General features: G+C 46.7%; 7 protein-coding genes, 2 non-coding genes and 1 pseudogene across 34 annotated transcripts; 6 read left to right on the forward strand and 4 right to left on the reverse strand.

The window, feature by feature from the left end:
• The first annotated feature begins 250 nt into the window (after window positions 1–250).
• Window positions 251–322, forward strand: TRNAP-AGG (transfer RNA proline (anticodon AGG)). Its single transcript has one exon. It is a non-coding gene; the product is annotated as a tRNA-Pro (tRNA).
• A 1,861-nt stretch (window positions 323–2,183) lies between these two features.
• TRNAR-CCU (transfer RNA arginine (anticodon CCU)) lies at window positions 2,184–2,256 on the forward strand. Its single transcript has one exon. It is a non-coding gene; the product is annotated as a tRNA-Arg (tRNA).
• Window positions 2,257–10,826: 8,570 nt separating this feature from the next.
• On the forward strand, window positions 10,827–13,801 carry LOC100979469 (olfactory receptor 1F1). The gene is given in 2 exon segments (XM_008968050.5): window positions 10,827–12,863; window positions 12,865–13,801. Coding segments are annotated over 2 exon segments (939 nt in total). The 5' UTR covers window positions 10,827–12,116; the 3' UTR covers window positions 13,057–13,801.
• An 8,109-nt stretch (window positions 13,802–21,910) lies between these two features.
• Window positions 21,911–35,600, reverse strand: ZNF200 (zinc finger protein 200). Of its 14 annotated transcripts, none has more exons than XM_055100748.2 (6): window positions 35,286–35,600; window positions 34,654–34,899; window positions 33,049–33,379; window positions 32,376–32,464; window positions 31,964–32,090; window positions 21,911–24,207 (listed from the first exon to the last, which is right to left on the reverse strand). In XM_055100748.2, the coding sequence occupies exons 3-6, from the start codon at window positions 33,296–33,298 to the stop codon at window positions 23,489–23,491; spliced, it is 1,185 nt and encodes a 394-aa protein (XP_054956723.1). In that variant the 5' UTR covers window positions 33,299–33,379; window positions 34,654–34,899; window positions 35,286–35,600; the 3' UTR covers window positions 21,911–23,488. The 14 variants fall into 14 exon arrangements, with proteins under 14 accessions (XP_054956723.1, XP_054956722.1, XP_054956716.1 ...); XM_055100747.2 differs by having other exon boundaries at window positions 34,178–34,899; XM_055100741.2 differs by having other exon boundaries at window positions 34,057–34,899; window positions 35,286–35,597.
• Window positions 35,601–36,425: 825 nt separating this feature from the next.
• MEFV (MEFV innate immunity regulator, pyrin) lies at window positions 36,426–56,176 on the reverse strand. Its single transcript, XM_003815139.6, has 10 exons — window positions 55,653–56,176; window positions 53,503–54,135; window positions 48,789–49,138; window positions 48,267–48,362; window positions 46,392–46,622; window positions 45,901–45,923; window positions 43,779–43,894; window positions 43,560–43,592; window positions 43,164–43,196; window positions 36,426–42,998 (listed from the first exon to the last, which is right to left on the reverse strand). The coding sequence occupies exons 1-10, from the start codon at window positions 55,927–55,929 to the stop codon at window positions 42,445–42,447; spliced, it is 2,346 nt and encodes a 781-aa protein (XP_003815187.4). The 5' UTR covers window positions 55,930–56,176; the 3' UTR covers window positions 36,426–42,444.
• A 2,603-nt stretch (window positions 56,177–58,779) lies between these two features.
• LOC103785488 (uncharacterized) lies at window positions 58,780–67,025 on the forward strand. The gene is made up of 2 exons (XM_057300165.2): window positions 58,780–65,111; window positions 66,495–67,025. The coding sequence occupies exon 1, from the start codon at window positions 63,165–63,167 to the stop codon at window positions 64,218–64,220; it is 1,056 nt and encodes a 351-aa protein (XP_057156148.2). The 5' UTR covers window positions 58,780–63,164; the 3' UTR covers window positions 64,221–65,111; window positions 66,495–67,025.
• Window positions 67,026–81,070: 14,045 nt separating this feature from the next.
• Window positions 81,071–97,273, forward strand: ZNF263 (zinc finger protein 263). 6 transcript variants are annotated; one of them, XM_008968036.5, is made up of 7 exons: window positions 81,078–83,633; window positions 84,487–84,667; window positions 85,148–85,182; window positions 85,450–85,576; window positions 87,876–87,992; window positions 88,811–89,971; window positions 96,800–97,273. In XM_008968036.5, the coding sequence occupies exons 1-7, from the start codon at window positions 83,247–83,249 to the stop codon at window positions 96,919–96,921; spliced, it is 2,130 nt and encodes a 709-aa protein (XP_008966284.1). In that variant the 5' UTR covers window positions 81,078–83,246; the 3' UTR covers window positions 96,922–97,273. The 6 variants fall into 6 exon arrangements, with proteins under 6 accessions (XP_008966288.1, XP_063454368.1, XP_008966284.1 ...); XM_008968035.5 differs by having other exon boundaries at window positions 81,080–83,633; window positions 85,109–85,182; XM_008968040.5 differs by lacking the exon at window positions 87,876–87,992 and having other exon boundaries at window positions 81,071–83,633; window positions 85,109–85,182.
• Window positions 94,722–96,501, reverse strand: TIGD7 (tigger transposable element derived 7). Its single transcript, XM_057300166.2, has one exon. The coding sequence runs from the start codon at window positions 96,499–96,501 to the stop codon at window positions 94,852–94,854; it is 1,650 nt and encodes a 549-aa protein (XP_057156149.1). The 3' UTR covers window positions 94,722–94,851.
• A 3,846-nt stretch (window positions 97,274–101,119) lies between the features above and the next one.
• ZNF75A (zinc finger protein 75A) lies at window positions 101,120–114,448 on the forward strand. Of its 8 annotated transcripts, none has more exons than XM_008968046.5 (7): window positions 101,120–101,532; window positions 104,200–104,723; window positions 107,618–107,813; window positions 108,540–108,631; window positions 108,914–109,040; window positions 112,784–112,894; window positions 113,062–114,448. In XM_008968046.5, exons 2-7 carry the CDS (start codon window positions 104,316–104,318, stop codon window positions 113,739–113,741), a joined length of 1,614 nt encoding a protein of 537 aa, XP_008966294.1. In that variant the 5' UTR covers window positions 101,120–101,532; window positions 104,200–104,315; the 3' UTR covers window positions 113,742–114,448. The 8 variants fall into 8 exon arrangements, with proteins under 8 accessions (XP_008966294.1, XP_063454369.1, XP_057156151.1 ...); XM_063598299.1 differs by having other exon boundaries at window positions 101,394–101,532; window positions 104,200–106,809; XM_057300167.2 differs by having other exon boundaries at window positions 101,441–102,294.
• Window positions 114,449–114,583: 135 nt separating this feature from the next.
• LOC117976381 (ribosomal protein uL30-like) lies at window positions 114,584–120,163 on the reverse strand (annotated as a pseudogene).
• Between the last annotated feature and the right edge of the window lie 1,733 nt (window positions 120,164–121,896).

Raw genomic sequence — 121,896 nt, forward strand, 5'->3', positions numbered from 1 at the left:
AGGCAGCACCGGGACGGGCTGGTTGCCAGCCAGGGGCAGAGGGGCGGGGGCGGGTGAGAACTGAGGGGCCACAGGATGGGTGTGAGGGGTGCAGGGGCCTCTCCCCACTTTGTGCGGTGCAGAGAGGGGCCGGGACGCTGGCCCACCCGCTGAGTCTGCAATCCCGGTCTCCTCTCACTTTGCTTTCGCAAGCTTGAGCTTTATCGCTCCAAGTACTCCACGACTGCCCCAAAGAAAAGTAAAAAGCTGTGGCTCGTTGGTCTAGGGGTATGATTCTCGCTTAGGGTGCGAGAGGTCCCGGGTTCAAATCCCGGACGAGCCCCTCCTCTTAATTTTGAGACAGAGTCTCGCTCGGTCGCCCAGGCTGGAGTGCAGTGGCGCTATCTCAACTCGGTTGAAGCTCCTTTTCCTGGGTTCACGACATTGTCCTGCCTCAGCCTCCTGAGTAGCTGGGACTACAGGTGCCCGCCACCACGCCCGATTAATTTTTTGTATTTTTAGTAGAGATGGGGTTTCACCGTGTTAGCCAGGATGGTCTTGATCTCCTGACCTCGTGATCCGCCCGCCTCGGCCTCCCAAAGTGCGGGGATGACAGGCGTGAGCCACTGCGCCCGGCCAACAGCCATGCACTTTCAAGGGCTCAAGTCCAGGGTTTATTCCAGTGAGACTCAACCCCTCGGTCCTGGATTTCTCTGCTTCAATTTATAAAATATAAAGTTACTGGGGGAATTTAGAATATGGGTTGTATATTAGATCGCCTTGTCGCATGAGTGTCTGAGGTCCCGGAAGCCTCATTGGTGGGATGAGTATCTTGAGCAGCTCCAACACTGCTGAATTTTTACCACTAGGTAAATGACAGTCACAGCGGATTCCAGGGGTCCTGTCCACGATCCCGGGGGGCGTCGGCTTTGAGCAGCCTCAAGGGGAGGGTTTTGTCTGGCTCCTTGCTTCCTCTCGCGCCGAGCCTGGAAAAGCGAGGTGCAGGGTAGAATTTCCCGGGCCGCCTCCGTGTCCCGGACGTTGGCCCAGCTCTGAGTCGCGGCGCTCGGCCCTGGGGTGCGGCGCGGGAGGCTGCTAGGAGGGCGCTGACTTGGGCTTGCAGTTGACCTTCTGGGGGTCCGGTGGGGTGTCTGACTCGCGCCGTCTGCAATCTTCCTCCCAGGTACTGTGCCCTGCGGGATTAAAAAAAAGAGTTTTTTAAAATTTTTTATCTTTTTTGAAATGGAGTCTTCCTCTGTCGCCCAGGCTGGAATGCAGTGGAGCGATCTCGGCTCACTGCAGCCTCCGCCTCCCAGGTTCAAGCGATTTTCCTGCCTCAGCCTTCCGAGTAGTTGGAGGAGCCGCCACACCCGGCTAATTTTTGTATTTTTAGTAGAGACGGGGTTTCGCCATGTTGGCCAGGCTGGCCTCGAACTCCTGACCTCAAGTGATCCACCGCCTTGGCCTCCCAAAGTGCTGAGATTACTGGCGCGAGCCACCGCGCCCGGCCCCTGCAGGATCTTTTGTCATGCCCTGGACCCCAGGAGGACCTGACCTTTATTAAACACACAGTAGGGCTGTCAAGGGCCTCGCGTCAAAGCTCAGCGCTTCACCGACGCACCCAGCCCGAGTCCCTCCGTTGCTCTCTGACTCCGAAGGAAAATCTAGTTCCTTCGGGCGCCTGGGACTCCTTTCTGGAGGATCAGACGAGTCGGGCTCCGCGAAGCCCATGCGGGCTGGAGGATCGGAAACCACGTGGGAGAGGATAGCGCTGGTGGCGCGAGGACGCAGACTGCGGAGCTCTACGGGAAATGGGAGTTTTCTCTCGTTCACTATGGCGTCCCCGGCGACCCGAATGGAGGCTGCTGCGTTGCAAGAACTCAGCTAAGACTATTTTTTTTGAGACAGGATCTCACTCCCGTCGCCCAGGCTGGAGTGCAGTGGCGCCATCTCGGCTCCCTGCAGCCTCCACTTCCTAGGCTCAAGCGATCCTCCAGCCTCAGCCTCCCAAGTAGATGGGACTACAGGCGAGCGCAACCACAACCGGCTAATTTTAAAATTTTTGTAGAGACGGGGTCTCGCTATGTTGCTCAAGCTGGCATACTTCCTTGAATAAATGCCCAAACCAATTCTAGGGTCATTTTCTAGCCACCCGCGATAAGTTATTCTGTCTTTTAACATTCTCAGTAGGGCCCGTGGTAACTGCCCCAGTGGCCTAATGGATAAGGCACTGGCCTCCTAAGCCAGGGATTGTGGGTTCGAGTCCCACCTGGGGTAAAACAACACCGACCGTAGGTGACTTGGGGTAAGGTATCACGCCTTTTAAAAAGAACAAAGCATGGAGACACATAGGTAGAAAAACTTTGCAAGAATAAGAAGAAACAGCATGAATTTGGAAGAAAAACAGGGCATTAAGACACACAATCTCCTCTCTCTCTAGGATGAGAAGAGTGAAGATTTTACTTACCTCTCTCCACATCAAAGGGACAAGAAAAAGCAATGTACAGCTTTTGTATATATCAAAGTGGGAAAATGTTGGAGGCTGGTTTTCTGTTTTGGTTTGTTTGTTTGGTTTGGTTTATCTTTCTGTTTTAGAAAGCACCCCTTGTATACACACCTCTTTGGGCCACACGTTCCATTTCATAGAAATAAAAGTACCATGTATGTACAAAGATGTTTTATTGCAGTAATTTTGTTCAAAAACGGGAAGGGAGATGACCATGAATAGGGGATGAATTGAATACAGTTTGTTTCATTAATGTTGTTCAACCTCAGAAAAGAACGTTCAATCTATCCTGGTTGACTTGGATATCCCCCACGGGAGAGATGTATGACACTTTACAAAACAAGCAGCGACTCTGAGGCCCCAGATGTTTGTGTATGATCAGTGCCAAAGGCTCTTGGCACTCGGGCCAGAGGAGAGGAGGGGAGAAAAAAGAGATTCTAGTAAAATGGAAAAATATGCAGATCAAAAGTAAACAGGAACAGTAGAAAACAGAGGTCTCTTTTGGAATTTAAGGGGGGCACTTGCGGAATTGGAAGTGAGGTGGGCAGATGATCATGTGGACTTAATGTGGTTTATGATCGTGAGTGATTTAGGTCTCGCTATGTTGTTCAGGCTGGTCTGGAACTCCTGGGCTCAAGTTATCTTCCTGCCTCGGCCTCCCAAAATGCTGGGATTACAGGCGTGAGCCACCGCCCTTCTTCTGTGACTTCTGATAGTGACTCCTGGGCATGAAAGACCTCGAGGGTGGAGTCTTGGCATCGGTCCAGGATTTGGGGTCCAGCAAGTGCTGTCCAGATTGGCGTGTCACTCAGTGAGCACTCTGGTGGCGGAAGGCCCCGTGTCCCCTGGAGCACAATGCCAGCCGTGCTCCGGGAAGCGCATCCCGGCCCAGGAGGGTGCTTCTTGCTCAGAGCCCGGGTCCTGGACCCAATCTCAGACCCTGCGCCTCCGGCGCTCTCCCCCTCCCCGTTCCTTCCCTTCCTGCCACTACGGAAACAGGAGAGAATCCTCCCTAAAAAGACAGGTAACTCATTGTGCTAATTGCGTTTACTATTAAAAAAAAAAAAAGAAAAGAAAACAGAAAAAAAGGCAAAAAACAAAACAACAAACAAACCAAAAACAGCTACCGCGACTTGTGTGCGGGTTAAACGACGCACTAGCTTCAAATGCGGGCGTCCATCCCAGTGAGAAAGGAAACAGGGCCCGGCGCGGTGGCTCAGAGAGGCAAGGCCGGCAGATTACCTGAGGTCAGGAGTTCGAGACCAGCCTGGCTAACATGGTGAAACCCTGTCTCTACTAAAAATACAAAAATATTAACCGGGCGTGGTGGGGGTGGCCTGTAATCCCAGCTACTCGGGAGGCTGAGGCAAGAGACTCGCTGGAGCCCGGGAGTTGGAGGTTGCAGTGAGCAGAGATCACACCATTGTATTACAAGCCCGGGGGACAGAGTGGAACTCAAAAAAAAAAAAAAAAAAAAAAAAAAGAAGTGAAGACCAGCAACTGCCTGTGATACAGAATCCACCCTCTTTCTTTTTCTGTTTTGAAAGTCCACTTTGTTAACTGCTATATCCCCAGTGCCTGGCACACAGAGGCACTCAATACATATTTGAGAGCATGAATTACTTTATTGGGCAATGTGGCCCCCAGTACATCTGGGCACCCCTTGGGACTGAGAACATAGGGTGGGATGTACCCTCCCACCTGGGTGCGCAGCCCCACCAGGTGGGTTTGGTCACTGAGCCCCTGCCTGGGGCTTCCAGGACCCCAGAGTCTCTGTGCCACTTGCCAGCAGGACGGGTGGGTCACGTCTCTCCTGGCGGACTTTGTCTTCTCCTGGGAAGGGCAGGACCCAGCAAGCAGTTGGTGGCACTCCCTGATTCATCCTCACGTTCATGTCAAGTGGTGAGCACACACTCCATTATCAGAAAACCTTGCAGTTATGCCCAGCTAGCTCAGCCGGTAGAGCATAAGACTCTTAATCTCAGGGTCGTGGGTTTGAGCCCTGTGTTGAGCACATGTTTCCTTTTCCTTTGCAGCCCTAGGCTGCAGAGAAGGTTGAGACATGGAGTACTCTCAAGTCTTTGCCCAGTGAAAGTTTTTGGATGAAGGTTAGTAACGTTTAGCAAGACTTAGGAGATGCTAATCAGGGCCATTAAAGTTTTAAAGTAAAAATATTATTATTATTATTTTGAGATGGGGTCTCCCTCTGTTGCCCAGGCTGGAGGGCAGTGGTACGATTACAGCTCACTGCATCCTTGACCTCCCAGGCTGAGGATATCTTCCCACCTCAGCCTCCTAAGTAGCTGGGACCACAGGCATGCACTACGACACCCAGCTAATTTTTAAAATTATTTTTGTAGAGATGGGATCTCACTATTGTTGCCCAGGCTGGTCTTGAACTCCTGGGCTCAAGAGATCCCCCTGCGTTGGCCTCCCAAAGTGCCGGGATTACAGATGTAAGCCACCACGACTGGTGGTGAAATTAATCTTTTTTTTTTTTTTTTTAAATGGAGTTTCGCTCTTGTTGCCCAGGCTGGAGTGCAATGGCGTCCTGCAACCTCCACGTCCTGGGTTCAAGCAAGCCTCCAGCCTCACCTCAGCCTCCCAAGTAGCTGGGATTACTGGCGCCACCACCATGCCCAGCTATTTTGTTGTTGTTGTTGTTTTGTTTTGTTTCTTTGAGACAGAGTCTCACTCTGTTGACCAGGCTGGAGTGCAGTGGTGCAATCTCAGCTCACTGCAACCTCCACCTGCCGGCTTCAAGTGATTCTCCTGCCTCAGTCCCCCAAGTAGCTGGGATTACAGGAGTGCGCCACTGCACCTAATTTTTGTATTTTTTTCAGTAGAGACAGAGTTTCACCATGTTGGCCAGGCTAGTCTCGAACTCCTGACCTCAGGTGATCCGCTCTCCTCAGCCTCTCAAAGTGCTGGGATTACAGACATGAGCCATCACGCCTGGCATTTTCTTTTTTTTTTTTTTTGTATTTTTAGTAGAGATGGGGTTTCACCATGTTGGCCAGGCTGGTCTGAAACTCTTGATCTCAGGTGTTCCACCTGCCTCGGCCTCCCAAAGTGCTGGGATTACAGGTGTGAGCCACTGTGCCCAGCCCAAAACTAATCTTAATAATACATTTTATTTGAACAAATGTTTTATGTCACAAGTAATCAATATATACATTATCAATGAGATAGGTTATGTTGTTGTTGGTTTTTTTTTCTCTCATTCTAAACCTTCAAACTCTGGCATGCTTTCCTCTAAGGCACATCTCAATTTGGACAGGCCACATGTCAAGGGCTCCAGAGCCACCTGCTGCTGGGGGCCAGTTCCTCAGACAGCGCAGTCCTACATCTGACTACAAGCTTAAATGCAGCTGGGGAGAGAGGGAGAGGGAGCAGGAGAGGGAGAGGGAGAGGGAGAGGGAGAAGGAGAGGGAGAGGGAGAAGGAGAGGGAGAGGGAGAGGGAGAAGGAGAGGGAGAGGGAGAAGCAGAGGGAGAGAGGGAGAAGGAGAGGGAGAGGGAGAAGGAGAGGGAGAGGGAGAAGGAGAGGGAGAGGGAGAAGGAGAGGGAGAGGGAGGGAGAGAGAGACTGAGAGAGAGAGACAGAGAGAGAGATTATAAGGAATTGGATCACGCAGATGGAGGCTAACAGGTCCCCAAGTATGCAGGGTGAGTTGGCAAACTGGAGACCCAGCAGAGCTGATGGTGTGGTTCTAATCCGGAGGCTAGCAGGCAGGAGGCCCAGGAAGAGCGGGTGTTTTCATTGGATTCTGAAAGCACGAAATAGCTGGTGTGCCATCTGGCTGAGGCAAGTAGGCTGACATGTTTCCCGTGTTGGTGGTGGGGATGACACATGCAGAGAGAGGACAGGCTTAACCCCTTAAGCAGGGGAAATGCTTGATGAACATGGGTGTTTTAGGGGAATCAACACAGTTCTGTACAGATACGCAAGCAGGGACAGGGAACAGGCATCTCTCCTGGGGCTGGTCTATGTTGGACCTGATGGTGGCAGCTGGCAGGAGATGAAAGAAAACAACAGTGAGACTTTGTACTTCAGGTGAAAGGGTAGTGGCGAGGTCCTGCCTGGTAGAAACCATAAGGTCTTCTGACCCTTTTTGTTTACCCTTAAGAAATCACAGCGGTGGACGCGGTGGCTCACGCCTGGAATCCCAGCCCTTTGAGAAGCGAGGCAGGAGGATCACTTGAGCCAGGCGTTCAAGATCAGCTTGAGCAATATGGCAAAACCCCAGCTCTACAAAAAATACAAAAATTAGCTGGGCTTGGAGGCTGTGATGGGAGGATCGCTTGAGCCCAGGAGCTTGAGGCTGCAGTGAGCTGTGTTCACTCCTCGGCACTCCAGCTTAGGTGACAGAGCAAGATCTTGTCACAAAAAACGAAAACAAAAACAAAATCAAAACCCATTAAAGAAGGTGAGGATGGTGGCTCACGCCTATAATCCCAGCACTTCGAGAGGCCAGGGCAGGAGGATCACTTGAGCTCAGGTGTTCCAGACCAGCCTAGGCCACAAGGCGAGATCCTGTCTCTACCAAAAAAATAAAAAAAATTACCTGAACATAGTGGCATGTGTCTGTAGTCCCAGCTCCTCAGGAGGCTGAGACAGGAGAATCACCTGAGCCTGGAAGGTTGAGACTTCAGTGAGCTGTGTTCATACCACTGCATTCCAGCCTAGGCAACAGAGGGAGACCCTACCTGAAATAATAATAATTATTATGATGATGAAAATAAAAATATATAACAAAAGAGATTAAATAGCTGGGCACAGTGTCTCATGCCTGTAATCCCAGTATTTCAGGAGGCTGAGGTAAGAGGATTGCTTGAGCCCAGGAGTTCAAGACCAGTCGAGACCAGCCTGGGCGACATAATGAGACATCATCTTTACAAAAAATTTAAAAATTAGCCAGGTGTGTTGATGGTGTCACTATGTCGCCCAGGCTGGTCTCAAACTCCTGAGCTGAAGCCATCCTCACACCTTGGCCTCCCAAAGTGCTAGTGTTGACCACTGATATGATACCTTGGTTTGTGTATTCTTGGTTTAAAAGAATTTAAACAAGAGACACACAGCAAAACAAATGCGGCATAGAGTAATTTCTTGCAAAAGAAAAAAGGATATTTCGAAAGTTATGGCTGGTTGCGGTGGCTCACACTTGTAATCTCTCAGCACTTTGAGAGGCCAAGGCGGGCGGATCGCCTGAGGTCAGGAGTTTGAGACCAGCCTGACCAACATGGAGAAACCCCGTCTCTACTAAAAATACCAAATTAGCTGGTCATCGTGGTGCATGCCTGGCAATCCCACCTACTCGGGAGGCTGAGGCAGGAGAATCGCTTGAACCCAGGAGGCGGAGGTTGCGGTGAACCGAGATCATGCCACTGCACTGAACCCTGGGCAACAAGAACAAAACTCCATCTCAAAAAAAAAAAAAGAAGAAGAAGAAAGTTAGGTGCAGAATAGACAGTACACCCTGAGAGAGAGGGAACTGAGGGCAGGCCGCTTGTAAGAATGAGACAGCAAAGATGCACGAGGGAGACTCCCTTTATGGGAGCCTTAAATGGTTATTCATAAGGAGATGAGAGAGGTGTTACTAGTAAGCCTGTTGGGTGGTCTTCTTGTCGGTGCACACGTGCTGTAGCTGCGAATGCTTGTTCATAGGTTGCATGTCTCGTTAGCATCTTAAATCTCCACCCAGGGATATGTTTTTTACTATTAAAATGAGGAAAAAGGCTGGGCATGGTGGCGCATGCCTGTAATCCCACTTTCGGAGGCCGAGAGGGGCGGATCACTTGAGCTCAGGAATTCGAGACCAGCCTGGCCAATATGGTGAAACTCTGTCTCTACTAAAAATACAAAAATTAGCCGGACATGGCAGTGCATGCCTGTAATCCCAACTACTCGGGAGGCTGAGGCAGGAGAATGGCGTGGACCCGGGAGGCAGTGAGCCAAGATTGTGCCACTGCACTCTAGCCTGGGCGACAGAGCAAGACGTCATCTCAAAACAAACAAACAAACAAACAAAAAACGAATAAACAAACAAACAAAGAACCAGGAAAAGGTCAATTTGAAGACAGGTAAGATCAGAATGCACATGCTCTACAGAAGGGAAAGTACCTACTGAAGATAGCTTTGCTTGAATGACCTCAATTACAAGGTGAATGCTGAGGCTTACTGTGTGGACTGTGTGGTCACCACAGTTGCTGTGTCCCAAGAACATGGTCACTTTCTTGACTACCTATCCTGCCTCACTAGGATTACAGGTGTGACCCACTATGCCTGACCAATGGCATTAATTACATTGACAATGTATGCAATAATCACCATTATCTGTTTCCAAAACGTTTTCGTTTCAAACAAATTCTGTAACCATTAAGCAATAACACCCCACATCCCCTTCCCCAGCTGTTAATAACCTTTAATCTACTTCCTGTCTCTATGGATTTGCCTACTGTAGACATTTCATCTAAGTAGAATAATACATTATGTGTTCTTTTGTGTCTGGCTTCTTTCACTTAGCATAATGTCTCAGGGTTCATCCACATTGTAGTGTCTGTCAGTGCTTCATTCCTTTTTTATGGATGAATGATATTCCATCATAAGGATCTACCACATTTTGTTTATCTATTCATCTGTTGATGGATACTTGTGTTATTTTCACATTTTGGCCATTGTGACTAATGTACAATAATTGTTGTACAAATATCTGTTTGAGTCCCTGTTTTCAATTCTTTTGGGTACAAACCTAGGAATGGAATGGCTGGATTGTATGTTAATTGTATGTTTAGCTCCTGGGGGAACCACCCAACTGTTTTCCCCAGCAGCTGCATCATTTTACATTCTCACCAGCAATGTAGAGCTCTAGTTTCTCTACATCCTTGCCAACGCTTGTCATTTTTGTCTGCTTGTTTAATTATTGCCAAATACGTGGAGGAAAAGGTGAATTCCTATCTCCTCCATTTAGTCCTGGTGACAATGTCCATCACTGGATTCCCGCCTGGAATGGATTGAGTTGATGATCCAGAATGAAGAGAGTACCCTGTTCTTCCATGCAGAATGGTTTGTTCAGGTTTGGACACATGACCCACGAAGGGATGATCACAACCTTACCTGGAGTTGAGGTAGGAGACAGGGCTCGGACACTGGACCAAATTGAGGATTAGCTAAAAGAGATGGGGTGGAAGCAGCTTTCCATAAGACATACCCACCAGTGACACCCAGGGGTCACTGCCCCTTTCCATGGCAATGACTCAATGACCCAAACGTTATTACCCCTTCCCTAGAAATTTCTGCATAAACTGCACCTTATTCTACATGTACTTAAAAATGGGTATAAATATGGCTGCAAAACTCCCTAGAGCTGTTACTCTCAGCACACTGCCTATGGGGGAGCCCTCCTCTGCAGGAGCAGTCAGGGAGCTGTAACACTAACTGCTGCTTTAGTAAAGCTGTTTTCTTCAACCACTGGCTCGCCCTTGTATTCTTTCCTGGGCAAAGCCAAGAACCCTTGCAGACTAGGCCTCACTTTGGGGCTCGCTTGTCCTGCATCGGTACAACGTTATTAATAAATAAACATTGGTAGAGGGAAGTTTCATGTGCCCTGTGGCTGCTAGTCTGGAAGGATGTGAATTTGGAGCCACTGTTGGACATCTTGCTGCCACATGAGGAGAGGTAATCTGCAGAATGAAGCTGAGCAGAAGCCAATGCAGTAGTGAGACAGAGAAATACAGGGTCTTGATGTTATTATTCAGATCCCTGAATTTGGTCTGGCCTGAAACACAAAGGCTTTGCAAGAAGACACCTTGGATTTTGTAATGACGTTAACCTGTCATTTCTCCCTAGGCTGATATGAGTTGGTTTTCTATCGCTTGCAAACAATGTCTTTGCTAATTCAGTGTCCATTCTCCTCCTCCTCCCCAGATCTTTCGTAATTAGCTTTATGGGTTGTTTGTTGTTCTTGTTGTTTGTTTGTTTTTAAGACGAATTCTCACTCTGTTGCCCAGCCTGGTGGGCATGGTAGTGCACGCCTGTAGTACCTTGCCTGGGCAACAAGAATGAAATTCCATCTCAAAATAATAATAATAATAACAATTTAATATCTTTAGCCTTCACCTAGTGGACATGGTCTTAGCCCAGTGCATTGATGAGGTTAAGAGTCACGAGATATTTAACATAAATTACCTAGTTTAGTTATTACAACCCTACAAGGTGAATATTATTTCTCCACTCTATAGATGATGGGAGCTGGTGATTCAGTGGAGGTTACTAGCTTTTCTAAGGCTATACAATTGGTAATGGTGGATCTGGAAATTGAGTGCTGGTCTGTGAAAATCCAAAGGTTATCTTCTTAATCCCAGTACAGCTTCATAGGTATCTCCCAACAAGATCAGCATCCCAGCTGGGTGGGGGATAAAATACAGGGTCATGAGTTTCCTCTAGCAGAAGGATTGTTGCCAATGATTACCCCTTAGATTGCATCACTTTCAGTGTTGCCAAGTGCTGAGGCAGGAATTACGTATGACAAAGCTTTATCGTCAGTGTTGGACACAAAAGAGCCAAGGAGGGGAAGGGACAATTACTCTCTGCTTTTCTTAATGAGGCTCTCAGGGAATATGACCCTAGTGGCCATGGAGGCTCCTGTAAAGAGCTTGCCCTGTGATTCTTCCAAACATCCTTCCTGCATCAAGGGCTGAGTCTGTGCAGCCCACCTCCTGATTCATGAGATACTCAGCCTCAAAGCTCCAGTGACGAGTCACCCTCCCTCAGACCAATAACCTCTGGCCAGGTCTGAAAAAGGGAAGCCAACCCAGGACTTCAGGAGACAGTGAGGACTGCTGCTCTTTCTGGGTAAGAGTCAGATCATTGGCCTGGTGTGGTGGCTCACGCCTGTAATCCCAGCACCTTGGGAGGCCAAGGCGGGCGGATCACGAGGTCAAGAGATAGAGACCATCATGGCCAACATGGTGAAACCCTGTCTCTACTAAAAATACAAAAATTAGCTGGGCGTGGTGGCACGTGCCTATAATCCCAGCTACTTGGGAGGCTGAAGCAGGAGAATCACTTGAACTAGGGAGATGAAGGTTGCAGCGAGCCAAGATCTCGCCACTGCACTCTAGCCTGGCGACAGAGCGAGACTCCGTTTAAAAAAAGAAAAAAAAAGAGTCACATCAGTGGGACTTCACTGATAACTGCTTGTCAGGACTTAAAGCCTCAGAGGGACCCTCCTTCCTTTCAGTTATGTGGAGCCAGAAAAACAGTCCTGAGCTCAGCAGCAGTCCCTTGCAATCACCCAGTCAGGACCAGCCTCTGTCCCATCTGTCTGACATCCTGAACTGTGGGGAACAAAAACTGACTGAGTTTCTGCCCAGACCTCTGGGTTGTTCCATTTTAATTTTACAAATTGGACTCAGGGAGCTCCGTGGATATAGCCAAGAAGGCCTGGCTCAGACTTCTGTAAACCTGAGCCCTGAACATAGCAGTAGCAGCCCCAGCAGGGTTGACAGTATTATCATTTACATCCTGCAAGCAAAATTCTACTGCCATTCCTGTGCCCCATCTTAACCAGCATTTTCCAAGCTTTTGCATTTCGTCTTCTTTGTCTGCCTCTGTGTCCAGGATCCCAGGCCCATGAGCGGGACAAACCAGTCCAGTGTCTCCGAGTTCCTCCTCCTGGGACTCTCCAGGCAGCCCCAGCAGCAGCATCTCCTCTTTGTGTTCTTCCTCAGCATGTACCTGGCCACTGTCCTGGGGAACCTGCTCATCATCCTGGCCGTAAGCATAGACTCCTGCCTGCACACCCCCATGTACTTCTTCCTCAGCAACCTGTCCTTTGTGGACATCTGCTTCTCCTCCACCACCGTCCCCAAGATGCTGGCCAATCACATACTCGGGACTCAGACCATCTCCTTCTGTGGCTGTTTCACACAGATGTATTTCGTTTTCATGTTCGTGGACATGGACAATTTCCTCCTAGCTGTGATGGCCTATGACCGCTTTGTCGCCGTGTGCCACCCCTTACATTACACAGCAAAGATGACCCATCAGCTCTGTGCCCTGCTGGTTGCTGGATTATGGGTGGTTGCCAACCTGAATGTCCTTCTGCACACCCTGCTGATGGCTCGACTCTCATTCTGTGCAGACAATGCCATCCCTCACTTCTTCTGCGATGTGACTCCCCTACTGAAACTCTCCTGCTCAGACATACACCTCAATGAGGTCATAATCCTTAGTGAGGGTGCCCTGGTCATGATCACCCCATTTCTTTGCATCCTGGCTTCTTATATGCACATCACCTGCACTGTCCTGAGGGTCCCATCCACAAAGGGAAGGTGGAAAGCCTTCTCCACCTGTGGCTCTCACCTGGCTGTGGTTCTACCTCTTCTATGGCACCATCATTGCTGTGTATTTTAACCCTCTGTCCTCCCACTCAGCAGAGAAAGACACTACGGCTACTGTGTTGTATACAGTAGTGACTCCCATGCTAAACCCTTTCATCTACAGCCTGAGGAACAGGTACTTGAAAGGGGCTCTGAAAAAAGTAGTTGGCAGGGTGGTGGTTTCTGTCTGATGAAATAATCAAGACTGAATCTCATTCCCAAGGAAATTTATTTTTCACCAATTGAGTTTAATGCAGTAGTTGTTTCATTAAATGATGTTCTTGCTAGTGACACACTTAGTAATTATACTAAGTTAAACTATTAATTATAATTTTTTTTTGAGACAGGGTCATGCTCTGTCACCCAGGCTGGAGTGCAGTGCCGTGATCTTGGCTCACTGCACCCTCCATCTCCCAGGCTCAAGTGATCCTCCTGCCTCAGCCTCCTGAGTAGCTGAGACCACAGGTGTGTGCCACATGCCTAGCTAAATTTTTTTTTTTTTTTTGAGACGGAGTCTCTCTATGTCGCCCGGCTGGAGTGCTGTTGTGGGAAGTCAGGGACCCCGAACAGAGGGACCAGCTGGAGCTGTGTCAGAGGAACATAAATTGTGAAGATTTCATTTTAATATGGACATGTATCAGTTCCCAAAATTAATACTTTTATAATTTCTTACACCTGTCTTTACTGCAATCTCTGAACATAAGTTGTGAAGATTTCACAGACATTTATCAGTTCCCGAAATTAACACTTTTATAATTTCTCATGCCTGTCTTTACTTTAATCTCTTAATCCTGTTATCTTCGTAAGCTGACGATGTACGTCACCTCAGGACCACTGTGATAATTCTATCTAACTATACAAATTGATTGTAAAACATGTGTGTTTGAACAATATGAAATCAGTGCACCTTGAAAAAGAACAGAATAACAGTGATTTTAGGGAACAAGGGAATATAATCATAAGGTCTGACTATCTGTGGGGTCGGGCAGAATGGAGCCATATTTTTCTTCTTGCAGAGAGCCTATAAATGGACGTGAAAGTAGGGATATCACTGAATTCTTTTCCTAGCAAGGAATATTAATAATTAAGACCTTGGGAGAGGAATGCATTCCTCGGGGGAGGTCTATAAATGGCTGCTCTGGGAGAGTCTGTCTTATGCAGTTGAGATAAGGATTGAAATATACCCTGGTCTCCTGCAGTACCCTCAGGCGTATTAGTGTGGGGAAAAAACCCCACCCTGGTGAATTTAAGGTCAGACAGATTCTCTGCTCTTGAACCCTGTTTTCTGTTGTTTAAGATGTTTATCAAGACAATACGTGCACAGCTGATCATAGACCCTTATCTGGAGGTTTTGATTTTGTCCTTTGCCTTGTGATCTCTATTGGCTTCAGAGGCATGTGATCTTTGTTCTCCTTTTTGCCCTTTGACACCTGTGATCTCTGTGACCTACTCCCTGTTCATACGCCCCCACCCTTTTTAAAGTCCTTAATAAAAACCTCCTGGTTTTGTGGCTCAGGTGGGTCCTACCAATATGGGATGTCACCCCCAGAGGCCTAGCTGTAAAATTCCTCTCTTTGTACTCTTTCTCTTTATTTCTCAGCTGGCTGACACTTAGGGAAAATAGAAAGAACCTATGTTGAAATATTGGGGGTGGGTTCCCCCAGTCGAGTGCAGTAGAGCCATCTCAGCTTCCTGCAACCTCCACCTCCCAGGTTCTCCTGCCTCAACCACCCGAGTAACTGGGACTACAGGTGTGCACCACCTGTGCAGCCCGGGTGAAGACTCACTGGCCTCATCCTCTTTTTATATGTCCTCTGCAATGGTCAAGCATAAAGGCTGGGTCACAAAAATGCTCAGGCAAAAGAACAGCAGAGTGAGGCTGGGTGTGGTGGCTCATGCCAGTAATCCCAGCAGTTTGGGAGGCTGAGGCAGGTGGATCACCTGAGGTCAGGAGTTCAAGACCAGCCTGGCCAACATGGTGAAACCCTGTCTCTACTAAAAATACAAAAATTAGCTGGGTGTGGTGGCAGGCGCCTGTAATCACAGATACTCAGGGGGATGAGGCAGGAGAATTGCTTAAACTTGGGAGGTGGAGGTTGCAGTGAGCCAAGATCAGGCCATTGCATTCCAGCCTGGGTGAAAGAGCAAGGTTCTGTCAAAAAAGGGAGGGGAAGGGAGGGGAGGGGAGGGGAGGAGAGGGGAGGGGAGGGAAATGGAGGAGAGGGGAGGGGAGGGAAATGGAGGAGAGGGGAGGGGAGGGAAATGGAGGAGGGGGAGGGGAGGGAAATGGAGGAGAGGGGAGGGGAGGGAAATGGAGGAGAGGGGAGGGGAGGGAAATGCAGGAGAGGGGAGGGGAGGGAAATGGAGGAGGGGGAGGGGAGGGGAGGAGAGGGGAGGGGAGGGGAGAGGAGGGGAGGAGAGGGAAGGGGAGGGGAAGGGAGGGAAGAAAGAAAGAGCGGAGTGAAATGTGAGTACTACAACGAGTAACAAGCATTTCAGATGAACCTGGGGCCCTGGTCTGCTTGCAGCCCAGGTGGTGCAGAGGTGAAGCGATGCTGAACCTTGGGAACCGGCTAGGAGCACCCTGATTGGCTGCCTGACTTAGGGGGCAGGGTCAGCTGGAGCCAGGTCTTTGACATCAGGGAAACAAATCAACATTTGGTCTTCCCTCCGTCCAGACCAACTGCCTCTGGCTCTCCTCTCAAGTCAGCTCCCACCCACACCTTCAAGAACCAAGTCAATGCCGCCACCTCCTCCTCCATGAAGCCTCCGGATTCACTCTTCCGGCTCTCAGACCTCTGTTTTCCTTTGGTTTATCATTCCCTCTCCACAAGGGCTTTCCGCAGACTACGAGACCTACAGACCCTAATACACACACGACTCACTTTGTATCTCGGTGTCCAGCACTGCTGCTAGACCAAAGGTGATCATCAACTTTAATTGAAAGGAAAAAATATAGGTGAATGCATATTGCCATACATTTTAATTTGGAGAGTGTTACTTTAGAATAAGAAAGAAATAGCAGAGGGAAATGTGAGTACTACAGCAAGTAACAAGCATTTCAGATGAACCTTGGGCCCTGGCCCGCTTGTAGCCCAGGTGGTGCAGATGTGAAGCAACGCTGAACCGTGGGAACTGGCCAGGAGCACGCTGATTGGCTGCCTGACTTAGGGGGCGGGGTCAAATGACAAAAAATCATTTTGTTATTCGAAAGCTAGTGTCTACGTATGCATTATGGTACACCATAAATCATAAAGAAGAAAATTAAAGTAACCTGTATCCTTGCAGCTCAAAGGTAATCGCAGTTAGGCACTTGGAATATTGTTTTACAAAAGTTGGCTGCAATCGATGCATATAATTTTGAGTTCTGATTTTCCACTTCTTACTTCCCATGTCAGTGGAGCTCTTAGAAACGTGATTTTTTTTTTTTTTTTTGAGATGGAATCGCGTTCTGTCACCAGGCTGGAGTGCAGTGGCACGACCTTGACTCACTGCAACCTCTGCCTCCTGGATTCAAGCAATTCTCCTGCCTCAGCCTCCCGAGTAGCTGGGACAACAGACACGCACCGCCACGCCCAGCTACTTTTTGTATTTTTAGTAGAGACGGGGTTTCACCATGTTGGCCAGGACTGTCTCCATCTGCTGACCTCGTGATCCACCTGCATCGGCCTCCCAAAGTGCTGGGATTACAGGCATGAGCCACCACGCTCAGCCCAGAAATGTGATTTTTTTTTTTTTTTTTTTTTGAGATGGAGTCTCGCTCTGTCGCCCAGGCTGAAGTGCAGTGGCATGATCTCCGCTCACTGCAAGCTCCGCCTCCGGGTTCACACCATTCTCCTGCCTCAGCCTCCGGAGTAGCTTGGGCTATAGGCGCCTGCCACCACACCCAGCTAATTTTTTGTATTTTTAGTAAAGATGGGGTTTCACCGTGTTAGGCAGAATGGTCTCGAACTCCTGACCTTGTGATCCGCCCGTCTCGGCCTCCCAAAGTGCTGGGATTACAGGCATGAGCCACTGCGCCTGACCCCAGAAATTTGATTTTAATGGCTGCATAATATTTCATCACAGGGACATGATATAATTCACCCTTTCCCCAACTCTGAACAATTTCAAGTGTTTCTGTACCATAACAAACACTGCTGCACACTTCCTTGTGTGGGAATCATTGTTTGTGTTTATTATTGCCACAGGTAGCCTGAGTGATCTATTTCTTCAACTTGGAGTAAAAATGTCACCTTTCCTTTGTTATTCATAATTTCTGCCTAACTGTACCCTGCCATTACTAGCAGGGGGTCCAGCACCTCCCTGTGGGTGTCAAAAAGCACCCCAGGAGTTCACTCAGAGGAGTCAGTCAGGTGGAGAGAGGGAGAGACTGGGGAGCTAGAAGCATCCACTGGCACGATCCTGTGAGTTACTGGCACACAATGCAGTCCCTGCCCTTCGATGCCTGGTCAGCTGACAGCCTGTGTGCTGCAACATAGATGCCTGTGGCCCATCCCTTTGGGGGCCACACTAGGACCCACCTAAGGTTCAGATCACAGCCATCTGTGTTCAAACTCATGTTATTCTCCATTAAAATCTGACTCTGGGCCGGGTATGGTGGCTCCCACCTGTAATTGCAACACTTTTAAAGTCCAAGGTGGGAGGATCATTTGAGCCCAGGAGTTTGAGACCAGCCTGGGCAATATAGTGAGACTCCATCTCTACAAAAAATTAAAATATTAACTGGGCATGGTGGCTCATACCTGTGGTCCCAGCTACTTGGGAGGCTGAGGTGGGAGGATCACTTGAGCCCAGGAAGTTGAGGCTGTAGTGAGCTGCGATCGTGCCACTGCACTCCAGCCTGGGGAACAAAGCATGATCCTGTCTCCAAAAAAAAAAAAAATCTGCCTCCGGATGGACACCCACTCCCTGGCCCTGGGGCTTCTAGTCCCACTGTGTCAAACCAGGTTTCCCCAGGAACACCCAGAGCAGATCCAGGCTTATTCCTTTGAGATTCCCTCTGGGTCCTAGGGATCTTTTTATGTGGAAATGACTTCAATATATTTTTTTCTCATGATATAGCTGTAGCTGTAAAATATAATCCAAATAGATCTATATGAAGATTATAATGTTTGAATTCTGACTGCTTCTTATTTATTTAGTTGATTTGCAAAGTCTAATAATTAACATTTCAATTATTTTCTTTCTATATGTTAATAGCTTTTACCTTTTTTTCTTTACAGAATGATTGCAGTAAGCTTTTACTTTTTTTTTTTTTTACGTCCTTTTTTTTTTTTTTGGCGGGGGGGATGAAGTCTCACTCTGTTACCCAGGCTGGAGTGCAGCGGCACGATCTCAGCTCACTGCAACCTCTGCCTCCTGGGTTCAAGTGATTTTCCTGCCTCAGCCTCTTGAGTGGCTGGGATTACAGACATCCACCACGATGCCTGGCTAATTTTTGTATTTTTAGTAGAGATGGGGTTTCACCATGTTGGCCAGGCTGGTCTTGAACTCCTGACCTCAAGTGATCTGCCTACCTTGGCATCCCAAAGTGCTGGAATTACAGGCGTAAGCCACCATGCCGGGTCAGCTTTACTTTTTGATTTGATCTTTGGTTATGGAGGTGATATGGTTTGGCTGTTTGTCTCCACCAAATCTCATGTTGAATGTGATTCTCAGTGTTGGAGGTGGCGCCTGGCAGGTGGTGTTTAGGTCATGGGGGTGGGTCCCTCATGAATGGCTTGGTTCCCCCGACACAGTAATAAGTTACCATGAGCTCTGATTGTTAGAGCCTGAGAGCTTCCCCTTCTCCCTTTTATTCCCTCGCTCTTCATGTGACACACCTGTTTCCACTTCACCTTCTGCCATGATTGGAGACTTCCTGAGGCCTCACCAGAAGTAGGTGCCCACACCATGCTTCTTGTACAGCCTGCAGAACCATGACCCAAAAAAACTTTTCTTTATAAATTACCCAGAGTCAGGTATTCCTTTATAGCAGCGAAAACGGACTAATACAGAAGGCCTGGAGGCTGGTGAATGTTATCCATTCATTATAAATTATATTAAATACCTTCTAGAAATAGAATGATCTTTGTCCTCTTCAATTCTTGTTTCTGCTTAAAGCATACTTTGGTTAATACTAATATTACTCATTCTGCTTTCTTGTGTTTGCTCATTCTCTCAGACTTTCTGAAACAGTCGACTTGGATGAAGGGCTCCTTCCCTCTGTATCAAGATCTTTCTTTTCAAAGCTTTCAGTATGTGAGAAAAAATTAGGGCAGGCAAGGTGGCTCACGCCTGTAATCCCAGCACTTTGGGAGGCCTAGGCTGGTGGATCACGACGTCAGGAGATCGAGACCATCCTGGCTAACACGGTGAAACCCCGTCTCTACTAAAAATACAAAAAAATTATCCAGGCATGGTGGTGGGCGCCTGCAGTCCCAGTTACTTGGGAGGCTGAGGCAGGAGAATCACTTGAACCTGGGAGGCGGAGCTTGCAGTGAGCCAAGAACGCGTCACTGCACTCCAGCCTGACCGACAGAGTGAGACTCCGTCTCAAAAAATAAAATAAACAAACAAATTAATTAATTAATTAATTAGGGAAATTTTTAGCCATTATTTTTCCAAAATTTTTTCCTCTCCTTTCTCTCTTCTTCTGGTACTCCCATTGTGTGTATCTGGTGCACTTAATGATGTCCACATTTCTTTGAAGTTATATTCACTTGTCTTTTTTTTTTTTTTTGAGATGGAGTCTTGCTCTGTCACCCAGGCTGGATCTCCCCTCACTGCGGGTTCAAGAGATTCTCCTGCCTCAGCCTCCCAAGTAGCTGGGACTACAGGCACTCTCACACTGTCATGCTGGAGTCAACCTCCCATTTACTCTGATTTTTTTTGTAAAGAGATGAGCCCTGTGCTTTGGAAGGCCAAGGCAGGGGGATCACTTGGGCCCAGGAGTTTGAGGCCATCATGGACAACATAGCAAGACCCCGTTTCTAGAAAAATAAAAATAAAAAAATTAGCTGGGTGAGGTGGCATGTCCCTGTAGTCCCAGATACTTGGGAGAGTTAGGCGGAAGGATCTCTTGAGTCTACGAGTTCAGGGCTGTAGTGAGCTATGATCACAGCTCTGTACTCCAGTCTGCGCAACAGAGTGAGACCCTGTTTCTTAAAAAAAAAAAAAAAAAAAAAAAAAAAAAAAGATGTGGTCTCAGTAAGTTGCTCAGGCTGGTCTCTAACTCCTGGATTCAAGGAATCCTCCCACCTCAGCTTCCAGAGTAGCTGGGACTACACGCACATGCCACCATGCCGTCTTGATAATGTTTTTTAGATTTTAAAAATAATTGTTTTTTGAGATGGTATCTCACTCTATAGCCCAGGCTAGAGTGCAGTGGCACAATCTCGGCTCACTGTAACTCCGCTTCCCGGGTTCAAGCAATCCTCCTTCCTCAGCCTCCTGAGTAGCTGGGACTACAGATATCTGCCACCGCAACTGGCTACTTTTTGTATTATTAGTAGAGATGGGGTTTCACCATGTTGGCCAGGCTGGCCTTGAACTCCTGACCTCAGGTGATCCGCCTGCCTTGGCCTCCCAAAGAGCTGAGATTACAGGCGTTGAGCCACTGCACTCAACCAAATCTTTTTTTTTTTTTTTTTCGTAGACAGGGTCTCACTATGTTGCCCAGGCTGGTCTTGAACTCCTGGCCTCAAGCCATCCTCCTGATTCGGCTTCCCAAAGTGCTGGGATTACAGGCGTGAGCCACTGCGCCTGGCCTATTTTCTGTAGTTACTACCGGAATTGGATCTTTGGTCTCTTACATTTTCCAACTCTCGCTCTACCGCTATATTGGGAAACTGTTCACTGTTGTTTACTTTTTCAATTTAACTGGTGATCAGGCTCCTTAGGTAAGAGAACTTACTCATCCAACAACTTCCCAGGGGCTCTTGCGTTTGGGGGCGGCCCCTGGTCCTGGTTGGGGCGCTCCTCTCATTCCCACCCAGCCTCACTATTGCGGAAGGAAACCCTGCGGCCCATATCCTGCCCTCTGGGACACTGGGTGCTGATTGACGGCAACCCTGACCGTGGGCACCTCCCCATTCCAGGAGATGGTGTGGGTTGTGGTGGCTTCACCCACCTACACTTAAAAAAACAAAAAGCTACTCAGGAAGCTGAGGCAGGAGGATTGCTTGAGCCTAGGAGGCGGACGTTGCAGTGAGCCAAGATCGCCCCACTCCAGCCTTAGCAACAGAGCCAGTCTCAACTAAAGAAAAAAGTGTCTCAGGTACCGTGCCATGGCTTCATGAGAACTGATTTAACACCCGACTCTGGGCAGGGCTGCCAAAGAGTGAGAGAGTGTAGACTCTCTCTCACCACTCACTTCCTGGCAGCTACTTTTCTGGATGCATGGGCAGGTCCCCTGCACATGAGATGGTGTGGGTTGTGGTGGCTTCACCCACCTACACTTAAACAAAAAGCTACTCAAAAGGTTGAGGCAGGAAGATCGCTTGAGCCTAGCAGGCGGGAGGTTGCAGCGAGCCAAGATCACCCCACTCCAGCCTTATCAACAGAGCCAGTCTCAAAGAAAAAATTAACTGTCTCGGGTACTGTGCCATGGCTGCATGAGGACTAATAAAATACCCGACTCTGGGCAGGGGTACCAAAGAGTGAGTGTAGACTCTCTCTCACCACTCACTGCCTGGCAGCTACTTTTCTGGGTGCACAGGCAGGTCCACTGCACATGGTAACAGCCTGCCGACTCTGGAAACACAGTTCAGGATCCCAGTCCTAGTGCACTGGTCAGACTTTCAAATAAGCGAATAACGTTGTGGGCAGCCTGCTTTGTTCGCTTTGCTGGCTTTACAGGGTACTTCCTGTTGGCCTGAAATACAAGACAGTTTTTCTGTGGCCTTTCTCTGTTGTGGAGGATTTGTTGTTTTTAAATTACGATTCAGGACTGAACTGTATCATAGAATGTCCTTCTTTCAGAATGCTTTGTGCCAAAACAAGAAACCTCAGAATTACATGTTAATAACAACAAACAAAACAAAAAAGACCAACAGGCAGAAGGCAAGAAACAAAACTATTCTTTGTAGATGGTGTCATTTTACCAAAAGTTGTTAACAGAACTAAACCAAGAAACTATTGAAAATTAACAACATTCAGTGAGGTGACTAGTTATACAAATACATAATTAAAAATAACTTTCCCATGTAAAAGCAATAATCAACTATAAAAATATAATGGAAAAAACTACAATAACAAAATTGTGTAAAACAAGTGAAGAAAATTAGAAAAATTTTCACAGGAATATAATACTCTAATAAACAGAAAGGCATGTTTCTGGATGGGAAACATACACTGTAATTTTTCCCAAATAGCTTATAGGATTTCTTTATTCCAATCAAAACACCAATGTATAACTTTTGGAAACCTAAAGCAAGCAAAACTGAAGAATCCCTAAATCACACCACACGATCAGTCCCGTAAAGGCACCGCTGGCCTTGCTTCTAGGCAGAGGACAGGAAGGTATGGATATCAAGAGGCTGAAGACAATTAATACCCACTACAATGAAGACACCTGGAAACCTGTCTCTTGAGAGGCAATGTGCGCTAACCACTGGAGACGTAATTTCTAATCATACAACACTTTGCCTTGTGAGGTAGTGACCACCCCATTGCCAAAGGTCTGATGATGGCATAGAGGGGACCTAAGCATATGGTATGGTTATTGATGAGACATAGATCCAAGCCAACTTTTTCCTGCCTCCAGATTGACCCTTCCTCTCTGGGTCTTGGGGTTTCCTTCCTAGCACATGATATCTGGGCTCAACAGAGGGACAAGATTCTGAAGAGCTTTTCTAGTGGTGGGGCTGCATGGCCCTGCCTGCGTAATCCAAACTTCTTTTAGCAAGGGAGAGGCATGAGACGGCTGCTGGAGAGATCAACAGCTGAACAAAATACAATAAGAACAGTAGACACCTGAATTATGTTGTGAAAAGGAATCTGTAAAAGTCAGTTTTATCACAAATTGCAAATATTATTGAAATTGATTGCAAATTTAGATCACATACAAATGAGAGTCTGACATTCAACTGTTTTCCTATATTCCAAAGTAAACAATTCCTTTCAACACTCAAGACTTAAACAGGTATTCTTAGAGGGTTATATGAATTGCTATCAGAAGCTGTTGGCTAACAAGCCAGTAGTTTGGTTCTTTCACCAGAACACAGTTCCAGATAAGCATCTTTGCACTATTTCTCAAGTATGAATCCCCATGTGGGGGGAAAATGGATATACTTTCAATAGACACAAGTCACTCTTTGCCTTGCAAGTAAGCAGACTCCAGATTCATCTTCAAAGTGTTGGGAAAGGGGATCTGTGACCTGTACATTATCATATAACTTCAAAAAGGAAAGCTCCTTAGTCCAAAAAGCCTAGATGCTGAGGTATAGCCCTTGAAATGTTTTCTTCCCTGTGAATTTTCTAGCCATTTGAGGTTTTAGCTAAGATGGGCATTTATCCAATTTTGGCAATAATGAGGTTTTTACACATTTGTATCTTTTTAGGCAGCTTGGGAATTCAGAACTACTTATGAAAGCTCTCAGGTTGAGGCAGCACCATCAGACCCAGAAAGGGTTCCCAGTATTACTTCTGCTTTCGGGTCTTATAGGCTGAGTGGGTTTTCTCATGCCGGGTACAGTTTGACAGCCGACCAAATCTTCTCCCACATTTTTTGCAACCATATGGTCTCTCAGCCTCATGACTCTGCAGATGAAGCACAAACTCCTCATTCTTTGGGAAGGTTTTCCCACATTCTGGACACTTAAATATCTTCTCCCTTATATGGATTCCTTCATGACGACTCCGATGAGAATTCTGACGAAAGTTTTTTCCACACTGAGAACAGGAATAAGGTTTCTCTCCTGTATGAATTCGCTCATGTTTATTGAGGTTTGTTTTATGATTGAAGCTTTTCCCACAGTGATTACAGTCATAGGGTTTTTCTCCAGTGTGGGTCCTCTGGTGGGAAATGAGGTAAGAACTTTCATTAAACTGTTTCCCACACAGTGGACAAGTGTACCATCTCCTTGTCCTCCGATTTCGAGTAAGGGCAATAATACTGATGTCTACATATTTTGAGAGTTCCTCTAGAGGAGTATCATTCTCAATGGTAACTAACAGATTTCTCACTTTCCTTTTTTGTGGAATGGATGTATTTAGTTGTTCCTTTTCCTGGTTATCGGGAGGCTGCTGAGAGACCAAGGAAGAATCCATTTCATCATCATCTGAAGACTTTTCTCTATAATCTTCATTTTCTACAGGTTCCCTCTCAGGATCTTCACCTTCAGGATTACTGCCATTGACTGTTGAAACAAAGAGAGAATTTAACAACTTCTGAGAGATGTGACAACACCAGGCAGGAAAAAACAAGTCAGGTTTCTTATGCCACAGCCACCTTGAAAGTCAATCTGAGGAGTGATGGATACTGCCATCGCACTCCTTTTCCATACTTATTGAGGGTGGGATACATAACTGATAAATCTTTCCATCTACCACAATGCAAGCACACTTTAAAGAAATAAAATGAGTGGGATTTCACTGAAAGACTTCAAATGTTTGTTCTCTTCATAGGTGTTAATTACTCAACAAGTTCATATTCACCTTATACTCTGTAGAGCACTCAGCTAAGGACTAGGGATGAAGACTATACATCTACACAGGGAACCACTCATCATCTTGAAGGAGTCTGGTAACTGAATAGTAAGATGAACCGCTTATAGGTTTTCACTATATTAAATATTATCACACTATTATAGCACTAAATAATATCATAATGTCTTACAATGAGAAAATTGAAACAATTCCAATAACCAAAATTAAAGAGGGCACAGCATATTCATACAAAAGTTTATTATTGGCCAGGCGTGGTGGCTCACACCTGTAATCCCAGCACTTTGGGAGGTCAAGGCGAGCAGATCACTCAAGGCTGGGAGTTCAAGACCAGCCTGACCATCATGGAGAAACCCTGTCTCTACTAAAAATACAAAATAAGCTGGGCATGGTGGCACATGCCTGTAATCTCAGCTACTAGGGAGGCTGAGGCAGGAGAATCGCTTGAAACCGGGAGGCAGAGGTTGCAGTGAGCCGAGATCACGCCACTGCACTCCAGCCTGGGCAAGAAGAGCGAAACTGTCTCAAAACAGAAAAAAGTTTATTATTTGGCAATTAAAGAGATTACTACAACTAATGAAGCTTTGGGATTAGAAGTCAGTAGTGTTTCTCTTTGTGTAGGAAAGGAAGTAGTGAGTGGGTACAGGGCACAAAAGGGATTTTTGGGATGCTAAGAAAAGTCCATTTTGGGTGGTGCTTAGTGTGTACATTTTGTGAAAACTTGAGCTATATATTTACAATTGGTAGGCTTTTTCTATATTTCTATTATACTTCAGAAAAAAGTCAGTGTAAGCAGATTATAAAGACTGGGTAACAAAGTGAAAAACAAGCATGCTGTGGATATACTTGTGTGACAAGGGACCCCTCAACTCAGGCCTACTGAGAGTCAAGGGTTCAAATCAACCACCAAGACATGGGGCTGATCCTGAAGCTGGAGTTGGAATCTCTGCTGGATTCAGCAGTTTCACACCAATAGATTTTTTTTTTAATTTCACTTTTTTTTTTTTGGCAGAGATAGGGTCTTGCTATGTTGCCCAGGCTGGTTTTGCACTCTTCCCAAAGTGCTAGGGATTACAGGTGTAAGCCCCCACACCCAGCCTTAATTATTATTATTATTTTTTTTTTGACATGGAGTCTCGCTTTGTCACCCAGGTTGGAGTGCAATGGCACCATCTCAGTTCACTGCAAGCTCCGCCTCCTGGGTTCACTCCATTCTCCTACCTGAACCTCCCCAGTAGCTGGGACTACAGACGTCCACCACCGCGCCCGGCTAATTTTTTGTATTTATAGTAGAGAGAGGGTTTCATGGTGTTAGCCAGGATGGTCTCGATGATCTCCTAACCTCGTGATCCACCTGCCTCGGCCTCCCAAAGTGCTGGGATTACAGGCATGAGCCACTGCGCCCGGCCTAATTATTCTTTTTAATCACTCCCTTAGGATAATGAAATGTCAATTTTTACCATAGCTCTTGACATGAACTACCATTCTGCTTTCAAAAGCAGCTCCACTAATTTCATGTGAATATTAACTTTACCTAATCTTGTTAGCATTAAATTTTAAAATATTTAATAGGTATAAAATGGTTTCTCATTGTAGTTTTACTTTGGATTTTCATTATGCAAAATAATCTACTGGATTAAGGCTTTTATAAATGTATATCTTTGTCAATGATTTCTTGTCTAAATAATTTTTAACTGAACTCTTCCTCTTTAACTACACTTGGACTGCTTCCAACCTTGTGTTTTTACAAACAATACCACAGTGAATAATCTTGTTTGTACATCATTTCGAATGTGTTCTCTTGCTATATGTGTAGGTCAGATTCCCAGAATTGAACTGCTGGAACAAAGGATAAGATGGGTAGTTACAGATGCATTTACCCTTATACAGGGACTGTACCATTTTATATGCCTACCAGCAATATACCTGTTTCTCAACAACCTCACCATCGATGTGTTTTTATTTCTATAAATATGAAATACACAAAATGTTAATTCACTAGAGGCTTAATTTGCACTTCTTTTTGCTCCTGTCACGCAGGCTGGAGAGCAGTGGTGCGATCTCGGCTCACTGCAACCTCCACCTCCTGGGTTCAAGTGATTCTCCTTCCTCAGCCTCCCGAGTAGCTGGGATTATAGGCATGCCCCACCACATCCAGCTAATTTTTGTATTTTTAGTAGAGATGGGGTTTTGCCATGTTGTCCAGGCTGGTCTCAAAACTCCTGACCTCAGGTGATCCACCTGCCTCGGCCTCCCAAAGTGCTGGGATTACAGGCGTGAGCCACCATGCCCCAGCCTTTTGTACAATTTGAATCTGTCAATCTTTTCTTTCAAGGCTTCTGGGCTTTTGAGTCTTAATTACAAAAACCTTCCTATCCCACGGTTATAAAGGAATCACTCATATTTTCTAAACGTGCTTTTTATATTTGTTTTAAACATTTAAAATCTTTGATCCATGTAGACTTTTTCTTGGTATGTAAAGTAAGGTACTAATTTATCAAGTGGCTGTCAGTCGTCCTAACACCTTTAATCAAAGTCCCCCTTTATGGTTAGGCTTTGTGTCCTCACCCAAATCTCATCTTAAATTGTAATCCCACATGTCAAGGAGACATCAGGTGAAGGTAACTGAGTCATGGGCGGGGGGGCCTTCCCCCATGCTATTCTCATGATAGTGAGTTCTCATGAGATCTGATGGTTTTATAAGTGGCTCTTCCCCCTTTACTTTACTTCTCCCTCCTGCTGCCTTGTGAAGAAGATGCCTTGCTTCCCCTTGCCTTTGCCATGATTTTAAGTTTCTGGAGGCCTCCCCAGCCATGCTGAACTGTGAGTCAATTAAACCTGTTTCCTTTATAAATTACCAAGTCTCGGACAATTCTTTATAGCAGTGTGAAAATGGACTAATATACCAACTTTATCACACACTAAACTCCCATGTGTATTTGAGGCTATTTCGGGACTTTCTGAGATCACAGTCTTGTTCCAAGGGAAAAATGCTATTGGTATTGTTGAAAAAAAACACGACATCAAATTAATAAATCAACAAGAGGAGAAATGATCTTTTTATGATATTGTCTCCCTAGCCAAAAACATACTATTTTTTTTTTTTTGCTTTTGTTGAAATCTACTCTTGTCCTTTAGCCTTGTTTTAAAGTTTCCTCATAAATTTGCACATTTCTTGAGTTTATTCCTAAGTATTTAAACTTTCATGTTTCTATTCTAATGGGGCCTTCCACTGTATCTTCTAAATGACCCCGTTTATATATGTGAAAGCCAATGATTTCTGTTTATTAACTTTATTTCCCACTACCTTAGTGAATGGTCTCATTTTTTCCCATGAGTAGTTAAGACAAATAAATGTTCTTATTTTTAAGTTTTCTGATTACTCTGTTCTACCTATAAGGAAGTATCTGTTAACTACTATTTTGTTAAATGTTCTTATAAAGGAGAGGCTTCAATTTTGTCAAGTATCTTTTCAGTAACTATACAAGTAAACAAACGATTTTTCTCCTTTATATATAAGAAATATTAATAGATTTGTATTATTTCTATTTTTTTTTGAGATGGAGTCTTGCTCTAGCCCCCAGGCTGGAGTACAATGATGTGATCTCAGCTCATTGCAACCTCTGCCTCCCGGGTTCAAGTGATTCTCCTACCTCAGCCTCCAGAGTAACTGGGATTACAAGCACACGCCACCACACCCAGCTAACTTTTGTATATATTTTTTTTAGTAGAGAGGGGGTTTTGCTATGTTGGACAGGCTGGTCTCAAACTCCTGACCTCAGGTATCACCCGCCTTTGCCTCCCAAAGTGCTGGGATTACAGGCGTGAACCACTGTGCCCAGCATGGGGACTGGATTTCAACACGAGATTTGGAGGGGACAAATATCCAAACTATATCAGCAACCTTGCGTCAGAGGGGTAAAGACAAATTAAAATTGCATATTTTTTCTAGAAAACATTATACAGACCTTCATATTCATAGGTTCTGCATCTGAGGATTCAACCAACCAAGGATTGAAAATATTTGAGAGAAAAAAAAAGGATGGTTTTGTCTGTACATATTCAGTTTTTTTGTCATTCCCTAAACAATTTAGTATAACAACTATTTATGTAGCATTTACTTTGTATTAGGTATTATAATTAATCTAGAAATAAAATATATGGTAGGATATGTGTGGAGTATATGTAAATGCTACACCATTTTATATAATGAATTTGAGCATCCGTGGATTTTGGTATCTGAGTGGGGGTCCTGGAACCAATCCCCCATGAATACCAAGGACAAGTGTATATCAGAATTTATGGTATAACCTAAAGTGATGCTCATAAGAGAGCTCATGGCTGTAAAAACATGTATTAATTTAGAAAAATGAGAATAATAAAGCCTCTGATTCAAAGTTAGAAAAACAATAGGATAAGTTTAAAAGAATGAAGGTATTAATAAATACCAATTAGAAAGTAATGAGTTAAAAATAGAAAAAAACTAGTAAGATTTAAGCAAAAATAAACCAATTTCCATAGAGAAAATTGAAATTATCAAAAAAGACTAGCCACCTACCCAAGAAAAGCATCAGCCTCAGACAGTTCCACAGAAAATTCTTCTCAACTTTTAAAAATTAAATAATTCAAACGCTAGGAAAATTTCCAGAGTATAGAAAAAGAAGGTTGGGAGGCCAAGGCGGGCAGATCACAAGGTCAGGAGATTGAGACCATCCTGGCTAACATGGTGAAACCCCGTCTCTACTAAAAATACAAAAAATTAGCCGGACAAGGTGGCAGGCACCTGTAGTCCCAGCTACTCGGGAGGCTGAGGCAGGAGAATGGCATGAACCGCAGGGGGCGGAGCCTGCAGGAAGCCAAGATCGCACCACTGCACTCCAGCCTAGGCGACAGCGAGACTCCGTCTCAAAAAAAAAAAAAGAAGGAAACTTCCAAATTCAAACAAGAGCGAAACTCTGTCTCAAAAATAAATAAATAAATAAATAAAGACAGAGAAATCTGAGCCCCAGTGATGGAGGTGGGGCCTAGTCGGAGGTGTCTGCATCATGTGGGTAGATCCCTCATGAATGGCTTGATGCCACCTCAAGATAATAAGTGATTTCTCACAATGTGGCTGTTTAAAAGAGCCTGGCACCTTCCTACTCTCTTTCTTCCTCTCTTGCCATGTGAAGTCTGCTCTCCTTCAACCGTGAGTAGTTTCTTGAAGCCCTCACCAGAAGCAGACGCTGACGCCATGCTTCTTGTACAGCCTACAGAAAACTGTGAGCCAAATAAACCTCTTTTCTTTATAAATTACCCAGCCTCAGGTATTCTTTTATAGCAGCACAAAATATACTAAGACAGTTGCTTAAGAGTTTTAAATTTTCCAGGTGGAAGGAACTTTAATTTACTGATCTTTATTATTAATTTCTAGTTGTACTGCATTCTGACAGATCCTACTTTATTTCTACTCCTTGGAATCTGAGTCTTTCTTTGTTGCCTAGTATTTAGTCAATTTTCTTCAATCTTGAAAAGGTGTATTCTCCTATCACAGCACACAGTAGCTATAAGAGTTATCTTACTGAAAATCTGTTTAAGTGTTCTACGTTTTTCCTTATTTTTACGTGGTTCACTTGGCCAACACACACATTCTCTGTTTCCCTAGGTTATCAAGGACTGTTCTTTGATTCCTGCCACCACAATGTTCAATCCGTTATAGTTTTTCCTTTGCAAAAATTGGTTAAATGTTACTGTTTCAATTATCATCACCTATAAACTGATGGCTCCCCAATCCCTATATCCTCACATCTGAACTCCAATCCCCAATTTCCAAATATCTGGAGGATAATCTCATTTTATTTCCCATCATGGATTCAGTCTCATCCAAAATCAATTCCACCTTCTTCACTACTCTGCCCCAGGTCCAAATCTTGCCTCAGTCTTGTGATAGCTCATTATACCTATAAAAATTTCACACTGCTTATCGTTTGATGAATGACTTGTCTTATAAACCAAATTGGAAGGTTACAAAAGGCAGGAATACAGCATCTTCGTAACCTGATGAATACAATTCCAGAACCCAATCCTGCCTGAGGAAAAAACTTGTACATTTATGAAATGCTGGTAAATGACTAAGCTTAAGCCACCAGCTTCAGGGTACGGGTGGAGGAAGCGGGGAACAGAGAGTGAGGATTGGGTCTTAGGGGCCCCAAAGTGCATAGTCGAAGTGATCTTGGAGGCAATATATCCACTAACCAGTCACCCAAAATAAATGCCAGCTCTGCCCAAGACTCAGGAAAAACTCAGTGTTAATAAATCTGATCTTTTTATACTTTTCTCTAAAATAAAGAAGATATCACATAGAGCAACCTGTGGGAAATTAACTACACTCATTACATACCAATACTTCTGACGATACGGTATAATTACAGCTAAGAGTTTGACAGTCATAATGGATTTCTGTCACCCCAGGCAACTTCTAAAACCTATTCTCTGTACAACTTCACCCTCAGAAACAAAAAGCCCTGAAGGCAAAGTAGAAAGTGTCCAGCACTCAGTAAAGACATTTGTGTGGGCCTCTGCCTCTAGGGTTGCAACATTTCTAGAGAAAAGGTAAAGCATCTCTAAGCAAATTATAGAGAGGCTGCTGCTTGATCAGTTCATACACAGCACTGGGGGACACTTGTCAACTATTACTGGGAAATGAGGACAAATAAAGAATGCCCCATTCACCAACCATATACTGAATTCACTGACAAAATTATGAGAAATGCATCTAGGAGACAGTACAGCCCTGGGCCATTACTGCAAATTCTGATGTCAGATTCCCTGAGTCCGAATCCCTGTTCCACTGCTTACAACTGTGTGAACTTTAGCAAATTTTGTAACCCCTCTCTGCCTCAGTTCTGTCACCTGTAAGGTGGCAGTAATTTCTATACCACTCAGTATTACTCTGAGAAGTACATGAGACAATAAACACATGAAAAGCATTTGGACTAGTGCCTAGCATGTAACAGCATATAAGTGCTCATTAAGTGTTAAACATTACTTTCACCAATAGTGGAATATATTTTCACTTAGGCTAGTAGTCTTCACATCTATTGAACATCAAAAAGGGGAGGGGGATTACAAGAGTTAGTCATGTGTTCAATGAAAACATTCAAATATACCTGTTGAGAACAGAGTTCAGAAAATGGGTTCAGAACAGTTTCTATATCCACAGTTTCTATGTCTGCAGGTTTTCCCTACCTCTCCCCTCACTGCCCCCAAGATACAGGGAAAAATGGCCACCCACCCACAGCTGGAGTTCTGTGGCAAGGCTCTGCTACATTGAATAAAACAAAAATAAAATAAAATGTGTGTGCGCACATAGGCTTACCAGGTGTGAATCGTCCCCCAAAGCTAAAGAGATGAAGGACGTGCTTTTCCCAAAGCAAACAACCTGAACACACAAAGGCTGTGATTTCTTACCCAGTAACATCATTTCCCCGACACTGCTGTCATCTTCCTTCTCTGAGGTGAGTTGTTGAGTAGGATCCAAGCTCACACATTCTTCCTGGCAGTGAAATACATTCAAATCCTCAAAGACCACCAGCTCCTGAAAGAGCAAGAGGCCCCTTTCATCTTAGTAACTGAGGTTCACTGACAGCCCTACTGGTAAGAAAAGCTGACACACAAAGATCAAGGGAAAGGATGGCAAGAGGGACCTATAAATCCCACAGAGATGCAGCAAAGACAGGATAGCCAGGCTGAGAAGGGCTCAAGGAAAAAGCAGAAGAAAAACACCCAAGAAGGCCAACTCCTAAGAATGTGTTTTTACACACAGGTTGGCCAAGCACGGAAGGTGATGGATTCAGGCAGTAAATGGGAAAACCAAACCCACCTCAGGGTTAGCTTTCAAATACAGAGACACTGTCTCTTGTTCCCTTTGGACTCCTTTGGGCAGAAGCTTCACCAAGGGACGAGGATGCACTGGGGAAAGAGGAAGGTTTAGTTAGTGAAAAACTCAGTGACTCTAACACAGAGACTCCCCATACCGTGAGGCCAGGCTGTCCTCATTCCTTTGACAGGTAATTCATGGCCTTTTCTGCTCCTGTGAGCCCTTATAGAGTTCAAGCCATAAACTCTAGGGTCTTGAACCTATGGCATCTCCCTGTTACGAAAAGAATGACTTCTCTAAGCACCTTTCAGAATTTCCCATAGAGTATTACTAAAGGAGAGCTTAGGGCAACGTAAAGTGTGAAGATGCCCAGAAAAAGCACAAAATTTCTAAAATTCCACATCAACCTAACTCAATAATTCATCTGATTTATCCTTAAAAGATATTTCCCTCAGAATGTTTGGGTAAAACTGACACTACAGAAAGATGCACACTGTTTATTCTGTGGCCTTACTCACACCCAGCACTTGAGAAGAACTTCCTCTTTCCAACACTAGAATTGACTCCTTTTCCAATATACACCATCCTAACTTGAATTTATAACTAACACAGAAACCTATCTTAGACTCCAGTACCTCCTCCTCTTCTTCTAGTGAAACAAGCATGTGCTTCTCACCTCTGTTCTGAAGGCTTGAGCTCACATCTTTCATAATAACCAAGGTCTCCTTGACTTTCTGACTGGGCTGGACCAGGCTTGGCTTGGGCAAGAAGGTGAGGAAGTGCTCCAGCACTAGCTGGTGGATGGTCTTGGGCCCATTAGTGGCATCTCGAAGTAGGTCTTGGCCCAGCTTGGAGTCTGGCGGAACTCTCAGTATAAAGGACTGCTTTGGCTTTGGGGGCATAGGAACCACTTTTGCAGCCATCATGCCTTGCAACCACACACCACACTCGTTTCGCGGGGCCTCCAGAGCCACCTCTTACTAGAGGAAATCTGCCAGAGAGCCAAGCTGTAGACAGAGAAACCAGGGATTACCCAAAAGACCAGGCACGGCATTACTGCACTCCAATATGTGGCATGGGTGGTGAGGCTACATGAGATCTAAAGAAAACGACAGCTGGGGTAGGGAAATCATAACTGAAACGCAGTATTTGAACAAGATATGCTTAGGAAGATGTGAAAGGAAGATCCTGAGAATGAAAAACAGACTGTGTAAACCTCAAGTCCAAAGGGAAGGGAGTAAGGGTGGAGCGGAGAAGGCCAAGGTCCACCCTCCTGAGAAATACAAAGTGTGGCCAGGCACCAGTGGCTCACATCTGTAATCCCAGCACTTTGGAAGGCCCTGGCGGGTGGATCGCTTAAGTCCAGGAGTTCAAGACCAGCCTGGGCAACACAGCAAGACACCGACTCCATTAAAAAAAAAAAAAATTAGCTGGGCGTGGCGACACAAGCCTGTGGTCCCAGCTACTGGGGAGCTGGGAGGATTGCTTGTGCCCAGGAGGTCGAGGCTGCAGTGAACTGTGATCGCGCCACTGCACTGCAGTCTGAGCGACAAAGCAAGACCCTGACTCTAAAAAAAGAAAGGAAAAGAGAAAGGAAAGAAGGAGGAAGGGAATCAGGGAAGAAAAAGAAAATAAAAGGAAAAAGAAAGAAAAGACAGAAAGAAAGACGGTGTGTAAAACCCACCAGGAAGAGGTTAAATCAGGCTTGGAGAAAGAGCAATGGGCTAGAAGACAGGAAATCTGGGGTCAATACCGAGGACATCTGCCTAAAAGCAGGTTGGTCACTGAATCTGGCCATACTGTACCCCTCGAACCGAAGCTCCCTCCGGTGCCCTTTGGGCGGGGAGGCGGTTGGTGACTCTCCCGGGGAGCAGACGCAAGGCCGAGGAGGTGTCCACACACCGCCTGCCGACTCCTCTCCGCCGTCAAAGCTCTGCTGAGAGCGGCAGGCGACATCCCACTAAGGACCGCCGGGCCAGGCTCACTCTGGGGCCTCTTCCGCTGGTCAAGGAACACCTTTACCGTAAAGCTCAGCGTGCGCCCCTGCCTGAGGCGCTCACCAGGCTCCCTACCCGGCCTTGCTCCCTCAGCAACGGACACGCTCCGCTCCCCAGAGGCGGCCTCAGCCTGGTTCCCGCCCTCACGGAGCCCCTCACCTCTCAGGGCCTCTGCAGCCCCTGAGCGTTTGCTGGGGACGGCTCAGAGACTCAGGCTCCGGGAGAGATAGGAAAACTAGGCGCGAGCGGCCGAGCCCTCCCCTCGCCCTTCCGAGTGCCCTCACAGGTCGCCGGCGACTATTCGTTCGCGCCGCTGCCAGTTGAGAACGGCAGGGACGCGGTGCCTTCTGGGAGGTCGGGCGCTCTGCGGCTGTGACGTCACAACCGGTGCCTTGTTTCCGGTGCAGAAGCCTGGTCTCCCCGTTCGGAGCCGGCAGTCTGCGCTTGAGACGTTAAGGCTTGAGACAGGCCAGAGGAGCTCTCAGGGCCGGAGGGAGGCCAGGACGGCTGTAGCCTCTCTGTGGTTCTGCCTGGAAGACGGAAGGCAAGAGGCTGGCTCTAGCCATCCATGACGGGCTGGCACCTCTCCAGCTGCGGCCAGTCTAACCCCAGGGCCTGCTGGGAAATGTAGTTCGAATGCAAACAACCAATGGACGACCGTCAGGCGCGGCGGTTGGGGCGGGGCAGGCCCCCCCACCCCCCACCCCCCCACCCCCCACCCCCCCACCCCCACCCCCCACCCCCCCACCCCCCACCCCCCCACCCCCCCAGCGCCCGCGCTCCCCCCACCCCCCACCCCCACCCCACCACCCCCCACACCCCAACCCCCCACCCCCAAACCCCACCCTCACCCCAACCCCCACCCCGCCACCCCCCCCCACCCCGAGGCTTAAAGGAAGCAAGCTATCTCTCCAACCGGAAGATCAAGACGCCTCTGCGGTTTCCGCCTTTTACTGCGGTTCTCCAGTAAAAGGACTGCGGAGGCGGACGGGGTGTGGCCGTCATGGGACTCCGCCCCCGCTCTGGTGACTCCCATAGGTTACAGATGGGGCACCTACATTGCCCACTCCAGCTTGCTAACTACTGCTGTCCGCACCGGCAGTCTTGTTTTTAACGACATCTTAATTGCCCTTCTCCTACAGTCTCGGTTTCCTTTCTCAATTTCAGCTTCCTACGGAGGCCGAACAGAGTTTTGTGTTTGTGCGTTGTATCCATACTCGGTTCGTTCCCCAGTGACGCACTGATCAGGGTTGGGACAACTTGTGGGCAGGGATGGCCTTATTTCTCGATGTAATACCAGCCTCCAGAAAGTTGACAAAAGTAAAAATATAAATGAATGCTTCTTCTTAAAGTTAATTAAACCTGACTAATGGCTGACGATGGCTTAAAATATGTTACAAAGAAACGAGTATGAAAACTGTGTGGCACCAAGACATTCTAGAAAAATAAGGAATATCTGCCTTTTCAGATCAAAATTTACTAAAAAGCCTCCGTTAATCAAAGCATTATGGTTTGAATTATGAGGCAAAACAGATAACTGAGATGCCTTGAAGTAAAATATAAACCTGTGTGATAGTATTTTTTAAGAACTTTTTCTTGACTCTGTTAACAAACAAGAAATAGACTGGAAGATAATTGTAAAGATTAGCTACACAAAAGATTATACATTCCTAAGACGAAATGAACCCCTGCCAACTGACAAAAAGCAAAGGCAATGAGGAGCTCTTCCCGAGAGGAGGAAAACTAATTGGTCATTAACATTTAAAAAGATGCTTAACCACACTACTAGTCAAGATTATCACTTTTAAAGGGAACCACATTTTTCACCTATCAAACAATGAAGGTGGAGAAATAGGCACTCCTTTCGCTGGTAGTGTGGTGTGTGAAGTCATCTTGTAATATATATTAAAATTAAAAGTACACGTATGTAACCTTTGACCTTCACAATCTCATCTGTGAATCTGATGTCTACAAATTTCTTGTAGAATTCTTTGTAGTGACAAAAACTAGAAATGACATGCATGTTCACACGTAAGGAAAGGAGTAAATTGGTGTATTCATACTCTGGAAATTACCCAGCTATGAAAAAGAATGGATTGGAACTATATGTACACCTGGAGGGATGGCCATAAAATATTACATGAAAAAGTTGCAGAGCTACATATATTATGCATAATTATATTTTTGGAACAAACAAAACACCTTGTGTATGTTTGTGTTGAGGGATACACAATAGACTATTAAAATGGTTACTCATGGGATGGCCAGGCGCAGTGGCTCATGCCTGTAATCCCAGCACTTTGGGAAGCCAGAGGTGGGCTGATCACTGGAGGTTAGGAGTTCAAGACCAGCCTGGCCAACATGGGGAAACCCCATCTGTACTAAAAATACAAAAATTAGCCGGGCGTGGTGGCGGGTGCCTGTAATCTCATCTACTTGGGAAGAGGCTGAAGCACAAGAATTGCTTGAACCCAGGAGGTGGGGGTGGATGTTACAGTGAGCCAAGATCGCACCACTGCACTCCAGCCTGAGTGACAGGCACACCAGCCTGGGTGACAGAGTAGTAAGACTCTGTCTCTAAATAAATACGTAAAATAAAAATAAAATGGTTACTCATAGGGAGGGAATGGAAATAGAGAAAAGGGGGAGATTACACTTTTTTTTTATTGTGTCACTTCATTTAATGAGCACATGTCAATTTGGTAACTAAAAATAATAAAACCTTAAAAAAAATAGAACAATAGGCCGGGCATGGTGGCTCATCCCAGCACTTTTGGAGGCTGAGGTGGGCAGATCATCAGAGGTCAGGAGTTCGAGAGCAGCCTAACATAGTGAAACCCGTCTCTACTAAAAAATACAAAATTAGCCGGGCGTGGTGATGCATGCCTATAATCCCAGCTACTCAGGAGGCTGAGACAGGAGAATCATTTGAACCTGGGAGGCAGAGGTTGCAGTGAGCTGAGATCATGCCACTGCACTCCAGCCTGGGTAACAGAGCAAGATTCCATCTTGTGGGGGCGGGGAAAAAAAGAAAAAAGAACGATAAAGATTTTTTAAAACAATTTGATGGAAAAAAAAAGAACGATAAAGATTTTTTAAAACAATTTGATGGAAAAAAAAGAACGAAAAAGATTTTTTAAAACAATTTGATGGAATCCTGTTTTTAGAATCTAATCCGTAAAATAAATGACATAAATGGATTTGAAATGATACCATAAATTAAGGGTGTAAACATAATATGTATCTCTATAAATGCCTCTTAACATGAAAAGATGGCTATTGTCACATACAATTAAAGAAATGAAATTTAAAATAATAATTACAAAAACAATATTCAGTATTCTAAAAGCAAATTAATACAATTATTTAAGAGGGCAATATGGCACTTCCTATTTTAAGAAGTAAACTGTTCATAAACTTTGTAATGGTCAATTCTCAACTCATTTTAAAGAAAAACTCACGCCTGTAATCCCAGCACTTTGGGAGGCCGAGGCGGGCGGATCATGAGGTCAGAAGATCAAGACTATCCTGGCCAACATGGTGAAACCCCGTCTCTACTAAAAATACAAAAATTAGCTGGGTGTAGAGGTACACGCCTGTAATCCCAGCTACTTGGGAGGCTGAGGCAGGAGAATAGTTTGAACCAGGGAGTTGGAGGTTGCAGTGAGCCAAGATTGTGCCACTGCACTCCAGCTTGGGTGACAGAAGGAGACTCCATCTCCAAAAAAAAGGTTACATCATGATATGTTTATACAGTGGAAGCCAACGGAACCATTGAAAAGAGATAATTTAAGTGAACAGGCAAGTTATAAAGCAGTATGTAAAATAAGTCGTTCTAAAAATAAAATATTAGGCTTTTTTTTTTTTGAGATGGAGTCTTGCTCTGTTGCCCAGGCTGGAGTGCAGTGGCATGGTCTCAGCTCACTGCAACCTCCATCTCCCAGGTTCAAGCAATTCTTCTGCCTCAGCCTCCTGAGTAGCTGGGACTACAGGAGCCCGCCACCACACCCAGCTAATTTTTGTATTTTTAGTAGAGACGGGGGTTTCACCATGTTGGCCAGGATGGTCTCGATCTCTTGACCTCGTGATCTGCCCGCCTCGGCCTCCCAAAGTGTTGGGATTACAGGTGTGAGCCACCGCCCCCAGCCTAGGCTTTTTTTTTTTTTTTTTTAACTGGAGAAATATACAACAACAAGAGTTAACGGTTGCTTTCTAGAAATGTTGGCCAGGGGGGAGGGAAAGAGAGTTAATATTGGTTGTCTCTAAGGAGTAGGATTAGAAGGAATTTGTCACTTTTTATGTTTTATAAATCCATACATTTTCAAATAACGAGTGTTCCTTTTGTAGTTGAAAAAAACAACTATTTGAAAGGTGAGTTAATTTAGTATCTGATCATCTAGGAGTAAAACTAAGTGAAGAAAGAATTTCCTATTTAAAAGATCTTGAATGCAAATCAAAACTATAATGAGATACCACTTCACACACACTAGAATTACTATAATAAAAAATACCATAAAAATGTTATTGGTGAGGATGTGGAGAAAATGAAACCCTCCTATATTGCTGGTGGTCCAGCTACTTTGGAAAGGACCTAAAATGGTCCAGCTACTTTGGAAAACAGTTTGGCCGTTTCTTTTTTTTTTTTTTTTTGAGATGGAGTCTCGCTCTGTCACCCAGGCTGGAGTGCAGTGGCACCATCTCGGCTCACTGCAAGCTCCGCCTCCTGGATTCACGCCATTCTCCTGCCTCAGCCTCCTCAGTAGCTGGAACTACAGGCGCCCACCACCACGCCCGGCTAATTTTTTTGTATTCTTAGTAGAAACGGGGTTTCACCGTGTTAGCCAGGATGGTCTCGATCTCCTGACCTTGTGATCCGCCTGCCTCAGCCTCCCAAAGTGCTGGGATTACAGGCGTGAGCCACCGCACCCGGCCAGCAGTTTCTTAACATAGTTACCATGTGAACAAGCAGTTCAATTTCAAGGTATAAACTCAAGAGAAATGGAAATGTGTGTTCACACAATAACGTGTTCACACTAGCCTAAAAGTGGAAACAACCCAATGTCCCCTAAGTGATCAGTGGATGAACAAGAAGTGATATATACATGTAATCATATAATGGATTATTCAGTGATAAAACAGGATGAAAGTACTGACACATGCTACAACGTGGATGGACCATGAAAACATACTAAGCAAAAGAATCAGTCACAAAAAACTCACATATTGTATGATTCCACTTAACATCACATGTCCAGAATAGGCAAATCCATAGAGACAGAAAGTAGCTTAGTGGTTTACATGCTCTGGGGAATGGGGGAGAATGGGGAGTGACTGCTAATACATATGATAAAATGTTCTGGTATTAGTGGTGATATTTATACACACAATGCATATACTAAGAAACACTGAATTTTCCACTTTAAAAGGGTGCATTGTATGGTATGGATTTAGAGCTCCATGAAATAACCACTAGGCAGAGAAATTTCATCAGACAGATTCAAATGTGTACTACCTAAAACATTTATGTTTTTGTTTTCCTTTTTTAATTTTTTTATTTTTTGAGACAGGGTCGTGTTCTGTTGCCGAGGTTGGAGTGCAGTGGCACAATCTCGGCTTACTGCAGCCTCTGCCTCAAAGGCTCAAGCAATTCTCCTGCCTCAGCTTCCGGAGCAGCTGGGACTACAGGTGCTCACCACCATGCCTGGCTAATTTTTGTATTTTTTGGTAGAGATGAGGTTTTGCCATGTTGCCCAGGCTGGTCTCAAACCCTGGATGCAAATGATCTGCCCACCTCCGGCTCCCAAAGTGTTGGGATTGCAGGCGTGAGCCACCGCACCCAGCCTAAAACATGTGTGAAGAAGTACAGCAAAACACGAAGTTCAATATGTAGATTCCAAATAGCAAGTATTCAAAGGAACTGTACAATTCCCATAGAATGAAGCAAAAAGCAGAAATTCACATGGAAAAATTCACAGCCTCATTAACAGGTAATGAAATAAAACAGAAGTAAGGCCTCATTACATCCCTATTAAATCAGCAAAAAAATTTTAAATGGCAGTCATTGCTTTGGGCATGAAATATTTAAAAAATCTTTGCAAAGGATGGTATGGCAACCCGTAGGAAGCATTATCAGATATTTCACATTCAGGAACCATTTTAGGAATAACACAGGAGAAAAAATATGTATATGGTGAGGTGGTGGAAAATATACACAAAGATATTCATGAAAAGCTTATAACAAGGGAGAATCGGGAATAAGACATGAGCCACCGCAGGGAACAGCTAAGCTGTAGGTCATGTGAACTGTCCTGGGATGTGGATTACTCTTATAGAATAAAACTCGTGGAGGAAAGCCCAGCAAGTTTACCTGCTCTCATCATAGCCATGGAGTATCTGAGTCCAATCTACACTCTAGTAGTGAAGACAGAGGAGTTGGCATAGGAGTTTGGAATTTAATCTTCATTTGATTTTTTCTTCTTACATCCACTTTTTGGAGACAGGGACTCACTCTGTTGCCCAGGCTGGATTGCCGTAGTGCAGTCTCAGTTCACTGCTGCAGCCTCGATCTCCTGCGCTCAAGCCATCCTCCCACCCCCATCCCTATGGCTAATTTTTGTATTTTTTGTAGAGACGGGTTTTCACCACATTGCCCAGCTGGTCTCAATCCCTGGGCTCGGGCGATCCACCCGCCTTTGCCTCCCAAAATGCTGAGATTACAGATGTGAGTCACCATGCCCGGCCCCTTTACATCTCTTTAAATGAAGGACAAATGCACGGGATGTGTGTGAAGTAGAACCTAATATTCCACAACCCGCAGATTTTCCCATACAAACCAAGACAGAATAATCTGACACTTGGAATACATGCCAAATGTTTTTCCATACAGTAGTCCCATCTGCTTCATGAAATGCAGTCGGGAAATGGGATTCCACAGTGATTGAGTGACAAATGCAAATGACCAGATTTTCTAATTTTTTTATTCATGAGGCCCAGTCAATTCTCTTAAGAATCATGGCCAGGCATGGTGGCTCATGCCTGTAATCCCTGCACTTTGGGAGGCTGAGGTGGGTGGATCACCTGAGGTTGGGAGTTTGAGACCAGCCTGGCCAACATGATGAAACCTCATGTCTACTAAAAATGCAAAAAATTAGCCGGGCATGGTGGCGGGCGCCTGTAATCCCAGCTACTTCGGAGGCTGAGGCAGGAGAATCTTTTGAACCTGGGAGGCGGAGGTTGCAGTGAGCCAAGATTGCACCACGGCACTCCAGCCTGGGCGACAAGAGCAAAACTTTGTCTCAAAAAAAAAAAAAAAAAAAAGAATCATAGGCCGGGCACGGCGGCTCATGCCTGTAATCCCAGCACTTTGGGAGGCTGAGGCGGGTGGATCACCTGACGTCAGGAGTTCGAGACCAGCCTGGCTAACATGGTGAAACCCCCGTCTCTACTAAAAATACAAGAAAACCAGCCTGGTGTGGTGGCATGCACCTGTAATCCCAGCTGCTCAGGAGGCTGAGGCAGGAGAATCGCTTGAACCTGGGAGGTGGAGGTAGCAGTGAGCTGAGATCGTGCCACTGCACTCCAGCCTGGGCCACAGAGCAAGATTCCGTCTCAAAAAAAAAAAAAAATCATAGTTCATTAATCCAGGTACACAAATACTTCTATCCCAATCCAGTCTGCTTGCGTTTCTCTAGGCTTCCCATATCCTCAAGACAGAAGCAGAGAGAACAAGGGGACATAGATCCTTGCCGTGGGGTTCTGAGGGAAAATGAGGGCCAAATCTTCTGTTCAGGAGCACCTGAGAGTGCCACTCACCAGGGGCGGATTATGCAACGACTCTGTACTTCCTCCTCTGAAATCCATGGTGTGTCATCAGTACATGTCTTCACCCGGATTGACTAACATGTTCGTTCCTAACTTACCTCTGCTATAATCGGGTAGGCTCCGTGGGCACAGTAACTATTTTGTTATTTTTGCATTTCCCATAGCAGCTAGCACCTAGTCGGCATTCCGTGACTATTGAGTGTGAATGCAAGATACAAGGCCAGAAGCAGGAAGAGAGATGCAGTGTTGGGCATTCAGTCAGGCCCCTGACCACCCACTGGACAGATAGTCAGAGGAGCTGTGTTCTTCCCTCCATCACGTGTCCCAGGGCTGAAGATAGGTTGAAGGGGCCCAGAGAAAGAGCAGCTGGCGAATGTATAGATGTGGGATCTGGCTGTCACATTGTAAAAGGAGATGCTTCCAACTCCGTAGTCCACGAAGATGCCCACACGCTTGGGAGGCTCCTTTATTAGCAGGCGGGTTGGGGGAACGCTGGACGCCTGGTACTCATTTTCCTTCATCATTATCACCACCCAGTAGCCATTCTCTGGTGACAGAGTCATGTTCCCTTTCCTGCTTATGGATGTCTTGCAGGCTCCCAGGATCCATGCTGTCTTGTCTCCGACCTCCACCTCCCAGTAACGGCAGCCGGAGAGGAAACTCGGAGAGCCCAGAACAATGATACAGCTGTCAAATCTTTGCGGGCCATCAGGCAGCCTCTCCCACTTGTTTCCAAGTCTAACACTCTTCAGATCATCAGAGAAGATGAGGTTGGGGTAAGCGGTTTCTGCATCCAGAATCACATTAACTGCAAAGAAAATTTGAATACCTAGGTAGGGGTCCATGGGCAACATCCCTACAGGGTTCTCCCCACCTGCAGGAAACAGGGACAGGGTAGTTCTTCTGGAACGTGGTCGGGGAGAGCACAGGGATCCAGCAGGCCAGGGCCACTTGCCTTGATCTGGGCACTTACCAGCATGTGCCTGAGCGCCAATCAGCTCTGGAACTACGGAGAAAAATCAGATAGGGAAAAAAGTCCTGAGGATTAGCATTAAGAGGGGCTAAATTACACTGTCCTGACAACAAGGAAAGACAAGGAACCCCCTGCTTAGGGCCCTGCATGCTATGTTGGGTATAATCCCATTCCTCCCAGGAACCCAGGCCATGTTGGGGACTGTGGTCTAATGAGTCAACTCAGTCAATGAGTCACGCATAGAGCCTGGGGGGCCTGCCATGACCTTTCTCCTACCTTTGCTCCAGGTGTTTGGTTTTTTTTTTTTTGTCTTCTAAATAGGGCCCCTCAAGTCAACAGCACAAGGGAACACTGCAACAACCCCAGGCCAGCACACACCATTACCACTGGACTCACCATTGAACATTTCCATTTCTGAACGCAGGGTTTCTAAAATGTGGGAAAGGGAGCAGAGAGAAGCTGGAGTTAGGTCCCTCAGTCAGGGACACATGGAGGAGAGGTTGAAGGCAGGTCAGCAAGACCAGGGGAAGAGGCGGGAAGTGAGGGGCTCTGGGCTATGTGGATCTTAGGGAGGAAGTGAGCATGCACGTCCAATCTTCTCCCAAGCCCATCTACCTGAGAAGTACTTTGTGCTCTTCTCCACAAACTCTGACTTCTGGTGGAGGAGTTGGATCTTTTGTTTTATCTCTTGAGGAGTGGTCCACTGTTCAGGGACACGCACTGTCTTAGCCCTAGAGACAAAAGACTGTTGACCAGAGAAGGCCGGAGCGAGGGGGTGGCCCAAGTACCCGTGAGCTGGAAATGAACTACATTCTCCACAGGACACACCTAGCCCAGACTGAGCTACACAAAGAAAAGTCTTCCCTGGATTCAGAGGTCTAAATGCTGGTCCTCAACTTTGGCCACAGACTGTCATGTACTGGGGTGCTTTAAAGACATGGATATCAAAACCACAAGGAGTTTTCAGAACGGACTTAAAATGACATTGATATTATCTACTAGAATTATCTATGTCAAATTGATTATACACCCCTTTCTTTCTATTGAAATAAAAAGATAATAAATGAAAAAAAACACACACACAACAAAGTATCCCTTCACATCCATTAGAATGGCTATTATAAAAACAGCAACAACAGAAAAAAATAGACCAGGTATGGTGGCTCATGCCTGTAATCCTACCACTTCGGGAGGCCGGGGCAGTGGGATCGCTTGAGCCCAGGAGTTCAAGTCCAGCTTGGGCAACATGGCGAAACCCTGTCTCTATTAAAAATACAAAAAAGTAGCCGGAAGTGGTAGCACATGCCTGTAGTCCCAGCTACTCAGGATGCTGAGGTAGGAGAATCACCCGAGCCCAGGAAGTTGAGCCTGCAGTGAGCCGTGACTGTGCCACTGCTCTCCAGCCTTAGTGATGGGAGTGAGACCTTGTCTCAAGAAGAAAAGGAAGGAAGGAAGGAAGGAAGGAAGGGAGGGAGGGAGGGAGGGAGGGAGGGAGGGAGGGAGGGAGGGAGGGAGGGAGGGAGGGAGGGAAGGGAAGGAGGGAGGGAGGGAGGGAGGGAAGGAAGGAAAGAGAAATGGCTGGGCACGGTGGCTCACGCCTGTAATCCCAGCGCTTTGGGAGGCCAAGGCGGGTGGATCACTTGAGGTCAGGAGTTTGAGACCAGCCTGGCTAATATGGTAAAACCCTGTCTCTACCAAAAAAATTAGCTGGGCATGGTGGCACGCTCCTGTAGTCCCAGCTACTAGGGAGGCTGAGGTGGGAGAATCCCTTGAACCTGGGAGGCAGAGGTTGCAGTGAGCCAAGATCGCACCACTGCACTCCAGCCTGGATGACAGAGCAAGACGCTGTCTTCAAAAAAAGAGAGAGAGAGAGAGAGAGAAACAGAAGAAAATAAGTGATGGCAAAGATGTGGAGAAACTGGAGCCCCTGTGCGCTGCTGGTGGGAATGTGAAGCGATGCAGCCCCTGTGAGAATTAGGATGGTGGTTCCTCAAAAAAAATTAAACACAGGACAACCATGTGGTCCCGCAGTTCCACTTCTGGGTAGGTACCAAAATAACAAAGCAGGGTCTCAAGCAGATATTTGTACACCGTTGTTCATAGCAACATTATTCACAAACGAAAAGTTAGAAGAAGTCCCGATATCCATGAATGGATAAGCAAAATGTATGAACACACACTGGACTACGATTCAGCCATAAAAAGGAAATAAATTCTGATACACGTTACAACATGGATGAAGCCCGAAGACATTATGCTAAGTGAAGAAGCCAGACACAAAAGGACACCGGGATTTTGTAAAGCTCCCAGGTGATTTTAAGGCTTAGCCTCTTCCTGTCCCTCCCCTCCCCTTCCTGCTGGGCTTAGCCCAGCTCCACTCCAAACAAGCTTCCCAAGGCCACCAGTAGGCCTGAAGGGGCAGTTTTCATCAGATGAACTGCACGGGACACAATGCACTTGGAAGGTTTCTTAGGGAGCCTCCATCTTGTTTCAGCAGGATGGGCTGAATTCACCCTTCCCAGTCTGCAGCTCCACACCCGGCCAGCCTCCCTGCTGACCAGATGCCCTTCTCCCTATCAAATCCAGAGAGGCTTTGGGAAGCTGCAGAAAAAAGGAGGAGTCTGGAATCACAGACCCCGGGGTTGGGAACATCTCCCTCCCAGGTCCCTTCCGGGACTGTCTCCCCCAAATGCTTTCTGCAAGACACCCCAGGGTACACCACAGGACCTCGCTGTACCTGTGCAAGATGTCTCCAATGTCCTAGGAGAAAAAAGAAGGAAACTGTCAGTTACCAGGCTCCTAGTGGCTGGGCTGACTCCTGGCCTCTACTTCTGGGCTCCTGGACTTTTAGCTCCCCGCTGCACTTACCAGGGCTCCCTGCCCTAGGGTGTCAGTGGAAGTGGAGCACCTTTCTTCAATTCTAATCCTAACCATGGGAATTCAGGCATCCCAGGTGGCGAGGCCTGCAATGGAACCGCCCTCAAGCCCTGCTGATCCCTTCTGGGAAATGGCAGGGATCCCATGGATACCAGGCCACCCTGGGCTCCTGAGAGACCTCATCAAAGGGGTCTGGGCACAAGAGGCACTGTGGGTCACCAAGACCAAGTCCTATCCTAGGCCTTAGGGGCTTCACCCACTTGTTCCAGCACAGCTGATGGCAGAGCTGGGAGCCTGAGGCATCCTGATAGGCACAGGGGACCCAAGAAAGCCGGGCCCAGGCACACCCACCTGCAGAAGTTCCCATTCTGACTGGCACTCCTTGGCCTCCAGTTCCCCAATCAGCGCGTCGAGCAGGGCGATGTCCTGGGATACGCGGGTGTCATATGCCTTCCTGATCTGCCCAACCATCTGGCCCACGTCCTCCAGTGAGGCCACAAAGAAATGCTCTTGCTGCTCCAGGAAGTAGTACACCTGCTCCAGCTTCCTCTGCACCCGCTGCTTCAGCGCTTCAGTTTGTTTCTGGGGAGCAGAGGACAGGGAGGTATGGGGGTCTGTGCTGTGGTGGACGTGTATGTCCAGGAACCCCCAGAAGCCCACCTCCTGGAGGTGGATAAGAGGTGGGCTTCTGCTGCCTCTTCAAGGCCTAGATTCCAGAGCAGGAGGCGATATTGTCTGGAACCTTCCAGAAAAGACTGAGCATGGCTGGGGCTAGCTCTGGGAAAATGTCCTTAAACCTGGTGTTAAGGTTTAACTGTGTCCCTTCCAAAATTTACATGTTGAAGCCCTAACCCCCAGTACTCAGCATGTGATCTTATTTGGAGATAGAGTTCTTGCAGATGTAATTAGTTAAGATGTGGTCCTACTGGGATTGGGTGGGTCCCTAATCCAATATAAATGTTGTCTTATAAAATGGGGAAATTTGGGCTGGGTGCATTGGCTCATGTCTGTAATCCCAGCACTTTGGGAGGCTGAGTTGGGCAGATCACTTGAGATCAGGAGTTCGAGACCAGCCTGGCCAACATGGGGAAACTCTGTCTTTACTAAAAATACAAAAATTAGCCAGGAGTGGTGGCATGTGCCTATAGTCCCAGCAACTCGGGAGGCTGAGGCAGGAGAATTGCTTAAACTGGGGAGGTGAAGGTTTGCAGTGAGCCGAGATTGCACCACTGCACCCCACCCTGGATGATGGAGTGAGATTCCATCTCAAAAAAAAAAAAAAACCCTAAAAAACAAAAAAACCAGCCCAGGCATGATGGCTCACACCTGTAATCCCAGCACTTTGGGAGGCCGAGGCAGGTGGATCACCTGAGGTCAGGAGTTTGAGACCAGCCTGGCCAACACGGTGAAATCCCGTCTCTACTAAAAATACAAAAATTAGCCAGGCGCGGTGGCAGGCGCCTGTAATTCCAGCCACTAAGGAGGCTGAGGCAGGAGAATTGCTTGAACCTGGGAGGTGGAGGTTGGAGCAAGCCAAGATCGTGCCACTGTACTCCAGCCTGGGTGACAGAGCGAGACTCCATCTTGGAAACAAAACAAAAAAACAGAGAGTAAAATTTGAAGTTAAAAGTGTTCTTGGCCGGGCGCAGTGGCTCACATCTGTAATCCCAGTACTTTGGGAGGCCAAGGCGGGCGGATCACGAGTTCAGGAGTTCGAGAACAGCCTGACCAACATGGTGAAACCCCATCTCTACTAAAACTACAAAAATTAGCCGGGCATGGTGGCACTCACCTATAATCCCAGCTACTGAGGAGACTGAGGCAGGAGAATCGCTTGAACCCGGGAGGCAGAGGTTGCAGTGAGCCAAGATCACACCACTGCACTACAACCTGGGTGACAGAGCGAGACTCCGTCACAAAAAAAAAAAGTGGCGTTCTCCTCCCTTTTCCTCAATCCCATCTTTCTGCAATAGTCACCGGCATAGGTTGCTCTCTATCATCTTCTGGTGAGTATGAGAAAGCATGACAGGATCCTCAGAGCCTGCTGGAGGTGGTCTCCCTCTACAGGGATGAGCTCACCCTTGGCTGCTGGTTACCCTCTGTCCCCTGAGAGGAGGTGGCCATCCCTGCTGCCCTGTGAACCACAGCAGAATCTCGGGGACCCCTGCTCACTCTTCCCACCCTCCTCCCAGGGACGGATGGGCCATCAGCCACCTCTGACCTTACCAGAAAGCTCACTGCCTTCTCCTCCCCATAGGATCGCTGCTCCTCCCCTGATTTTCTCAGCTTCTTCAGATGCTCCAGCTGCTTCTGAATTTTCTTCTGGAAAAACAGCACTTGTTGAAAAGCTTGAATTTGGCTCCTGCCATCTTTAGCTGGTGCCAACTCTGGAGGGGAACATCTCCTTCTGGTAGCAAGGCTGAGGGTGCTGCTGCCAGCGGCATGGGGAGGGGTGCTCAGGAAAGAGGAGGGAGGAATGGCTGAATTGCCAAAGGCAGCAGAGCTGAGAGGCACTTCCTCTGAGCCTCTGGATTCAGCCATACCTGAAGCCAGCTCCCCTTGGATCTCTGAGCAACATAAACCTGTAGCTCCCCTCTTTGCTGGACTGGTTTATATTGTGTTCTTGCCATTTCCAGCCCAAGAATGCTGGTTAATGCACCAACATCCCAGAGTTGTTGGGAAAATGAAGTAAGGCCCAGTGTGTCTAAGTGCCTGGCAGAGAAGAGCCCACAGGCAGGGAGTGCCTACCTTGTGTTCCAGGGCGACCTCCTCAATGGGGCGCACCCGGTGGCCTTGGTGCTCCTGACTCAGACTGCAGATGAGGCAGATGGGCTCATCGTGATCCTCACAGAAGAGCAGCTGGACCTGCTTCAGGTGGCGCTTACACTGTGGCAGGGGCTGGGGGCTTAGGCTTCCCGGGCTCTTCCTTTCATGGGAGTCCTGGCACCGGGGGCAGCCAGGTGAGCGGCTTCCTGAGGCCTGGGGGTGCCCAGAAACTGCCTCGGGGAAGCTGCAGGAATCACGCACACAGGTACCGCCAACTGGGTCTCCTTCCTGGGCGTGGCAATGGGGACTCGCAGCCGTGTCTGGTGGCCTTCCTGGGGACATGCAGTGGAAAAATCCCCTGAATGGCAAACCCAAGTTGCTTATACAGAGGTATCACAAAGCACAGCGGAGACAGCCCTTGCCTGAGATGTGCGAGTTCTCAGTTAGACTCTGCCCACTTCCTAGCTTGTCCTCCCCCGACTTCCATCCAGTGAGGAAGCAAACAGGCCACTGGGCCTGACAGCTAAGGGCCAGACCTCAGACATTCCTGAGACTTGGAATTCTTGGGCATTTATCCTAAAGAAAGACCCATGGCCTTGTGCTGTTCCTCCTGCACAGACATAGATCTAGCAGGTGATGCCAAGGAAAGAGACATTCTGACCAGTGTTCCTTTGCCACTTGAACCCCATCCCTGGCTGCCCATAACGTGAGTGGAGGCTCCCAGGGGGTGGTGACTTGTGTACCTCGCTCCTAGCTGGATCCCAGCCCCTAGCAGAGTACCTGGCAAATGCAAGCATTTGGAAAATGAGTATTGAATGAAGGAATAAATAGACCACTGCTCACATATGAGTTCAATAACCATTAAATGAAAGCAAAGAAGGGGCTGGGTGGTGGCTCATGCCTATAATCCCAGTGCTTTGGGAGGCCAAGGTGGGAGGACTGCTTAAGCTCAGGAGTTTGAGACCAGCCTGGGCAACATGGCAAGAGCCCACCTCTACAAAAAATTAAAAAATTAGCCAGGTGTGGTGGTGCACACCTCTAATCCCAGCTACTTGGGAGGCTGAGACAGGAGGATTGCTTGAACCTAGGAGGTTAATGCTGCACCACTGCACTCCAGCCTGGGCAACAGAGTAAGATGCCATCTTAAAAGAAAAAGCAAAGAAGGGGGGCATTATAGGGCTAAAGAGTAGAACTCATCATGAAGACGTAACAGTTATGAATAGCTCTACTCCAAGACTCTAATTGCAACTTCATAAGCAGACATGCCACGAGATACAAGAAGAAATAGAAACACAAGGCCGAGCGCAGTGGCTCACGCCTGTAATCCCAGCACTTTGGGAGGCCGAGGAGGGTGGATCATGAGGTCAGGAGTTCAAGACCAGCCTGGCCAAGATGGTGAAACCCCGTCTCTACTAAAAATACAAAAATTAGCCGGACGTGGTGGTGGGCACCTGTAATCCCAGCTACTCGGGAGGCTGAGGCAGGAGAATTGCTTGAACCCGGGAGGCGGAGTTTGCAGTGAGCTGAGATTGCGCCACTGCACTCCAGTCTGGGTGACCAAGAGAGACTCCATCTCAAAAAAAAAAAAGAAATAGAAACACACTCAATCCTTTAGCCCCTGCTACCTCCTCCCACCTCACAGTGTCCCAGAAATTCACAGCACATCTGTAAATGAGACTGCTAGTAGTCACCAGAAATTATTCTCCCTCCTTCTCTCGTGATAGAATTAATTGTCCACATGTTCCCTGTTTCCCTGCCTCCCATTGCTCCCCAAATGCCCTGTATTTCTCAGCCTCCTTTGCAGTTAGCTGTGGCTATTTGACAATAATATGACCAAAGGGATGTAAATGGAGGTGTCACAAGCAGCTTCTAGAAACTTCTAGAACTTTCCCGAGGGATACTATTCCCCTTTGTTCCTCCATCTTGCTGCCTGGCATGAGGACGTCACCTTCTGAGAGCAGAAGCTTGAGGACAAATTTGGTGGGACAGAGCAACAGCAGGACCCCAGGGTCCTGGCCCACGGATCTGCCTGGGACCGCCTGTGTATCATTTATGTGAAGGAGGTACAAACTTCTTTTCTGTTGAGGTTACTGTTATTTGGGTGTCTCTATTATTCACAACCATACATAATTTTAATGACTACCTCAGCAGTAGATAGTTAGGGCTTTAGCCAATAGGCTTTCCTTTCTGCTGAGAGAAAGGCAAATGGTAGAATCTCAACCCCATGATGATGCATTGCTGTGAGGTTATTGTGAGAGGGAGTATTTTTAACCAATCTTCCCCAGATTTTCTACCTGGTGTCCACAAACCCCTTGGATTCTAAAGATGGACTTCAGAGTGTCCAAGAACTACCTGAAATTTGATGTGACATTTGTGAAGCTGTGCATATATGCATTTTTCAGGGTCTAAGCCTGCATCAGATTAACGAAGCGGCCCTAGGAGACACCCAGGAATCCCAATGATATAAATACAGTGGGGACCTGGTGCAGTGGTGCACACCTGTAATCCCAGCAGTTTCGGAGGCAAAGATGGGAGGATTGTTTGAGATCAGGAGTTCGAGACCAACCTGGGCAACATAGCAAGACCCCATATCTGAAAAAAAAATTTAAAAAAATACAGTAGGGATAAAAGAAAATTAGGGGGGAAATACTTTAGTACTTTTCAGGTCACTATTCCTAAGGATGCTAGGTTTTCCAGATCCCAGGGTCCTTTCTCACGGGAAGACCCAGGGACTTCTGGATTTGAAGACTCATGCAGCATACCACATCCTTTCCCCTCCCAGGTCTCAGGGGTCCCTGGACTCCCAATTCTTTTTTTTTTTTTTTTTGAGACAGAGTTTTGCTCTTGTCGCCCAGGCTAGAGTGCAGTGGCATGATCTTGGCTCACTGCAACCTCTGCCTCCTCGGTTCAAGCAATTCTCCTGCCTCGAAGCCTCCTGAGTAGCTGGGATTATGGACACCCGCCACCACGCCCAGCAAAATTTAGTATTTTTAGTAGAGATGGAGTTTCACCATGTTGGCAGGCTGGTCTCGAACTCCTCACCTCAGGTGATCCGCCCCCACTGGCCTCCCAAAGTGCTGGGATTACAGGTATGAGCCACCGCACCCGGCCTGGACCCCCAATTCTATTTCTCCTCCTTGAGTGCTGTGATTTCTCCTCTCCAGCCAACAATGCATTGGAAAGTGTGTTCCATAGGCTGGGTGTAGTGACTCACACCTGAAATCCTAGCACTTTTAGAGGCTAAGGCAGGGGGATCGCTTGAGCCCAAGAGTTCAAAACCAGCCTGGGTGACATAGACAGTCCTCGTAACTACAAAAAATACACACACACACACACAAAAATTAACCAGGTGTGGTGGTGAGCACCTATAGTGTCAGCTACTTGGAAGGCTGAGGTGGGAGGATCGCTTGAGCCTAGGAGGTTGAGGCTGCAGTAAACTGTGCTCACACTACTGCACTCCAGCATGGGAGACAGACTGAGACTCTGTCTCAAAAAAAAAAAAAAAAAAAAAAAGGAAAGTGTGTTTCTGAATGCTGCCCCCACCACGAGCATGGAATTGTCACCTGGACAGCCTCGGTCCCCTCTAAACTGGCGGCATTTTTCTTTTACAGTTTTTCTTTAGTCTCTTTACCTATAGGGACAGCTGCTTAAAAAAATCCAGATGGCCTGGAGCCTCCTGATCCCTTGCCAAAAACCAGAGGAAGTTAAGATCAGAGCAAAACCAGTGCAAACTGGAAGAGGTGACTTCCAGTTACCTTTAGATCATTTACACATTGTTATAAGGCTAAAGGTCCCTCCCCTAAAAGAAGATGGCCAGGGTTTTGTGTCCATGCGATGTAGGAAGAAGCATGCTGGGGACAGCGCCTGCATATATGGAACCCTGCCCTGGGCCTGCTTACCTATCTCCCTTCCCCTCCCCGGACTCTAAAATCCCCCTGCCTCCCATCCCTGGCAAGCAGACGCCTGCAGAGGTGAGCTCCCCTTCTCCATTCTTTGGCCACTGATAACACCTGATTGCCTTTTTCAATTGGACATTCTTCCTTTCTTTTTTTTTCCCCCAAAATGTTTAAGAGACAGGGTCTTGCTGTGTTGCCCAGGCCGGAGTGCAGTGGCACAACCTCAGCTCACTGCAGCCTGGAACTCCCTGGCTCAAGCAATCCTCCTGCCTCAGCTTCCTGAGTGGCTAGAATTACAGGCGTGTGCCACCATACCCAGCTAATTTTTTTTTTAGTTTTGTAGAAGTGGAGTCTGGCTACGTTGCTCAGGCTGGTGTGCAGTGGCATGATCTCAGCTCACTGTAGCCTGGAACTCCGCCTGCTCAAGTTAACCCGAGCAGCTGGGACTACAGGCGCGTGCCACTATTGTATTTTGTAGAGATGGGGTCTCACTGTGTTGCCTAGGCTAGTATGGAACTCCTAGGGTCAAGAGATCCTCCCGTGCAGGCCTCTCAACGCTCTGGGATTACAGGCGAGAGCTACCACGCCCTGCCCAACCTTTGGGTTTTTATTTTTTTAATTTTGTTTATAGAGATGGCGGGGGTCTCACTACATTCACCAGGCTGGTCTCAAAGTCTTGGCCTCCAGCAATCCTCCCGCCCTGGCCTCCCAAAGCGCTGGGATTACAGGCATGAGCTATCGTGCCCGGCCAGCCATTCTTTCTCTGCAGCCGATATAAAGTAGGAAAGAACACAATTTACCGGTGACCGAATGTTCTGGATTCCCAGGGCCTTCCTTCAGGTCCGCAGATGCCCCTCCATCCGGAGTGGGCCTTGCCCGGGGTTCTGTTGCCGAGTTCAGATTCGCAGCTGTCGTTTCCTCTAGAGTCAGGAGAATTTCTGGATTTGCGGGCGCCTTCTCCCCTGTAGAAATGGTGACCTCAAGGCTTCTAGGTCGCATCTTTCCCGAGGGCAGATACACTTCGAAGGGCCTGCACTCCTTCCGCCCCGGGGCGCCCCCCGCCAGCCCCTGCAGCCTCCCCGCGGAGCTGGCGTTTCTGCGCAGCCGGACCTCGGCCTGGTCCCCCTCTGGCGCCCTGCAGGGGCCGGGGCTTCTCCCGCCCGGCAGGGCCGGGCTCCGGGTCCGAGGCTTGCCCTGCGCGTCCAGGCCCTCCGAGGCCTTGTCTCTGCGTTTACTCAGGGGCTTCCTCGACAGCCCCCTCCCGGCCTCGGGCTGGCTGCGCCGCAGGCTGGCAGCCCCGCCCCCGTACGGCCGAGGGCCGTTCCCCTCGTTCCCCTCGGGGTGGTCTGGAGTCTTCAGGCTCCTGGGCTTGTTCTCCCCCAGGGAGCTGGACGCTGCGGAATCGTCTGTGCCGTTTTCTTGTGTGGAATATTCTGGAAGGACAACCAGATGCAAAATGATGAAGCTGTCCCACGTTTAGGGCCCAAGATTCAGGGGAGAGGAGAGAGAATCCCCTTGGATATTAAAGTTTAGAAATTGAGGAAAACAACGGGCCGGGCGCGGTGGCTCATGCCTGTATTCCCGGCACTCTGGGAGGCCGAGGCGGGAGAATCACCTGAGATCAGGAGTTCAAGACCAACAGGGTGAAACCCCGTCTCTACTAAAAATACAAAAATAAGCTGAGCATGGTGGCGCATGCCTGTAATCCCAGCTTCTCCGGAGGCCAAGGTGGGAGGATCATTTGAGGTCAGGAGTTCGAGACCAGCCTGGCCAACATGGCAAAACCCCGTTCCTACTAAAAATAAGAAACTTAGCCAGACGCGGTGGTGCACACCTGTAGTCCCAGCTACTCAGGAGGCTGAGGCATGAGAATCGCTTGAGCCCGGGATGTGGAGGTTGCAGTGAGCTGAGATCGGGCCACTGCACTCCAGCCTGAGTGACAGAGCAAGACTCCATCTCAAAAACAAAAGTTCAGGACTTCCTAGACAATGGCAGTCAATTACCATTCAGTAAGAACATGCTTGATGTTGCTATATATTTCTCTCTCTCTTATTTTATTTTTTGAGACAGGATCTTGCTCTGTTGCCCTGATGTGATCTCAGCTCACTGCAACCTCTGCCTCCCAGGCTCGAGCAATCCTTTCACCTCAGCCTGTTTTCTGTTTTTTCAATAGCTGAAAATACAGGTGTGTGCTACCACGCCTGGCTCATTTTTTTTTGTATTCTTGGTAGAGACAGGGTTTCACCATGTTGCCCAGGCTGGTCTCAAACTCCTGAGCTCTAGCAATCCACCCACCTTAGCCTCCCAAAGTGCTGAGATTATTTATAAGTGTGAGCCACCATGCCTAGTCTATATTTCTCAAATAGTACTTTTCAAACGTTTTAAGCAGGACAACTGTTTCAAATAAGATCTTACACAGGTCAGCAAAACCCAGATTATACGTTTTAAAAATAAAAATAAGCCGGGCACGGTGGCCTATGTCTGAAATCCCAGCACTTTGGGAGGCTGAGGCGGGAGGATCACTTGAGGTCAGGAGTTCGAGACCAGCCTGGCCAACATGGTGAACAGCACTGAGAAGATTCTATACCAACCCCGTTCATATGATTGCATAGCAATCCCTTTTTGCTAACCTAGAGATGTTTGTCTGACATGAGTATTAATCATAAATGTAGTGAAGCAGTCTCAAAGAACAGGTGTTCCAGCTCCTGCCTTTCCTGACCCTGACCTGCTTCTTAAAAAACCCATTAGGAGCCTGAAGGAAGTTTACTAACCCAGTTCCAAAGGCCAGAGTGAAGGAAGGGACGTTCCGGAACTAAAGTCATCTGGATTTTGGTAGACCTGAGACTCCCAACCCCCAAGTCAGAGTGAGCTGCTCTGAGCTCCTGGTCCCCTTTCCCACAAAGCAGCCAGCACTCAGCGCTGGATGAGGAGGAGGCCTGGGCCCGCTTACCCTGAATGGCTGCCCTGTGGAGCTCCTCGGCCAGCAGGCGCTGGTTGATGGCCCGCAGGACCTGCAGGGTGAGCTGCACCGCGTACTCTTCCCCATAGTAGGTGACCAGCAGAGTGGCCATCTTCACCGGCCTGGCTCTCTGGATCTGGCTCCGGGGGATCCTGGAGTGCTCCTTCTGCACACTGGTGTTCTGCAGCTTGAACTTGAACTTCTCGAAGTCATAGGGCACCAGCTCCTCCAGGGTGGACAGCAGATGGTCACTAGGGGTCTTAGCCATGGTGCTGAGCAGGAGAGGCTGGAGCCAGCTGTCTGGCTTCTGGTAGGAAAAGAAGCCTCTGTCCTTGGTGAGCAAGAAAAGGCAGGTTGTGAAATAGCGGAAAAGGCGCAGGAAATGCTCTGTGTCTTGGTGGGAACTGAGACTAAGGGTAAGGGTGTGTCCATGCCAGCTGTGTTCTCTTCTTACAGGTTCAGAGGATTTTCCAGCTGGGAGGGCTCCATGCCTTGGCAGACATGTGCCCCCACACCCCTCCCAAACCTTGGACCTCGCCTCCACACTAGACCACAGACAGATGGGCAAGTCTGCAAGGGAAGGTCTGGGATTGGATTCCAGACACCCCCTCCAATCTTCCTTCCTGCCAGGATCTGGGGCTGGCAGAGCGGGTGAGTGGGAACAGAGAGGACTATGCTGAGGGCCCGCCCTGCTGGTCAACTGTTCTCCTCCAGACTCGGGGTTTCACGGACCTTCCAGAGCCAATGGCACAGGACGGGGGAAGGGGTGGGCACTGAATACAGTCCTGTGAGCTTTGCCTTTCCTGGCTCAAGAAGGCAAGTGAGGCCAGAAGGGCACTGCCAGGAGATAACTCTTGCCATGCCATCACCCCTGTTGATCCGGTTCCAGTTGACTGGTTCTTCCAGCCACATGAAGGGCTTGAAAAGCAATGCCTGGACCACCAGCCTGACTCATCTGTTCCCAGAGCTGACTCAGTCCTCGCTCCCTGGAGCCAGAATGCTCTTCTGTGCACATTCATTGAACATTCTAGACAGTGTGCCAAGATGCTGGAGCTACACGGGTGAAAAGGCACGGGTGTCCTTCAGCTCATATGTGGTGCAGGGCCCCAGAGGTGGCTTTGAAGCTAACAGAAGTTACATGTTGGGGGCAGGGCACAGTGGCTAACGCCTGTAATCCCAGCACTTTGGGAGGCCGAAGTGGGTGGATCACCTCAGGTTGGGAGTTCAAGACCAGCCTGGCCAACACGGTAAAACCCCATCTCTACTAAAAATACAAAAATTAGCCAGGCATGGTGGCACGCACCTGTACTCCCAGCTACTCAGGAGGCTGAGGCAGGAGAATCACTTGAACATGGGAGGCAGATGTTGCAGTGAGCCGAGGTTGCGCCATTGTACTCCAGCTTGGGCGACAGAGCGGGACTTTGTCTCAAAAAAAATAAATAAATGAAAAATTACATGTAGGGTGAACTGACTCCTCACTTACCTACTTCTGACCGTTGCATACCCTAATTTTTTTATTTTTTATTTTTAGATAGGGTCTTGCTCAGTCACTCAGGCTGGAGTGCAGTAGTGGGATCTTGGCTCACTGCAACTTCTGCCTCCTGGGCTTGAGCAGCCCTCCAACCTCAGCCTCCCAAGTAGCTGAGACTACAGGTGCATTCCACCACATCTGGCCAATTTTTGTATTTTTTATAGAGACAGGGTCTCACTATGTTGCGCAGGCTGGTCTTGAACTCCTGATCTCAAGCGATCCACTCGCTTTGGCCTCCCAAAGTGCTGGGATTACAGGTGTGAGCCACTGTGCCCGGCCAGAAGTTTTGTTAATAATGCAATTTACCCTTCACCAGCACTTCCTCTGCACCAGCCACCACTAGCTTTATAAACACTTCCTCCTAGAATCTCTGCAGCACCCTGCAGGGCTGCATTTATCATCCCCCTGTGCAGCCAAGAATCTGTAGCTTAGTGACTTGCCTAGAGCCAAGATCCAAACGTCAAACCACTTCACAACATCGTCTCCTGCATGACAATAATTTGTGATTTTACTATTAATGACTACCCATGGATGTCACGTTTCCAGCTGACCACTGAGGTCCAGGATGGGTCACTTCCACAGGTCAGTCACAACATTAGGATGCCTAGCTGAACGCCCAGCTCTGGATGTGAGCTCCTCTGTGTGTGCCCAGCCTGGGATTCAAGGCTTTGATGAGTTCTGGTTGGTTGAATTTAACTTACTGCCCAGCTGGTCCACCTGTTTCCTATTTCACAGAGTATTTGGTGTTTTTGCATTGTTTTCACAGCTGACAACAAACATGCAGTTCGCTAGATCTTTCTGAGCCCAAACCCAACATCTTCCCTAAAAAAAGGGTGAATTGGGCTGGGTGTAGTGGCTCACACCTGCAGTCCCAGCCCTTGGGAGGCTGAGACAGGAGGATTACTTAAGCCCAAGAGTTTGAGATTAGCCTGGGCAACATAAGGAGACCCTGCCTCTACAAAAAATAGAAAAAATATTAGTTGGGTGTGGTGGCACACACTGGTGGTCCCTGCTGCTACTCAGGAGGCTGAGGTGGGAAGATTGCTTGAGCCTAGGTTCAGGCTGCAATGAGCTGTGATTGCACCACTGCTCTCCAGCCTGGGTGACACAGCAAGACACCCTGTCTCAAAAAAAAAAAAAAAAAAAAAAGTGGATGAAATGCACATTGATGGTGCAGACAGCAGATTTTTGGAATTTTTAGGCTGGGCCAGAAGAAGGGTGTTGAATGGGGTATCACTGGGGCCAGCACCCGTCCCTGACTCTGGACGGTGGCAACCCAGCACCTCCCAGGCAGTCTCCCACTACCAGATGGAGAAAGGATGAGACTGTGCAGTGATGCTGTGGGTGCTGTGTGATCCCATCTCGTCTGGTCAGAAAACTCCTCGGAGCTGAGACCAAAACCCCATGACAGAATTGGGCAGGGAACGATACTTTCTGGTCTAAAGCAGGATATTTTGCAATTGCGGTGACACGTTTTGCAACAGAGGCTGCTCTGAGGCAGGACTTCCGGAAGGCAGTGTTTTGATGCCACTTTGGACTTTCTAGGGCAAGGCAGGCTCACAAAGCTTTTGTTTGGAGGGGTTCCAGTAATTTCTCACAGTGAAAATAGAATTATTGCCCTTCTAACGTCATTTAAGTGTTTAATAATCAAAGTGGAATGGTCATGGGCTGTCTTGTGTGCCCCTGCCATTGGATGTGTGACCTTATTTGGGGTGACATGGCAAATCTAAACCCAACAAAGCTGCTGCAAAGGGTCTACTCTCGGCTATTACTCCTGGGAAATGTGCGGCTCAGACACCACAACCTTCACTCCACTCCTGGTCACCAGGGGTTTCACTTTCTATGGCATTCACTTCTGCACATTTTGGGATTTAAAAAAATGAAGATTGTATTACTTTCGTAATAAGCAAAAAAGATAGCTTTAAAAAGTCTTTCAGACCAGGTGTGGTGGCTCACGCCTGTAATTTCAACACTTTGGGAGGCCGAGACAGGTGGATCCCTTGAGGTCAGAAGTTCGAGACCAGCCTGGCCAACACGGCAAAACCTCGTCTCTAATGAAAATACAAAAATTAGCCAGGTGAGGTGGCCCGCGCCTGTAATCCCAGGTACTCCGGAGGCCGAGGTAGAATTGCTTGAACCTGGGAGGTGGAGGTTTCAGTGAGTCGAGATTGCATCACTGCACTCCAGGTTGGGCAACAGAGCAAGATTCTGTATTTAAAAAAAAAAAAGTCTTTCAGAATTAGCTTAACTTCTAAGGGAGTATCAGTCCCGTGCCCCTAAACCATCGTGATAAAGGAGGTATATAGTATTTACTTATTTATTTACTTGATTTATTTTGAGACAGAGTCTCACTCTTATCACCTGGGCTGGAGTGCAGTGGCAAGATCATGGCCCACTGCAACCTCCGCCTCCCGGGTTCAAGCGATTCTCCTGCCTCTGCCTCCCGAGTAACTGGCATTACAGGTGCCCGCCATTACACCCAGCTAATTTTTTGTATTTTTAGTAGAGACGGGGTTTCACCATGTTGGCCAGGCTGGTCTTGAACTCCTGACCTTGTGATTCGCCCGCCTCAGCCTCCCAAAGTTCTGGGATTACAGGCGTGCGCCACCGTGACCAGCCAACTATTTTTTCATAGATGATGAAATGTAGGCTTACAGGTAGGGTGACCAACACATTTTGTCTAGGAGCAAAACCCAATTTGCCCAGTCTTAGCACTGAAAGCCTAGTTCTGGGAACGACCACAGTCCTGGGAAATTGGGACAATTGCCCACCCTGTTTAGATGGGTTAATTGACATACTGAACACATGTCTAGCTAGGAAGAGGCACCACAGGGCCATTCATTTACTCATGGAGCACCTGCTGTATGCCAGATGCTATTCTAGGTACTACTGATACAGAACTGAACAGAAAAAAACTTCTTGCAGTGCTCACATTCTTTTTTTTCTGATATAAATGCCCTTCAGAAGAGGCCACATTCTTTTTTTTTTTTCGAGATGGAATTTCACTCAGTCACCCAGGCTGGAGGGCAGTGGCGCAATCTCGCCACTGCAACCTCTGCCTCCAGTGTTTGAGCGATCCTCCTGCCTCAGCGTCCCAAGTAGTTGGGATTATAGGCACCGACAACCACGCCTGGCTAATTTTTGTATTTTTAGTAGAGACGGGGTTTCACCATGTTGGCCAGGCTGGTCTTGAACTCCCGGCCTCAAGTGATCTACCCACCTCGGCCTCCCAAAGTGCTGGGATTACAGGCGTGAGCCGCTGCGCCTGGCTCAGAAGAGCCCGCATTTTTTTTTTTTTTTGGACGGAGTCTAGCTGTATTGCCCAGGCTGGAGTGCAGTGGTGCTATCTCAGCTCACTGCAAGCTCCACCTCCCGGGTTCACGCCATCCTCCTGCCTCAGCCTCCCGAGTAGCTGGAACTACAGGCACCTGCCACCACGCCCGGCTAATTTTTGTATTTTTAGTAGAGACGGAGTTTCACTGTGTTAGCCAGGATGGTCTCGATCTCCTGACCTTGTGATCTGCCCACCTCGGCCTCCCAAAGTGCTGGGATTACAGGCATGAACCACTGCGCCCAGCCAAGAGCCCACATTCTTATAGGAAAGTGTGAATTGATATAAACAAACAAATACACAATGTATCAGGGAGTGATAAGTTGGGGGAAAAAACAGCAGAATAATAGGGTTAGTGAGTGCAGGGGATTGGTTTCATATTTTTTTATTTTTATTTATTTATTTTGAGACAGAGTCTCACTCTGTCACCCAGGCTGGAGTGCAGTGGTGCTATCTTGGCTCACTGCAACCTCTGCCTCCCGGGTTCAAGCAATTCTCCTGCCTCAGCCTCCCAAGTAGTTGGGATTACAGGCTCACACCACCATGCCAGGCTAATTTTTGTATTTTTAGTAAAGACGGGGTTTCACCATGTTGGCCAGGCCGGTCTCAAACAACTGACCTCAAGTGATCCAACCGCCTTGGCCTCCCAAAGTGCTGTGATTACAGGCATGAGCCACCGTGCCCCCTGGTTTCATATTTTAATAGGGCACTTGAAGAAGGCTTTTGTGCTTGAACAGAGACCCAAAGGAAGAGGAGTAAGCCAGGTATTCATTTTGAGGATGAGCAGTCTTTGCCTATTTACAGAGTGCAAAAGGGGTAACTTTGTGCTTAGTGTTTGAGGAAGAGCGGTGGCTGGAGCAGAGGCAGGGAGGAGGAGTGGATGGAGGGGTTAGAGAGGGAGCTGGAGTCCCCTATCAAGTAGGAGGGCTCCCAGGACACAGCAAGGACTTGGCGCTTACTCTGAGATGAGGGGGCACTGGAAAGTTTGAGCAGAGCAGTGACATGATTGGAGTTACGCTTTAAAAGAAACACTCTGGGCCGGGCACGGTGGCTCACACATATAATCCAGCACTTTGGGAAGCCAAGGCAGGTGGATCACCTGAGGTCAGAAGTTCGAGATCAGCCTGGCCAACATGGTGAAAGCCCGTCTCTACTGAAAATACAAAAATTTGCTGAGTGTGGTGGTGATGTGCGCGTAGTCCCAGCTACTCTGGAGGCTGAGGTGAATCACCTGAACCTGGGAGGCAGAGGTTGCAGTGACCTGTGATCGCACCACTGTACTCTGGCCTGGGTGAAAGAGCGAGACTGTTTCAAAAAAAGAAAGAAAAGAAAAGAGAACACTCTGGCTTCCATAAGAGACAAGAGATGAGAAAGGTGGAAACAGAGAGGAGAAAGCAATCTATTGTCACAATGCAGGAAAGCGACTGCAGGGCCCTGAACCACTGTGGAGGCAGAAGGGTCAGATTCTGGGTGATTCTGAAAGCAGGGCTGACATGATAAGGATAGACTGGATACTGGCGGGTGTGAAGAGGCATCTAAGATACCTGTTTCTGGCCAGATTTTACAAAGGGCCCTTGTTGCTACCTTAAGGAGTCAGTGTTGAATCCTGCAGCAGCTAAGAGCTTCTGCAGGATCTCCCTCTCAACTTGGACCAACCCACCTGCCTATCCCAGCCCAGATCAATGAGATCTGCTGCCCAGGCCCCTACGCAGATAACCATATTTGTAACTGATCTTTCTGAGGGCACCTCCTGAGCAGCTTGGAAACGGAGGGAGAGGAGAGGAAGCCAGCTTCTCAAAGTGGGGTGTGGCAGGTGGCCTTAACCCTGCCGAAGGGCTGCAGTCATGGGGCTCTGAATAGATCCCCACACCACTCACCAATGAGCTTCATTTGGAAGGCGGTAACGTTAAACAAGAGGGTTTGTAAAAAATGAAGGCCTACACAGATAATTTATTCTGATTATTAAATCTAGGTGGAGAGTACGTGGGTATTCATGTTACTCTCTCAACTTTCTTGTGCTTAAAAATCTTAAAATAAAAACTTTAAAACGCTCTGTCCTACCAATATTTATAGGAACCTGACTAGCAGCCAGGCTTTGGACACGCGATCCCCGGCCACCAAAGGGCTGACAGGCTAGTGAAAGGGGCAGAAAAATAACAAAACTGTGTCTGGAAGGCAGCTACTCCCTTTTTTTGTTTGTTTGTTTTTTGAGACGCAGTCTCACTCTGTCGCCCATGCTGGAGTGCAGTGGCGCGATCTTAGCTCACTACATGTGCCTCCGGGGTTCAGGCGATTCTCCTGCCTCAGCCTCCTGAGTAGCTGGGACTACAGGCGCGCGCCACCACGCCCGACCAATTTTTGTATTTTTTAGTAGAGACAGGGTTTCACCATATTGGTCAGGCTGGTCTCGAACTCCTGACCTCGCGATCTGCCCGCCTCGGCCTCCCAAAGTGGTGGGATTACAGGCGTGAGCCACCGCGCCCGGCCCTTTGTTTTCTTACCAACTAAGCAGCAGCACTGACACTGTTTCCTTTGAGGTTCCGTTTGCTGAATCCTGCCCTCTAAGGTGCTCCGCCCTTCCCCTCCCCGCCCCGTGCTGCTGTCATTCCCACGCCTCACCCTGTTTTGCAACTTCTTGTTTATGAGCCTGGAAGCCACGAAGTGGTGGGAAATACGAGATTCAAATATCTGGTGGCCGTGTGACGTGAATAAACTACTCGATTTTTCTCAGTTTCCATTTCCTATCAAATGGGTTGTTCTGGGAATTCGGGGAAGTAACAGTGCCGGGAACCGCGGGAGGAACCGCCAGCTGCGTCCTCCGACGTCCCCAGAGCCCAGGGCGGCGACTGGCACGACTGTCAGGGGCGCGTCTGTTAAGAGGACAGGGGGTCCCGCCCCGGCACAGCTGTCTCCTACAGGACCCCTCCCGCCGACGCCCCGCGGACCCCACGCCGGAGCGGAGGCCGGCGCCACTCCGGGGTCTCCGGACCGGCAGCCCCTCCCTGGCCTGGCGCCCCAAAGGGAAGCGGCCTGGGAGAGGAGACGTGTGGAAAGAGCGGCAGAGAACAAAGAGGAAGTAGCGGTAGAGAATAAAAGAAACTGTCCGCAGTGTGCCCGGACGCGGGGAGGCGCTGGGGTCAAGCGAGACCCGACCTGCACGCAGTTCCCGCCGGGGTCCCGGCCTGCCTGCGGGAGGGAAAGGACCCAGGGGGGCTTCTGCCAAAAGTGCGTCTTCTGCCGAAAGTGCGTCTTCTGCCGAGGGGCCCACATAAGGCGCGACAGACACTCCAGCCCGACCCCGACGCCCTGCCCTCACGCATGCACATGCGCGGAACACTCCCAGAAACACATCTCCCAGAGCGCCCCGGGAGCACGCGAGCCAATTGGAGGGCGGATTAGCGGGGGCCCACGTCTCCCAGAGGTCTCCGAGTCGCGGCTCTGTTGGTCTGATTGGCAGCCGCAACAGCCTATAGCTGCTTTTCGCCGGAGGGGCCACGCGCCGTTTGCCGGGACTGAGCCGCTGTTGTCGCTGGTATCCCGGGAGCAGCGCCGGCAAGTGGAGTCGTCGTATTCCGGGCGGCCCGCGGCCCACGGGGATGGGACGTCCCGGGGCTGTGCTGACCCCAAAACCCTTCCACCCTTTATTAGCCTGTCGCCCTTCTTTCATGTTTACAGCAAATATTTTCCGAGTGCCTAATGTGTCCCACTTACTGTGCCACGTGCGAGGGTGCACGTGTCAGGCAAGATCGCTGTTCCAAGGAGGCTGAGAACAAGTAAATGGTAATTACCAGTTATGACCAAAGCTGTGAAAGGAACAGATACATCAGCCTAACAGCAGCACTGCCGTTTTCTCCCTTATAATCAGCAGAGGCGGGCTAGAGCAAGGATTCTCAAACTCTGCCCCCTCAGAACCCTAGAGTACGGTTGCTGAAACTTCTGTTTTTTCCTTTTGAACAAATCTAGTAACATGCTGTGAGCCAGAGAGGTAATGGTTTGGCTCAAAGAAGGCACATGCATCTGGTTTCTTTCTTTTTTTTTGAGACGGAGTCTCGCTCTGTCGTCCAGGCTGGAGTGCAGTGGCGCCATCTCCGCTCACTGCAAGCTCCGCCTCGCGAGTTCACGCCAGTCTCCTGCCTCAGCCTCCCGAGTAGCTGGGACTACAGGCGCCCGCTACCACGCCCGGCTAATTTTCACGCCCGGCTAATTTTTTGTATTTTTAGTAGAGACGGGGTTTCACCATGTTAGCCAGGATGGTCTCGCTCTCCTGACCTCGTGATCCGCCCGCCTCGGCCTCCCAAAGTGCTGGGATTACAGGCGTGAGCCACCGCGCCCGGCCCAGGTTTCTTATTTCGGGAGCTTCATAGGCATAGACCTCCCTCCTTCCCTCCTACCCCCTCCCCCCTCTCCCAACTAATGCCAGACCGGCCACTACTTTTTAACTGTTTTACATATTTAACCTTCAAGAAAGATTTCCTTTGATCCAAGTGTATTGCAGCCCACAAAAAAGCTTGGAAACCCAGCTAGATGGTCTGTTTTTCTAGTTCCTACATTGGATTTAAGTCCTACCCATCGAGACTACTGTCTTCAGGTAAGCATATCGAGGCTGTATTCACCTTCATGGTGTTCTCAGGGGCACTTTCTTACACAAATGATGGTAATCATCCTAGATCAATTCCCTGCCTGCCACACTTGCCAGTTAGTTAGAAACTGTAAACCCCTTAAATGTCTGTCACCAGGGCACTGGCTGAATAGCTGAGTAAGTTTTGGTGAATCCATTCCTTGGACTACACTGCATCCACTGAAAACAGTGCGGTGAATTTCTGTGTGCTAATGTGCAAAGATGGTTTATGTATTATTCAGTGGAAAAAGCACATTTGCACTACAGTGCTGATAGCATGATCCCATGTTTGTAAATAAGAGAAAAAATGTTTAAGTATCTGGAGGGAAATGCAAGAAATAAATATGACTACCTTTCAAGAGTAGAATTGGGGGTAGAAGTTGGCCTTTTCCCTCTATGTCATCTATACGTTTTTTATTTTATTTTATTTTATTTTTTTTTTGAGACGGAGTCTCACGCTGCTGCCCAGGCTGGAGTGCAGTGGCATGATCTGGGCTTACTGCGACCTCCGCCTCCCGGGTTCAAGCAATTTTCTGTCTCAGCCTCCTGAGTAGCTGGGATTACAAGCGCACGCCACCACGCCCGGCTAATTTTTGTATTTTTAGTTAGAGACGGGGTTTCACCATGTTGGTCAGGCTGGTCTCGAACTTCTGACCTTGTGTTCTGCCCGCCTCAGCCTCCCAAAGTGCTCAGATTACAGGCGTGAACCACTACGCCCGGCATTCAATGAGCATTTTTAAAGTTTTATGACTCATGAAACATAGTCCACAAATATATGCTTATTGTGAAATAGTAAGGGAAAATAAAATATGGCAAGCTAAATGTTAGAGGAGAAATTTCCTATTTTGCTCCATTATTTTTACAGCAGAAAAATTAAAAAATTTATTAGCTGAGACTTTGTTTCACTGGGGTGCAGAAGATTAGACAAATGATTTTTAAAAGCAGACTCTGCCCATAGAGAAAAAATATTTGAGGTTTCCAAAGTAGAATAAGTTTAAATTAGCAAGTCAAATAAGGAACCTTGAGCCAGTACCGAAGGAAACACGTCCCAGACCTATCTCCAAACGCGCGCGCGCGCGCACACACACACACACACACACACACACACACACACACACACACACACACTGCAGGCATAACATTTATGCAGACAGACTGTTCTTTAGGGCATAATTGTCTTATGTCTCAATTCCTCTGAAGCTCCAGAGCAGAAACTGAAATTTTAAAAATGCAGTTGAGAGAAACTGAAATGACTGACAGGCCATTTGCCAAGAAAAGCTTTGGTTCTTTGGAACAAAGACAGTGCCCATATCCCAGCCAACATCAGGTGGTATTTCTCTTTCTGTCCTGTAGAGGGCATCTTCATGTATGGGCACCAGGGCTGCGGCTGGAACCACAGTGGACACCCCACGCTCCAAGGACAATCCTCTGCAGAAACCAGCAGCTGGAAATAATTCTTAATGCTGCAGGAAGTAGTTAGGAGAAAACGACTGTGTAAGTCAGAGCTAAAACTGGAGTTCAAAAACCACAGAAAATATTTCCAAGGCTGTCTGTGAAGTGGGGATGTCAAAATACCAAAAATTACAGCTTTGGAACTGCAGTGGATGACCTTTAATTGATGCAGTTTATAGGTGCTAAGTATTGTGTGTGCTTTACGTTGCCTCATGTGAGTGCTTGATAGCAGGGTGTGACGCTGGCCAAGTGATATACCTACCCTCTTTGTCCCTGTTTCTATCAACTGTTAAATGGGGGTTCTAGAGTTGTTGTGAAGATTAAATGAGCTAATACACATAAAGCACCAAGAACAATGCTGGATACAAGGTAATAGGTGTTTCTTCCTAGACTTCACTATCCTCATGTGAGGTGGGTATGTTTATTTATTTATTTGGGGACAGGGTCTCGCTCTATCACCCAGACTGGAGTGCAGTGTTGCAATCATGGCTTAGCTCCCTACAGCTTTTTAAATTTAATTATTTATTATTATTATTTTTTTGAGATGGAGTCTCACTCTGTCGCCCAGGCTGGAGTGCAGTGGCACGATCTCTGCTTACTGCAAGCTGGGCCTCCCGGATTCACACCATTCTCCTGCCTCAGCCTCCTGAGTAGCTGGGACTACAGGCGCCTGCCACCACGCCCAGCATATTTTTGTATTTTTAGTAGAGGCGGGGTTTCACCGTGTTAGTCAGGATGGTCTCGATCTCCTGACCTCGTGATCTGCCCACCTCGGCCTCCCAAAGTGATGGGATTACAGGCGTGAGCCACCGTGCCTGGCCTCAGCTCCCTACAGCTTTGACCTCCCCAGCTCAAGTAATGTCCCACTTCAGCCTCCCGAGTAGCTGACACTACAGGAATGCACCACCATGTATACCTGTGGTCCTAGCTACTTGGGAAGCTGAGGTGGGAAGATTGCCCCTGAAATAAGACTCTAGATACAGGTCCCTTTCTCTGAAATTTTTGAAACAAAACGCCTAATTCAAAAAAAGTTATTTTTGGTAGAGACGGGGTCTCACTATGTTTCCCAGGCTGATCTCAAACTTGGGTTCAAGCCATCCTCCCTCCTTGGCCTCCCAAAGTGTTGGGATTATAGGCAGGAGCCACTGTGCCTGTCCAAAGTGGGTGTTGATATATTCAATTTAACACAGAAAACAGGAAGTTTGTACACACCGACTTGCCCAAGGCTACACAACTACAAAGAGTCAGGTAGCCAACATTCAGTCTCAAGGTCTGTGTCTGCAGAGCTCAAGCCCTTTCCCTTTGGCTTTGCTGTCTCTTGGCATCTGGTAGCCTAGCAGTCATCAAGCCAACCCCGTCATGTTGCAGAGGAGGACACAGGCTTCCAGGGGAACTGACTGACTTGAGTTCTACACATCAGTGCAGAGCTGGGACTAGAATTCAGTCCACCTAACTGTATTTGGAAGAAAGTTAAGTGCTATTGACTACATCTAATATCCGAAAGATAAAGGGAGAGGCAGAAGCAAGAATGAATAATGTGGCTGGGCGCGGTGGCTCACGCCTTTAATCCCAGCACTTTGAGAGGCCGAGGCAGGTGGATCACGAGGTCAGGAGTTCAAGACCAGCCTGACCAACATGGTGAAACCCCATTTCTACTAAAAATACAAAAATTAGCCGGGCATGGTAGCGTGCGCCTGTAACCCCAGCTACTAAGTAGGCTGAGGCGGGAGGATCGATTGAACCCGGGAGGTGGAGGTTGCAGTGAGCCGAGATCGCACCATTGCACTCCAGCCTGGGCAACAGAGCGAGACTCTGTCAAAAAAAAAAAAAAATGAATGAATAATTTTTAAAGCAGGCTGTGAAGAACTAAAAACATGAGGACACGGAAATTCAGAAACACCCATTTCAATATGATTCCTTTCGGATAACTTGAAGCCCAAACAGGACGGAAAATCACAGGCCAAAGTCATCTGAAGGAAGGCTGTCACCCATGACAGACAACCGGGATGTTGCTCTCCATTCATCCCAAGGGCAGCAAAGTCTGTCCTGGAACATGGAATGGTTTCTTTATACAGACAAGTAAGACTGGCTCCAAGAGAAGAGTTGCTACCACTAACCCCTACATGCTGCCTTGAAAGAGTTGGTGGTAGGTGTTGGAAAATTAATCTGAGTAATTAGGAAACAAAATTTGAAACAAAGAATCCCATGCACAGTAGTAGCAAAACCCATAACCAGACATGATAAGAAATTTGCAAGACCTATAAGAAGAAAAGTATATAGGATTACAGAATTTTAAAAGTCCCAGATCATTGAAGAAATACACCACAGTCGTGGATGGAAGAGTTAATATTACAAATATATCATGCATTCCTAAATTAATCAACAAATTATAAGCAAGCCCAATTGAAATTGTAACAAGATTTTTTTTTTACATTTTTAAAAAAATGAGATGAGATCTTGCTATGTTGCCTGAGCTGGTCTCAACCTTCTAAGCTCACGCGATCTTCCTGCCTTGGCCTCTCAAAATGCTGGCATTACAAGTGTGAGCCACCATGCCCAGCCATAACAAGGCTTTTTTTTCTTTTTTTTTTCAGACTGGGTCTCACTGTTGCCCAGGCTGGAGTGCAGTGGTGCGATCTCAGGTCACTGCAACCTCTGCCTCCCAGGTTCAAGTGATTCTCCTGCCTCAGCCTCCCGAGTAGCTGGGATTACAGGTGCGCCCCACCATGCCCAGCTAATTTTTGTATTTTTAGTAGAGATGAGGTTTCGCCATGTTGGCCAGGCTGTTCTGCCCACCTCAGCCTCCCAAAGTGCTGGGATTACAGGCATCAGCCACCGCACCAGGCTGCAAGATGTTTAAGAATGGGCTTTGACAAGTTGATTTTTAAAATTCATAGCCAAAAAAATTGTGAAAAAAATACAGTGGTGTGAGATGTAACAGATATAACAACAAGCTGTGAAAATACAGTAAATTAGAACAGTAATATGTTTTTACAAGAATGGATATAAGGTAAATGGAAACAAGATTCCGTAAGACGTGTGTATATGCAAAAGATGGTATTTAAAACCCAAGGGGAAAAGGTGGCCCAACTTTTAAATAGTTTTGGGACTGTTGACAGTTGAGCTGGAAAACATAGACTTCTGCCTGACATATATAAAAAATAAACTCCATATATATATATATATATATATATATATTTTTTTTTTTTTTTGAGACGGAATTTCGCTCTTGTTTCCCAGGCTGGAGTGCAATGGTGTGATCTGGGCTCATTGCAACCTCTGCCTCCCAGGTTCAAGTGATTCTCCTGCCTCAGCCTCCCAAGTAGCTGGGATTACAGGCATGTGCCACCACACCCGGCTAATTTTTTGTATTTTTAGTGGAGATGGGTTTTCACCATGTTGCCCAGACTGGTCTCGAGCTCCTGACCTCAAGTGATCCACCCGCCTCGGCCTCCCAAAATGCTGGGATTACAACCGTGAGCCACCGCACCTGGCCCAGATGATTTAAAGAAACACTAAGTGTAATATCTGTAAATTTGTTTAAATTTCGCAGTGAGGAAGATCTTTCTTTTTTTTTATTTTTTATTTTTTTATTGATCATTCTTGGGTGTTTCTCGCAGAGGGGGACTTGGCAGGGCCATAGGACAACAGTGGAGGGAAGGTCAGCAGACAAACAAGTGAACAAAGGTCTCTGGTTTTCCTAGGCAGAGGACCCTGCAGCCTTCTGCAGTGTTTGTGTCCTTGGGTACTTGAGATTAGGGAGTGGTGATGACTCCCAACGAGCATGCTGCCCTCAAGCATCTGTCCAACAAAGCACATCTTGCACCGCCCTTAATCCATTTAACCCTGAGTGGACACAGCACATGTTTCAGAGAGCACAGGGTTGGGGGTAAGGTCACAGATCAACAGGATCCCAAGGCAGAACAATTTTTCTTAGTACAGAACAAAATGAAAAGTCTCCCATGTCTACTTTTTTCTACACAGACACAGCAACCATCTGATTTCTCAATCTTTTCCCCACCTTTCCCCCTTTTCTATTCCACAAAACCGCCATTGTCATCATGGCCCGTTCTCAATGAGCTGTTGGGTACACCTCCCAGACGGGGTGGTGGTTGGGCAGAGGGGCTCCTCACTTCCCAGAAGGGGCGGCCGGGCAGAGGCGGCCCCCCACCTCCCGGACGGGGCGGTTGGGCGGGCGGAGGCGCCCCCCAACTCCCTCCCAGACGGGGCGGCTGGCCGGGCAGGGGCTGACCCCCCACCTCTCTCCCGGACGGGGCGGCTGGCCGGGCAGGGGCTGATCCCCCACCTCTCTCCCAGACGGGGCGGCTGGCCGGGCGGGGGCTGACAGATCTTTCTAACCAAGACAAAAAAACTGAAAAAGTTAAAAAATTCAGGTAAATAGAAAAATTAGAAAACTTCAGTATGACAAAAACAGCCATGAATATAGTTAAAAGGCTGGATGCAGTGGCTCATGCCTGTAATCCCTGCACTTTGGGAGGCCAAGGTGGGAGGATTGCTTGAGCCTAGGGGTTTGAGTCTCCACAATGTAGGCAGACCCCATCTCTACCCTCCCTCACAAAATTAACTGGCCATGGTGGTGTGCGCCTGTGGTCCCAGCTACTCAAGAGGCTAAGTTGGAAAGATCGCTTGAGCCTGGGAGGTCAAGGCTGCAGTGAGCTGTGATTGCAACACTGCACTCCAGTCTGGGTGATGGAGCAAAACCCTGTCTTAAAAAATAAAAATAAAAAAGGTGACAGAGAAAATATTTGTACATACGATAATACCTGGAATGTTAAAGCACTACAATTTTTTTAATGCTCAAAGGCTTAAATAGGCAACTCACGGCCGGGCGTGGTGGCTCACACCTGTAATCCCAGCACTTTGGGAGGCTGAGGCGGGTGGATCACGAGGTCAGGAGATCGAGACTATCCTGGCTAACACAGTGAAACCCTGTCTCTACTAAAAATACAAAAAATTAGCCAGGCATGGTGGCACATGCCTGTAGTCCCAGCTACTCGCGAGGCTGAGGCAGAAGAATTGCTTGAACCCAGGAGGCGGAGATTGCAGTGAGCTGAGATCCTGACACGCACTACAGCCTGGGCAATAGACTGAGACTCCATCTCAAAAAAAAAAAAAAAAAAAAAGGCAACTCAGAGAAGAAATACAAAGTACCACGTGAAAAGATGCCCAATCTCCAAGTAATCAGAAACATGACAGGCAACAAGGGGATATTATTTTTTTTAAAATAGCGGCAGAGTCTTGTTATGTTACCCAGGCTGGTTTAGAACTCCTGGGCTCAAGCAGTCCACCTGCCTTGGCCTTCCTAAAGTGCTGGGATTACAGGCCCTAAGCCACCACACCCGGCTGAGGGGACATAATTTTTCACCCACTATATTATCACAAATTAATACGCTTGCCACAGCCAACTTTAATGAGCATGCAGACATAGAAGCACTTTCACACCTCAGGTTAGGAGTTAAATTTGTGAAGCTTTTTTTTTTTTTTTTTTTTTGTGATGGAGTCTCACTCTTTCACCCAGGCTGGAATGCAGTGATGCAATCTCGGCTCCCTGCAACCTCCACCTCTGAGGTTCAAGCGATTCTCCCACGTCAGCCTCCTGAGTAGCTGGGATTACAGGCACCCGCCACCATGCCCGGCTAATTTTTGTATTTTTAGTAGAGATGGGGTTTCACCGCGTTGGCCAGGCTGGTGTCAAACCCCTGACTTTAGGTGATCCGCCCGCCTCGGCCTCCCAAATTGCTAGGATTACAGGTGTCAGCCACTGCTCCTGGCCTGTGAAGCTGTTTTGGAAGGTGATTTGGTGCAAGTTTTCAAATTTAAAAATGCACAAGCCTAGGCCAGGCACGGTGGCTCATGCCTGTAATCACAGTACTTTGGGAGGCCGAAGTGAGCAGATCACTTCAGCCCAGGAGTTTCAGACCAGCCTGACCAACAAAGTGAGACCTCGTTGCTACAAGAAATAAAAAATTAGCTGGGTGGCACATGCCTGTGGTCCCAGCTACTCTGAAGGGTGAGGTGGGGGGACTGCTTGAGCCCAGGAGGTCAAGGATGCAGTAAGCCAAGATTATGCCACTGCACTCCAGCCTGGGTGACACAGGGAGAACATATCTCAAAAAAAAAAAAATGCACAAGGCTTTTGCTTCAGTGATTCCATTTCTAAGACTATATCCAATGTACCAAAATATGCACGTCTGAGATGTTCATTGGAGTATTGGTTGTTAAAGGAAACAGCTGGAGACAATCTAAATGGGGAGACAGTCAATACAGCTGTGGTATATCCATAGTATGCATGCTCTACAGTTGTTAAGAGTGGCAATGGCCTATTCATCTGGACCTAGATAGACGTCAAAGGCACACTGCTAATATTTAAAAAGAAGATCTGGAAAATATGTATAGCATGATGTATACATATAATTAGCCCATATAGGTACATGAAGTTCCTCAGGAGACTGGGAGGATGCACAGCCAGGTAAACCTGTAGAGCATGGAGACATTAAGTGGGAGGTGATGGAAAAGTCCCTCAGTTTTTTTTTTTTTTTTTTTTGAGACAGTCTTGCTCTGTTGCCCAGGCTGGAGTGCAGTGGCATGATCTCAGCTCACTGCAACCTTCACTTCCTAGGTTCAAGCGATTCTCCTACCTCAACCTCCCAAGTAGCTGGGATTACAGGCGCCCGCCACCACGCTCAGCTAATTTTGGTAGTTTTAGTAGAGATGGGGTTTCACCATGTTGGCCAGGCTGGTCTCGAACTCCTGACCTCAAGTGATCCTCCCCGCCTTGGCCTCCCGAAGTGCTGGGATTACAGGTGTGAACCACTGTGCCCAGACCTTCATTTTGTTTGTATACATCTGTATTCATTGAATCTTCTACAAGGTTTATTTATTCATGTATGCCTATTGTTCCGGTTATCTATTGTTGCATGAAAAACACCCCAAAACTTAATAGTGTAAATCAGCAGCCCTTTTATTATGCTCACAACTTGGTGGTCAGATTTCAAGCAAGACCCAGAGGCACAACTCGTCTCGTTCCACAGTGGCTGGAGCTTCAGCTGAGGTGGCTCAAATGGCTGGAGAACACTTCCCTGCAGCAGAACCTACAACCTTCTTCCTCCCCTTTCTGGAAAAGATTTGTTTCTGAGGCTGGAGTCAGAGTCTTCAAACCAACAGCCAGAGATAACATTGCTAATTATGCCCCTTTCCTTGGTCTTTATTTGAAATGAAACGGTTCTGTTACCGGTAGAGGGTCTTGATGCAAATTGTCCAGGTTCTTGGCATTTTGAACAAAGAACTGGACAAAACTCACAGCAAAGCAAGGTAAGAATGAAGCAGCAAAAGCAGAGATTTATTGAAAATACATGCCACAGTGTGGGAGCCGGCCAAGCAGCAGCTTAAACACCCCCTAGAGGTTTCCCACTGGCCACTTGGTGTTCACCCCATGTAAATGAACCAACCTGTCAGTCTGATTGGTTGCAACCAATCAGAGGCTGAAGTGAAGTTACAAAGTTACACTCCTGTACAAACGTCTGATTGCAAAAAGCAGCCAGTCAGAGGTACCTTCAATTTCCCATCTGCCCCTCAGAAAAGGTGGGCATTGGCAAAGGGAGTAGCCTCTGGTCCTTTTGTTACTTATGCGTGGAAAGTTGGGGTTTTTCTTTCGATTTAGTTCTAGGAAGTCAAGGTGAATTGGCCTTCAGTTCCTTGCCTCCAGACCCTATTCTGCCTCAGTTCAAATACACAAAACCTAACAAATACCTATATGACCACCTTCCACAACTAATCAATGGCAGTGTCTATTAGTTTGACTTTGTTTCTATTTCACAAGAAGCAAAAGCACCTTTGGACTCTCCACTAGAGAGGTATGTGCAGCCACTCCAGCATGGTGCTCTCAGGGTAACCAGACTTCTTATGCTAGCTCCAAGTGCAAGTTCTCCTAGCAAACAAGATAGAGGTTGCAAGGCCTTTTATGACCTCACCCTGGAGGTCACACCACATCTGTATTTCATTGTATTTCATTGGTAGCAGTCACAAGCTGCCCAGATACAAGGCAGAGGGACAGATGCCCCACTTCTTGATGGGATGAGTGGCAAAAAAAAATCTGTGACCATGTTTAAAACCCAGAAGATTTGGCTGTTAGAGATCTGTGAAGTTTTTAAAAGTTAAGAATTATTAAAACAAAAATAAAACCCAGGAGACAAGGTAGTGGAAGTGTGTCCCTCCCATTCACTGACCAAGGTGAGGGGACTCTAGTCCTTTGCTGCTGACCTTCAGCCTCCCTTCCTCTTAAAAAGAGGTCCTAGTTGGGGAGAGATGGCTGAAGAGTTACCATAAAATACCAAGTAGGAGCGAGGTGCGGTGGCTCACGTCTTTAATCCCAGCAGTTTGGGAGGACAAGGTGGGAGGATCGCATGAGCCCAGGAGTTCAAGACAAACCTGGGCAACATAGCAAGGCTCTGTCTCTACAAAAAAGGAAAAGAGTACAAAGTAGGGCCATTTAGTATGGTTTCATCTTTATTAAAAGTCTTAAGTTTTAGATTTTTGAAGTTATCACCAATAAAATATCCAGTTGTGGTCTTGTGTTGAGTGAAAATGTTATTTAAATGCAGATATTTAAAATATACTACAATTTTTGTGCTATTTTAATTTTCTAGGAGCCTTAAAAAATGTGTGGCTACTGAAACTGTGCCCCAAAGAGTTAAAGAAATCAGTAACTAACAGAAATTCTTGAGTCTGCAGGATGGCAGATAAGAAACAACTCGCTGGCCAGGTGCAGTGGCTCACACCTGTAATCCCAGCACTTTGAGGGATTGACCCACTGAAGTGGGTGGATTACATGAGGTCAGGAGTTCGAGGCCTGGCAGGTTGGTGGGCACCTGTAGTCCCAGCTGCTTGGGAGGCTGAGGCAGGAAAATCACTTGAACCCGGGAATCGGAAGTTGCAGTGAGCCGAGATCAGGCTATTGCACTCCAGTCTGGGCGTTGCAGCGAAACTCCTACTCAAAAAAAAAAAAAAAAAAAAAAAACAACTTGCTGAAATGCTGAAGAAATGCTGAAACTCCCTCCCTATAAGATAAAAGAAGAACAAGCAGAAATCTGTTGGAACCAATAACGCTGACTGGAGTCTGCACAGAATGAGCTTGCTGACATCACAGCCTGAATTTTCAACACAGGTTTCATGCTGTCCCTGAATTTGTATGAGACCCATTAAGTAGCCTGAAGAGGTAACTGCGAAAGCCTAAGGACTTTCCACATCTCCCCTTTCCTTCCACTAATCACCTACTAATCTCAGAATCCACCGCCTGAACCTTTTCTAATAAAAATAACTGCCTTAAAGCCAACACGGGGAGACAGCCTTGAGCTTGATATTCCTGTCTCCTTGTGAGTCGACTTGCAATACAAAGCTTTTCTTTTTTCAGAACCACAGTGTCATAGTATTAGCTTCTAGGGTATCAGGCTGGAATGCACTGGTGCAATTATGGCTCACTGTAGCCTCAATCTCCTGGACTCATGCAGTCCTCCCACCTCAGCCTCCCAAGCAGCTAGGACCACAGGCACTTGCCACCACGCCTGGCTAATTTTTGTTTTTTTTGTAGAAATGGGATCTCACTATGTTGTCCAGGCTGGTCCCGTGCTCTTGGGCTCAAGTGATCCTTCTGCCTATGCCTCCCGAAGTGCTAGGAAAAGCCTCCCAAACTGGAAAATATGGGATGGCTTCCCAGTTATTAAAACACCCTGATTTGGGAGCTGATTGCTTATAAACACTAAGAAAAAGCTAAGAGCTGAGTTCACCTTCCCATTCTGTTCTCAGGTTTCTCTCCTTATAGAGAGGTTCTGATCATCTACAAGCTTTGCTAAATCTGGGGTGTTTCTCTACTGATTTCCTAAATGTTTGTAGTCTTTTTTGTAAAATTGATGATTCAATTTTATTCTCCTCTGAAGTAACAATAGATGCAGAGTCTGACATTTCTTCAGCTTTGAAGAATCTGCATTTTCTCTCCTGATCTCAAAACCTGTAAGAAAAAGAAATTGCAGATATCACCCTGTCCAAGGAGAAAGACAGAGGGGGAAAAAAAGAGTTGTATTAAAGTAGTAGAGAGAAAACAGAAACTGCTAAATAGAATCCCAAAGCCTTTTATTCCAAGTAAGGCTGAATTTTTCTTTTCTTTCTTCCCCTGTTTCTTTCCAGTGAACACTCACCTCTCCTGGAGTCAAGTCATTGTTTCTTTCCTTTGGAATCCTGCTATTCCTGCACCCATGGCTCTTCTCTAGGCTCCAATGGGAAGTACAGGTCAGGGTTTGGGACTAGATATACTGGTCATAAGAAATACAGGAAACATGATAGTCTGGGTCACACTGATTTTTCCTGAGTTGAGGCTGATTTCCAGGACAGATGGCCTCTCCATATTTATTTCCTTCTCAATTAGGATTATTTCACCTGGAGCCTCTAACAGGCAGTTGGCTTTTTTTTGAGACAGGGTCTTGCAGTGTCTCCCAGGCTGGACTGCAGTGGCACAATCTCAACTCACTGCAGTCTTGACCTCCCAGGCTCAAGGGATCCTCCCACCTTAGCCTCTGGAGTAGCTGGGACCACAGGCATGTGCTACCATGCCCTGATAATTAAAAAAAAAAATTCTGTAGAGAGAAGGGCTCTCTCTGTTGCCCAGGCTGGTCTTGAACTCCTGGCTCAAGCAGTCCTCTTGCCTCGGCCTCCCAAAGTGCTAGGATTACAGGTGTGAGCCACTGTGCCCAGCATAACAGGCAGTTTTTCAACATTAGAACAAAATCTAGGAGTACGAAAGGCGTACTGGAAAAATAATAAACAAACATTAGAACAAAAACAAAATAGGGGGAAGATCCTTTTGTGCTCAATTCAAAGCTATTCTCCTCCAGTCTCTGGGAAGAGGAGTGAATTAATTCTGCTAAAGTCAATGCACTGATTTAGTTTTACCTCATTTTTTGAATATTTTGATAATAAAATTATCTAAGAACCAAAATATCAAGTTAATCTTCCTAAAATTCTGACTATATTAAAACTGAGAACTATTCTCTTATTGAATCCAAGAGAAGAGAGAGGTAAATGTGGTAGTTAAACTATGTCCTGGATTAATTTCAGTTAAGAGACTTTCAAATAAGAATTAGTATCTGAACTGGTTTGGTTGGCAACCAGCAAAAACAATCTTTACATGTTTGTTTTAGCTGAAGCCTAGAAGTAGATTGTCTTGATATTAACCAAAACAAATATCTAAGAGTGTTTCCATCAATCCAGACAATTAGTAAAATGTTCTCCAGTGTGGTCTCCCCTGTGTCCTGCCATGCCTCCCCTCACTGACAAAAGTTTGGGTTGCACCCTCTTTCCAAGTTCTTTCCTCTCCCTCCTCATCTTGACAGTTTATTGGTCTGAAAAAAAAAATAGGTTGGTAAATAGTGATCTAATATGCAAATAGAGGAATATGTCTAAATATTAACATTATCAAACAATATTAGTAAGACAGTTTGGTTAATGTTAATCCAAAGGAAAATTTAAACTCCAGAACATTTAATCAAAATATAAGTGGAGTAAAATGTCTCATTTTATATTTTCATGAGGAAAGGTAATATATTCCATATTAATAAAAATAAAATGCATTTCAAATGAAATGCCATTTAAATTTGCTGTTTTGTTTATGATTGGATTTCAAAGCTAGGAGTAGGATCAAAGAGCATGTGGTTCAGGTAAAAGAAAACCCTAAGTCCAGCGCTTTGGGAGGCCGAGGCGGGTGGATCACCTGAGGTCAGGAGTTCAAGACCAGCCTGGCCGACATGGCAAAACTCCATGTCTACTAAAAATACAAAAATTAGCCAGGCATGGTGGCGTGTGCCTGTAATCCCAGCTACCCGGGAGGCTGAGGCAGGAGAATCGCTGGAACTTGGGCAGAGGCTGCAGTGAGCCTTGATTGCGCCACTGTACTCCAGCCTGGGCGACAGAGCAAGGCTCCGTCTCAGAAAAAAAGAAAACCCCAAGTCATAGATCAAAGGAATGCTGTAGTCAAGTAAAAGAGGGGAGAGACCAAAGCTGGGGGGAGTGGCAAGTAGCAAAGGCTTAGAGTGGCAGAAGCTCCCGGAGGCTGAATGTACCCTAAGATGAAAGACAGGAAAAGCATCGATTTAAAATGACGGCTATGTTGCCCAGGCTGGTCTCAAAACTCCTGGGCTGAAGCAATCCTCCTGCCTCAGCATCCCTAATAGGTGGGGCTACAGTTGCATGTCACCACAACCAGTTAATTTTTAAAAAAATTTTTCTGTAGAGACGAGGTCTTGCCATGTTGCCCAGGCTGGTCTCAAAATCCTGGCCTCAAGTGATTCTTCCACCTCAGCCTCCCAAAGTGCTGGGATTACAGGCGTGAGCCACAGTGCCTGGCCTAGACTTGAAAGTCTTAACACTGTAGATTTCACCAAATGTCACTTTGAAAACCAGGCACAGATAACTGGCCCCTTGAGTACAAAGGAATCTGTAAGAGCTAGTTAGGGAATGAAAGAAGTCCCAGAGACAGAGTCTAGTACCCATGAGACCTAAAACCAGGAGTGGTAAGGGTTCTTTGTCGAAATTCAAATTTATTTTTCTCTGCAACAGTCACGAAGTTACCTGCAGCTGAGGATGAGAAAACACAGTAAGTCCTCACTTAACATCACTAATACGGTAAGTCCTCACTTAACGTCATTGATAGGGTCTTGGAAACTGGGACTTAAAGGGAAAAGACATATAATGAAACTAATTTATTTTTGTCATCAACCTTATAACAAAATGTGCTTTCACTTAAGATAACAGTTTCCAACCTATCTAGGACATTGAGGACTTACAGTGTTAAGAAAGTAGAATCTGTACTGGTTTCAAAGGCGCTTACTTCTCTTCACTACTTACTTTTCACCAAAGCCCTAAAGTAGCAGTTCTTAGTCTTTTTTGGTGGTTTTTAGAACTTGATGAAAGCTATGAACCCACTTACTAGAACATACAGATACAAACACACACACACACACACACACACATCCAATTTTGCATACAGTATCAAAAGGTTTACAAATATCTCCAAACCCATCCATGGATCCTCTGGAACTGCATTGGCCAGTATGGTAATACTTGGCAAGACTAACTCCATTTTAAGTGCTCATTGGCTACCATCACAGAAAGTTCTATTGGATAGCACTGCTCCAGACATGGAGGCAGCTTAAGAACCCTGGCCCTGGCCGGGTACAGTGGCTCACGCCTGTAATCCCAGCACTTTGGGAGGCCAAGGTGGGCGGATCACCTGAGGTCAGGAGTTCAAGAGCAGCCTGGCCAACATGGCAAAACTCTGTCTCTACTAAAAATACAAAAATTAGCCGGGTGTGGTGCGTGGTGCCTATAATCCCAGCTACTCGGGAGGCTGAGGCATGAGAATCGCTTGAACCTGGGAGGCGGAGGTTGCAGTGAGCTGAGATCCCACCACTGCACTCCAGCCGAGGCGATAGAGTGAGACTCCATCTCGAAAAAACAACAAAAAACCCCTACAAATCTGCTGGCCTGTTAACACCACTCCTAGTCTAATACCAGCTAGTCTGTTTTCCACATACTGGCAGATCACAAAGAATTGGAGGAGGACTACTACCACCACTGATTTTGAATAACCCTGAAAGTTCATCTTTTTTTAAAAATTAAATTATTATTACTATTTTTTGAGATGCAGTCTTGCTGTCGCCCAGGCTGGAGTGCAGTGGCACAATCTCAGTTCACTGCAACCTCTGCCTCCCAGGTTCAAGTGATTCTCCTGTCTCAGCCTCCCCAGTAGCTGGAAATACGGGCGTGCGCCACCATGCCCGGCTAATTTTTTTGTATTTTTAGTAGAGACGAGGTTTCACCGTGTTAACCAGGAGATGATCTCGATCTCCTGACCTCGTGATCCGCCTATCTTGGCCTCCCAAAGTGCTGGGATTACAGGCGTGAGCCAGCGCACCTAGCCTAAATTCATCTACTTTTAAGTACCTATAAATAGCATAAAATCAAAAGGACCTTAGATAGAAAATGATTAATCCCTCATTCTCCCTATCTCAAGGTATGTGTAGTTCTGCAAACATTCCCATGCCACAGATTCTGCAATAATAATCTGAGTGGCTTTTCTTTTTTGAGATAAGGCACACATTCAGGAACTTGCTGTGCATGCGTAACAGCTACTATTTATCGGATTCATACTATGTGCCAGGTACTATTCTAAGCATCCTGTGTAGCTCCGCTCATTTCATCCTAACCCAGTGATATGAGGTGAGGTGCGTATAGTAGTCCCTCAAAACACATGAGGAAACTGAAGTTTGGGGTTTAGTGAGATTACATAATTTGCCTGAGATTACATAGTAAATGTCAGAGAAAAGTGGTTTTGAGGCTAGAGTCTTCTGCAATTGGTTATGAGTCTAGAATCTATGTCTCTTGAAATACGAATGTCTAATGATCGTGCCATTGCACTTCAGCCTGGGCGACAGAGCAAGACCCTATCTCAAAAACAAAAGAACAGGAATGCCTAAAACCACCAGAATGGTCCTAGGGAGCAAACAAGGCTTTCCAAACTGGACCTTGAGTGCTATGGGGTCGCTGGCTCTGCATCTGCCACGACAGCCTGTGGATCTGTCATCTTCCCTGGAATAAAATTTAAAAAAAAGGCCAGGCGTGGTGGCTCACGCCTGTAATCCCAGCACAGTGGGAGGCTAAGGCGGGCAGATCACTCGAGGTGAGGAATTTGAGACCAGCCTGGCCAACATGGTGAAACCCCGTCTCTACTAAAAATACAAAAATTAGCCGGGCGTGGTGGTGGGCGCTTGTAATCCCGGCTACTCAGGAGGCTGAGGCAGGAGAATCGCTTGAACCCGGGAGGGGGAGGTTTCAGTGAGCCGAGACTGCGCCATTGCACTCCAGCCTGGGCAACAAGAGCGAAACTCCGTCTCGGAAAAAAAAGAAAAGAAAAGAAAAAAACTAAAATATCAGTACTCTTTTCACTTAGTCATCCCAAACCGACCTCTTTAATCCCATATTACCCTCTACTATCATGGTAGCCTCACCTTTGACGACAGACTAGCTGTGTGACCCAAGTAAATGACTTCAGTGCCACCACCTGTAGGAAGGGGCTGCTAATAGCATCTGCTTCATACAAACGTGTTTTCAGGATCGATCTGCATATAAACGCTCAATACACGGTAACTGATTGTCACATTCTATCCCAGGACGCTTCCATTTGCGGATCTCACGGCCCGGAGGACCTGGGCCGCCTCACAACTGGGCAGCCCCGCTCACCGACACAAAGCCCACAACCGCGCCCAATAGGGAATCGGCCCTGCGGCCCTCCTGCCACTCGCCCCCAACTATCACAGTCCACGGCGGAGCTGGAGGCAGATCCCGCCCTTGCAGGGCTGGGTAAGAGACTGAAACTTGGAGAATGAACTGCAGGCGCTGCACATCTCGGGCAGATTTAAAATTCGGTCTAAAATCGGAAGCAGGTGCCGCGAACCCGGACCCAAGCGCTCCTCTAGGACGTCCAGCCGCAGAAGCGAGCCCAAAGCCCAGCAGGGTTCTCCGCGGGACTCGGGGTTTCAGAATCGCCGGGCTCTTGGGCGCTCGCCCAGGGCGCACGCGCAGTCGCGAGGGCGCGCCGCGGACTGCATCTCCCAGCAGGCCCCGCGCCGCAGGCCACGCGGCGCCACTGACTGGGCTGGAGGCTAGCTCCCTGGCCTCCCCGACATGCCGAGGAGCCCCTGGCTTCCGGAGCCGACGGGGCCGCAGGGGCCAATGGGACCATCTTCAGCCAGCCCAGAGTAGCCGAAGCGGGTGGGGCCTGGCTTGGGAAAGGATTCATCGGGGGAAGCTGATTAACAGCCAGCCCAGAGCAGCCGAAGCGGGTGGGGCCTGGCTTGGGAAAGGATTCATCGGGGGAAGCTGATTAACAATTCAGATTTCCGGGTCTCACCCCGACACTGACGCACTGGAGAGCGCGTGGCCCTGGGATCTGCGTTTTCCCAAGCGCTCCGGAGTAATTCTAACCCAGGTTGCCCGCCAGTCACAACGACCTCAGGCTTGTTTTCTTCGCTTGGATGCAGCTGCCCTGCCCCCAGTCACTCCCAGAATTTCAGGGCGCGCCCCGTGGCCCCGCCTCTCGTCTCCAATTGGTCCCTCGCTCGTCCCGTCCCCGCAGGCAAATCTTCCCTTCTCATTGGTAGGTGGTGAGTGTGTGGAGAAACCTGACCTAATGGGCGCTGGAGTTCGCAAAACGTGACCCGGAAATTGGTCACGAGCAGGCGCCGTGGGCTTGTGGACGCCTAACTTGCGCGCTGAGATTTCCGGCGTGGGAGCAGAGGTCTGAGTCTTGCGTGGGTCCTCTATAGGGTGAGAAGCGTGGCGCTTGGTTCCTGCCTCGGGGAAGTCCTGGCGCAGATGGGCCACGGGGCCGGCGTGGCGGCGCCTGGGACCGACTGAGGCCTAGGCACCGGAGCCGGCCGCGCCTGGGCTGGAGCGGGGCTCCTCGGCCTGGACTGGGAGCCCCCGGCCCCGGGCTCCTGCTGGCGCCGTCCAACCTTACATGGGTTCAGGGCGCCTTCGTAGGCGGGCACGGCTGGTTTCGGGCTAAGGCGCTCTGGAGACCTGACGATGGCGTCGGGCCCGGGCTCCCAGGAACGGGAAGGGCTCCTGATAGTGAAGCTGGAGGAGGACTGCGCCTGGAGCCAGGAGCTGCCCCCACCTGACCCAGGACCGAGCCCCGAGGCCTCCCACTTGCGCTTCAGACGGTTCCGCTTCCAAGAGGCAGCTGGTCCCCGGGAAGCCCTCAGCCGGCTCCAAGAGCTTTGCCATGGGTGGCTTCGGCCTGAGATGCGCACGAAGGAGCAGATCTTGGAGCTGCTGGTGCTAGAGCAGTTCCTGACCATCCTGCCCCAGGAGATCCAGAGCAGGGTGCAGGAGCTGCATCCGGAGAGCGGCGAAGAAGCGGTGACCCTTGTGGAGGATATGCAGAGAGAGCTTGGGAGACTGAGACAACAGGTGAGAGAGAGAGAGAGCTGTTTTATCTGTGGTTTGTTTAGCCCTGAGCACTGGGACATTGCGCCCCCGGTCGAATTCAAGTAAATTGCCCTGAGTAGACCTTACGTGGGGAAGAGGACTTGTGATTTAACCTGGAACACTCATCCTCCAGATTTTCCCCCAAATGAACGAAAGCAGTGAAGAGTGCCCTGTTTCCACGCGGAGGCAGTGTCCCTGCAACAGTTAGTGTTAGCCATGGAGTTAGATCGCCAGCGTTAAAATCCTCAATCTGCTAGCACTAGCTTTGTTACTTTGGCAAGTTACTTGATCTCTTTCGGCCTGTTTTCCTATTCGTAAAATGAGGATATTAACGTACTTTCTAGGGCTTAGAGGGAGAGCAGCATGTAAAGTTGTGAACACTACTAGCTTATGAGTGCTTAGTACTTGTTACCTGTTGTTATGTTAGGGTCCACGGTCTGGTCTTCTCTGCAAAGCTGGGCTTCCGTTAATTGTGAACTTTGAAAGATAATTTGGCACCGAGGCCCTGAGGTCATTGGTCCCCAGGGCTACCCCAATTTAGGTTATCCTATAGTGAGGAATAGAAGCACCTAGAAAAGGTGGGGAGAGCAAAAGGGAGTGAGGTGTATCTTAAGAGCTGTGTGGGGAAGGTGTGCTCTGGGAGTGGGCCCTTTCCCTAACCCCTCCCCCTGCACATGGGATCAAAAAAGCCTTTAGTGTAAACCATTTTTCTGTTACCTGGGCCCAAAGGGATCGCCTGAGGTTCTCTGTTGAAGGTTTGCTCTCAGTATCCTATACTAATTTCCTTTCCTCTTGGGCCCTGTTGTGATGATGAGTGATGTGGGTTGGTTCCCAGGTCACAAACCATGGGCGGGGAACAGAAGTGCTTTTGGAGGAGCCTTTGCCTCTGGAAACAGCACGAGAGTCACCGAGCTTCAAGCTGGAGCCAATGGAGACTGAGCGAAGCCCTGGCCCCAGGCTGCAGGAGCTGCTAGGCCCCAGCCCCCAAAGGGACCCCCAGGCTGTAAAGGAGAGGGGTGAGGCACAGTTATCTGGGCAGGTGGGAGGGAGGAGGGGCTTGGGGGTTACCCCCGACACTAGCAGAATGTAGCACTGGTGCGAAGGAGAAGGAATTTCTGAAGTTCAGGTTCTCACCTGTGGAATGAAAGACCTGCAGTTGGTGGTGTGGGTTCTCCTGGGGCTGGGGGAAGGGAAGGGAGTCTCAGTAGAGCCCTTTTTTATGCAGAACAGAGGCGATTTAGAACCACTTGAATGATGCAGGGTTTGGAGTGCTACTCTTGGTATTCCTTCCCTCTGACCCTGTCATTTTGGATATCAGCTTATTAGGCCTCTGTGCAGTTTAGCGTCATCCCCAAAAGCAGAGACTGGGTGTTGGGGAATGGATACTGTGTTTTAATAATCCTTGGGTTGCCAAGAGTTAGGAATGCCATTCTCATTATAATTTCTGTCACCTTCAGCATTATCTGCTCCCTGGCTTTCTCTTTTTCCTCCTGAAGGGAACGTGGAAGACAAGGAGATGACTGGGCCCCAGGTGATGTGGAAGTTTCCATTGTCTCCCCCAGCACCCTTCCTCCCCTGAGTGTTGGGGGTGGGGGTTCTCCATGTGGAAGGTCCTTTGTCCCTTACCACAGCGTCTCCCCCACTGCTTTGTCTATTTCACACCTCACTTGTAGGCCTGCTACCCTTCTTCCCCCCTGACGTGTGCTTGGCATCCCTGGATTTTGCCCCTTTAACTCATGACTCTGCTTGAATTGTTCTTGGTGCATCAGGGGCTAAAGGAGATCTTGTGCTGTTTCAGTTGCCTGAGAGCTTAGAGGACGTGGCAATGTACATCTCCCAGGAGGAGTGGGGGCATCAGGATCCTAGTAAGAGGGCCCTCTCCAGGGACACGGTGCAGGAGAGTTATGAGAATGTGGACTCACTGGGTAAGGACTTCTTTTCCAGGGATGATGACTGCGCCATTTCTGACCAGGGTCCTGCCCGTTATTCATTCACCTCCTGGACACAGACTCTGAGTTTTGCCAAGAAGCCTCCACAGGAGACTTCCCTTTGTCTAAAGTCCCCTGTACGAGAGTCATGTATCTGCCAAGTGGCACAGTTGGCACAGGCAGCCTGGGACTAGAGTCCCAGCTGCCAGAGCCTAAGGCGAGTCTGAGCCATGTGCACTTCCTAGGGCAGAGCAAATCCAATGCAGTGACAACCTGCCAGCATCACACACATGCAGTGTCCCAGGATGCTGGGGGGGCTCTAAATGGTTGATTCCTTGCAATTTTCAGATGCTTATTCTTATGAGCTCACCAGTGTTTCCTGTGTTCCGTTAGTGTTTCTAGGCTCGTCCCCAAAGACAAAAATTTCAGGGGTAGCAGGATCAACATTCCAGCCTATCATCTCTCACAGCCCATAAAAATTTAGAAAGTGGGGAGGGTCTTGTGGAAATTTGGAAACAATGTATAGCTCCAAAGTAGGCTAAATCATAAATTAAGATTCACCTATGTCTTGTACTGTACTCAGAGTTTTAAAATTATGCCTACGGAATATGACAGACTGACATATAGTTGGATTTAGGTGGAGGATATGCTTGTATTTATTGTACAATTCCCTCAACTTTTCTGTATGTATGAGAAATTCTTTTAATAAAAAGTTGGGGAAGTCTTAACATAAAACAAGACTGTGTGTACATTATGATTATACCTATGTTGAAACACACCAATAGAAAGACTCACTGGCGTGGTGGTGGTAGTCCCAGTTACTCAGGAGGCTGAGGGGAGAATCACCTGAGCCCAGTAGGTCAAGGCTGCAGTGAGCTATGATGATGCCACTGCACCTCAACCAGGTGACAGAGTGAGACTCTGTTTCAAAACAAACAAGACACACCGCACATTGTTTCCATATATCAGGTTTGCCTAAAAAGTATCACAACTGTACATTTGTTGACACTAATTCTGCAAACGCAATCTCGCTCACTGCAACCTCTGCCTCCTGGGTTCAAGTGATTCTCCTGCCTCAGCCTCCAGAGTAGCTGGGATTACAGGCATGCGCCACCACACCCGGCTAATTTTTGTATTTTTAGTAGAGAGAGGATTTCTCCATGTAGGTCAGGCTCATCTTGAATTCCCGACCTCAGGTGATCCACCCGCCTCCCAAAGTGCTGGAATTACAGGCGTGAGCCACCACACCTGGCCTTTTTGTTTTTGTTTTTTTGAAGTGAGTCTCACTCTGTTGCCCAGGCTGCTGTGGAACTTCTGGGCTCAAGCAGTCTTCCTGCCTCAGTCAGGAAGTGTGCCACTGTACCAGTTTCCATATTACTTTTCACTGCTGTGATGTCCAAAGTTGAACATGGCCCTTTTAGTGAGAGATGCTAAATAGGAGAAGATCAGGTTACAGCTTGTTGGAATTAAACTTCTGTTGGAGTCCATGTTTGCTGGAGGTGGAGGTTTTTGTTTTTCTTTTTGGCACAGCATAGAAATGGCACTTGTGGGTTTTAATCTCATGGTCCTCTTAGAGCCCTGGGTCCTTTTCTGATTGTCTATTATGTTATATTTTCTTTCCCTGGAGTTGTCCGGTCAAATTTAGTTCTATTTTGTATTTATATGTAGAGACAAGGCCCTTTTATGATATTAAATGGATTATTCAAGGAACTGACCATGTTCATTTTATAGTTATTTTAATTACAGTAGTGTACATTCTCATTGCAAAAAAACATTCCAAGTACCATGAATATTTAAAAAAAAAAAAATTGGCCGGGCGCAGTGGCTCACACCTGTAATCCCAGCACTTTGGGAGGCCGAGGCAGGCAGATCACTTGAAGTCAGGAGTTCGAGACCAGCCTGGCCAACATGGTGAAACTCCATCTCTACTAAAAATACAAAAATTAGCCGGGTGTGGTGGTGCACGCCTGTAATCCCAGCTACTTGGGAGGCTGAGGCAGGAGAATCGCTTGAACCTAGGAGGCAGAGGTTGCAGTGAGCGGAGATCGTGCCACTGCACTCCAGCCTGGGCGACAGAGTGTGAGACTCTGTCTCAAAAAAAAAAAAAAGTCTCCCTCCCCTAATTTCTTTCTCTAGAGGTATCCACTGGGAACAGTTTGTGTATATTCCAAGTAACTGCTATCAGATTTATGGAGCATTCTGTATTTATCCACTGAGGGCAGGGAACAAGACTGTTTCCCTACCCTGGTAGAGGAAAGTGGCAGTACAGAAATCTGTTTTCTTTCATTGTGAACAGAGTCTCACATTCCCAGTCAGGAGGTCCCAGGCACCCAGGTGGGACAAGGAGGAAAGCTATGGGATCCCAGTGTCCAGAGCTGCAAGGAGAGCCTGAGCCCCAGAGGCCCAGCTCCAGGTAAGGAATGAAGACAAGTGGCCTGTGCAGCAAGCAGCAAGGCTCTTGCAGTTAAGAGTGAGGCATTTTTTTGTTTTGTTTTTGTTTTGAGATGGAGTGGCACTCTTGTTGCCCAGGCTGGAGTGCAACGGTGCGATCTCGGCTCACTGCAAGCTCCGCCTCCTGGGTTCAAGCGGTTCTCCTGCCTCAGCCTCCCGAGTAGCTGGGATTACAGGCATGCGCCACCACGCCCAGCTAATTTTTTGTATTTTTAGTAGAGTCGGGGTGTCTCCATATTGGTCAGGCTGGTCTCCCTGACCTCAGGTGATCCACCCACCTCGGCCTCCCAAAGTGCTGGGATTTACAAGTGTGAGCCACCGCCCCCAGCAGAGTAAGGCATTTGAGGATTTGGGTGCAGGGCCGGCCCAGCACAGCTGCTAGAGAGGTACATTACGTCCTTTGACCCTGCCATTCTCCATCCCAGTGAGGCAAGTGAGGAACCCACGGTGCAGAGTTCAAGGAGGCCCTTATTCTTGAGCTTACTTGTCCCACCCTACTCTCAGCCCTGCTCCATCCCACCCATTCCTGAAGGGCAGAATCGAGAGGCTCAGGTGGAAAGGAAAATTCTAAGACTGGTCTCGGCTCTGATTCCTTGACCAGTGGCCCGACCCTTTATCCTGATGCTTCTCCAGAGTGCTTTACCTTTAGGAGAGGATGGGATTCTGAGGTAGAAGCAGCCCTTCTGGGCTGCTGACCTAACAGGCAGCAGCAGACAGGTGGGATTTTCTTTTCTCCAGCATAGAAATAATGTACGGGTTTGGTTTCTCTCTCTCTCCCAGGAGAAGAGAAATTTGAGAACCTGGAAGGTGTTCCGTCTGTATCCTCTGAGAACATCCACCCTCAGGTGCTGCTTCCTGACCAGGCCCGAGGGGAGGTGCCCTGGAGTCCTGAGCTGGGAAGACCTCGTGACCGGCCGCAAGGGGATTGGGCGCCTCCCCCAGAGGGTGGAATGGAGCAGGCCTTGGCAGGAGCCTCAAGTGGCAGAGAACTGGGGCGACCGAAGGAACTGCAGCCAAAGAAACTCCATTTATGTCCCTTGTGTGGCAAAAATTTCTCTAACAACTCAAACCTAATTAGGCACCAGAGAATACATGCAGCTGAAAGACTGTGTATGGGTGTGGACTGCACTGAAATCTTTGGTGGGAACCCACGTTTCCTGTCACTACACAGAGCACACCTGGGAGAGGAGGCCCACAAGTGCCTTGAATGTGGGAAATGCTTCAGTCAGAACACCCATCTGACTCGCCACCAACGCACCCACACGGGTGAGAAGCCCTATCAGTGCAACATTTGCGGAAAATGTTTCTCCTGCAACTCCAACCTCCACAGGCACCAGAGAACGCACACCGGGGAGAAGCCCTACAAGTGCCCTGAGTGTGGGGAGATCTTTGCTCACAGTTCCAACCTCCTTCGGCACCAGAGAATTCACACTGGAGAGCGACCTTATAAGTGTCCCGAGTGTGGGAAAAGTTTCTCTCGGAGTTCACACCTCGTCATTCACGAAAGAACTCATGAGAGAGAGAGACTTTACCCCTTCTCTGAGTGTGGGGAAGCTGTGAGTGACAGCACCCCCTTTCTTACAAACCATGGAGCCCATAAGGCAGAGAAGAAGCTCTTTGAATGTTTGACTTGTGGGAAAAGCTTCCGGCAGGGCATGCACCTCACCAGACATCAGAGAACACACACAGGAGAGAAACCGTATAAATGTACCCTTTGTGGGGAAAACTTCTCTCATAGATCCAATTTAATCAGGCACCAGAGAATCCACACAGGAGAAAAACCCTATACCTGTCATGAGTGCGGAGACAGTTTCTCTCACAGCTCCAATCGGATTCGCCACCTGAGAACGCATACGGGAGAGAGACCCTATAAATGTTCTGAATGTGGAGAAAGCTTCTCTCGGAGTTCCCGTCTTATGAGTCATCAGAGAACTCACACAGGTTAGTAACAGTGGGGATTCTCTTTGCCCCAGGTGAGGTGGCATATTCAGAGGAGCCTGTTGGCAAGAGCTGGTATTCCCTGCCCAGCCGACCAAATGACCTCTGCATTCTTCAGGTAATGGGGGCTCATTGTGAGGGAGGTGCAGAGGCAGCAGAGGATTGGCATAAAACTGAAAAGGAGTTCTGTCTGCATGAGAAAGGATGGCAAGTCTCTGAGGTGACCTCAGGGTGGAATTCTCTGTTAAGTCCACCCTGCCCCAGGGTGCTCCTACCCTCTTGGTCTTTTTAAAGCCAAGGTGCAATTTGGGCACCTGACTGTCCAGTTTACCTTAACAAGTTTGGGAATCCATGTGATGTTTTTGATACTTGTTCCTCATTTGGGACATTCAGTAGGAGCATTTGGGCTTCTGGGGCCCCTGAGACCAAAGAAGAGGGGCCAAGTGCCCTGGGAAATCAGCTGAAGGTCAACAAAAGACTGGTTGTGAGTTGCAGCTGTCCCGAAGGCCCCAGTTGGGAAGCCATGGGCAGTCCAGATCAAGCCACCACGTGCCCTACGATGGCCTAACAGGAGTGCCCATTGGCAGATCACACATGTAAATGTGACCTCAGACAAAAAGGAACCAGAGGCCCAAGGGCAATAATAAGGTGGAATTTGTAGGTCAGCCCAGGAATTGGCAGAGGAAGTAGGTGTCTGATAACCCTTTGTGGAGAATGAGATTCCCCCCACCTGTTTGAGAAAAATAAACAGCTCTGGAGTCTTGTTCCTGACTCCAGAGGAATGAGAGCATTCCAGGAAAGAGAGATTCCCTGGAAAATTGAAAATGTGAATCCTAGGGGGAAATTGGGGATTGTGTCTTTCCCTGTTGAAAATGTTTGGATGGGAATAAATATCTTCAGGAAACATAAATGTCTGTGAGTCTTCAATGAAAGCCTCTGTCTAGACCCCCGAGTGTTGATCTGTCTCCCCTCTGCCTTGGTCAGAGGCCCTGCTTTCTCATAGACTTACTGGGTTGGTCAGGAAGATGCTGACAAAGGAGGCAGCAGACAGGCAGAGGCAGGTGAGGGCCAGGCTGGGACTGCCATGTGGTAACAAAGGGTCAAGCCAAATGGCTGCTGGGGTGATGCTGTCATAGGGTCTCTAGAAAGTATTCTTTCCTTCTGTGGCCTATAGCAGTAAAAATGTTTTCAATTCTTTGTTTAGAATGTTTACATTCTTATTCAGTAGCTGAGGAAGATCTGACTCTTAGAGAACAGGATATTTTGGTCTTGCAACTGATTTCCAGGGTGGAAGCTAAGATGGTCCCAATATAACTGAGTTATTGATTATTAATGGTAGGAAGATATAGGAGATGGCACAATTATTAAGGGAAAGCATTATATTTATTTTTTGGTAGAGATGGGGTCTCACTATTTGCCCAGGCTGGTCTTGAGTTCCCGAGCTCAAGCGTTCTTCCCATCTTGGCCTCTCAAAGTGCTGGGATTACTAGCATTGCATTTTAGAATGGCATATCAGAAATAGGAATTCTAGTAGTGTGTATCTGTGGGAAACGGGGGAGTATTCTAAGAGTAGGAAATCGGATGCCAGGAAAACACCTCAGGATACAGCCCCGGAGGAAGGTATCCAGCTGTTCTTCGGGTGAAAAAGATGAAGAAACAGTCCTTTGGGAACAGGCTGATGGATATAGCAACTTGAAGTCATGGAAACAGCGCTCCATTGATCCTTCTCTCAGCCCTGCCTCAGTTTAGTATGAGTTTTTCTTTGGTTGTCTGAGCCAGTTTTTTAATATCTCACTATTTCTCATTTCTGTAACTTCCTCTTAATCAGCTTGTTCACAGGAGGAGGGCAGTGGTGGTGTGGGGGTTGAGGGCAGGGAAGTGGAGGGTTAGGATTAGAGAGATCAGAGTAGGATCAACAGTGGTAGGAGCAGGACCACACTCCAGTGGAGCAGTGCAGGGCCAGCCAGGCTGCTGATGTCATGAATTGGATGGAATGTAAAGCTGGTGTTCCTACAAAGCACTCTGGTTAAGATGGCAGTTTATGTGGACAGAGACTGGAAAGCGCCCCTTCCATCTACTCTCCCTCCCTTGGTAACATCACCCATGCAGATCTTATGATGTGGTCCAACTAGTGCTGCTCATACTTGGAACACTGCAGCTTGAAGCTAGAAAATGACTCTCAAGTATTTGCCCTAAAAAGGCATTCCAGTGGAACGCTTCACTTAATCTTCAGTCTAGTTCCTCTTCTAGTAAACTTCACATGCTTAGCTGTTCTTGGCCTATTTTAATGAAATGACATCACAGAAAATAACTACATAAAGCAGCACTATGCCTGGCATGTAAGAAAGTACTCTATTTGTGCCAACTGTTGACAGATGATCCAAAAGAGTTCCTTCTAAGCATCTAACACTGACTGAGGTCACTGAAGACCACACTGGCAGGAATTTCAGGGACTGATGACATCTCCTTCCCTTGTACTCATGTTTGAGAGAGTAGGTCTGATTCCCTTACTGCAGGCCCCCATGAGGTGTGATACGGTTTGGCTCTGTGTCCCCACCCAAATCTCATCTCTAATTGTTATCCCCATGTGTCGAGGGAGGGACCTGGTGGGAAGTGCTTGCATCATGGGGACGGTTTTCCCCTATGCTGTTCTCATGATACTGAATTCTCCCGAGAGCTGATGGTTTTAAAAGTGTAGCAGTTCCCCCTTCACTTGCGTGCTTGTTTGTTCTCTCTTGCCACCTTGTGAAGAAGGTACCTACTTCCCCTTTGCCTTCCGCCATGATTGTAAGTTTCTTGAGGCCTCCCCAGCCACACACAACTGAGTCAATTAAACCTCTTTTGTTTATAAATTACGCAGTCTCTGTATCTTTATAGCAGTGTGAGAACTAGGTCACTGCAAGAGATGTCCAAGTTAGTGCTTTTTCACATTAATACTTTGCCCACTAGGGCTCTTGTAAAAGAAGCCAAAACAGTTTGAGTGGCTTTTATGTCACAGGGAGACTAACCCTGGGACAATAAGGACCTCTAGCCTCTAAGTCCAAATGGGTGCAAAGGGGTCTTGGGAGATGTGGAGTGACCCTGAGCAGCAGCCACACATCCTTAGCAAAGGTAGCACATGAAACCAGCAGGGAGGCTGGTGGGTGAGAACCAGTACCACATCTAAGCCCTGTGAAAAGGCCTGGCAGCGTCAGGCTGGGGAGCAATGACGACAAAGCCAGAGGTGGGACACAGACTGGAAGAAGTGTTTTAAAAGCACTGAATTTTTCAGAAAAATCCATCAGAAGTCACTTTAAAAGTTTTGATGGCTGTAATGAAAGAACTGTTGGGTCTCAGCACCATAATCTGAAATTTCAGGTTTTAGACTCAGCACTTTTTTGTTTTGTTTTGTTTGAGACGGAGTCGCTCTGTCCCCCAGGCTGGAGTGCAGTGGCGCAATCTCGGCTCACTGCAAGCGTCACCTCCCAGGTTCACGCCATTCTCCTGCCTCTGCCTCCCGAGTAGCTGGGACTACAGGCGCCCGCCACCACGCCCGGCTAATTTTTTCTATTTTTAGTAGAGACCGGGTTTCACCATGTTAGCCAGGATGGTCTCGATCTCCTGACCTCGTGATCTGCCCGCCTCGGCCTCCCAAAGTGCTGGGATTACAGCCGTGAGCCACCGCGCCCGGCCAGAAACAGATTCTTGAAGATAATATATGAGAAAGGAAACATTGAATGCCAATAAGAACTAATTATCCAAACAAAGCTTGTTATTTGCAAATATCAACTCACCTGACACCTTATATTAAATAGGGAACACCCATAAAGATACCATTCTTTTGGTTACAAAATTAGCAAAAACTAAGAGCTTAACAATATTCAATGTTGGGATTGGTGCATTGGCATTGGGAGAAGTACTTTCAAAATAATGGCGGGAATGTGAAAGCAATTTAAGAGTGTATATCGAAGCTTTTTCAAAAGTTCATTCTATTTGACCTGGTAGTTCAACTGATACGTTACATCCCCTGGTGGAGTATTAAAAAACCATCAAATGTGAGGTTAAGAGATTTTAATGACCTAAGGGAAACTCTCAGAAATAGTGCAGTATGATGTAACGTTAAAAGCCTGAGCTTTGGCATTAAACAGAATTTAAGTCTCACCTCTGCTGTTTACTAGTTTATGTGACCTTTGTCGATTTACTTAATCTCTCTAAATCTGTTTCCTTATGTATTTGAAAAGGGAAGTCATTATTATGAAGACTAACATATATATACGATCCTATATACTCAATAAATGCTAACTTATTAGTAACAAAACATAAAATATCTTAAGACAGTAAGAGATAAGGTTTTATTTACAATGTAATCTGCCTATTTAAAAAATATATGGCATACACCGAAGTGTTGAGGATATCATTAGTCAATAGAATTGAGTGCTTTTTATCTTTTTTTATATATACCCTATAATCAGCATGTTACTTTCACAGTAAGAGGAAAACAAACATTAAATAGGTAGTAACAGAGTTAAGAAAGCAGAGTGTGTTTTACCATTAAATTGAAAACCTAATTTATCCTTATCTTAAAGCTAACTAGAACTAGTCAGCACAGTTTCTTTGTTATATGATATGATTACAAACTAATGCTTTTCTCAAAGGCATTCCACCTTAGATAATCTGGGACAATACTTCATTATTCAGATCCTTGTGTAAAATTTAAAAAAATGAATTTATGAAACACAAATTTAAATAAATTTAAAGAAACACAAATGTATTATTTTCAAACTGTAAATTTTATAACCATTATATAAATGGGCACTGATATACAAAATAATGTCAGTTGCTAAAACATGACAATTCACAGCTGGCCTACATCATAGAATGGCAGAAATCTTTAAACACAAAATCTAATGATTAGAACCAGAAGTTGAAGGCCCACTGAAGGAGTCCTTAATATTATGAGGCCTAGGTTTCAAAAAGCTACCAATTCTAGAATGGATTTTACTCTGGAACTGTTTCTTGACTATTTCTTGTTGCATCTCTTTCAGTGTGAAGTGGAATCTCTGAAACTCAGGTGTGGCATCAACAAAGTCAAGAAGGTAGTCCAAACTCTCTCTTACAGCAGATAATTTAAATTCAGCAGTCTGCTTCTCAGCTTCTCCTCCTTTTTGAACAACTTCCTTTGTTATTCCACCTTTGGTTTTTAGGAGACAACCCTTTTCTTCATCTCCATTTAACCACACCCTATCATCATCCAACTTAGTTTCCAACTCCCCACATTTTTCAAGAATTTCTCTATAATCCCCATGTTCTAAGCCTTGAAAATCATATTCAGGTTCCTTTTTGTAAAGAAGATTTTCCCATGCATTTGCTATGGTTATTTGTTTTACTTCATCCCAACTTTTTGCCCAGTTAAAAATTGCACTTTTTATATTGTAGATTTTAATTTTGGAAACTCCTTTATCTCCTTTCTCTTGCTCATCATCACTTTCTTCAAATATTACAAGACTCTCTTCAAGTTGCTTCCATCTATACAGCCGTTTGCAGCTCAAGATCACACCTTGATTCATTGGTTGAATCAAGGTTGAAGTGTTATGGGGAAAGAACATACATTTTATTCGACCATCCTCACTGGTTAGGGATTCAGAGGAAGGATGAGCTGGGCAACTGTCCAGAAGTAACAATGCCCTGACGTCCTCGTCATGAAATCTTAGAACATTAAGTTGAAAATGTCGGACCTCAGGAACAAAGTTTTGAAAAAACCATTCTGAAAACAATTCTCTGGTGAACCAAACATCTTTACTGGGTTTATATATCACAGGCAATGTACTTGTGTCCTCTTTCACACTTTTGGGCAGTTTTGATTTTCCAATAATGATTGACTTTAATTTATGAGTTCCGTCTGCATTTGCACATAAAAGGGCAGACAACCTTTCTTTGTTTATTTTCTTCCCTGGTAGGCAGATATCTTTCCTACTTGCCTGAGAATTTTCTGGCATTGACTTCCAAAAGAGGTCTGTTTCATCCCCACTGTATAGCTGAGCTAGACACAGTTTCTCCTCTTTGATTATCATGGACAGTTTTTGTCGAAATGGCTCAACATTTTCAGAAACTGAACTTAGGACTTGTTCCCCACATCCTTTTCGGTTCCCAATTGCATGCCGATTTCGAAATCTAAAAAGCCAACCAGTGCTAGCTTTGAAATCTGTTCGCCCAAAACACCGTGCAAATCTCTCTGCAGCAGCCTGAAGCTCCACGCCTCTTACCGGAACACCGGCTGAGCGTTTCTGTTGGTACCACATGTAGACCGCATCATCTACATCACCATATTTGGCTCCCGTTGTCCTCTTTCTCTTCTCAGCCCCTACTAATGGCATGTCCTGCTTCAGTACAAAGTCCAGAATTAACTTCTTATTTTTTTTAATGTCATAAAATGTTGACTTACTGATTCCAAATTCATCCATTACACTTTTAAGTGATCGTCCAGCTTCAATTCTACTTAGAACCTTCATTTTCTCCTCCAAATTCAGTGTTGTATATTTCCCTCTCTTATTCATACTGAATTTAACTCTGAACCACCAACAGGAGAAAACAAAGGGAAAAGCCTTAATGAATTGGCAAAAAAAAACCCCACATTTTTTAAACAAAACTTAGCTGAAAGCCCCAGAAGGCATGGGCATTGTATTGGAGGATAATGGACTGAAGGGGCTAACCATGACTGAAGAGCTAGTCTAGAGGTGGAGGTCTTATGCACTCAGAAAGCTGCCAGTTGCAAAGTCCTGTCTGGCTCTTGCTCCTGCAAGCCATGAGTGATCATTTTTCGGAGTGCCTCCTACCTCTCCTCTCTTTTGACAGATACAACAGCCTCGGTCAGGAATGACAGGAATACCTGCATACTTTCCCTAACTCAATACCGGAAAAGGGACAACATGAAGAGAGGAGGGATGGAGCAAGATGTGCCCACAAGACAGGTGTGATAAGTTTCCATAAAAACTGATGCTTGAGCGTGAAAGACTCAAAGGCAATGACAGAGTAATCTTGTGTGTAGCAGAGATGCAATGTGGCTTCTCCCCTTCCAAAAAGACCTGATTTTACCTCACTGCCAGAAAAGAGAATGGTGCTCAAATTGCTTTGTACATAGTGTTCACTGGGCAGCAGTTCATCTACCTGGATAAGGGCTCCGAGCTACAGGGACCCTGACATTGGGATGTATGGAGAGTTGGAATTCAGGAACAGTTGTACCGAATCTTGAAGTGAAGAAGAAAGTAGTTTCTGTTGTACATATGAATGAAATCCAACTTTTATTACATTCAATATAGTATTGTCAAGCACCGTGCTTTAACTTGAATGTCTCTTGTGTTTGCCAAGGTAATATGTAAGTATGTAAATAATTTATTTGTCAGTGGCACTTTACCATTCTCAGATCTTCTTTCTTGGGAACATCTGATTTATTCTCAAGTGCTATTTTTCACTGAAACTGTTCTCTATTTGAGATATTATCAAGTTTCAGAATCACAGCAATTCTTAGAGATGAGCCCAAAAGTTTTACAAGTATTTCACCATAGTTAAAAATTTTTAAAGATCTGTCCTTTCATTTGTTTTCCTAAATTTACACTATAAGTTACATACTTTTTATATTTGAGACTTTGATTTCTCTTCGGTGTTTATTTTACTTAATTTGAACCAAGACTCAACTTTTCCACAGAAGAAATCTAAAAGGTTTCTCTGCTGCTGTTTCTAATCAATTGTTTCTCATAAATCCTACTGGCAAACTCTTCTGTCCCTCTAGGCCCTCAAATACTCTTTTCAGGTCCTCCTGGTGCTCCCCAAAGCCATTCCAGGTCCTTAGAAATGTCTTAGTCTAGATTAATTTCCTGGTTCTCAGTCCAGATACACAACCTCATGGGAAGAAACAAAAACTGCCACTTTTATCCATTCCAGGTGCTATGAAGAAAGAAAAGTATGTCAGAGAAATAAGGGAAATGGCTGGTATCTCAGTTATTCTTCCTCTTCTTTAGGGCAGAATCTGACTGGCCCATTCATTCCTCAACTACATAGAATTCTCTTTTTTTTTTTTTGAGACAGTCTTGCTCTGTCACCCAGGCTGGAGTGCGATGCCGCCATCTCGGCTCACTGAAACCTCTGCCTCCCGGGTTCAAGCAATTCTCCTGCCTCAGCTTCCTGAGTAGCTGGGACTACAGGTGTGTGCCACCACACCCAGCTAATTTTTGTATTTTTTTGGTAAAGAGGATTTCACTATGTTGGCCGGGCTGGTCTCGAACTCCTGAACTCGTGATCCGCCCGCCTCAGCCTCCCAAAGTGCTGGAATTACAGGCGTGAGCCACCACACCTGGCCCATAGAATTCTCTTAGGTCTCTCATCTAAAAACCCAGAAGAGTCAGACCACTGGTTTTCCTGTAACATTCATTGCAAGAAATGCCAACTATGAGTTATAGAGCATGGAGAAGATTACAAGAGAATATGGTAGTAATTAGGGTGTGGAGCCAATGGCAGGCTACGATCAAGCAACTTTCTAAATGAGGCAACTATAATTAAGGCAGTTAGTAAGTGATAACTCAGAGATAAATCTTGGTTTATCTCTTTCACTTATAAATGGAAAAATAAAAAAGTATTTGCTAGCCAATAGCAGCACCATTAACTCAAGCTAGTCACCTAGCAAAAATATTCAGGCCACTATGACAGTTGTGTAGGTGTCTCAGAATTAATGTATTTGCTTTCAATGCTTCTCAGCTGTGCCGTCGTCTTTTTTTTTTTTTTTTTTTTTTTTGAGATGGGGTCTGGTTCTGTCGCCCAGGCTGGAGTGCAGTGGCACAATCTCGGCTCACTGCAACCTCTGCCTCCAGGGTTCAAGCCATTCTCGTGCCTCAGCCTCCCAAGTAGCTGGGATTACAGGCACACACCACCATGCCCCGCTAATTTTTATATTTTTAGTAGAGACAAGGTTTTGCCATGTTGGCCAGGCTGGTCTCGAACTCCTGACCTCAAGTGATCCACCCACCTAGGCCTCCCAAAGTGCTGGGATTACAGGTGTAAGCCACTGCGCCCAGCCACAGTCATCATTTCTAAAACAGTGCCCAAGCAAGGGGAGGTGAAACCAAAAGGAAAGGCTCAAGGAACGTTTGTGGGCTTCAAAGGATAAGCCACTATGGCAGCAAACCTCACACAATGAAAATCATCAGTGCCTCTTATTCACTATTCACAATTTGTGCCTTGCTACCTCTTTTTCCCATGAATCCCTTTTCCCTTTAACCAACTTCCTATGTTATGAATCAGGCCTGTCAATGATATCCAAGGGCACTGCTTAGCACTGCTAGCAGAAATTCACTTATTCAACTTAATAAATTCTAATTATATATTCAGCATTGGGCCAGGTGATGAGAATCTTAATGCTGATGGCGTTACTGTCCACTGGTTCTGATAGACTGAGAATATTTACTGCTGAAGAAATGAAGTCCCAACCTGGCTGAGATTTTAAGGAAATGAACCTACTTAGACACAAATTCAAGTGACTTAGGCAGATGCTCATTATTAAATCTGTTTATCTTTCTCTCTCACTTAAAAAGGATCAAGATCTATGCCTAAGAGGAGTTACATACCATCCCATCCAAAAGCAAAAATAGCATAATGGCCTGGTAATGGCCTCTCATCTTCATTCTCACCTTAAACTTACCTTAGATGAACTGCCATAGAAAGCAGCTCAGTCAAAAACGCTCAAATGGTGTTCCAGGATTTACTTTTTTGTTGTTTTTTTGTTTTTTTGTTTTTTTTTTTTTGAGACGGAGTCTTGCTCTGTCGCCCAGGCTGGAGTGCAGTGGCGTGAACTCAGCTCACTGCAAGCTCCGCCTCCCGGGTTCACGCCATTCTCCTGCCTCAGCCTCCCGAGTAGCTGGGGCTACAGGCGCCCACCACCACGCCCGGCTAATTTTTTTAATGTATTTTTTAGTAGAGACGGGGTTTCACCATGTTAGCCAGGATGGTCTCGATCTCCTGACCTCATGATCCGCCCGCCTCGGCCTCCCAAAGTGCTGGGATTACAGGCGTGAGCCACCGCGCCCGGCCAGGATTTACTTTCTTAAATGCACTCTTTTCATTCCCATTCAAAGGACTCCAGTATAAGTGCCACATAAACTCGTTTTCTAACTTTTAAAACTCTTCCTCTAAATGCAGCCCAACTCAGTAAAAACGTACCTAAGATCTCACAGTCTAATGTTTCCAGCTTTTAAAGCCTTTACTCCTACCCTTCCCTCTGCCTGGAATGTGTCTCCATTCCCTGCTGTGGACAAAATCCCTCAAGGTCTTTTATAATTTCCCCCAACCCCAAATCAACTTGGATTTTCTTGGAGTTCTCACAGCATTCAGTTTATGTCCTATTCTTACCTTGTGTTACTGATATTCACGAAATTGCTCAGTCCTTTCAAGAGATTGCTTAAGGACAAAGACTTCTTACTCAACTCTGCAATACTGGCTACACATAGCTGACTTAATAAATAGTCCCTTGACTGGTATAAGCTGACGTTACAAAAACTGGTAATTCCGAAACCACTCATACTGGACTTATTAAATAATCCCTCAACTGGTACAGACTGACATTACAAAAACGGATTAATTCAGAGATCACCGAACACCCAAAACACTCAGATTCTTATAACTATGATTCAGTAAATATGTGTGGAATGCCTATCTTACCAGGTGACTATGTTAGGCGCTGCATGAGATATAAGATGAAAACAAGGTTCCCATTTTCCAGGGAAGAATACTGGAGTGGAAAACGCAGAGGATACCACAACAGGAGAGCTATTTCCGATTAGCGGCCGCCACTGCTGAGCTATGTGACCCTGAGCAAGTCACTTCTTAGGTCTCCGTTTCTCTGTCAAGGAGAGATAGAAAAAGAACCTATTTCACCGGTTCAAACCTACCTCAAGAAAAAATAGTTGTAGGGAATGCGTCACGAGACCTAGAAAACGGTACAAAACCCTCGGGGGGCCGTTGTTTCTGACCTAGCGAGTGGCCCGACCCGGACAAAATGCCTCTTCCTCGAGGAGGCGGCGACGAACCCAGCAACAGCTCGAGCACGGCGGGCCGGGCCGCGGGAAGCCCGAGGACGCGGCGCGCGCAGCTGGGAGGCGACCCTTACCCGGCGAGGCTCCCGGGACCAAGCGCCGCCCGACAGCCACGCAGAACAGACGTGGCAGTGCGACGCCTCCCCCACTGGGGACACGAGACAGCGACAGCCACGCGGTGAGCCGGTACAAGGCCCTCTAGGCTTCGGCGGGTCTGGATACTCGGTGGCATTAACCCTTCCCTACCGCCGGGGCAGACGGCAGTTTCTCTGGCGAGGAAGTAGGCCGGGCTCAGGCGCCTTAGCCGGAGGGCGGGCCTGCGCGCACCCTCGGAAAGCGTCACTTCCACTTCCGGACGGCGCTCGGGCTCTGTACCTGGACAGGGCAGCGGTAGGCCAGCGGTGGGCTGGCGGTTGCGCTCCTCAGATCGGCGGCCTTCCGGGCGGTGGCTTGCGTTTGAGCCTCAGAAAGCGAGGAGCGGCCTCCACGGAAGCCAAGCTGGCCGAGGTAACCGAGAAGCGGCTTCCCCTATGGCTTCGACCCTGGAGCCGCTGGAGCGGCGGCGGCCGCAGGGAGGAGTCATTTTCCGTAGGCGGCGGCCGCGGCGCTTCCGGGCCGCGCGGCTGGAGCCTGAGGCGGAGCCACCGTCGGGCACGAGAAACCATTCTCTCCCCGCTTTTCGCAGCTGTATCCCAGAGGCGCGGCCGAAGCTCGCTGGGACACTGCCCGCTTGCCCAGTGCCCACGGGCACGCCTGTCGCAGACACAGGCTGTGGCGAATCCGAGTGCTGGCGGGCAGCAGTGCCTGCAGCTGCGCCCGCAGACCCTTTCCCGCCTCCGCCGGCATTTCCGTGTCCGGCCGATGTCATGCGGTCGGTTGAGCCTCAGGGCTAGCAGCTTCTACTGATGCAAAAACATAGGAAGTGTCTCTTTGCTTCTGGAACCGGGGTGGGCAGCAAGGAGCTGGCCACTTCTTTAAATACCGGTGGCATCCTGGGCAGAATTTCGGTGCCGTTTCTGCTGGCTCACTTCAGGAAAAGTGAGGCTCACGGCTCTCCTCAGCCCCCCTTAGAAGTCTGAATGACCGTTGGAGAAATACAAAGTCAGCAGAAAGTTTCACTTTCATTGTCACCAACTCCTGTTGGAGTTGATATTTCATAAACATCAGCGACAGAAAGAAAATACGACTTGATATTTTGTAAATAAAATATCCTTTTTTACAAGTTGATATTTTGTAAACACAGGTCAACTGTAATTTTTTCCAGATCAAGTAAGCACACTTAAAAATTCATATAGGCCTGGCGCGGTGTTTGACGCCTGTAATCCCAGCACTTTGGGAGGCCAAGATGGGTGGATCACGAGGTCAGGAGTTCGAGACCACCCTTGCCAAGATGGTGAAACCCTGTCTCTACTAAAAACACAAAAATTAGCCGGGCGTGGTGGCACGCGCCTGTAATCCCAGCTAGTCGGGAGGCTGAGGCAGGAGAATGGCTTCAACCGGGGAGGTGGAAGTTGCAGTGAGCTGAGATCACGCCACTGCACTCCAGCCTGAGTGACAGGGCGAGACTCCATCTCAAGAAAAAAAAAATTCGTATAAATCATCTGCATGGCACCCTTTATGTGTCTTGCAAAGAAGAATGATGAGCATCTTGTTGCTTGCTTGGGAGACATTGTCTGAAAATAGGCTACTTTTTTACCTTCTGTAGTACCCCCTCCCCCCACTGTATCTGGGTTTCACTTACCCGCTGTCAACTGCCATCCAAAAAATATTAAATGGAAAACTCCAGAAATAAACAGTTCATAAGTTTTAAATAACTTTTTTTTTTTTTTGGAGATGGAATCTCACTTTGCTGCCCTGGCTGGAGTGCCGTGGCACGGTCTGAGCTCACTGCAGCCTCCGCCTCCCGGGTTCAAACAATTTTCCTGCCTCAGCCTCCTGGGTAGCTGGGACTACAGGCGCGCACTACCACACCTGGCTAATTTTTGTGTTTACAGTAGAGAAGGTTTCACCATTTTGGCCAGGCTAGTCTTGAAGTCCTGGTCTCAGGTGATCCACCCACGTCAGGCCTCCCAAAGTGCTGGGATTACAGGCATGAGCCACGGCGTCCTGCCAGTTTTAAATAACTCTTACTACAGTGTTTTATTGTTAATCTCTTATTGTACCTAATTTATAAATTAAAGTATCATAGCTATGTATACATAGAGAAAATAGTATAATGCAGTTAGATGCTGTTGGGGGTTTTAGGTATTCACAGAATGTACTGGAACTTACCCCCCTTGCAGAAGGGATACTACTGTATTTTGAGCTCACCGTCTCAGCTCTTTTGCCAGTATTCCTACAATGGAAAATCTAAAATGTTGTTTTTTAAGGTGCCTTTATTTTTAGTTTTTAAATTAGAGACAAAGTCTTGCTCTAACTCCCAGGCTGGAGTGCAGTGATGAGGTCATGGCTCACTGCAACCTTGAATTCCTGGGCTCAAGCGACTCTCCCACCTCAGCCTCCTGAGCTAGAACTACTGGTGTGCTCTACCATCCTGGCTATTTTTTTTTTTTTTTTTTCAAATTTTGTGTTTTGTAGAGACGGGGTCTCGCTATGTTGCTCAGGCTGGTGTGAAACTCCTGGCTCAAGTGATCCTCCCACCTTGGTCTCCAAAAGTGCTGGGAATATAGGCATGAGCCACTGCACCTGGCCTAAAATATTTTTAAAGCGAAGGCTTTCATCTTCACAAGAGGATGAAGGGTCATAAAAGTTGTACTCCCCTTACTAGAGACAGACTGGGATGATCTGTTGAAATTTAAGAGAATCTCAGAATGTTTTCCTAATCTTATTTTCTCCTATTCTTTTCTTATGGGGAAGATGGGATAGGAGGCACACCAGTTAAATCCTTGGAAAATCCCAAAATACCTTTCAGCCAGTGGGTGCCAATTTTCTTACCCACCAATCTTTCCTAAATTGTTTTCTTTTTTATAAAAAAGACAGTTGTCCACTGACATTTGTGTGTTTTGTGCTGTGCTTCAGCTGAATAATAGAAAAGGAGAAAAACAAAGGGCCTGCTAGTTGATTTTGAAGGGAAGACAGGACACCTTTTCTGTTCTTTTTTCTCTCATAAGTCGCAAGTGATGAGGTTCATGTGAGTTTCTTATTGATACTTACTTTTCTTTTTCTTGTCCTCAGTGCTTTTAGGAAGAAGATCCTTTTATTGCTTTTGTACAAGACCAGACGGGATCTCATTTGTCAAACGTGGTACCAATTGGGTGTCTTAACACAGGAGCAGAACTTCCTAGAGCAGAATGATGATGGTAGATCTGAAAGTGGCTGCGTACTTGGACCCTCAGATCAGGGCTTTGTGGGAGACCAAGGGGCCTGCAAGAGAGAGCTCCGGTCAGAGTAAAAAATCTCCTCAAATGGACAGTCTCGATCCTAAGAGCTCTTGCTGGCACTTCCGGAACTTCACCTATGATGAAGCAGGTGGACCCCGTGAGGCTGTCAGCAAACTTCAAGAATTATGTCATCTATGGCTGAAGCCAGAGATCCACTCAAAAGAGCAGATACTGGAACTGCTGGTGCTGGAGCAGTTCCTGACTATTCTGCCCAGGGAGACACAGACCCAGATGCAGAAGCACCATCCACAGAGCATTGAGGAGGCTGTGGCTCTGGTAGAACACTTGCAGAGGGAATCTGGTCACACATGGAATGGGGTGAGAAGAAAGATTCCTGACATGTACACTGAAATAGGATGCAGGTGGATATAGTAGAGATGGTGGCAGTTAGTTGAGAAATTAGGTGGATTAGGTCGTTGTTTTTTTTTTTTAAGGACAGTTAAGGTGGGACTTGAAACTACAGGCCCACAGAAAAGTTCACAGGTTTCAGAGATTGTGGTAGATACTTCCCTGGCCTTAGAGAAAGAGAGTTGCTTTTGCCCTCTTTGGAGCCAGGGTGAATTGAGGGTGATGGGCCTAGTCTGGCTTGTCCAAGGAGACAGGACTTAAGTACTTAGAAACAGAATAAAAGGTAATAAAGAGTCAGGGAGGCTGGATGCAGTGGCTCACACCTGTAATCTCAGCACTTTAGGAGGCTGAGGCGGGTAGATCACCTGAGGTCAGGAGTTCAAGACCAGCCTGGACAGCATGGTGGAACCCTCTCTCTACAAAAATAAACAAATTAGCTGGGCATGATGACGGGTGCCTGTAATCCCAGCTATCCTCGAGGCTGAGGAGGGAGAATCATTTGAACCTGGGAGGTTGCAGTGAGCCGAGATTGCACCATTGCACTCCAGCCTGGGCAACACAGCAAGACTCCATCTCACACACACACAAAAAAAACGAGGGGCTGGGTGCAGTGACTCACACCTGTAATTCCAGCACTTTGAGAGGCCAAGGCAGACGGATCCCCTGAGCCCAGCCTGGGCAACATGGTGAAACCCCGTCTCTACAAAAAACATGAAAATTAGCCAGGCATGGTGGCACACACCTGTGGTCCCAGTTACTTGGGAGGCTGAGTCAGGAGAATCACCTGAGCCCAGGAGGTGGAGTTTGCAGTGAGCTGAGATCGCACCATTGCACTCCCTTGGGTGACAGAGTAAGAACCTGTCAAAAAAAAAAAAAAAAAAAGGGCAGATCCACAAGGAGAACACAGGAAAACAAGGTCATTTAAAGAAAAGGAGAAATTGGCCAGGTTTGGTGGCTCATGCTTATATTTCGAACACTTTAGGGGGTCGCGGTGGGAGGACTGCTTGAGACCAGCCTGGGGAACATAGTGTGACCTTGTTGCTATGAAAAAGAAAAAAGAAAAGAAGCCAGGCTGACGGCACATGCCTGTAGTCCCAGCTTCACAAGAGGTTGAGGTGAGAGAATTGCTTGACCCAGAAGTTTGAGGCTACAGTGAGTTATTATTGCAGCATTGTACTCTGGCCTGGGCAACAGAGTGAGACCTTGTCTCTTAAAAAAAAAATGTTTTAGGCCAGGCGTGGTGGCTCCCATCTGTAATCTCAGCACTTTGGGAGGCTGAGGCGGGCGGATCACAAGGTCAGGAGTTCGAAACCAGCCTGACCAACATGCTGAAACCCTGTCTCTACTAAAAATACATAAACTAGCTGAGCATGGTGGCGTGTGCCCATAATCCCAGCTACTCAGAAGGCTGAGGCAGGAGAATGGCTTGAACTTGGGAGGCAGAGGTTGCAGTGAGCTGAGATTGCACCACTGCACTCCAGCCAGGGCAACTGAGCGAGACTCCATGTGAAAAAAAAATGTTTTTAAAAATTAGGAAAAATCCAGCCTGGGCAACATGGTGAAGCTCCGTCTCTACAAAAAATACAAAAATCAGCTGGGCATGGTGGCGTGTGCCTGTAGTCCCAGCCACTCGGGAGGCTGAGGTGGGAGGATCACCTGAGCCTGGGGAGGATGAGACTGCAGTGAGCCATGATTGCACCACTGTACCCCAGCCTGGGTGACAGAGTGAGACCCCCGTCTCAAAACAAAACAAAACAAAAAACAACTAGGGGAAGACTGCACAAGAAAAGAAAACATAGAAAAAAGGGAAACAAAGATTTGGAAAAAAGAAAAATCCCAACAGAATAGCCAAGGACAGGAAATGCACTGATGGGTAATGTCCTCCCTATAGTAGATTAAAGTCTCTACTGCCTTCCCTTAATGCTTGTTCCTTGGCTCTGCTGACAAGTTGGGAGCCAGGGTATGAACTTGGTGGGTGGCGACACATCTGCTGACCTCGGGTCTGCTGGGAAGAATACAGGGCAGGACCTATGTTTGGTGTCAGAATCATCTGGAGGTAGGTTGGAGCCTCTCCCCTTTTTTCTCCATTCTATCCCCATTCTCTGAAAACCTTCGCTGGCTATAGGGATAATCAGGCTGACAGGAAAACTTTTAAATTCATTTATTTGAATTTTAGAGAAAACTAGAAGATGGAAAACCACAACTGTGGGATTGAAGTCAACAGAAAAGGCCTGACAGGACAGTATTAGAATGAGTGGCCTGCCTGGCTGGGCACAATGGCTCACACCTATAATCCCAGCACTTTGGGAGGCTGAGGTGGGCAGATCACCTGAGTTTGGGAGTTTGAGACCAGCTTGACCAACATGGAGAAACCCCGTCTCTACTAAAAATGCAAAAATTAGCCGGGCATGGTGGTGCATACCTGTAATCCCAGCTACTCGGAAGGCTGAGGCAGGAGAATCACTTGAACCCAGGAGGCAGAGGTAGCAGTGAGCCGAGATTATGCCTTTGCACCCCAGCCTGGGCAACAAGAGCAAAACTCATCTCAAAAAAAAAAAAAAAAAAATGAGTGGCCTGCCCAACCCTGCCAGTGGCCTGACCTAGACCGTATACAGAGGAGTAGAAGCTGCTGTGTTAAAGGGCTGGCAGGCACCACAGTTTGTTTCCTTTCACCCTAGTTTTCTCATATTTGTGTATAGTCATTTGTGGAGCATTGGTGGCCCAGTATCTCTTTAAGCCTTTTTTTGTCATTTTTTTTAGTGTCTTATACTACCCACAATGTGGGCTGTACACCTGTTGCTCTGCCTCCACCCCCACAAACCAAAAGTAAGTTCTGTGGTAACAAGGATGGGAATTATTTCTAGGTTGCAGTCCATGAGCTGGGAAAGGAGGCAGTGCTCTTGGGAGAAACAGCAGAGGCCTCAAGTTTCGGGCTGAAGCCAACAGAGTCCCAACCAGTGGGCGTATCCCAAGATGAAGAATTTTGGAATACATACCAGGGTCTGCAAGAACAGCTCAGCAGGAATACTCATAAAGACACTGAGCCTGTGTATGAGAGGGGTAAGGAGCTTCATGATAATTTCCTTCTCCTGGGAGCTGTGATAATAGTTTATTCACCCAAAATGTCATGGGCATTTTTTGAATACCCTGCTCTGTGGATTTGTAAAACCAGCCTTGATAGCAACTATGATGTCCTTCCAGGCAGCAGTAGAAATGCCAACTGTGGATGAAAGTGGGAGTTGGCCTAGGGAACAGAAATATCTAAACCACAGAACTCTTGGTAATAACAGTGTGAACTCTGTTCCTTAGACTAGAGGAGAGGAAGGAAAGAAATGGAGTGGGAAGGCTTGGGGCCACTTCATCCTTGTAAAATACAGAAGGAATTGAGATCAGATGGGCTGTTAGTGGCAGAATGTGAAAACAATTGTGTACCAGGAAAAACAATAAAAGACAAAAAACTTCATCTCCTACCATACAATGGAGTTCCTGAGTACTTCATTTTAAGATATCTTTAATTTTCGCCTAACTCAGAAAAATATGAGAGGAAAAAGGGATTTCCCTTTTATTTCTCTGATGAAAACTGAGGAAACATTTAATTGGGGAACTAGTTCTAGGGGCTGGTGGATATTTGATTCTTATTTATGAAGAGACTGCTTCAGGCATCACACACACCACACGTGTAAAGGTGTCCCATCTGTACTTAAAAAGTCAGGATCAGTGTTTTAGAAATGAGCTCAGGATGTTTATAGATAAAAGAGATTTCTTCTGGCTCTTTTCCCCCCACAGCTGTGCCTACTCAACAGATTCTAGCTTTTCCTGAGCAAACAAACACCAAAGACTGGACAGTGACACCTGAGCACGTCTTGCCTGAGTCCCAGGTGAGCTGTGCTTTCCAGCTGTTTAGGGCTACCTTTCTCTGCTATGTATGATTCATACTGTCCAGGAGGGGTTCAGAGGTGTGTTAGTCCCGGGTGTTCTCTGGGCAACTGGGTACCTCCCAGGCTGTGGGCTGACGCCTTGGCTCCTTTTTTTCTGCCTTCTCACTTAAAAAAAAATCATGTTCTGTTAATTCCTTTATCGCCTGGCCAATTCATAGCCAGGTGGCTAGGCTGCTTCTGTACAGTGGCAGGTTCTGAGCTGAAGTCCATTCTCTTCTTTAGAGCTTGTTGACATTTGAAGAAGTGGCCATGTATTTTTCCCAGGAAGAATGGGAGTTATTGGATCCCACTCAGAAGGCCCTCTACAATGATGTAATGCAGGAAAACTATGAGACTGTCATCTCTCTAGGTAAAGATTTTCCCTTCCCTTTATGTAGTTGAGTACTCTATTCTTGGCTTACTGAGAAGGAACCCCAGTGAAGGGTGTCTCACTGTTCCAGGAGCTGGTTGATTCTCATCTAGATGGTGTAGGGGAGGGTGTAGGTAGTGTATCCAGATCACCTGTGGAGCTTTTTCCAAATGTACATGCCGATTGCTTATCCTACATTAAGTTCTTTATCCTTTCCTTCTCTTTTCCACCAAACTTCCTCTTCTATGTCTTTCTTATCTCACTCAGTAAGGGGCACATTCATTATCCAGTGGCTCAAGGCATACAAAGTAACAGTTTTCCTTTATTCTGATCTTGTCATCATACCCCACTGTTAATTCATTAGCAAGTTTTCTTAGCCTTACTTTGACATATCCTGACTGCAACAATGTCTCAGCTTCTTGCACTGTTAGCATCCTGGTGTAAGCCAGTGTCATCTTGAACCAGGCATACATGAGTAGCTTCTTAACAGGTGCCCCTGCATCTCCTTGTGCCCTTCCACAGTCTGTTTTCTATACAGAAGCTAGATTGATCTTTTAAAAACCTAATCAGATCATGACATTTCCTTTCCTCAAAAGCATGTGGTCACTTACATTCAGAAAAAAAGGTCAGATATTACCAGGGCTCCAGGACACTCTACAGTCTGGTTCCTGCTCATCTGTCTGCCCTCATCTGCTACTGAAGCCCTTGCTCAGTCCTCACCAGCCACTTAGCTAGTCTCCTTGCTGTTAATTGAATTTGTCAAGTTCATTTTTACCCTCTTGTTTCATTTTATTTGGCACACTGGGCTTCCTGAGTACTTCATTTTCAAATTGAGTACATCTAAGTTTTGCTCAACTCAGAAAAATGTATATCATGCAAGGGGAAAAAACGCTATATATATATATCTTTTTATTAACTTTCCTCATGAAAACTGAGGATAATCATCTGGGGAACCGGTTCTAGGGGCTGGTAGACACTTGGTTCTAATTTACAAAGAACCAAGTGGTTACCATACACACTCTTAAAAAGGTGTTCTATCTTTCCAGAAAGAATCAGGATCTTCTGTATTTTAGAAATGAGCTAAGGATGATCATAGAAACAAGAGAAATACCCTCTGGCTCTTTTCCACCCACAGCTGTGCCTGCTCAACAGATTTTAGTCTTTCCTGAGCAGACAAACACCAAAGACTGGACAGTGGCACCTGAGCTCCTCTTGCCTCAGTCCCAGTTGAGCTGTGCTTTCCAGCAGTGTAGGGCTACCTGAGCATGACCTTATCTGCCTTTCCCTGCTGCCTAAGACCCACACTGCCCAGCATGTGCCCTGAGGCATGTTAGCCCCAGAGGTTCTACCCTGGACAATTAGGCTTGGCCCAGAGGGAACTGGGTACCTCCTAGGCTGTTTGCTGATCCCTTGGCTCCTTTTCTTCTGCCTTCGCCCCCGCGGGCCCCCACCTTTTTTTTTCTTAAATCGTATTCTGTTAATTTCTTTAGCACCTGGCCTACCATGCAGTTCATACCCAGTTAGGCTGCTTCTGCAGTGGCAAGTTCGGAGCTGAAGTGCATTCTCTTCTTTAGAGCTCGTTGACATTTGAAGAAGTGGCCATATGTTTTTCTCAGGAAGAATTGGAGTTACTGGATTACACTCAGAAGGCCCTCTACAATGATGTAATGCAGGAAAACTGTAAGACTGTCATTTCTCTAGGTAAAGATTCTCCCTTCTTTTTGTGTAGAAGTTGAGCAATCTGTTCTCAGTTTACTGAGAATGAACCTCTGTGAGAGGGTCTCAGTGTTCCAGGAGCTGGTTGATTCTCAACTAGATAGTGTAGGGGAGGGTGTAGGTGGTGTATCCAGATCACCTGGGGACCTTTTCCAAATGTACATACTCATTCCTTGTCCTACATGGAGATCTTGATCCCTTCCCTTTCCGTTTCCCCAAACCTTCTCCATCATGTTTTTCCCATCTCAGTAAGGGGCATCAGCATTATCCAGTTGCTCAGGGCAAACAGTACTGTCATGTTTTTTTGTTTTTTTGTTTTTTTTTTCTTGAGATGGAGCCTCGCTCTGTCGCCCAGGCTGGAGTGCAGTGGTGCGATCTCAGCTCAGTATAAGCTCTGCCTCCCGGGTTCACGCCATTCTCCTGCGTCAGCCTCCCAAGTAGCTGGGACTACAGGTGCCCGCCACCATGCCCAGCTAATTTTTTTGTATTTTTTTAGTAGAGACAGGGTTTCATCATGTTAACCAGGATGGTCTCCATCTCCTGACCTTGTGATCCGCCTGCCTTGGCCTCCCAAAGTGCTGGGATTATAGGCGTGAGCCACCGTGCCTAGCTAGTACTGTCATCTTTTACCCTGATCTTGCCATCATACCCCACTGTTAATTCATTAGCAAGTTTTCTTAGCTCTACTTTGACATATCCTGACTGCAACCATGTTTCAGCCCCTTGCACTGCCAGCATCCTGATCTAAGCCAGTGTCATCTTGAAGCAGATCAATGTCAGTAGCTTTCTAACAGGTCCCCCTGTCTTCGCTCTCGTCCTCCCACAGTCTGTTTTCTACACAGAACCCCAATTGATTTTTTGAAAACCTAATCAGATCCTTGCATTTCCTTGTTTCAGAAGCCTGTGGTTACTTCTCAACCGTATTTGGAGAAAAATCTAAACTTCTTACCAAGGCCTCAGGACCCTCCATGGTCTGGCTCCTATGGAGTTCTTTGCACATGTGTCCTGCTACTGGTGCACTTGTGCACTCAGTCCTTAGCCACACTGGTTGTCTTTCTGTTGAACTCGCCAGGCTCATTTCTACTTTTCCTTTGCCTTGCATACTTTTCTGCCATGTGACAAAACTCACTTTCAGGTTTCTGCTCAAGTATTACTTTCTCAAAGAGGTGTCCCACAGGACCTTATCTGAAATAGCTTTACAGGAGCAGAATCTTAAATACTCTTTACCGTGATTTAATTTTCTTTAAAACATTTATCACTCCCTGACATTATTTTGTTTATTGATTGATTGTGCCATCCCTCTACTATAATGTAAAGTCTGTGAAATCAGGGGTCTTCTTCACTACTATATCCCTAGCCCTCGAGCAGTGCCTAACACACCATAGCCACTCAATACATGTTTGTTGAATGAATGAGTGACAGAGTTTCATACCTTGTAATCCGTAATTAAAGAGAAACTTCACCAAGTGATTTTGGTCTATTTCTTCTACCTGCATATGAACCAGTAATCTATAGGAATGGTAGAAATCTATCCTAGTTGAGGGCCAGTGGCTAAGGAATAAAGGCTAAATAAAAAGTAACTGTAATTATAATAGTAATCACTTGTGCTTATGATACTCAAGTCAGCGTCCTTCACATTGGCTTTGCCATACCTGGTCTTATCCAGGCTGAGTCCTTCTGAAGAGTTAATAAGACCAGCTTATATTCCCTGTAACTTCTGGAGCTTGGTTCCCCCTTGGTTGGATATAGGGTATTGATGGCAAAAGAGAGAGAACATGTACTGGATTCCCATTCCCTATATCCTTTTCATTGATCCACCGTAGGTTTATTTCTTAGTCTCTGCTTTGCATAGCTACCTATAAGTATAGTGTAGTATAAACGTGATACTAAATCTTGGAGTCTATCCATTTAACCATTTGGAGTAACAAATTGTAAAATGTCTTTGGTCATCCTGAAACAGTCTGGGATTAGTGGACCAGTTCACTGTTAAGTTACCAGTCCTTGACCTCATTTTGTCCATTTGACAGCATTGTTTGTGCTCCCCAAACCTAAAGTGATCTCCTGTCTAGAGCAAGGGGAAGAGCCATGGGTTCAAGTATCCCCGGAGTTTAAGGATAGTGCCGGAAAATCTCCTACAGGTAAATATACCATGGGAAGTGGAGAAATGTGCCTTGATATGAACTTTTGCAAGGGCTTAACATTTTAAGATTTTGTTCCTTTTTTTTTTAATCATTGAATTTTTCTTTTTATTCCTGTGATTTGCTTGTTCTGGGATACAGATGTGTGATTATGTTTATTCCAACAGGGTTAAAGCTCAAAAACGACACTGAAAATCGTCAGCCTGTATCTCTTTCTGACTTAGAAATACAAGCATCAGCAGGCGTCATATCAAAAAAGGCCAAGGTAAAAGTTCCACAGAAAACAGCAGGCAAAGAAAATCATTTTGATATGCACAGAGTGGGAAAATGGCACCAAGATTTTCCAGTGAAGAAAAGAAAGAAACTTTCAACCTGGAAACAAGAGCTGCTCAAACTTATGGATCGTCACAAGAAAGACTGTGCAAGAGAGAAGCCTTTTAAATGTCAGGAATGTGGGAAAACCTTCAGAGTTAGCTCTGACCTTATTAAGCACCAAAGAATTCACACTGAAGAGAAACCCTATAAATGTCAACAGTGTGATAAGAGGTTTAGATGGAGTTCAGATCTTAATAAGCACTTAACAACACACCAAGGAATAAAACCGTATAAATGTTCATGGTGTGGGAAAAGCTTCAGTCAAAATACAAATTTACATACACACCAAAGAACTCATACAGGAGAAAAGCCCTTCACATGTCATGAATGTGGAAAAAAATTCAGTCAGAACTCCCACCTTATTAAACACCGGAGAACCCACACAGGTGAGCAGCCATATACTTGTAGCATATGCAGGAGAAACTTCAGCAGGCGATCAAGCCTTCTTAGACACCAGAAACTCCACCTGTGAAGAGAAGCTTGTCCAGTGTCCTTATTCTGAAGACATTCACCAAATGGAGCTTGGCACTAAAATTTATGTAAAAGAAAAATCACAAACCTTGAAAAATTTTACATCAGAAAATGGGATAAACATACGTTTCACAGAAAATAATCAAGACTTGATCTGCAGCCACTCAGCAGTCTTCTGTGGTCACAGAAGTAAACATTGTTGGTTTTGTATTGATCTCTCCAGTCATTTTTGAACACATCCAATAGAAACATTGGCAGCATGGTCTTCCAAAACAAAAAGCAGTAACATGGATGTTTAATTGCATACCATTCTCTTCACAGTAGCAGGCTTACCAATTTCCATAGTCTCATGAGGCAGAAATAAATTACAATGTAAAGTGTTCCAAGAACCAAATTGGATTTTCTTTCTTTTGTCATTGGACACGGTTTGCAAAGTTGAACATCATTTGAGTTCCTTCTTAAACTTTTCGGCAACTTCTCTTGGATCCTGTTATCACAGTTTTTTACTGTGATGAAATCTTGTTAACCACGACTAGGGAATCTCCAGATGAACTATTAATGCACTGTCTTATGCCTCTCATTGGTGATGTTTGGAAAATAGAAGACATCTCTAATGGAATAATGGGGGAAACGGGTTGGAATTTGTAGCCATGGAATATATATTAGATGTAAAGAATTTTCTGCAATAAAAGAAACTGGACTTGTTAATCCCTGCCTTGCAATGTCAGTAGGATAAAGCAGCTATAAAAATTAGTACTTGCCCAAGGCCTGAAAGAGAATTAGTGGGAATTCAGATCAACTTCTCAGTTTTGTTTGTTTACTTTTTAATTGGCTTTTCTTTGTTGTTAAGAATGAGAGACTTAATTTGCATGGGAGTTGGAGTGTGTGTGCTGCAGGCAGGATCCTGTGGCTTATTTGGCATGGAGACCTGGACATGTAGTCAGCAGGAGACGGTTCCCTAAATAAAAGATTTGGGCACTGGTGCTAAGTGTTGGGCGAGGATGAGCAAATCTACATCCATGTTGTTCTGTCCTATCCTGTAAGCTCTACCTGTCTTTGTTCTTTCCAGCACAGCATTTAACAGCAGCCTCAGGTGATAAATTTGATGGATTGCCAAAAGTCTGTATAGCCTATGGATTTTCTTACAACTTGCTTGTTTTGCTACAGCAGTGACTCAGGTGCATTCCTTTTAGAGCTCTTAGGTATATCAGGAAAGGGGTTAAATAACTGACCTCTTCCAAACCTCTTATTTTATTTTATTTATTTATTTATTTTTTTGAGACAGAGTTTCGCTCTTGTCACCCAGGCTGGAGTGCAATGATGTGATCTCAGCTCATTGCATCCTCCGCCTCCCAGATTCAAGCAATTCTCCTGCCTCAGCCTCCAGAGTAGCTGGGATTACAGGCACCCACCACGACGCCTGGCTAATTTTTTGTATTTTTAGTAGAGACGGGGTTTCACCATGTTGAGCAGGCTGGTCTCAAACTCCTGACCTCAAGTGATCCACCCGCCTCGGCCTCCCAAAGTGCTGGGATTACATGCATGAGCCACTGTGCCCAGCCTATACTAATTGTTTCTTAAGTACAGCCAACTCTGGAGCTCTGGTCTACATAGCTCTTACCCAGCACCACCTTAACTTAAGACCTCCAGGATTCTGTTTCTTCTCCCAGATCATGTGTGGCTTTCTTTCTGGCCCTACATTCATTCATTCTGTTCAATTTAATGAAGGCCTATGATGTGTCAGGCACTGTCCTATACTCTGAGGACACAGGAGTGGCCAAGAGACAAAATTGCATCCCCTCATGGAACTTGTATTCCAGTGAACAGTAAGAAGAATGGTTTTGCCTTCCTGCTCCTTGCTCTAAGACGGGTATGAGATAGTTTTGGTCAATAAGTTGTGAGCAGAAGAAGCCTCACTTCTGGCTGAAGCTTTTCTTTTCTTTTTTTTTTTTTTTTTTTGCTGGTACAAGGCCAGTGCTCTCCTTTCCTGCCTTAATCATGGAACCACATACAGAGAGAGCAGCCATGAAATCAAAGCAGTCCAGAACACTGAGCCACTGCATGGAGGGCGGCTATTCCCAAGAGTCTCCAGACCTATAATGGACTTTGTGAGAACAAGAAATAAACATTTGTTCTGTTAAGCCACAGAGACATTGGTGCTATGTGTTTCTGTAGCATAACCTGCACTATGTTTTTTTTTTTTCTTGAGACGGAGTCTCGCTCTGTTGCCCAGGCTGGAGTGCAGTGGCGCAATGTCGGCTCACTGCAAGCTCTGCCTCCCGGGTTCATGCCATTCTCCTGCCTCAGCTTCCCAAGTTGCTGGGACTACAGGTACCTGCCACCACGCCTGGCTAATTTTTGTATTTTTAGTAGAGACGGGGTTTCACCTTGTTAGCCAGGATGGTCTTGGTCTCCTGACCTCATGATCCACCCGCCTCGGCCTCCCAAAGTCCTGGGATTACAGGTGTGAGCCACCGCACCTGGCCAACCTGGCCTATCTTAATAGAGCTTGGAAAAGGGCAGCTGGGGGAGTGACTGTTTTGCTGGAGCTCTGGAACCTTTCCGTTTTCATTCTGCCTAGCCTTTGGCCCTCAAAAGAGATCTGGCTTCCCATGGATGCTAAACTGAGCTGATGCAACACTAATGGGACCACTTAGGACCTCCCAAGACTGTAGATGATAGGGAAGAAAGACATTGCTGTCTCGGACAAATCTTATGGGAGGTCAGTTCAAGGGGACAAGGCAACCCTCCTTCCCTATCTGGCCTTATTCCACTTCCCTTATTCTTTGTCTCCCTGCGCGTTGCCTCATGCACAAAACAGGCATTTCTATTGATGAATGGGCTATGGTGGGGGTTAGGGGGTAGGGATTGCCTTCCTCATATGAATGCAGGAGATTTCAAAGAATGGTTTGTTAACTACCTCTGTTGTATCTTCAGTGAGTTGTGCCTCACAAAACAGATGAGATATAGGGCAAAAGCAAATTTGTCCAGATCAGTGTAGACAGTAAGGTGGCTATCTTCCTGGACTAAGGGATGACAGACAACTGGGGAGAAACTTGGGCAGGGAGGCAGGAGCAAGCCAGTTCCACCTGTGGAGTGAGAATCCTCCAGGGGAAAGTCGTAGCTTAGCCAGTACCCAGCTGCTGCACATAACATGATGTCTCATAACAACCTTGGAATTTGTGGGGTGGGGAGTGGAAGAAGGGATTTCTGTAGCTTGAGATGAGATTGGATTACTAAAATGATATCAGATGATATGAGAACAGATTACCTAAGCCATGATATTAAAATCTATTGAGGCTTGCTTTAAAAATGAAATGAGAGACACATAATCCTAGGTTTAGCCTTAAACATTAGTACTAAATGCACTAATTAGTACTAAATGCACAAATATGTCCTCCATAAACTGGCAGATGATTTCCAGGAAACAAGAAGGATGCTTTATTTTAGCATGTTCAGATAGCAGCCTTACCATGGCTTCACGGTTATTTCAGAGAACTGTATCATTGACCCCGTCTAGTCTCCTGACCTGTCCCCTGCACTAGTCTAAGTTCAGTGCTGGGACCATCCCAGACCTAGAGTTCTCCCTGCCGTTAAGCAGACTGAACCTTGAGCTCACCTTGAGAACCTCAGCTATATTTTATTTTTGAGACAAGGGTCTCTGTTGCCCAGACTGGGGCTCACCACAGCCTCGATCTCCCAGTCTCAAGCAATCTTCCCACCTCAGCCTTCTGAGTATCTGGGACTCCAGGCACGTGCCACCATGCCTGGGTTATTATTTTTTACTTTTAGTAGAGATGAGGTCTTGCTGTGTTGCCCAGGCTGATCTTGAACTCCTAAGCTCAAGTGATCCTCCTGCATTGGCCTCCCAAAGTACTGGGATTACAGGCATGAGCCACCATGCCCAACCTCAGATATCTTTTAACTGGAGGGGAAGAACAGGAGGGGCTTAGAATCAAACTAAATCTCAAAACTAAAACTCCTAGGGTTTCTGTTAACTTTTGGAACTACTGAGAACAGTGTTTAATTTCCCAGGTAAGTTTGAGGAAGAACGCCCAGCAGCCTCTTTTATCCAAATGGACAATTGGTAACAAAAGATGGGAGTTCATAAAGGATTTTCCAAATATTTGTTGAGTCATGCCACTGAAGCATTTACTCCAGCATTTCCTGGTCACTCCTCCCTGTCGTGTGTGATGAAGGCTGCCCTGTTACTCTTCTCTTGGAGGTTTTCTAGTGCATAAATACTTGCTGAAGCTCTCCCCACATTCTTTCTGTGGACTGAATTCTCTCCTGTGTAGACTCTCTGAAGTCCCCTCAAGTGGGAAACAAAGTTTTGCCCATACTTCACGTTTCTACTGTTTGTCCCAGTAGAAATCCACCCAAACAAAAAGCATACTTTTGTTTCTGAATCTTTTCTACACCTGTCACTTTTTCTTGTGTGAGTTCACTGGGGACTGAGATGAGGGCACTGTTTGAAACATCAACAAAATTTGCTACATGCCTAGGTTTCCTTCATGTGTTAATCCTCCACTGGGCAATGGTAGTTGGGCTGTACTGAAATGCCTTCTTCAGTCAAGCATCTGTAAGGCTTTTCTCCTGTACGATTCACCCAAATCTGATAATGTGTGTACTTTGCCTAAAGCAGTTCGCCTAGTCTGAATCCCTCCTGTGAAAGGAATTAAGCAAGCTACCTTTTGCATTGCATTTCAGATTTAAGAAAACTATCTGAATCACTTTTCATTTCTGCCACAGTTCAGATAATGAATCTTGAGTTGCACCAATCTTAGCGCTGACATTAAAAATCAAGCTTTACAGTGTTTGGATATGATGCACCTTTTAGGAGAAACTAAGAAAGCTTACTGTTGAAATTTTTTTTTTGACAAGTTAACATTTATTTTTGGGCCTTTCTTCCTATGTGTATTTCAAGTCTTTTTCAAAACAAGGACCCAGGAATCTCCAGATTGAATTATGTCCCTGGGCTTGGTCGACTGCTCCCGGAGTCTTAGGAAGCCTTGTACAAATGCTAGAGTTACTCATTTACCAACATTAAACCCTAGGATAGAAGATTCAACAAAGCAGGACTCCTTCCGCCGACAAGGAGGCAGCCAATGTAGAAAATGCTGGAATTTTTCCTTGGAACTGGACTGTGATGAGAGGTACTTGCCATGAACATAAGCTACTGTCTTTTTTTTTAACCCTTCCTTTCCAGTTTTTGAAGATAAAGCAGGAAATAGTCTCTGAAGATACTTGATAAAAAAAAATCTCAAAAAAACAAAAACACATGCTTCCACTTCATTGATAAAAATTTACTGCAGTTTGGCACCTGGGTCTAGTTCAGCTGGCAGATGAGCTGATTGATGCATTCACCCCGATAGCCAGATGTGCCCATCTCCTTGAGGAAGCCCACTGTATTTTTGGTAGCATGATGGACCACTGAGAGGTGGAAAGGGCAAAAGAACCATGAGATCTCCTGGAAATGCTTCCCTGGGAGGCAATTTCATGAATGAGGTCTTCCAAGCAAATGACACCAAACTTCCCCAGGTGCTCCTCAATCACTGTGTTGTCTGTCAGAGGGATGGTGTTCTTATTGACCTTGGCTTGTCCATGTTTCAGAATGAATTCCCGGACAGACTTCAGATTTGGAAATCCCCAGATCACATAAGGTTCCACTATACGCAGCATTTTTAGGTTCTGGGGGGTGACTTTTACAAAGACACCACTAAAAATTTTCTTAAGATGAAGTCTTGCAATGGCTGTCTGCACCAGTAGACTCATGCCAACAATCCTTTTGCTGCATACAACAAAGGCCAAGGAATGTTTATCTGGCAATTCCAAGGCACGAGGTTTTTTCTAGTCATCTGAGACACACCTTGTCACATTTCTGCCACCAGGAATTATGTAGGAATGATTCCAATCCCTTAAACCTGAGCCCTTTTCCTTTCCGCTGCTCCTTCTTTGCCAAAAGTGCCTGCTTTGTCTGAGTGGCTTTGAGGACTTGATAAGCCTTCCTCTTTTTCAGGAGATTTTCTGGAACCAAAGGGATTTTTCTTTGCTTTTGCTCTGCCATCTTTCTAGTGTTGTAGCTGCTGATCCTTACTGTTGAATTTTTAAAACCAATAGATATACTTCCAACATAATTTTCACACTAAGCATTCGCCCATGATTTGTACAATCAACTGAATGATTTCAAAGCATTTGAAACAATCAAAAAGTAAAAGATCTTTACTGTTCACAAAGACAAAATTAAACATTTGTAGCATTAGAAAAATTCCTAAAATATTTAGTAGCATAGGAAACAACAGCTTGTTACACAGAAGAGTTAGGAAAAAAAAATTTTTATTTTATTTTTTGGAGACAGAGCCTCACTCTATCCCCCAGGCTGGAGTGCAATTGCCCGGTCTCAGCTCACTGCAACCTCCACCTCCCCAGTTCAAGCAATTCTCGGGCCTCATGCTTCCCAAGTAGCTGGCACCACAGGTGTGCACCACCACACCTGGCTAATTTTTTGTGTTTTAATAGAGATAGGGTTTCAACGTGTTTCCCAGGCTGGTCTCGAACTCCTGAGCTCAGGCAATTCACCTGCATAGCAGAGTTAATAGATGGGCAAAGGCCATTGAGTTGAAGAAAGCACATTATGATGCATCAGCCTCATGTTCTGGGACCAAATCAAAGTACTCACTCTACTGAATTGACCAAGCAACCATGAGAAAAATATCTAACTAAACTGCTCAGTGTTGTAATGGATTTCTCTCTATGTATGTTTGTTTTATAAATATGTTAGAGATGGGAGTGTTGCTATGTTGCCCAGGCTGGCCTCGAACTCCTGGACTCAAGTGATCCTCCTGCCTAAACCTCCCCAAATCTGGGACTACAGGTGCATGCCATCACACCTAGCTCCTACACACACACACACGTATATATATATATATATAATATATATATACACATACATATACATACCTACATATACATATATATGCTTACCTCAAATATATTGCAGGTTTGGTTCCAGGCCCATGCAATAACATGAATATCAGAATGAAGTGAGTCACACAAATTTTTTGGTTTCCCAGTACATATAAAAAAATTATATTTACACTGTACTGTTGTCTTTTTTATTTTTCAGTTTTGTATTGTATTGTATTGTGTTTTATGTTTTGAGACAGAGCCTCACTCTGTCACCCAGACTGGAGTGCAATGGCATGATCTCATTCCCTGCAACCTCTGCCTCCCAGGTTCAAGTGATTCTTTTGTCTCAGCCTCTGAAGTAGCTGGGATTACAGGCACCTGCCACCACACCCAGCTAATTTTTTTATTTTTAGTAGAGATGGGGTTTCACCATGTTGGCCAGGCTGGTCTTGAACTCCTGGCCTCAACCGATTAGCCACCCTCAGCCTCCCAATGTGCTGGTATTACAGGCCTGAGCCACTGTGCCCAGCCTATTTACTTATTTTTTAATAGAGATAGGGGTCTTACTATGTCGCCCAGGCTGGTCTCAAACTCGTGGGCTTAAGTGATCCTCCTGCCTTGGCTTCCCAAAGTGCTGGGATTACAAGTGTGAGCCATCACACCTGGCCTGTAGTATAGTCTTTAAGTGTGTAATTGCATTATGTCTAAAAAAATCTATCTATCTATCTATCTATCTATCTATCTATGTATATACAACTTAATTTAAAAATACTGGCATGGAGATACGAAGTGAGTGTGTGCTGTTGGAAAAATGGCAGCGATACACTTGCTCAACACAGGCTTGCCACAAACCTTCAATTCATAAAAAATACAATATCTGTGAAGTGTCACAAAGTAAGGCACAATAAAATAAGGTATGCCTGTATATTAATACATATGTGAATACACTCTATGGATACCTATATTTCATATAGGTAGATATCTTAAGTGTATATATTTTTAAATATTAAGATGTTTTTCACTATGTTTTTGCTTTGTTGGTGTAAAAGGGAAAAAATGTAAAAATATAAAATATTTCTCAAATTGCCATGCTAAACGAGGCATGTAGGTGCCTGATGTGAGTATTAGTGATGGAGATTATCTCCAAAGCATGGAGGTATTATACTGCAAGAGTGCTCAAGTGCATTCTTTTTTTTTTTTTTTTTTTTTAGGCAGAGTCTCACTCTGTTGCCCAGGCTGGAGTGCAG

This window comes from Pan paniscus, chromosome 18 (genome assembly GCF_029289425.2).
Source record: "Pan paniscus chromosome 18, NHGRI_mPanPan1-v2.0_pri, whole genome shotgun sequence".
In the NCBI taxonomy this organism is placed as follows: Eukaryota; Metazoa; Chordata; class Mammalia; order Primates; family Hominidae; genus Pan; species Pan paniscus.

Excerpts from the sequence above, each read along its gene's own strand:
- ZNF200 (XM_055100748.2), bottom strand. The coding sequence starts at position 33,298 with ATGATGGCTGCAAAAGTGGTTCCTATGCCCCCAAAGCCAAAGCAGTCC. Across the intron at positions 32,091-32,375 it reads ATTTGAAAGCTAACCCTGAG|GAGCTGGTGGTCTTTGAGGA; the intron begins GTGGGTTTGGTT and ends TTGCTCTTTCAG. Across the intron at positions 24,208-31,963 it reads CGGGGAAATGATGTTACTGG|TCAATGGCAGTAATCCTGAA; the intron begins GTAAGAAATCAC and ends TTGTTTCAACAG.
- TIGD7 (XM_057300166.2), bottom strand. The coding sequence starts at position 96,501 with ATGAATAAGAGAGGGAAATATACAACACTGAATTTGGAGGAGAAAATG.
- LOC103785488 (XM_057300165.2), top strand. The coding sequence starts at position 63,165 with ATGAGCCTGGAAGCCACGAAGTGGTGGGAAATACGAGATTCAAATATC.
- MEFV (XM_003815139.6), bottom strand. The coding sequence starts at position 55,929 with ATGGCTAAGACCCCTAGTGACCATCTGCTGTCCACCCTGGAGGAGCTG. Across the intron at positions 43,197-43,559 it reads AGAAATGGAAATGTTCAATG|TTCCAGAGCTGATTGGCGCT; the intron begins GTGAGTCCAGTG and ends TTTTCTCCGTAG. Across the intron at positions 42,999-43,163 it reads TGGCGCTCAGGCACATGCTG|TTAATGTGATTCTGGATGCA; the intron begins GTAAGTGCCCAG and ends TTTTCTTTGCAG.
- ZNF75A (XM_008968046.5), top strand. The coding sequence starts at position 104,316 with ATGATGATGGTAGATCTGAAAGTGGCTGCGTACTTGGACCCTCAGATC. Across the intron at positions 104,724-107,617 it reads CTGGTCACACATGGAATGGG|GTTGCAGTCCATGAGCTGGG; the intron begins GTGAGAAGAAAG and ends AATTATTTCTAG. Across the intron at positions 112,895-113,061 it reads TGCCGGAAAATCTCCTACAG|GGTTAAAGCTCAAAAACGAC; the intron begins GTAAATATACCA and ends TTATTCCAACAG.
- ZNF263 (XM_008968035.5), top strand. The coding sequence starts at position 83,247 with ATGGCGTCGGGCCCGGGCTCCCAGGAACGGGAAGGGCTCCTGATAGTG. Across the intron at positions 84,668-85,108 it reads CCAGGCTGTAAAGGAGAGGG|CATTATCTGCTCCCTGGCTT; the intron begins GTGAGGCACAGT and ends TGTCACCTTCAG. Across the intron at positions 89,972-96,799 it reads TCATCAGAGAACTCACACAG|ATACAACAGCCTCGGTCAGG; the intron begins GTTAGTAACAGT and ends CTCTTTTGACAG.